The sequence below is a fragment of the Trachemys scripta genome, chromosome 7, assembly GCF_013100865.1.
Source record: "Trachemys scripta elegans isolate TJP31775 chromosome 7, CAS_Tse_1.0, whole genome shotgun sequence".
In the NCBI taxonomy this organism is placed as follows: domain Eukaryota; kingdom Metazoa; phylum Chordata; order Testudines; family Emydidae; genus Trachemys; species Trachemys scripta.
Genome location: NC_048304.1, coordinates 83,230,581 through 83,374,759, shown reverse-complemented (window position 1 = coordinate 83,374,759; position 144,179 = coordinate 83,230,581). Strand labels below are relative to the sequence as shown.

Below are 144,179 nucleotides of genomic sequence, written 5' to 3'. Positions count from 1 at the left end.
GTGATGGTGCTTTTTGAACATGACACATACAGAAGGCTGTGCAACAAAAATAATACATTATTCTCTGTTTCAGGCCATGTCACTGGTAGTTAGGATGTATTAAAAGAGACTATCTCAAGTCATGTAGGTGCCCATAACGACATAAGCATCTAATATTTTTGGTATTTATTTAAACTGAAACCCATACTTTTCACTAGTGTGAACCCAGCTCTAACTCAGTTGCAGCACAATTTAAAATATTGTTTAGTGTCTACAGTTCTCCAGGGTATCAAAATTTGCATGTGTGACCATCAGAATTCCATCTCTCTTAGGGAGAGCCATTTCAAAAGATGTTTCCTGATGCTTTGGAGGTTATGGATCAGCTTTATTATGGCCTGTGCTATGGATGAACTGGCGAGAGGCTGGGTAGACAGCTACTTACATATCGTAGCGGGAGGCTAGTGAGGAGGAGGAAAGGGGATAGGTACAATCTCAGAGAAATAACAGGAAAATATATATGCCAGTAGCAATAATGAAACAATCGTCAGTCACCCAAGGGAAGGTGGGGGAGACCTCATATAACCAAAAGAAACGGGAGGGGGGAGTGTTTGGAAGTCACTGGTCAGAATGATGAAATACCAGAGCTTTAAGAAAGAGAGACAGAGGGAGAAAAAGAGAGGGAGAGGGGAGATAAATAATGGTTTATTTTTAAAGGAGTAGTGATAAATTTAAAGTCAGCAGTCCCTCTGGAATCATTAATGGGGAGGGAGGTTGAAACCTTGGCTTTTCCCAATCTAGCTGAAGAGTAGGGCTATTGAGTGGAATTTGATCAATAGAATCAGCCAGCCACAGCAGATGGCTGAAGGGAGGCCAGGTGGGGGACCATGAGGACAGAGACTATGTCCGTGAGCTGAAGGTTTCCCCCTCTATTCCTCCCCCTTAGTTAGAGTGCTTGGCTGGAGTTGCACAGTGACAGGGAGCAAGAACCTCACTCCTGACAGGTTTACGAATGTCTCGTTCAGGGAGTTAAATCATTACCAGAGCCACAAGGTCAGACACCAAGCCGGCTGCCTCACATTAAGGTCTAAATCGACCTTTTCTTGGCTTGTTTGTATGAGGGTTTGGGGTTGGTTTCTTTAGCTTCTATAGAAATACTGTTAAGCATAGAGGCCTCCTGACATGCACACACTTTCAGACTGTCTGATGCAAAGGCCATTCTGGCACAGGGCTCCTGCACCCCAGTTCCAGTCTCCCTTAACTCCAACACACACACATTCAAGCTTTCTACTGCTCTAACACAAATTGCTCCCCTGCCCTACTGGCTTTGGAGCAGAGGGCTCACAAGCTTACACAACAATTAGCGTAACACAATTCAAGATATGAGGCTATCCCAGGAAACAGGCATACAGCCACCATTGGCAACCCTTTTCCTCAGGTACTGTGCTGAACTGGGCTTGGCTGGACCCAATAATCTAGTCATGGGACTTCTATCAAGTTACTCTCTATCTAAAGTGATATAAGTGAGAGAAAAATCAGGCCTAACAAATTTTAAAATTCTGTCTTACCTTAAAATAGTTTTTCTATGAAGCCTGATAAAATTAATGCTGTATGTCCCATTGGAAAGCTAGAAATCTCCTCTTTCCAAAGATATAAAGTTCTCCAATTCTAGCCCTAAAGGCTCACAAGAAATTGGACTTGAATGTGTCACTAGTCTAGAAGAGTCTATTGGCCATGCCGTGCCTCAGGCTGGTGTAATTTGTTACATACATTGGAGGGGAGCGAAAACATTTATTTGGCTTTCTTTTTTCTTTTCTTTTCTTTTTTTTTTCCCCTGCTGCTGCTATTGTAACTGTTATAATGGCAACTATCTGAACCAGTTCCTCAGAATGGAATTCTATGATTAGACCTAGTGGAGATGGATTATTGACCAGAGCACAAATTACACCATCAGAGGTTCACAAAAAAATGCAATTTATCACATGGATGCCACCACCACATGCTGTGTGTGTGTATAATATCTATCTATCTATCTATCTATATTCTGGATAGAAAAGGGGTGAGATGCAGTTGCAGGAAAGGTTTCACTCATAAAATCAGACTATGTAAACTGTGAAAGTCCTGTTTTGTCACATTCTGTCTCAATCAGTGAAGCCATGATAAGGTTAACCACAATACTGACAGGCTCTATTAGAAACTGGAATCTTGGCTACTAAAAAAAGAACTTAAGATGTTAGGTTCAGCCATGCTGCACAGAGACCTCAGTGAGCTAGATGCTTAGGCCTTTAAAAAAATTACATTTCTCAAAGTGGCATTTTCTTCTCCTGGTTTCATTTTTATGTTGAAAATGTCTGCAGGCTAAAAAAGGGACAACACTTCCTCCATCTTCAAAGCAGTGACATGTGTGCACATTCAAATATACTCCCACCTCTCAGGGTACTCCCTTGGAGGCTAATTTGTTAATGGGTTACAAATCATCATTTTCAAAGGAGTCTAAAAAAATCATACACCCAACTCCCATTGAATGATAATGAGATTTAGAAGCCCAACTCTCTTAGGCTATTTTGAAAATCCTGACCTAAATAAATAATATAATATGTGGTTTCACAAAGATTAATCAATCTTCAATACCCCTGTGAGGTCGGTAGATTGCTAAAATACATGGTATAATGAAAATATTAACATGTAAGTATTTATTAATTTCAAGAGTCTCCAAATCCTTTTGCTGATTTGTCACTTTTAATGTGTGTCATTTCATACATCTCTCAGGTGGGAGAACAACTCAGCTACTTCATTTTCACATTTTCAATCTACAGGAAGAAACATTCAAAATAAAGAGAAAGAAGTACAGCTCACTGACAGCTAAGAGGAAAAAGTGCACCAATTTTTCTTACCTTGCCACATGAATGATTGTGGTCACAGATGTAATGCACAGCTATAGTTCATTTATAGTATCTCTTTTAGGTGCTTGCTTGAGAAGATTTGGGAGGGAAGGATCGTAGCTCATGAAGTCAGTCCATCATATGAGTTCCCACTGGCTTTTCTACATATAAACACAAAGAGTTTCCATTAGTGTCCCTGCTGGCTTTACCAAACTACTGTGGTACTTCTCTAACTTACATACAGAGATCTCCTCAGTCAAAACAGTGCCAGATTAGGATCCAACTAAAAAGATTCCATTAACATTTCAGTCACATCCTGCTTAAGAAGACTACTTTTTAGCTATCACATCACTCATTGGCCTGCTGAGTGATGTTGGGCAAGTCACTTTACCTTCCTGCACCTCAGTTTCCCCATCTGTAAAAATGGGAATAATGATCCTGACCTCCTGTGTAAAGCCCTTTGAGACTGACTGATTAAAAGTGCTATATAAGCGATAAGTATTAAATAGTTCATTAAATAATTAATTAAATGAACAGTTCCAGGCATGTTAAAGTTGAAGGTACTTTTGTTTTGTTGTATTTGTGTGTATGTGCCTGAATGTGGTTCTCAAGAAAATGAGAAGCTGATAGTATGGCCAAGGCTCCAACCTTGCAAAGGGATCTGCAAGCAAGAACCTATATGGGCACATGAAGAGACAAGACCCGTTACAGTCAATGGGACTCTATGCAGACATAAGGATCTGTTCTTGAAGATCTCTTTCCAGGATCAGACCCTAAAGCAAGATGAAGGGACAGATTGTGGCCATCCTGTGCAGGTGCACAAGGGGAGCAGAAAGACAGCACAAGGAGCCATCTCACATCCTTAGGGTGACCAGACGTCCCGATTTTATCGGGACTGTCCCGATATTTCCTTGTTTGTCCCGCGTCCTGACTGATGTGCGGTTGGGACACTGGACAAATACGGAAATGCTCCGGAGCCCGGAAGTGCTCGTGTCCCCCCCACCCCTCCCGCCCCGACTCCGCCCCCTCCTCCCCCCATTGCCTCCCTCCCTGAATCCCCGCCTCTTCCCCAGGCTCACCATTCCTCCTCCCTCCACAAGCGCTGGAGGGAGGCCCCAGAGACGCAGGGGAAGCGCAGTGCCAGGGTGAGTGAGAGTCCAGCCTGGCCCCAGTGCAGGCAGGACTCAGTCGGGCGGGATGGAGAGTAGGGGGGCAGCCCGTGGGGCCAGGCGGCGGCTGTTCTCCCCCCCGGGCAGCAGGACTCGGGAGCAGCCGCTGCTGCAGCTCCCATTGCTGCAGGGGGAGGAAGCGGCCGATGGCCAAGCTCGGCGGCTGCGGCTGCGGCTCTGACGCCCGGGCCTGAACCCCCCGAGCCCGGGCCTGCTGTGGGGACCCAACAGCGCACACGCTGCGCCCAGCCCAGCCCCTGGCCAGTCGCCTCTGGGCTGCTGCCCAGCTGGTGCAATCCCACGGCGGCCCCAGGGCGGAGGCATCGGCAGCCCAGCCCCGTTCGTTCCCCTGCAGGACCCGAGTGGGACGGGGGGGCTGGAGCCTGCTGCCCCCACTCCAGGGCCGCCGTGGGATAGCACCAGCTGGGCAGCAGCCCAGACGCGACTGGCCAGGGGCTGAGCGCAGCGTGCGTGATGCTGGGTCCCCGCAGCAGGCCCAGGCTCGAGGCGTTTGGGGGCGCCAGAGTCGCAGCCGCCGAGCTTGGCCATCAGCCGCTTCCTCCCCCCGCGGCAGTGGGAGCTGCAGCAGCGGCTGCTCCCGAGTCCCACTGCCCGGGGGCCTAACTTATGGGGAGAATACATGCTGACTGCTACAATAGGGTGTAGGAGCTTTGTTCCAGCATGTGTCCTGTCCCCCTGGCAGAATGTGGCTGAGTCAGCTAGAAATCGTTTGGGGATTCCTGCTATACAGCCTCTGATCACACCCCTCAAATGTGGCTAGTGGCTTAAAGCCAAAATCTGGTCACTGACTCATGGTCTACACTACAAACTTAGGTCCACATAAGCCACATTAAGTGAATCTAATAATGTGGGTGTCTACTCTACTGAGTCCCTTCCGCTGACCTAAGTGGCCTGTAAGCGGTTGTGATTACGTTGTGGCTTGCAATGAAGTATATTGAGGGGTGTTTTTGTTATAAAGAAAAATTAACCTTGCACCAGAAACAATGTATGCACTGTCAATACTACCCTTGTGCTTTGCATTCCTTGCAGCTGAAACCTTGTCCATTGGCACATCCTCCACACCAGGACAGAGACTTTCCCAGATTAGAAGGCGGAAAAAGAAGACTCAGGAGGACATGTTCAACGAGTTAATGTGCATCTCCAAGAGTGACAAGGCAGAGCTCAGAGCATGGAGGATTACACTGTCCAAGAACCTGGACATGGACAGGGAGGACAGGACAGCATGCAGGGAACAAGAGTGTGCCATGCAGGAAGAGATGCTGCGGATTATGAAGGAGCAATCAGACATGTTGAGGCGTCTGGTTGAGGTTTAAGAAAGGCAGCTGGAGACTAGAGTCTCTCTGCAGCCTATGCTGAACCTGCTGCGAGCATTGCTCAGTTCTACATCATCCTCCCCCAAACATCCTATGGGGGTGGGGGAAGGAAAGTTCAGTATCCCTTGCACTCAACACCAGGGGAAGATACAAGGACCAGAAGGTGCCCATTCCCACACCTTTGATTGTTATTGCAGTGCATCTGTAAGCAAGCTTCCCTTGTTTCTCCCCCCACAGTGTTATCAGCCCTTTGGCCCAAGTTATCTTACTTTTCTTTCATAGAATCATAGAATCATAGAATATCAGGGTTGGAAGAGACCTCAGGAGGTCATCTAATCCAACCCCCTGCTCAAAGCAGGACCAATTCCCAACTAAATCAATCTTTGCTGTCTCTGTGTGTTTGTGTGCATAATAACAGTTAACAGGTTGAGGAGAAAAGGCTCTTTAGTCATTCAACACACAGTAGTCGGTGGGAGCGACCAGGGCCGGCTCTGGCTTTTTTGCCGCTCCAGGCAAAAAAGCCTCCCACCACCCCCCGCCCCCCGGCGGGGAGCGCAGCAGGGGAGGATGCCGAGCCCGGCCGCGGTCCCGCTCTCCCTGGCCGGCCGGAGCGCTGGGGGAGGGCGGAGATCCCGGCCGTGACCCCGCTCTCCCCGGCCAGCCAGAGCGCCGGGGGAGGGCGGCTCCGCTCTCCCCAGTGGCCGGAGTGCCGGGAGGAGGGCGGCGAGCCCGGCCACAGCCCCGTTCTCCCCAGCCGGTCGGAGCGCTGGGGGAGGGTGGCGAGCCCGGCCGCGGCCCCGCTCTCCCCAGGTGAGCGCCACCCCCCTCCAGGTGCCGCCCCAAGCACATGCTTGGAGGGCTGGTGCCTGGAGCCGGCCCTGGGGGCAACACAAGTACTCCTGTTCTTTCTATTTACAGGGGAGAAAATTCAATGGCAGTGACAGTTTGGTAAGGAACAACACAGATAAGTGTCACATTACTCCGGCTCATTGCTGAAACTGGTTTTCCAATCCTCACTAAGACGCAGAGCCTCTCGACATGCTCTTCTTATTGCCCTGGTGTCTGCCTGCTCAAAATTGGCTGCCAGGAGATCTGCCTCAACCTCCCACCTTGGTGGAAACTTTTCTCCCTTTGTTTAACAATGGGGATATTGCTTTCACTGAGGTCTAACCTAGTAAGCAAACAGTGCCAACGACCTTTTAAACATCCAAAGGCACGTCCACCTCCATTCTGCACTGGTTCAGCCTATAGTTGAACTGATCCTTACTGCTGTCCAGGCTGCCAGTGTACGGCTTCATGAGCCATGGGAGAAAGGGGTTGGTTGGGTCTCCCAGGATCACTATTGGCATTTCAACATCACCAATGATTATTTTGCAGTCTGGAAAGAAATTCCCGGCTTGCAGCTTTCTGAACAGACCTGTGTACCTAAAGATGCATGCGTCATACACCTTTCATGACCATCCCACGTTGATGTCGGTGAAATGGCCCATACGATCCACCAGCATTTGCACCACCATTGAGAAGTACCCCTTTCAGTTTAAGTACTCTTTGGCAAGGTGGACTATCGCCAAGATGGGGATATGCATTCTGTCTATTGCCCCATCACAGTTAGGGAACCCCATTGCAGCAATCCATCCACTATATCCTGCATGTTGCCCAGAGTGACTACCCTTCTTAGCAGAAGTCTGTTAATGGCCCTGCAAACTTGGATCACAACAGATCCCACGGTAGATTTTACCCACTCCAAATCGATGTCCCACTGACCGGTAGCAGTCTGACGTTGCAAGTTCCACAGAGCTATTGCCACTCATGTCTCAACTGTCAGTTTAGTATTGCTGTGCTTCAGGGCTGGGGAAAGTTCTTCACACAGTTCCTGGCCTTACGCATTTGAAAGTTCTGCAGCCACTGCTCGTCATCCCATAGCTGCATAACGAAGCGGTCCCACCAGTCAGTGCTTGTTTCCTGGACCAGAAACAGTGCTCAACCATATCAAGGTGATGCACGACTGTCTCCAGCAATTGCCAATTGCTTCACTCTATGTTTTCCAGCAGGGCTGTTTGCATGGCATCACATTGTTCTGCATGGTGGCTCCTCTATCGGCTGTGTAAATACTGCAGGATAAGGTGTGAGGTGTTTGTAATGCTCACAACACTGTACAGCTGAGCAGGGTCCATGCTTATCGTGCTTATGGCATCTGCATGGGTAACCCAGGCTTACACAAAAAAGCATGAAAAAGGCTTGGTTTGTTTGCCATTGATTTCAGGGAGGGAGGGAGGTAAGTGCATCATTGGAGGCTAACGCCATGTTCCCATAATCACCCAGGCCAATATTTTGGACCCATAAGGCATTTCAAGCCCAACCCAAAATTCCACTCGACTACCCAAATTTTCACTTGGCTACGTGCACTGTGGGATAGCTACCCACAGTGCAGTGCTCCGTGCGTCGATGCAAGCCCTACTAGTAAGGATGCACTCCACCGACACAATGAGTGTAGTGTAGACACACAAGAGTGACTTGCTTAAATCGGAGGCTCGAAGTCGACTTACATAAAGTCGACTTAACTTTGTAATGTAGACATGGCCTGAGTGGGCAAGCACTGCGTAAGCTTCACCCACACAGCTCCAGTCAATGCATCTCCTCCGTGACATGGAACACTCCAGCTATTTCAGTTCTGGGTTCCCATATCCTTCTCAGTTCTGACCTGCAGGACCCCCGGTGTCCCAGTCATTGATCCCTACACAGTCCTGTGAAATCTCTTCAGTCCTGCTGCCCTCCCATGCTACTTGGTATTCAACTTCTGAGTCTCTCTTGAGGAGAAACTCGCAATCATTTTAAATTGTGCCAAATTGTAGGGGGATAGAGGGCGGGGAAGAAGTGTAATGCAGACAAAAGCTCAGTATGCTTTATGCTGAGACCCAGATACGCACCTTCACCAGTGACCTGATCCAAGATTTCAGCTCAGTTCTCCAGAGTAGAGAGCACACTGATGCATTAGTCCACAAATCCGTCTCCACTACCCAGAAGAAAACAATGTTTTTCTTTTCTTTTACTCTATCTTCCTCTCATTCCTTCTTGTCTCACTGCACTGTGAACCTGAAAACTAGTCAGCTTCCTGAGGTAGAATCTATAATGCAGAACAAACAAACTAGTCCTTTCTCCTTCCCAAAGAAGAGCAAATCTTTTGTTTCCCTCTCTGCATGTTACTCATACCCAAGCACACACTCCAGGTGGATACAACAGTGGTTGTAACTAAGTATAGACATAGCCATATCTCAGTTAGAAACGTTATCAGCAAATTTTCCGGCTCTGGGCTTAAAGCACCTGTTTAATTAATCTTCTTCTGTCCCACATACATGAGGGCTCTGTATTTAAAACAAGCTGTTTGCTGACCAAGCAAAAGGATTGAGCAAAATCAGAGGTAGGGTCCCCATCTCACTCTACCTGCAGATGCTAACCAGATGGATTTGACACTCCTTGTTTTCTGAAGTATTTATGGGTGATGGATTGGTACCTGGCAGGTAAAGATTTTTTTTCTTCGGTTCCAGTCTGTTTCTTTTGGAAAGGAAAGGGGAAAGTTCATGACTGTGCAGATGTCTTTCTACCATACATGGAATGGTGTAAATATTTTAAATTAAAAGCCAAATGAGCAACAAAGATAATAAAGGGTCTCAAGGGTTGTAGTGTTGTGTAGAGAATAGGAAATCTACATTTGTATCCATTAGAAAAGACAGTAATTGATTGAGGTGTGTGGCATTCTGACGAGTATAGGGAAGATAAATTCCATTGAACTATTTCATGGAAGGATGATGGGTTCAAACAGAAGGCATGAGCTGAAGGTACAAAATAGAGTTAAAACAATAATGAGGAATTGCTTTACCCATACAGTAATTACAATGTGTAGACTGGATCAAACTGCCGATAACAGCAATAAAAGGTATAACCAAAAATAAATTAAAAAAACAGCTAGAGAGGCAGATAGAAAGCAAACTCTTTACAGAATATGATCACCTGACAAATGAGTGACTAGATCAAAGGGCAACATGGGGACAAATGTTCAAAGCCATGAGTAGTAGTTGGGTGCCCAGCTCCCCTTTGTGCTTTTGAAAATCTCCATTGTGATGTGTATGAACTACCATAGATGTGAGCTTCTTCTATCTAAAATCTTACCGTGAGATACAGACAGTAAAAATGTATTGTCATCTTTGACCCTTACCATTGAGATGGGGCTGTATCCTGAGCCACATTTGAATCCAGCTTCCCCAGAGTTTGGGGCTGCTCAGATCTGGGATATTGGCTCAGGCCTACCTCTGCTTATAATGGACTAGAGGAAAGCAAAGCAGCATGGTGATGGGGGGAAAGAAAAGGATACAAGGTGCTTTGCATCATAACAAGTGTTTTAACAGTATGAAGTTCTCCATTTCAGACTTCTAGAAGATGACCATTCTCTTCCCACTATAATTTTCCATTCAGTTCAATCAGTTGCCAGGATTTCCTGAGTGTTAGCTGCATCTTTAAATGACTGCTTCAAAACAGAGACATTGACCTGCACACTTTTGTAAACCTAGCGGAGTGTAGATTTCTTTCCTTTTATACCATAGGCAGCCAAGCATCTGATTCAGATACCTTCACAGATCGTATTCTAGAAATCACAACAAAACATGAATTGTAGAACTTTTAAAAGATATCATTGCTCCCATTGAAGTCAATGGGAAAAGAATTAGGCCAATGCTGAGTGCTTTTGAAAATCCCACTTTAAGACTCCAGTGTAAAGGAATGAAGTAAGAGGTCATGGCTATTACCATGTTTATCCTTCACAGAGTGGTGAGGTTTGGTCAAATGTCCACATGTTGGAAATAAAGTTCATATTCCCACCAAACATTGTCATTTTTTCACACAGGCCCTGCTTAGATGTTCATTAAAAGGTTATAGTCAGATTCTCTACACCAAATACAAACCTGTGTTTTTCTGGATCAATGCATCCACAACACTCAGGTGAACTGACTTCTCAACTTGTTCATTCTCTAATATGGACTATTAGCCATCATAAAGAAGAGTCATGTGGGATACCAAGAGGAATGCAAGTGATGATTTCATTGGGAAAGCAAGAACACTCATTACTCACAATACGCCAAAACATCCAATAACACCAAACTGAAAAGAAAATCCACCTTCTGAAAGATAAGATGGTTCCTTATTCTTTGCTGACAAGTGGAACAAAAAGAGACATGAGGCCAAAATGTGCTGTGATCCTTCCCAACAGGGAGCCCTTCAGTGCTGTTGCTGATACGAGCTAACCACACTCTCACTCTGCCCCCAGCACACTGGGGTGCTTTTACTCTTCCAGACACTTCCATTGAGTCTGCATTTCTGCCCTTGAAGAACCATGCTGTGTTTTCCTTAAAATGTCCTAAAACCTTCAAATTACACTTCCTTTCATACAAAAAGCCCCAATTCATGTTAACAGTGTGATGCTTGATTCATATCCAAAGAGCTAGTCATTCCTGGTCATAACTGTTCAGCTTTCAGGCACTGTGGCATGCAGCAGATCTATTTTCTTTTCTAAGTCCTATAGTGTGTAGAGTCCACTGGCCAGATAAAATGAAGTTTCTATCTTATACATACTTGTGATCTCTTTTCAGCTATTGCTTTTTGTATTGATTTTTAAAGGGGGCTCTGCAGCTTTAAAGAGATTTCCAGACTTCTTTTTGTGACTAGGGAAGAGGGTGGGGCTGTGAATGAGGTGGGGACCCAGAAGAATTAAATAAAAGGAGCCCAACAAAAAGAAGTTAAAAGTGTGAGTGACAAGTTCTGGGCAACAGGCTTCAGCTTGAACTGAACCCTGTGAGGTCGTTTGCACTAAGAATGGAAACAAATGAGCTGGATTTTCATGCTTGGTGGACAGTGAATGAATAAGCATCTTTTAAAACCCTATCAGGAACTCTTTGGATTGTCATTATAGCTGAAAAAAAAGAGAGACTTTTGAAATCTGCCCATGTGAAAGTATCCTGATTCTTAGCCTTTATAGCTATGGGCTTTAGACCTTTTCCTCACTGAGAAGGAAACCTTTCTCTTTAAGATGTAAGTGTATGAATTTGCAGATTATGCATGAAGGCTTCTCCTTAATTAATTATTCATAATTAAAGAGCCCCGCTAAATATTGGCTGGGGAGAAATACAAACATGAAGGAGACATATTTCACAGTGGTGGTATCTCAGATTAAATACAGAACTAGTTTATATAAGGAGGATGTACAGAAAATACAAGAGGGTTTGGCGTACTTGTGGAAATGATAGCTAATCTATAATTAATTATATGAAGGGACTGGAGACTAGTTCACAAAATGTGATGCTTTCTATTGATGGGGACTGAACAGACATGCCAGATGTATACAGCATATGGGGGGAGGCACTTCCCTTACATCTACATTTAAGCAGAGACTGAAGGCCACAGGTCAAATAAATTGTCTTGGAAATATGGGAACCTAGATAAACTGTTTCTCAGTTATCTGACATGATTTGATCCAGCTACTTTCTCCTGGAGCAGGGATCAGCACAGTAAACTTTTTTGATGAAGTTTCTGATAGGAAAATAACCCCAACATTTCCACTAATCAGCTTTGTGCTCCCCTGTCATGAGCTCTTGCAAGGCCTTTTAATAATTAGCCTTGCTTATCATTTTACCCATGTAAATTATTTACCTTCTCTGTTTTCACTGTTCATTACTTTTACTGTCCTTTTGTCATCTTGATAGAAACATACATGAGCAATCTAATGTAAGAAACTCCAGCTACCAGCAATGAGCCAGGCCTGCTCTAATGCTGAATACTGTATGCAGCCTGAAAAATAAGACTGTGGTTCCTAAAAGCAAATCTTCTATGGCTAAAAACTAATATAAAAACCCAGAACATGCCAAAAATGTATCCTATTAAGGAAAGAGAGTTTGGATTGGAGATGTTTAAAGCATCCCCGCCTTTATAATATATATTGTCTTGTCTTTACATAGCATGTTTCATCCCAAAGGATCCCTAAATGCTTTACAAAGCATAATCTATAAAGGATTACATTCTCCCACCACCGAAATGCAACCACCTCTGGTTTCCATCTGATCCTTTCATTGTTCAAATCCTTTTATCTAAACAGAAAGAGATTACCTAGAACTGTGTGTCTCAGGCACAAAAAATTTAAGTATGTTGCAAGGGATTGGCTGTCTTCACAAATAAAAGTCAGTCCTGCAAGTTTCTCAGCAACTAAAGTTTTTCAGCAATTAAATCTGGCAGAACACATGCTAAATAGTTTTCAAAATATTGTTTATATGAGCAGGAGATTCTGTAAATTTCTGTATCTCTGGAATGGGTGCATTTCAAATGGCCACCTGTTTATTGTAAATCCAAAAGTGCACAGGCCGTTAAAGAAGCCTTGGTTATTATGGCGGGACACCAGATCTGGGACAGCCTAGTGAACAGAAATGAAACCATCATGCACTAAACACAGAAAAAAGATAAATGGAAAAGGAGTCTTTCAGTGTTCATTATCAAGTCTCCAAAGGTTTGCCAAAACCATAGCAACCAGTTCAAGCAATGATTAACCTAATAATGTGGAGGCAAAGAAAAAAGATGCATTCAAGACCCTAAAGCAGTCACTAGTTCTCCAGAGGTTGTAAATTTCCCTGCCAGTGCACAGAACAAGGCTAAAAGAAGACCAGAGACGTCCTAAATCTGCAAAGAAAAGAGCTGCAATGCAGTAAAACCCACGAAAGTGAACTCTTTCTAGAAAAAACAACTAGTTTACAAAACAATTGCCCTCCAGGTCTCCTCTAATACCTGTGATTTGCTGCGTCGTAGGTCTCCTTCCCCTTCTGCCACTCATACAAACATGGAGCTTTATACCATGACTTTTGCAAAAGAGTGATTTTGATCAAGCCATTGTTTGAGTGTATAAGTGCTATAATTTCTTACCCTTCTTTTTCTGATCCTCATACCTAGAAAGGGCACTGGGATAGTCTAAGGCAAGGCGGATACCAGAGAGAAGCTGAACTGGGGGAGGAAGGGTCAAAAGCCCCTCAGTATGGAAACTAAAATCCTAAGGAGCCAGAACTGGTGAAGGGGGAATGCTATTAGGCCTTTCACTAAGGAGGTGGGGGATGGGTAGCATTCAGGAATAGAACACCCCACTCCACACCTAGACACACGCTTTCTCTCCTCTCCCCTTTACCAGCCCCAATTACCTTCCAAGTGGCTTCCCGATCCACTGTGCAGGCAGGGGAGTGGACCAACACCACTGTTCTCCATAATGCCAATGAAAGAGCGAGGTCCCAGGCTGCTCCCCGCCGTGTGGAGCCAGTAGAGGGAGTAGATGTTCAGGGGAACTCACAGACAGAGGAAGACCCCGGACCCATGCCTGGAGAGGGCTCCAATTCTGCAGTGGGACAGTGAGCAACAAGCAGCAAAGCGCCTTGCTAATCGCTGCCCTGGCTACCAGCACCCTGGGTCCCTGGTGGCCTCTCAAGTCCTCAAACGCTAGCAGCGGCTGGGAGCTGTGTGCTAGCAACCGGTGCCGGCCGGGGGGGTGGGAGGGGAGCTTTAGTAAGTGAAGGCGGATTGATGGTGCTTCCAGATGCATATTCTCCTAAAACAGCTTCGGGTCACGGTGGGGAAGAGTTCATTTGCTGGGGCTGAGTAGCTAGTTGAGGAGAGGTTGGGACCGATTGCCAGTCCCCCGCCCCCCCCCCCAAAAAAAAACACAGTTCCTCACAACTTTTTCTGATCCGACAATGGGTCTAGAGTCACACTGCACTATCCCTCCCCGTGCGTGCCCAGGTCTCTAACACGGGGGCGGGGAAGCCCCACCAGAGCCAACTCCTTTCCAGCGTCGAGTTCAAAGCAAGTGACAGAAACTTTCTATAAACTCCTTTAAACAAACAACAACTCTTGAAAGGAAAGCGCAGCCCTGGGTTTGACTCTGGCCCGTGGCGCGTGTACATGGTGACTCATCTGGAAGCAGAAAGGAGAGAAGGATCCTGACGGGGGGCTGGCGGCTTAATCCCAAACCACCACCCCCACCCCAGCCCCCACTGTCGGCACACCCGCTGCCCTGCCTGCTCCAGCCAGTCACGGGAACGGCTCCCTGCTTTCAGCACCATGGCCAGTGTCTTCCCCCCGTTTTGCTCCAAGCACCAGTCTTGACAGCGCAGGCAGCGCTGCACCGAGAGCCGCCCGTCTGCGCAACAGGCACCGCCGGGCAACGGCGAGCGGCCAGAGAATCCAGCGGAGAGCGATGCTGCTCCGCGCCCCAAAGCCGGCAACGAGAGCTGGACATGGCCTGGCTTTTCCCCCGGGGACCCTCCGGCCGAACTGTGCTGCGCCACGCCACGGTACGGAGCGGCGCTGCGCTGCGCTAGAGGCGGGAAGGGCATCGCGGGCCCCACGCAGTGCGTAGCCTTTGGAAGAGTTTGAAGGAAAGAGATGGGAAGTGAAACAATAAACCAAAGGGGACCCGGTCGTACTGAGGACCAGCACAAGCCACATGCTGGCCAGGACCTTGCAGCCTGGCCCTGCACCTGAGGCAGGTGCTCGATGAAGACCGCAGTCAATGCGAGGGACATTTCTGGCTGCTGTTAAATGAAACAGAAGATGCTAGTAGAGGCTCTCACCATGCCCATCTCCTGGCACATACACACCCGCAACCCCGTCGCCTCCTCTCACCACATGCATGTACCCCACACTCCCCTTCCTCTCACACCTGGATTCACCCCACCGCCCCCAGGCGTCACCTCTCATCACTCCAGTGCACCGCACAACAGCCCTGCGCCGCCTGTCATCACCCACGCCTCACACATAAATACACCCCCACACCCCTCATATATACACATCCTCACCGCCCCCACTCCCTCTCCCCCTCACATCCCCACACCCCCACTCTCCCTCTTCTCACACCCTCACCACCCCCACTCTCCCTCCCCCACAGACCCCACTCTCCCTCTCCTCANCACACCCTCATCACCCCCACTCTCCCTCCCCATACACCCACAGACCCTACTCTCCCTTTCCTCACACACCCCCAGCTCCACTCTCCTTCCTCACCTCCTCCCACTCTCCCGCCCCTCTCCCCCATCCTCCCACTCTCAGCGTCTCTCTCCTCCCTTTCTCAGGCTCACCGCCCCCATTCTCCCTCCTCACCCACACGCGACCTTCCCTCTGGGGCTGACTGTGTGAGACAGGAGACGGCCCAACTCTTCATGAACCGCGAGCACTCACTAGCAGACGCAATTGGGGGGGGGGGGCAGAGGCTGGTGCCTGGAGCGGGGGGTGGGGGAGAAAAGAGCGAGAAGAATTCAGGACAAACCGTTTTAAACGCTGAGCTACGGCCCTGCAAGGCCCAGGAGCGACAAGTGGGCAAGGGCCTTGTATGCCCCTTTCTCAACAGAGAACTCCCTTCCCGTGGACATCAGTGGCAAAGCTCCTCTTGATTTCAACTGGAGCCGAAGCCGGGGGCTCCCATAGCTACGCTGGGGGATTCTTGTGCGAGCTGGGCCATGGGAAGCCGCCCCCAGTTCTCAGAGCGGTGGCCAGCTCTAGAAACAGCCGCGGTAGAGTTAGCTCAGGCTCATGCAAGCCGCGGGGAGGAGAGGGGGGCTTAGCCAGCGAGGACAGGGTTAGATCATGGCTCGCTTGGGAAGAGGGGGCCTCCTGGGCTTCACCCTACAAATCAGTCTCTGCCCTAGGAATGGGTAGGGGGCTGCCTCGGCTCCTGACTTTCCAGGGGCCCATTTTCTCCCCACCCGCTAAGTTAGGGGAGGAAGGGCAGTGGCCTTGCCCACCTTTAAGGACACTTCATTCCAACAGCCCCTGGGGCAGGCTGTATAGTGCATCAGTGAAGAACGAAAGTTGCTCTGATGGGCGGGGCCTCAGGGACAATATCTGAGAAGAGGCTCCCAGCCCGAGCTGTTATTTTTCACTGTTGCCTTTTTTGTGTGGGCTGTGAGTGAGTTTTTGTTCCCAATACCCAAATGTCTTTTGTTCTACAAATTGCCTCAATAGCGTCTCTTCGCTGCTTGCAAATCGGCTCAGCTGACAACAATTAGCATCACAATAGCCTTTTGGCCCAGCAGCACCTCTTTGTTTCTCGGCCGCATTGCAATGGGGCAGGGGGAGAATGCTTTCCGAGAACGGCCATAAATCTACCAACTACAAATTGAGCCCCTGGAAGGGGGGAAAAATACAAGATTCATGTTTTCAGGCAGCATTTTATAACCAGTCTAAGCCCCAGACAAAACCCATGGGGATTTGGAGAAACTCTACACTGTAATTAGCAACTCGATTTTTTACAGTCGCTTGACTAAGCTAGGGTGCTTTCAATTACAAGAAATAGAAAACATGGCAGCTAACTGGAGTCTGGATCCTGCAAAATCCCCCGGGGCTCCGTCCCCGTTTGAGCATGTTTCAGATTTTATTATTTTGCACCGAGTTAATTTAAGAGACAAACTTTAAACCCGCCCACACTGATCCTTAGAGCTGCTTCCCTCCCTTCAGCGTTATTCAGTGCAGTGTCACTGCATTGGTCTGAGTGATGGGGATTCTTTGGGGGCAAGGAACGAACTTTACACGTTTTGTAAAGCGTTCTTTAAATACCTAGAGTGCTCTATCACTCACTATAAGCATTAACTATGCTTTGCTACATTCATTGGCACACAACTCCTGAAAATTACTTACATTTGTAGCATGGGATAGCAGCAATGAAAAGATGTTTTATTTCGTTTTTAAATGCTCAGCTAAACCAGTGATAACAACGCCGGGGAAAGAGACCATGTAATTCTGTAGAGCAGAAAGATGCTTAGAACAGGAGGCTGCTGCGTATAAATGCTGATGAGGTGCAGCTGCATTTGAAACTGCAATAATGAGGCCAAATTCTGCTCGCTTTACGCAAAGCTCCCACTGAAGTCAATGGTAGAGAGAGTAAAGGAGGCAGGGTGGGTCATGATTTCCAATCACTCCGCATCCAACAGGATAAAAGCCAGCGAGAAGTCCAACTGTGCTGCAGAAGGAAGAGAAGCTGCATTGTGGCTTTGGTTTTATCTAGGGAAATGTTACACAATGCACATTCCGACTGCCCACAAGGCCACAACAGTGTTTATACAATTCTCTACTTCTTATTCCATAATTTGTGGATCCTCTGTCCCAAGATGTGCATTGTGAGGAAACTGTGACCTATTGAATACTCACCACGTTCCACCCCAGAGCCAGCTGCATCTTAGTTAAGGATGAAGCGATTCCTAGGCCAAATCCTGCTACCCTTATTCATGAAATCATCCCCATTGAAGTTAATGGGACTTCTAGTAAGGCAAGAAGCTTTGGCCCATAATGTATAAGTAACCTCAATCTCTTTTGGGGGATGAAATATGAAATATTCTTTTTTACAAATGCCTGAGTTGTGTTCAGACGAAGACTAGTTTAAGAATCTTTGTGCGTGAAAAGTGGGGGAAGTTCAACAACATCAAAAACATATTTAAATCATTTCATATTTAACTAAAGACCAGGAAATAATGATTTTATAGGGAAAGTACTCTAGAGGCAATTTTGCTAACAAAAAGAATCTACTCCCTCATTCATGAAAATACTTCTCAAGTGTTGAAGCAGCTACACCAGAAAACCTGACTTTTTTTAAAAAAAAAGTAGCAAAATATATTGCTGTCCTATAACCCTCCTTCCTGCTGTGAATGTCTCATTCAGCGGTACTATAACACTTTCAGCCTGAAGTTTCCAGGTGCACACTTTTCTCGTCCTGTAAACAACTGAATATTGCAATAAACCACCAATAACTCATTAATCTCGTGTTATTAGATTAAATCCCCAGGCATTAAACAACACCTTCCTTCATTCGTCTGTTTGCTGTTCCCCCCATCCGGGTTTTGATTAGTGCCATATATCTTCTCTCTGAATTCAAGTAGAAAACTTCAGCGGAAGTGAAATGGATTACTTGTGAAAAATGATAAGAAGAAAGAGATTAGACTGAGTTTTATACATAAATGGCGTATATGGTGGTGGCGTTAGTAAGTGCGAGAGTCTTATGGAGCTATTGTATTATCAAGATTTTCTTCTCTCATTTTTTTAGCAATTGTACTTGGTACTTTCAAAACTGTTCGCCGCATTGTGATGATTTACCCTGCAGAGAGGAATGTGCATACCAGCTGCATAACTCTCCCAGAATGTTTTCATAAGTGTTAACACAATAATGCATATGAAGGTGTTATTAAGCCTACAACAGCCAAGCAGCTAGGATTGTTACGTTTAGTCTGAGTTAAGTGAAACTTTGATTGTATGTGTTCTTAGTGGGCTAGGAGATCCGCTGAGATATGTCGGTAGGATGGAGCGCCTTCAGGACAGAATATCGGCCGCAATTTTTGAGACTACTAGGAGTTGGATGCAGGGATCAAAGGCATTATGTAAATCCCTATGTTTCGCTTTGTTTCTGCACTTAAAGTGGAGCCCGGGAGCAATATTCTACGGACAGTAGCATGCCCAACTCCTTGGTGACTCATTGGTTGGTAGCCCCAAATGTGTGTGCTAAAAGTTCTTCTGAAAAGACAGTGTACTATAACAGCTCTAAAAGAGACAGGCTTTTTTTTCCCTTTGTTTTTGTTTTGTTTTTAATTAACACCACCAAACCTGTTTAGTACAATCATTTAAACCGGTGCCAAAAATAATCTTATGTACAAAATATATATTCGTTATGAAATATAATCAATAAATATCCACAGTGAAAAAATTAATATAATTTACCATTTCCAAGTACAAAAATTTGATTTTTAAAGACGTGCTACCATCTTACATCAAAAATAACTTTGTCTGAAACTTACCAACCGGTGAAATATTGATCACATACACCCAACCGCCCATACGTGAGCGAGAGGTTCCCCAATTACAAAAAGAAAAAAAGTAACCCTCTCTAAACACTCAGAGTTCCTAGCGCACCCTACGTGCTCCGGCTCTAGCAGGAGCCCTGGAAAGTGCATATCCATTGGGTTGATCCCCATTAAGTTTTAAGGCAAAGCGGGAAAAGCTGCTTTCAGAGAGTCACTTCAAAGATCGTTCTCCTCTCCTGGGGCCTGGAGGCAGCGCGTGTCCAAAGAGGCTCATGGTTTGACCATCCGTGCATCGTTTTTGTGTTTGCGGCTGCAAACAAGTCAAGGGAAAGAAAGAGAGAAGGGGGGGAAAGTCCCCAAAACACAGTCCTGGCCTCAGACAAACTCTGGGAAGGCATGAGGGCTGTGCCTGAGGCAGGCCGGGGCGTCCGCAGCCTGGTAAGAGCGCCCTTCCTCCAGGGAGTCAGTGGGGCTCAGGCTGCCAGTCTGGGAGACTGGAGAGTACAGCGAGTCCCATTCACAAGGAGAGATGCTGCCGGGACTGGTCAGCTCCAGCAGGCAGGCGGTGGTAGGGGGCTGCCGGAAAGGCTCCCTGGCCAGCTCCTGCTGCCCCACACTCAGGAGGCTGTGGTCGGCCATCCGCAGGGTTTCGGTCAGTGCCCAGATGTAGTTATGGGCAAACCTAAGCGTCTCAATCTTGGTGAGCTTGGCGTCGTCGGGGAAGGTGGGGAGGACGCTGCGAAGAGCATCCAGGGCGGAGTTGAGGTTGTGCATGCGGTTCCTCTCCCTGTCGTTGGCTTTCATCCTGCGGTTCCTCTTCTGCTTCGTCAGCACCACTTCGCTTTTGGCTTTTGTGCGTCCCCTTCTGGCCTTCTGTTTCTTCTGCGGGCACTCCGGAGAGGGCCCCTCGTCTGCAGGGCAGCCTCCTGCCTGCCGCCGAGTCAGGGAAGGGTTGGGAGAGGAAGGCAGGCTGCCAGTGCCAAGGGAGGAAGCGGAGCCTTCATCGTCGGACACACCGTAGTACTGCTCCCCCTCACTGTTCACCTGTGCACCAGGAGAGCAATCGGTCTTGGGAGACATCCTGCAGGGAAACCCAACGCACAGGGAATCGTCAGTTTCCATTCAGCTCCATGCACGCTACACAACAAAATCGGTTCACACGGACACTCTGGGGACTGATCCTGTGTATAATTCAGGGCAACAAGGCAGCTGTCCCCTGGACTCCTGGATCTGCAGGCTATGGGCGGGGAGAGCCCAGGTACTCGTAAAATACAGATTTAGATCCGAGTGGGCAATAACTCCCCGCTGCTATTGGCAGAGAGGGTGAAGGGGGCACTTACCTGGATCCCCTGGGGGTGAAGCTGGCGCTGAGGGAGTAGCACTGTTGCAAGAACCCAGCCAAATTGGTTCCCTTGTCTTCTGACCCCTTGGGGATGCGGAGCAGCCTCTTCTCAAGTGCAGCAGAGTGAAGGCTTTGCGTCAGGCACACGACCGCCTTTGAGCTCCTATATATACCGGCCTGAGACAATGGGGATTTCCTGATCAATACAGCGTGTGCCCCCTTGGCACGCTTTATCTTATCAGCCCGGTTTGGAGTGTGCCTGGCTCATTCCTGCCCGCCACCGGCCAATCAGAGAGGCGGCTTGGGGCCGAGCCACGCGAGCCCCTCACTACTCCTCGCACAGCTGGAATCCCAACAAAGGCCAGCGTGGGGAGGAGGAGCAGAAAGAAGAGGGCAGGCTACAGCCCCATTCTCCCTCGGCGATAGTCCTGAAAGGGTCGTTTTAGCAGCTTTCGGGTCACCAGAGAACACGCCCTTCAGCTGAGAAACTTTCCTTTGCAACTAGTTTTTTCTGCATCACTCCGCTCTGGCAGGACACGGCTGGTGCTCACCCTACACAGGATCGGTGCTCATTTAGCCCCTGAACTCAGTTGCTTCTCCTCGTCTTTAAGCCAGTTGCTATTTCACTATAACTGATTAACTGGCTTGCCCATACGAGGTGCTGCCCGCACCTGCTCCAGCCAGGAGAGATGATCCAAAGTAAATAACCCAACTAGCTACGCCAACTTCGCACAAGGTTACAGGTTATTCATTTCTTCCATTCTGGGGGTGGGGGGAAAGGGGTCCCCTTAGCCCTGCGGTCAAGCAAAATCCCTAGCAGTTCCCATGCACCCTAGTTCAGATTTCCGATTCCCTCTAGGCCTCACCAACAATAAACCACTCCCAACAATCTTTCAAAGCTACACAAGAATGGCGCAAAATTCTTAAACACGCCTGATCCCTTGTTTTCAGATTTGGCAAGGGCAAAGCAGCTCTTGTTGGGCTCAACGCCTACCGAGAATTGGGCATCTGAATATCTGATCTGGTGTAGCCCAGTAACTACGAGGTTGGGGGGAAAGAAATGGTGGGACGAAGAACACACAACATCACTTCTTTTCTTTAATAAATCACTTCGGAGAGTACTTTAAATGGTACAATTAGATGATCTCAGTGCCAACTTTTCTTTTTCCTGCAAGCCCACCTAATTTTAAGGATGGTGAAACATGATCTCAGAGATATTTAAGCAATAGCAGCCTTATACACACAAATCCCCCAAATAAGAAGCAACTTCACAATTTGTTTTGGGAGCAGACAGAGACACTGGAGGTTTCCACAAATGAATACTTGAAACCCACTTTTTAAAATTTAGATTTATACAAGAAATTGAGTTTCCAGGAAGAAAAAATATGTTGAGAAAAATGACAAAGTTCTATGTATCTCTTCTTTGCCTTTGCCTTGCCCTGTCAATCCAGGGTGGTGGTTCTTGTTCTTCATCACCAAGCGTTCTTGACACCAACCTTCTTCATGCCCTATTTCAGTGTCTTGAACCACTTTTTTCTAGGTCTGTCTCATGGTCTTTGTCCCCTGACTACAAGCTCTTGTATTCCCTGGCCAACATATACCACAGATAGGCATCTCCTATGACCCAGCCATCTCAGTTGATACTCCTCAGCTTTTCTGTGATGGGGGCAACCTGCATCATGCCTCATACTATTTAACTGCATAGCCTATCAGCTCTCATCTTGCCCAGCATCCACCTAGGCATTCTCATTTGAGCAGTGTGAAGTAGTTGTTGTTCTCTCTTCCTCATTGGCCAGCATTCTGACCCATACCTCATGGCTGGCCTAATCCTGATTTTATACACTTTGCTCTTTAGTTTAGTTGGCATAGTCTTATCACAGAGAATCCCCATCAATTCCCCCCACTTGCACCAAGTGCACCACTTGCAGCTCCTAATATCCACATCCACATCATGATTCAACACCGAATAGAGGTATTTAAATTGTTTAAATTTAAATGAAGTGCCTCTATGTATACATAGAATAAAGTGTAGGTGCCATATTAGCCAAATAAAACAAGGAGTCCTAACCCTGAGAAAATAGGCAATGAGCGACTTTAAAGGAAAAGCATAGCCTGAAGCAGTAAGAATTCCTGCGGTTGCTCTTCTTGTACTGTCCAGGGAGCTTTGGGAAATATTTCTATAGATCAACTAACATTAAACTGCTTCAACTTAATTCTATGTGTGTAGGCTCAGACACTTTGGAGGACCCTTTCATCACTTGCATCCAGTACAGTCTTTTATATATCCTTTTTCTCTTTGGTGAATTCAGCACAAGGATCCTAAGAAGCCTATATGGGGCAGATGTAATGAACTGGAGTAATATGTTTAGCCTTGGCCAAGGTAAATAGAGTACTACTTAATAACTGCCTCAAGTTCACATCCCCTTGCCCATGAGACACTTGTCCCACTATGTAAGTTGACCTCCTAAAGCATATGCTCCCTTTGACCCGCTTTCCCCTGTCTCCACTGAACGAGAGGAAAGGACAGAAGCCACCTGTGAACTCCTTCACCATCACCTCCTCTATGCAGCAGAATGCAAAGCAGGAGGAGTCTCCCAGAGTGCGCTCCCCTACTCCCCATAAAGAAAAGCAAGATGGGGAGGCCTCTCCTAGGCCATTCCACACCCCCAAAGAAAGGCTCTGTGTCTATATCTAAGTGTTTATACAGGCCCCAAACTGTAGTATCTGAGCAGCTTGCCCAGCAATAATCAAGGAACCATCCTTCAGATTTGGTTCTGCCCTGCAGCACCCCTGCCCCCACTACTCTACAACCAGATACTTGGGGGAAGAGGGCAGTCTCACTAAGTAGGCCTGCTGCCCCTCTCATTCAAGGAGCATCTGAGAGGGAAGGCCTCTCTGGCCAGGCTCTCACTCCCCTCCCTTATAAGAGCAGAATGGTTTTCGTGCCAGGCTGTGATCCTGGTTTCCAAAATGGCCCAATTAACTTGGAAAAATATATAGATATATGATGTGAATAAGGAAAAAATAAGTCAACACCTGTATTTAGTTTGAATGAACCACTAGTTCAGTAGGTGGAGGAACACCACTAGATGGTGAGGGCTTAATCTTATAAATAGCTGAGAGCACAACAAAAGCTCTGGATTAGAACCTTATGCAGGCTTCTAAAAATTAGGCAGGAGACCAAAATAATAGAAAACAGACCGGATCCACGCAGTGGGGATGGAAACCAATGGCATTTAGCTATTAGCCCAGTAGTGGGACAATTTCGTTTTCTTTACATTGTAGGAGGCTGGTGTTCCAGCCTGTGCGTGAGGAAAAAAACATTCCTCGTTAAGATGAGTATAAGGTTTTGCTCCCAAGACTCAGCTGTACTGAACAAAGAGCTATTAGGCCCTTTGGCCAACAAAGATAACTTGTTTGGCTTTTGGGGGAGCCCAGTGAAAAGGAGCTCTGCTGGGAAACTTGTTCCCCGCAAGCCGTCCGGAAGAAGTGGGGAGGCGCCCGATGAGCACAGCTAGATGCTTTCTTTCCCAAGGGCGAAGTGGAGCTTTTCCCAGCACCCGCAGGGAATGGTTTGGAGCCTTGCTGCAGACAGGATCCCCGGGGAAAGCCGATGTCACCAATGTTGAGACCTAAACTCTTTTCCCCCCGGAAGAACTCGCTCAGAGCAAAGGCTCAGGAGCAGTCACTTCGGTGCGCAAAACGTGCCAGGGGTTTTTGCGCAATAGCTATTCTGAGCAGCATGAATTGTCTCTGCGGGGGGCAAGTTTAGTTTCCCAGGGTTTCGATTTTAAAGGATATGACATTTCTAAATGTCCAGAAGCCACTCATCGACCAGAGGGGAGAAGAGACAAGAGTGCTTCTAAAGCACACACGATATGGTTTGGAAGCCTTTAAAGGTTCACTTTCCTTCACCAAAACCACTCCTGACATCACTGGAGTTTGGTCGTGGGGATTCGGGCTGGGAGCTGTAACGGATATCTATGTGTAAAGCGGTGGTGCTGAAACAGCTCCTTCTCTAGGGCTGGAAACGTGTCCTCTGGCCATTCACTGCTTGCCCACTTCAGCAGGGATCTTTGGGCTCCCCCCTCCCCAGCTTGGCACATGATGCCCCTTTGCGCACTGCAGTCTCCAGAAGCGCAGGAGAGAGGCAGGGTTAACGTGAGGCTCCCAAGGGCATGTGCATCTGGCGAGTGCCTGTGATTGCTTTAAAAAGGGAGGCTGCTTGGGGTTTGAAAGCCTTGTTCGTTCATTTTTCAGGGGGACTGGAAGGGGGGGCACTTTTCTTCCCTCTCGAATTTTGTGTGCCCTTTTAGATTTGCAACAAGGGAAAAATGAATAGCAAGGCCCTGGCAGATTTTTGTGCTTGTGCAAATGGTTGACAAAAATCTGGTGAGCGAGTTTCCAACCCTTAGACTGCCCACTTCAAACGTCCTTCAAACAAAAGCTGAAGAGGAAAAGAAAGCCCCACCTGGTACCACTGTTTGCTAAAATAATAATAAATAGATTTCGTTTAATAAATAATTACAAGAGATTGTAAAGTGGAGTGCTTTGGGAAACATTAATCATGGGGCTGGGGGCAGCCATCACCTGCTGGGAAACAAGGCAACTTTATTGTTAAATCACCTTCACACTGCCACTTTCTGATAACTCTCTCCTATTGCCACAATGACTGGTCGGTTCTGTTTACTCATAGTTAGCATAACAAGCACAATATTACCACAAACGTGATAAAAATCTAGGGGGGGACTGCATTAGGTTCCTACTCACACCTGTCTGGGCAACTTCAATACAGAGCTGGCATTAAATGGCCCTTCCAGGAGGGGCCCTTATGTCGTTTACATTGGACTATTTTATGCTACTTTATAACAGGTTTACTGCAATCCCTATCTCCCTGCCCTATTTGTCTTATTTTATTGAAAACATATGGTAACCAGTTGAGCTCCATCCCATCTTTCATCTGCCAGGCGTTGGGGATGTTTTGCAATCTGGGGCTTGCCTGCAGGCTGCTCTGACCAACTGGTGCTGTTTAATTTAAGGAAAGGAGTTGAGATAACACTTGGCCTGTTTTTGTCTCGCTCCCACACACAAACTTCAAATGTAAATACAATTTAATAAAATAAAATAAACGGTCTGCACAAGGGGCAGCCCCATGCGCTCTGGGAGCCTTTTTGGATAGGTGAGAGGGCCGCCATATGCCATTTTACAGGCGAGCCCAAGGCGCACTGGGAGCACTTGGGAGGGGAAACACACAAGAAGGGAGACAAGCGATGGGGCTCCCAAAGTGGCCAGAGCCTTTATTTACACGTCCCCGAGTCCCCCATTCAGCAAATGACAAACAAACTCTTGAGATCGTTTTAGCGGAAACTAAGGAGCTGGGCAGCACTGAATGCGTGAAAAGGTGCAGTGCGCACCGTAACACCTGTTGTGGGAGCGGAGGCGTCTCAGAGCCCCGCTTCTCTGCTTTCCCTTCCTCCCCCCTCCCACCCCAGCCAGGATGTGGAAGACTATTAAAAAGATACTGTGATTTGTGGTGACATATGTTTAGCGAATATGTGCATACTCTTCACAGACACAGAGAGAGCAGCTGCTCTGGCTAACATACCTACCCATAATATAATACCTGTGGCCGGCATCCTTGCGCCCTCTTTTGAGATGACAGACCCACTAATCTTGCTGACAACGGCTCTATTTTGTGACTTTATTGTCAAGTTCAACAGATGTACGTTTCTCTCTACCCCCCCCCCCCCCCCACTCTCACCCACGCATACACAAATGTGTTGTTACGACACAAGGCCACATATGCCAGGCGCGAGGTGCACATATGCCCCCCTTTGTGAAAGGCAGCTAATTCAAACAATATTTTTTCCCGAGGAAAAAAACAAACCAAACTGCACCAAGTGGAGATCTGCACGTGCCAGGAACTATATCTTCCCTTCTGCGAGTATCAAGGGTGCGCACCCAGAGCTGAGCCAACAAGGGCAAGTTGGCTTGAAGGCTGGGACGCCTGATGAATGATTCTTAGCATTCACTCTAGGGGCCTGGCAGGTGTAACCGCACTAAAACAGGGGATTAAAGATGGTTCAGACAAAATCCTTACAAAGACCTCTCTGGTCTGGGCTCCGGGAAAATTTGAGTTTGTCCCAGCACCTCTATGCGCCCCCTTCTCCGACCTATCCAACGGGAAAGCTGAGCCAAATACTGGGAGAGCGGTAGGAAAAATATCCAGTATCTTTGGTCTCAGAGGCATCTTTTCCCCTTGGGCAGAGCTCTGGTCCGGCTTGACACGTAGGATACAGAAGTTAGTGGGAAAGGAAGAGGTAGAGACCAAGGGGCCACAGATCTGGCCTTGCGTGAGAGTGGATGCCAATTGAAAAGGCTTTACAACAATGAATTTCTAGGAACAAGTTTTCGAGCCGGCTATGAAATTAAGCTGTAGGGGCTAGAGCGAGCCTGCGGGACTCTGATAATCAAACTGGACTCGTCTGTAAAATACTCTGCACAAGGGAAGAGGACCCGTTTGTTTCCCCCTCCATGTGCTGGTAAGTTTCCCAAGACACCTTTGAGGGAGACATTGACATTTGAACATAGACTCCATCGTCCTTGTTACCAGAAATGCTTCCTGGGAACCGTGCAAAGAAAGTCCTCACCTTCCGAAACAAGGGGCTTCCCCAAGGCACCCCCACGCCGGGAGGTGCCCGCCACTGATTTCTTTCGCGGAAAAGGAAGGGCAGCGTCCGGAAGAAAGCGGGGAAAGCCAGTTGTGCGGATTATTTTCCTCAGGGCAGACCCATTCCTTGATCTTCCTGCCTTTTCAAAGTGGGTCCTGCGAATGTGAAGAACACAAAAGTTAGTAAGACTTTCCCTACACATACCAGTACAATCAAATCAATACACACTCCGAATGACCATGTATTGTGGTTTAACGTATCGGGGAGGGGATAAAACATAAGAACCCAGATACTGGACCTCAGATATCCCGGGCCTTACTGTCAGTAGCTGGCGAATGGATTCTTTTGTCCTTTAAATGCACTTTCCTCGTTTCCTAATTAATCAACCCAGAGACTGTTCAGCCAGAGCGGTTTTATTTGTCTTTGGCTCTAAAGCCCAGTTCAGCGTCGGCCTCTAAAAGGCACCTCCAGGAAAGGATCTCTGGCCTTGAAATGTGCCATCCCCTCCCTCCAGAAAAAATGAAACACGCGAGGGCAGAGATCGGGGGGCAAGCGCCCCACAACCGGGCTACACATTTAATTGATCCGGAATGAGGAGGGAAAGGGGATCGTTCCCTTTCTCATCAGACCGCCGCAGAGTGGGCAATCAGGCTAAACAGTGTCCCACTGTGCCCTTTCCCCAGCGCTTCTCCAGCCCCCGGCGCGCACACACTGACCTAAAGACATCTCCCGGGGTCTTCCTGGGAAATAATTAATTACTCAGCTAACTTTAAAACGCTGTGCAGCAATCAGTCTCCAAGCCAGTGAATAGGAAAAGCAGCAAAGGATGTTTAAAAAGCCCCAGCAAGTCCCATTTAGCACAGTAAATCTTCTGCTGTTTAACTGTGTCTTTTGTGTGGCGAGTCCAAAAGGCAGCGCAAGAGAAAACAGCCCTGTCTACATAGAATAAGGTCTCTGGGGTCTGCCTGAGCAACTCGCACACATGCTTGTGGGTTAGCTAGCAACAGGCAGCCCGACCCCAGCTCCTGAGCCAGGGCTATTGAAAAGTCTCAGCTTGCCACCAAAGGTCCCAGTCCTGCACAGCCTTACTCCCGGAGCAATCATTACTCAGGGGAGTAACCCATTGGATGTCCACACGAGTAAGGACAACCTGCTTTAGGAAGGGTTTGCAGGATGGGGCTCAACAGTTGCGAAGTTATTGAAAATGGGCTGGATCCTGCAGTCACCACCAGGCAAAAACTCAAAGGAAGACACTGAGTGTGAAATGCAGGATCAGGCCCCAATGACACGAAACAGCACTTTCCCAACTGGTTGCAAAACATGGCCACGCGTGAAGGAATATGGCATATGTGTGACATACTCGGCTGTCAGGTTAAAGGGTCCCATCTTTCTGCCACAGGAGTCAATGGGAGTCGGATGGCAGAGGATCCAATCCCAAATCAGAGAACATATTTTAATGAATAGATTTGTGGTAATGGGGGTATTGCTGTGTGAAAGCCCAGGCAAAGAGATGGGGTTCATATTTACTTTTCCCTTCTGGGTTTTCAAAGGGCTATGCTTTTAAATGGTAAGACACACTTCTAGCTTAATCTTGAAAAATTTACTAAAGCAAAACTCCTATTGAAAGGGCAGTTTTCAGTAAGTGAGGAACAGGCCCTTAGGCTCCAGTTCATCCAGGCACATAAGCATGTGCCTAACTTGAAGCCTGTCAGTGGTTCCATTTACTTGAAGTCACCTGCTTGAAGTTAATCATGTGCTTAAGTATCCTGCTGAATTGGGGCCTTAAAGAGCAATTGTAATTAAAAATGGCATATACAGATACAATTCAGGCAAAAGGAGCCTTTCACCAGGTGAACTCTCTGGCTGCCCCAGTTTCTTTTAGTAGCCTGGTGTGAAATACTGAATTTTGATATAAGCATAAATGTGGGCAAGCCCTCCTTTAGTCATTATTTCTAAATGATTGCTCTCTCTCTCTCTCTCTCTCTCTCTATATATATATATATATATATATCTCAAACTATCAGCTTCCTAAACAAAATCTCCATCCTGGACAAAGCAATTTTTTCTAAGCATTTTGAGGTCCTAACAGGTCAATCAAGTTATAATTGGCTCCAACTGGTACTCCTATAAGCAGTTAAACTCTTCAGTGTCATTCAAAAAGATTTACAATTCTTTCTGGCCTCTGAAAATAATCAAAGAAATGGCTTCTACTCTAATATGAAAGCACCATTGATCACAGGTTAAACGCACCAAAACACATGAGAATTGGCAAAGCATAGCGATGAATGATTACTAAAAAGCTGTAGTCTTTAAAACTGAATTTTTCTCTATAATAGTGAATACATAGATCTATGCAAGGATAATATCCTCTCCAAATCCCAGAGTAAAACACTGCCAGAAGATATATAGACAAAGTTGGAACTTTCTTTTGTGAATTATTACATAGTATCACGGGAATCTCTTAGGGTATGAAAGTGCCATTTCATAAGTCATAGAGGAAGAAGAGAAAGAGCCATGATGGGAAAATTAGCTGTGTATTGGCACATCACACTTTATGTAAAATGAAGATGCTAAACACAAGTGCAGCTAGAAATACAAAAAGAATTGAGAGTTGAGAATCTGATACAAATATAACATGCAGAAGAGTGAATAACATTTTTATAACCACACACAGAAAAGTTATGTTAAAAGAACATTATTACAGCCACAAAGTCAAGCATCAAAAAGTTAGGAAATGACAGAATTAAAGTTACCTGTACAACCTCAATTCCCCCTTTCCACTTTGTGCATATGCAGTATCATGCAATCCTTAATTACATGATCACATGCCACTTTTTCCAGAGAAGCCTTGTCTGGAATGGGCGACGGGATGGATCACTTAATGATTACCAGTTCTGTTCATTCCCTCTGGGGCATCTGCCATTGGCCAGTTTTGGAAGACAGTATACTGGGCTAGATTGACCTTTTGTCTGACCCAGTATGGCTATTACTATGTTCCTATGTTGTCATTCTGCATCTGGATGGTGCTCACTTAATGAGCAGCTACTCAATATTTTGTTTTATCCCCATTGTTTGGTATATGGATCTCTGCCTTACTTCCTGCAAACTATTCAAATCCTGTTCTGAAGACAGAATTATTAATTTTGTCAAGGTCTTTTCAATGGCACTCACCACTGTAGCATCTGAGTGCTTCACAGCTATCAGTGAATTTATTTTCACAACACCTCTGTGAGATGAAGGGGTGATATTATCCTCATTTTACAGATGTGGAACTGAGGCCCAGATAAGATTGGCAAAAGTATCCACTAATTCTGGAGGCCCAATTTGAAACCTGTAAGGCCTGCTTTTTCACTGCACTTAGCATTATATAACACTTTAGACTGCCAACGCACAGCTTCCATTGATTTCATTTGCAACTGTGAATGCTGAGCACTTTACAGAAGCATAGAAATGTAGAGCTGGAAGGGACCTCAGGAAGTCATCAAGTTCAGCCCTTGCTCTGAGGCAGGACCAAGTAAACTAGATCATTCTTCACAGGTGTTTGTCCAACCGGTTCTTAAAATCCTCCAAAGACAGGGATTCCGCAACATCCTTTGGAGCCTAGTCCAGAGCTCAGCTACCCTTATAGTTAGAAAGTTTTTTCCTAATATCTAACCTAACTCACCCTTGCTGCAAATTAAGCCCATTACTTCTTGTCCTACCTTCAGTGGACATGGAGAGCAATTGATCCCCATCCTCTTTGTAAAACCCCTTAACATATTTGAAGATTTATCAAGTCCCCCTCCGTCTTCTTTTCTCAAGACTAAACATACCCAGGTTTTTTTAACCTTTCCTCACAGGTCAGGTTTTCTTAAACCTTGTAATATTTGTTTTACTCTTCTCTAGACTCTCTCTGATTTGTTCACGTCTTTCCGAAACTGTGGCACCCAGAATTGTACACAGTACTCCAGCTGAGGCCTCACCAGTGACAAGTTGGGTGGGACAATTACCTCCCATGTCTTAAATCTGACACTCCTGTTAATACACCCCAGAATTATATTAGCCCTTTTCCACAATTGCATCACATTGTTGACTCATTCAATATGTGATCTGCTACAACCCCAAAGCCTTTTAAGCAGTACTACCACCCACCAGTTATTTCCCATCTTCTAGTTGTGCATTTGATTTTTCCTTCCTAAGTGAAGTACTTCGCACTTATCTTCATCGAATTTCATCTTGTTGATTTCAGACCAATTCCCCAAATTGTAAAATTGGACCTTTGGTCTGACCCAGTATGGCCATTCTTATGTTCTTATGTTAATTAGTCAAGGTTGTTTTGAATTCTAACCCTGTCCTCCAAAGTGCTTGCAGCCCCTCCCAACTTGGTGTCTATGATGCTGGCAGACCAGCTGCCGGCTTCTGCCAAGGCCCCTAAGCCTTCCTGAACACTGACAAATGCACAGTTGGAAACCAGTCTGGCTCACCTGTGAGTTAGCATTGTTAAAACAGATGTTAAGTTGATAAGAATGTGTTTAGTTTTGATGAAATGCTTGTAGGATGCTGTATGTATTGATCTCACTTATAACATCCATAGCCCATGGTATAAAGTTATATTGAGTGTTTACATTATAAACCTCTGTAATTGTGTAACTCACCAAACAGGAAAGAAGCATTAATTAGTGCCAAATGCTGGTTCTGCACACAAGAAGGCCCATTGAAACCAAATGAACCATTGTGAAACATCAAAGGACAAAGACTTTGTTGATTGCTCCCCCCATACCCATGAAGAGAGGATCTATGTGTGAACTCATCCCATGAGCTTGAACTCTTGGGGAAGGCAATAAAAATGCCTGACAAAAAGGAACTGTATCATTATGCTGCTTGGAATTCGGAGAGAGCAATATTTCTAAGCATAAGCAAGGGATCCCCAAGCTGTTTAGTTTGGGCTTAGCCCTAAAGGACAAATAGAGCTTCCATATGTAACAGCTACTATCACCTTTTGAAACCTAAAACTGTAACTCATTTGTGTATGTTTACCTGCTTTAACCTTGTAAATAACTCTCATTTCTTTTCGTAGGCTACGTCTAGACTAGCCGCCTGAATCGGCAGATAGAAATCAATCTCTCGGGGATCGAATTATCGCGTCTCGTCGGGATGCAACATTCGATCCCGGAATTGACGCTTGTACTCCACCAGGGCAGGTAGGAGTAAGTGCCGTCGACGGGGGAGCCGCAAAGGTCAATTTGCCGCCATCCTCACAGCGGGGTAAGTCAACTCCGATACGTCGAATTCTGCTACGCTATTCGCGTAGCTGAATTTGCGTATCTTAAATCAACCCCCCTCCCCCCATAGTGAGGACGTAGCCTAATAAATCTTTAGTTTATTGCAAAATTAGCTAAAGTGTTGTCTTTGGTGAGACATCTGGGCTGCAATTGACCTGGGGTAAGTGCCTGGTCCTTTGGTTACTCCTGGGAGTAGCCTGAATATTGATGTAATTTTTGGTGTAAGGGGCATCTCTCACAAAGGTAAGCTTGTCTAAGTGGCAAGATAGACCACAGCACCCAAGAGAACTGTCTGTGACTCCATGATAAGGGCCTGAGGAGTTCACACTTGATACTTGGTTGGTGAAATCTAAGCATAGAACTCACAGCCAGTTTGGAGTTTGTGCCCTGCTCCTTTACAGTCTGTCCTGAGGTTGGCACTCATGGTCGTGAGCCATTCTAGACAGTGGCATCTTCACATTTTATAAGCATACTCTCCAATCCATTATACAAGTTATTAATGAAAATTTTGACTAGTATTGGACCCACGACTGACCTCTGTGGGGCCCCACTAAATATACCTGTGCAGTTTGACAGTGAATCATTAACTACTCTTTCAGCACAGTCTTTCAACTTCTACATATCAGACCACAGGGTCTCAAGTCAGGCACTCAGCAAATGAGAAACACACAATTAGTGACCACCTGTGAAAAGTATGGTTTAAGTGACGAGCTTGGCCTCACACTGGAAGCTCTGGCACAGGCAAGGATAGAATCCAGTTCTCCAGGGCAGTATTCAGCTACCTTACCCATGAGACCATCCTTTCTCTTTCTGCTAACGCCTGCCTCTTTCACTACACACCTTCCAACTTCTGCAATAATGAGGTAGGGGTCCTACAGACAACAACCTCCTTCACTACACAACCCTGATTCACTCCATCCTGTGCACTGAATGAGGTCCTGGGGAAAAAACATCATATATGATCATGTAATTAAAGACTGTATGATAATGCATATGCAAAGAGGGCCAAATTAAGGTTACATGAGCAACCTTAATTTGGCATTTCCTGACTTTGGAGTGCTTGATTTTGAAACCTTAATAATGTCCTCAACATATTTTTGTGGGTACTTTCCTAGATTTTTTTTTTTTTTTTTTTTGTTAAGCAAACTAAGAAAAACAGAAAACATTGATACCCACCTGGGTCATCAACAAAGTTGGAATTTTAGCTCCATCACACAGAACTCTGCCACTTGAGCTAATGAAGGAACTGATAGCAGTAGTAGGTTGTCATTCTCTGTCTGGACCAGCATTAGAGGGGGCTGAGCACTTTGTCAGGGGGTTTCACAGATATTTGCTCTCAACAGAGGAATTGTGAGACTCAGGAATCTTGATGTTCCACTCCTGGCTTTGGAAGGACTGTGCTCTGGGGCACACAGACCCTTCTATCCTTCCCCTGCAAGCATGAACCCTCCTGCCCCCGACCCTCCAACCTGTCCCACTTCTGTCTCTTCCCCCACCTGACTCCTCATCCCATTTCCATTTTCCTCACCTAGCCAGTCCCAGTCTCCACTCCTCAGACGTCTCATCCCAGTCCCAGTCTCTTTGGTCAGCAAATCCTAATCTCACCCCTCCAGACACTTCATCCTGTCTCACCCATTCCCAGTCCTCACATCTCCTGGCTTCTCATCTGATCTGCCTCTCCCTTCCAATCTTCCATTCCCCCTTCCTCCCAAACACACACACATTGACCATCCTCACCAGCTTCCAATCCCAAACTCCCTCCTCAGCCTCTCATACAATCTCAGTGTCATGCCCCTCACCTTTTCCATCTCTTTTCCTAGCCAGTCCCACTTTTGCTTCCACACCTCTACTCCTTGTCTGATCTGTCTCCCCACCCCTCTCACTTGCCTTCCCATTTCCATACCCCACTGATTATCAGTCCCAGTCTCCCCATCCACTCTCAGTTTCTCACCCACCAACTGGATCCCAGTGTCCCCTCCCCATTTCCCTCCTCGATTATCAGTCTCACTTTCCTTGCCCAGATATTCCCAGTCCTAGTCCCCACTCTGGCTCCCAATTCCAATCTTTTCCTACCCCAACTCCCAGTCCCAGTTTCCCTCTTCCCCTTGTCTAGCCAGCAGTCTGTCTGTCCTCCCTTCCAAAGCTTCTTGACCCAATCTACTTCCCCTGCCCTCAACAAAGGTCTGGCTTTTGTCACCTCTGCATTCAAATCAGGCAGCTTCCTCCTCCACACAGCCTGGGCCCAGCAGGGGAATCATTGAGAGCACATAAAAGACAGTCTCTTTGCTCTCAGGTCAGGTGCTTGGAAGTTGGATCGGACCAGCCCGCAGCAGCCCAGAGCTGCAATTGCAGGGAAAGTCCTCCTCAACCCCAGGCTGAGCATGCCCAGTGAAGCGAGAATCTTTGGGGAATTTTGCTGCTAAAATCTATGAAGTCACTATGAACAAGTGCACAATGTGGCTATTTTTTAAAAAGTGTTTATAACATGCCCAAATTTAGACAGATTTTCATGAAGATGATGGCAAAAGGCACATCCCTGATGCAAAGGCCACCCCCGGCCAAATTTCAAGTCCCTGCTCCAAAGCATGGGAGCACTAGAGCTGTTTAATAAAAAGGCCACCAAAATTTTCTAACTTGGCAAAACAATGTTTTTTTTCCCAAGCTTTGTTCTTGGCAATGACTGAACTGGTTTGGCTGAATTTTTCCAAAAAACAGACACCAGGCATTGCAAATTTCAGCCCAAATAGTTAATGTTTGGCAAAATTATAAGTAACTGAAAACAGGGTCTTACAATGGGAAGTATTGGGCAACCTTAATAATAGGTGAGCCACCAGCCTTGTCTATAATAAAGGCATATATGGGTACCATAGCAAGTCACTTCAGATTTGGACAAGGCACATAGTTATACGCATGAGAAAAGAAAACTGTTTTAATCTCTGGGAAGATATTTAATTAGAGTCCACTGGGAGAAAGCAGTTGTTGCCCGCACTGAGAAAAAGTAGGACTAGAGTCTTTGAACAGGAAATGGGCTTAGCACTTGACGAAAACACATTATCAGTTCCCATTAACTTCAGTGGCAATTGAATGTGCTCAACACCTTCCAGGTTTGAGCCACGTAAGGGAAAACTTGGCACAAGGGCAGTTACTAATTAATAATAGTGTCAACCAAGAATGAATTAAATATCAGAATATGATGTTCCAGACAATCATGTAAAGGGATCAGATCTTCAGACAGTAAAGTTGAGGTCTTGATATGATTTCTGTTATCTCAGATCAAACAAAACCAGTGCTTCCCAGCAGCAGATTCCTGGGACATTTTAAGCCCAGCGGTGGTCAGTGGGATCCACAAAAGAGGGTGAAGTCATGAATTCTATTCAGACCCTTAGGAACCTCCACATATAGGTAGCATATTTCACATACAGGTTGGAGCAACAGCACAATAATAACTATTGTTTGTTAACGAAAGGGGGAGGGGAGATTATCAAAGACAAGTGTGTACAGCCTTGTCCTCTGTTTCCTTGCTTCTCAGCTCTCCAGTCTAGACAAACCATTGCAGCCAAAATCATCTTCCTCTCCTACCCTTCCCTCCACATCACCTCCCCTAAATTCCCTTCCTACAGGCTTCCTGTAACTTTCTATATCAAGTTCAAATTCCTTGTCCTCACCTTCAAGTGTTTACACAATTCTGGACCTAAGCACCATTTATGTGGTGCACTGTGCCCACTCCTAACTTCTTGCTGCTCTTTTTTCATATTGCCCCCCAGGCCAGCCAACAACCTCCCTCTCTTCTCTGCCACCATTCAACCTCACCGACTATCCTCCTTCCCTCCTCGAAGTTCACTTATTTCTGGAAGCTTTGCAGAACTAACCTCCACCTGATGCTTTCTTCTCCTGCTCCAGTGCCAGACCTTTATATTTATTGTAAAAAAGTAAAATAAAACAAAAAATCCACAGAAACAAACAAAAAATGCAAATGAAAATAACAACAATCACCCTCTCTCCCACCAGGACCCCAGGTTAGTCCCTTACAAAGTGACAGTATCCCAATGACTTTATTCCCCTTCCATTATTCAGTCTCATCCCCCTACAGACAATGGTCTATTGCCGTTTTTTGGTTGAGTTACGTAACATAGATTGCAGGCTCCTCAGGGCAAAAACTGTGTCTTCCCACTTGCCTTTAAAGCACCCTGACCATCAATGGCACCATGTAATAATATTGTGTGTGGTGTGCAGGGTGAAAGAGCATAACAGTTCCCAAACAACTTGTGGTGACTGTTGTGCAGTTTGCCATAGGAAATAGTGATGGCTGACAGCAAGCCCAGCTCTGACTGAAGTTAGAGCAGAATGCACCATGTGAAAAGACAGCATGTGATGTTAGTTGTAACAAGAAAAGCTGAAATGCACATGGTTCCAAAGTATGTGTTAATGCAGGATACAACTGCTAATTCTAATTGAATCAGAATTAGAGCTGGTTCAAAAATGTGCTTTTCCCTGTAGGACATTTAGGCAAAAATCAAAATATTTCAGCCAAAAATTAAAAGATTTCAAGTTGGAATTATTGCCACAGTGCCCCATGGGAACTGTAATCTGGCTGGGGAGCCTGATCCATAGCAGAGAATGGGGACATGAGGATATCAAACTACTACTACACTGCAGCAGGATATCAGAATCTAAATGTTTTGGGATTGGAGCATTTGGGGTTGTTGGTTTTAAAAAAAAATCAAAATTTCGCACAGAAATCAGAAACTTTTCATGAAAAACTCAGTCAAAAACCCAATTTTCCACTGAAAAACAGTTTTTGATGGAATGCTTTAACTAGCCCTAATCTGAATGTCATTTTCTCAGCAGCATAGCTTTGTGAACTGAGATGTAAACAGCTAGCCCCCTATGCTGTGAATGGGAAATCATTTTGACAACAAGTAATGGTGGGTGAACCTCAGTAGATTTAGAGTTTTGGATTACTCAAATATTTGCACGCTTATTCTAGATCCAGAAAATGGGCTGAAAACTCACAAGATTGCCAGCAGCTCCTATCCTTTCTATCTAGTCTATCTATTTATTTTGACATGCCCACATCAGCCTGATTTCTGAGCACAAATGACAGCGTCTGAGAAAACAAAATGTACAGCTGAACACAATCAACATATCGATGGCAGAGCAGCCCACGATGGTTCACTATCTCCTTGAGGGCCACTCATACACAGTGAAAAGGGTTGACAGAATGGAACTTTGCAGTAGTCTACATGAAAGAGTCCTTGGGACAGATAAGTAACTGCAGAATATCACCTTCTGAGATCTCCCAGAATGAAGCCACTAAAGTGTGACTCCATCTAGTCCTGCCAAGGTCTGTATGTGAGTCAACACCACTTTGTGCACTGACAGAAGTAAAGAAAGTCATAAGCCGAGGAGAGCATGGAGCAATGAGACTAGTAAAGTCTGATTACCATATCCAGACCTAACACTGAACTGAAAGGGGGAAAAGAAATCAGTGGATTCCAGATGATGCCAGAGTTGTTTTCTCACAATCTTCTCAATCTTTCCTCAAAGGTAAAAACAGGGCAGTAAGTGGCAAGCTTGTCAATGTCAAAATGTGTTTTTTTCAGGAAGAATTGGACATCCATTTGACTGAAGCTCTCATAAGGAGAGGTTAATATCTACCAATTATAGTCCCTTACACTCCCCCTCCCAATCTTCTTGTTTTTACCAAACAAGAAGGGCCTGCCTCTATTTTTCAGTTTCCAAGCAACTCCAGAAACTCCATGAACAAAACTGACAAAAACTCCTTCATTCATTCGTTGCCACCTCCATCCACAGCTCCGCTGCCACAGAGCCAGATAAAGCAGCCTGACTCGGACCCATCTGATCCACGGAGCAGATGGACAATTCCTCATAGAGAGCAAATGTTGATTCTTTCTGAGTGGAGGCAGCCTGGATTAACTTAATTGCTCGCCGCAGTTCTGGCTATCAGATCTGCACAAAAGCAGCAGTGAAGGACAATAAAGCTCTATGAGTCTTCAGCCCAGCCACAGCATGCGGACCTAAAAAAACTCTCTGTGCTACAATGAGTGACCAAATTACCCTTATACCCTCAGGGCTTGGCTTCACTGCAACAGTTAGTTCAAGTTACTACACTCAAGTTACTGCACTTGAACTAGCCTAGCCCAACCACTCTTCGAAACAACACGGCAGTTACACAGAGTGATTGGATTAGCTGCTGATGGAGTTGTTGTAATTTGAGCTGTAGCATCCTCACTGCATTACTAGCTTAAGCATCAGCATCTCTGGAGCTTTAAGCCACCCACTCACCCTTCCCTACCCTACCCCTGATGGACCAGCTAGCTCAAGCTTAAAGCACCTCTTAGCTCAAGCTGGAGATTTGTGTGTGTGGATGGGAGTCAAGTTAGGGGTAACACTCAAGCTAACTGTACTGTGAAGACACAATCTAAGAGGTGGTTCCTCCTCTGGGACGGCTATGCAATATATTAGTAGGGTGATGCAGGGAAGCTTGCACTGCTGCGTCCTTTCTTGAGCCTATTCTGTGGCTAGAGGACTTCAGCCCTTAGAGGTCTCAGCCCAGCATACTTCACTCAGAAAATAGGAAAGGGTAAATCCTGATATTTGGTTGTTAATAGTTTTGTCACGTTTGCATCTTACCAAAGAGCAGCATGCTCTAGTGGAAAGGCAACTGGACTGAGAAGTAGGCGACCCGACTTCTATTCTTCGCTCTGCTATGTGACCTCAGCAACTCTCTGTGACTGTTTCCCTTCCACCCTTTGTCTCACTTGCTTGTTTCGATTGTAGGCTCTTGGTGGCAGGGACTGTCTCGTGTTATGTTTTTGTACAGCACCGAGCACAATGGGGCCCTGATCTCAGCTGGGGCCTATGGGTGCTACTGTAATAAGAATATTAGTTCTAAATATGGATTTGCTTCTACTTATTTCAATTCCTATTCTTACTAGATACTGATCATAATGTTGAATTGATCATATTGTGTTAATGGCAAGTTACAACAGATGAAGCTGGGCTCAGCAGGAGAAAGCTCACTTTTAAGTGAAAATAACTTAAAATAGAATTATGTATTTGGAAAAATACAGGCAAAGTAAGCAGCTTTGTATAAATGTTCTCTCTTTTCAGTGTTGCCCACTTCCATTTCACAGGAACTATTGTCCAAAGCCACAGTTCGAAAGTTCATTACAAACGTATTACTGGGCATGAAATATATACACTCACATGCACGTTTCTCTGCTCACTCTGAAACAAAATTCCACCATTAGTAAGCAGAGAGATGGAAAAGCACAGATAGTCAGCTCATGTGCTGTTACCACTGGATCATGGATCATAATCATTTCTGTTACCCTGTGCTCCCCATCTATTTGTTGTATCTACCTGTTGTCTCTTGTCATACACATAGAATTGTAAACAATTTGGGGCAGAGGCCATCTCTGTGTGTGTGTCTGTGTGTGTGGGTAGGGGGGGAGGATGCCTAGGCCAATGGGGCTTTGATCATAGAGTGGGGCCTCTATGTGTTATTGCTACAGAAACAATTATAGTAACATAATGAAGAAGATACTATTTAGATCAGTGGAACTTCCTATTTTGTTATCAGAATAGTTTTTTGGTATAAAATTTCTTTCAGTATAACTTTTTAAAAAAAAATTAATTTATTACTTCACTGTTAAGAGAGAGAGATTTTTTCTTAAATAAAATCTTATCCATTCTAATCTGGTAGTAAGGCACAGGAATGGGATTTCTTGTGGTGTCATTTAGTGATACTGTTTGTTTTTTGTGCTCTCTTTTTAATAGTTAAATCAGTGCATATTCTTCTAACATTTATATTTAGTGAACTGGCAGGAATATTTGGCTCTCAGAATTGAAGTATCTGGGGTGGACTGACATGCGGTGGCAGAACTATATGGGGTGCAGGACTGGAAAAACTGGAGATTCTGCGAGTCTACACTGAGGTGCTTGGCCGAGTTGTGTGGTGGCCTGAAACTGGAATAGCAGAGGGTATTGCAGTAGGGCAGTAATAACATTCATTGGCAGAGATGTGCAGGATCCAGGATAGGAATATTAAGGATCTTGTAGGTCAGGACTGAGAATCATTAGAATCATAGAAGATTACGATTGGAAGAGAGAGAGAGGTTGGAAGAGAGAGAGATCTGCAGTGATTCTGCAGGTCAGGAGGAATTAAATACACTGGCACTGGCTCCCAGCTGTGTGGGGAAAGCTTCCACCCTTCCAGCTTGCACTATCTTAGGCTCCAGCTGGTGCAGCTATTCCCTGGTTGTCAAGAACATCTCATTTACTGCAAGTAACTTTCTGAATGAGAAGAACAAGCCCTGTTGCCCTTAACCCCCTTTGGCCATATATGTTTATACAGCCTCCGTCCAGCAAGTGATGATTTGTTTAGCACGAGAGCGGGCAGAAGATGATAATTCCATTTTGTGACAACTTCTGAAGTTCTGACATTTGGTTCCATTCTGCACTGGAATGGAATACAAACCTTTCCATATTTTTACAAGTGGACTTGTGTCAAAACATCCATTTTCAGATCGAAGAGGTCAGGTTTTCAGTTCCTCTCTCTCCCTGGCCATAGAGTGACCTGGCCCCTAGAAACCGTTCCATCAAAAGGTTAATCAAAACGGATACATTTCAGCTTTAAGGAGACAGCATACTTCTTTCACTGGAAATGTTCTGACCAGCTTTATATAGAACATTTATTGTATCACAGCTGGGACCTAGGGGCCCCCACCACTGGACCATTATGCTATATATAAATATAGTAAAAGACTGTAAACTCTGGGGGAAGGGACCAGACTGACAAAGGTCATACAGAGGAACAGAGAGGTTAAGTGACTCACCCAAGCTCAACCAGTGGGTCAGCAGTTAAACTGGGAATAGACCCCAAGTCGCTGGACTCCCAGCCTAGTGTCCTATCCACTGGACCATCCCACTGCTTGACGAGCTGAGCCTGAGCACTGAGCAGGCGAAGATGTTACGTATTCATTTCTTTATTATTTTTCTGGGCTCCAAATACATTGTGGTGAATCAGCAAGATGGCAGATCTTGGCATGTGTTGAGTCAAGGAAAACCAAGCCCAGCCGACTCCTAGAAGGCTGGGCTCCCACATGTCCGGAGCATGTCTCCCTGCCCCCATCTCTTTACAGCAATTTCTACCATTTTCTAACATCATTTAAGTTTCTAAAGTAATTTCTTTTTTTAAAAAAAGCAAACCATCTACCATATGTTCCACCCTGAAAGGCGTAATTGTTGTCAGATAATTAAGACACTGAGGTGAGCACTCGGAGATTCCTTTCCTCAGCCCTACACATTGTCCCGTCTCTGTCCCTCTTTCAATAAGGCTTTGAGGGCTCTGCTTTTCTAACTTCCTCCTCAGCAAGAAATGAAAGAGCCACTAGAGTGACCCTCTTCACAGCTCTCCCTCTCGCTTTTCATTTATTTTTTGACACCCAACAATAATCATGGCTTGATGCTGGCCCGCTGTTCTCATCTGTCACCGGGTCAAGGGGCTTCGGGGACACTGCCTGGCCCATTCAGAAACTTCCCCTGATTGAAAAGAACAGACAGGGAGAGAAAACAGGGCCAGGAATACCGCATGCGGTACAGAGGTGGTCAGTCAGAGGTTCTCCAGCTCATCTCACTGTTCATTTCCCACAGGCCAGAACATGAGGATATACAGTTTTCTCTTTACACTGGCATTTGGTTTTACTGATCATTCCCCATAGTGATGATTTTGTTACACTGGCCAATACTCACTTTCCAAAAGCCATTTCTCATTTCTGCTGATTTGTTCGCCCCCTTGCTCGTTGGACTGGATCCGATAAGATGAGTAGCCACAATCCCTATCAGAATCAATGGGAGTGGAAGGCGCTCCCAATTTAAAGGATTGGGCCTTTACTAATCAGCAGGGTATACGCTTGTAAGGAGCAGATTGGAAATTCTTTCTGCAGTTTTATCTGATGCTTTCAAAGGCAGGAATGAATTTTGCACATCTGGGAGTACAAGGCACCTGCAGATGAATAAATTAACAGTTGGTGGGAGCGTGAATGAAATCCAAGCATGCTGACCTGTTTTGGTACTGAAACAATGGAGCCTTCCCTGTCCTGAAGGATGGAAGTTTTGCTTTCATGCACGTCTGATTTTGGAAGCTCACTGTTCTGTGGTTCTATAGAGAGGGCCAAATTGTCAGAGTAGCCTCAACCCAGCCTCCAAATGAGTGCATCCATAATTGTGCACCCCAGGCTAATTCGAGTACACAGCTTGGGGTGACTGTGTTTTGGGGTGATCCAGAACTCAGGTGTGCACATGTGCATTTCCACACACAAATGTAGTTTCAATCAACCAAACCATTACCAAAAGAGGAGTTGGCCAATTCAAGCTAACAGTATTTTATTCTACGTTTACTCATTTCATGAAACTAAGCCAGACGTTGAGAGTCCTATCATTTTAGCATAACAACAACAACAACAAAACCCTACATTTAATGTTGACATTTCTGTAAGCTAAAATTTAAAAAATGTTTAAACTCCCAAACAATTAATAGAGTGGATGTGCAGATTTAAAACCACAGATAGAGTTGTATTTTCTATTCCTTTCTCACTTACATCCAAGTCCTGAATTCGTGATTCTTTGTTTCCCCTATAATAATTGATTAAATCATGAGTAATTAAAACAGTACAAGGATCACAATGTTTCTTTAGTGTGTTTGATGTCATCTTCGAGGACACTGGTTTCTTATGAATAAAATCTCAGACTATGTCAGGACTTGAAATTACAAGATTTTTCCATTTCCTGATAGATCTTTCTGGAATTGTCCTTTCACTTTATATATTTGATGCATAGGCTCCTATAGCACTGGGAAAGGATATCTATGTAGAGCTGCAGTAAATATAGACCTGTCTGAATGCAAAGGGTTACAATTGCTGCAAATCTCGTGTTGAATCTAGAGGAAGGTCTTTAAACCACCCACATTTCCCCCTTTGCTAGCTCCACCTTCCCCCATCCCTGAACTGGGGTTTTCTTTATTTGGATTTTGATCTAAAAGAAACACCACACTAAAGGGTGCCTATCCAAAGGTCTGGAATTCCTCGATATATACACCTCTACCCCGATATAACGCGACCCAATATAACATGAATTCGGATATAACGCAGTATAGCAGTGCTCCGGGGGGGGGTAGGGGGGGCGGGGCTGCGCACTCCGGTGGATCAAAGCAAGTTCAATATAACGCAGTTTCACCTATAACGCAGTAAGACTTTTTGGCTCCCGAGGACAGCGTTATATCAGGGTAGAGATGTATTTAAAAACAAAATACCATAAGAGTTACAAATCATAAATCCTGCAAAGCAGCAGCATTTCTCCTTTTTCCCATCAGATCCCACCTCATCAAACTGATGCGAGTGTCCATGATCTTCTTTGGTCCCTGAAGCTCACTACCTATATAACTGACTCTCTTCCACTTTGGTTGGTTAAAGCAAGTGTCGTGGCTATTAAGTGGCACTAGCAGTGTCTCACTTAGTGAGTGGAGGATGGTGACTACCCTTAGACATGTAGAGGTCAGGCACAAACTGGAAATCTGCTCTCTAAATCAGGCTCACAACGACTGTTTGCAGGCAGAGTGGGTAATTTCACTTGTGGACAGACACAAACAAAGCTATTGTAAAAGAACAAAACACTGAAACCGGAGAGGCCAAATTACCTCTAAGAGGAAGAGGCAAACTAGGATTAATAAAGAGCGAGGTTTACAGGAAGCACATGGATTGGGGAGAAATATCACTCTATTTTGCTTGGAAGGAGCCCAGTTGCATCCAGTGATGGGCAGCAGTACCAAACCCGAAGATAGGTGTGCTATCATTTGGCTTTGCCAGGACAAAGTGAACCACTGTGGCCTAGAATGCTCTCGTGCTCCTGTCTGCACCATAGCCCCCAGTTTGTGAACAGCAGCCACCATCAAATAAAACTACCATCACTGTTATAACAAAGAAAGAAAGGCCTGAGGGGCCTGCACTGCACTGAACAACTGTCTATGCCTTCAACTGCATGCCAGCCTGTTAAAAGAATGACACCAATGATTACTTAGCAGACTTACGGCTGGAAAGGAACCAAAGCTCTTACTTTGGGCATAAATCCCAAAGGATATGACTAAGGTGCACTCAGAACATGTAAAGAGCTGCAAACACTGGGACAGCAGTACCAAAGATGTCATTTTTTAAACGGCTCACCTTGTAGAGAAAAGAGGTGTGATGCTTCCGTGTTTCTGCCCAGGATCTCATAGCTAAGACTGATCATAGTGTATGAAATGCATGTTACTATAAGTCCAAAGATACCATGTTTCAGGCTGTCTTCTACTGAAAACAATTGTGGAGTTATTCATGAGTACAATGGACTATGCTTTAATAACTGAGCATATTCTAGACCATAGATTCCATTGGATGGCAGTCCTGTCAGTGATTCACCTCCAGTTCAAAAGCCAGGGATTCAGGAAGGAAACCTGCTCCTGATATTTCCTTTCATTCTGACAAGGAATAGGGATGTGCCTATGCAGAGAACATGAGAAAAACACAGACCTACTCACCTGATATACGAGGAACCATTAGTAATGATGTTACTAGTCTTTGTTGGATGGCATTTGGAGTCAGTCATTAAACCTGCAAGCTTTGGAAGACAAATCATTCTGTGAATGTTCATTAAAATGCAATCATGGATTCATGAAGTTCAGAGAGAGAAAAGGGAACTCCCCTAAGGTTTTGATCTTTAAGGATGATCCTTCTGTGGGCCCCCTGGACTTTATAGATGGCCCCTCAGCATTTTGGGAAGGATAGATTTTGAATTTATAAAGCATATATTTTGGCCCAGAATATCTCTTCTGCTGGGTAAGCCCATGAGAGGAGTCACAGAAAGAGGATGTCTGTGGGAGGGAGGGAAAGGAGGTGGGCAAGGCGACTGGGGGGCAGAACATCAGGAAGCCTTCTTCCTCCCTTCCACAGGATCTCCTGTGGACTTGGTGAGGGGAGATTCTCTCCTGTGGACTTTAGGGAGTGCACAGAAATAGGGCTCTAGCTGGGTACATGCATCAGTGCCCCAGTGAGCCTTAGGAGGCTTGTCAGGCATCCTCTCCACACCCTCCCACAGGTATTAGGAGACTCGTTGGGGCCCTCAGTCACCCATCTGCAGATGGTAAAAGGTTCATGAGGGTCCCTACTCATGAGCCCTGGGAGGTTAGTAGAGTAGCCAGCAGTCCTACCGAGGCTACTCCAGGGTGCTGACCATCACTTTTAGGGTCATCAGGATCTATGGACGGAGCATGTGCATCAGGACCCCACGAAAAACCTACTGTGATTGGTTTGCCATGGGGGGGTGGGACAGGAGGCCTGGTGATCATTACAGAGGGAGTGATGAATCTCTGAGGGTCTGCAGAAGGGGTGGAATGTCCCTGGCTGCTGCCTCACCAAGTCTTACTCAGTGCCTTCCAGCTATCCCTTCTCCCATGCTCCCCTTCTCACCATCCCTGTCTGCTACTGGGAAAGGACTAGAAAATCCAGTAAGCAGTGGATCTTCCAGCCTGCCCCACCTCCCCTCCACCACCCCACAGGGCTGGACTCTGCTCGCTGCAGGTAGCCTAGCCCAAGTTGAGTTTTATTGCTAGAAGGCCTTCCTCACTTTGGAGGGAGGGAGCAGGACTGGCCCCTTAATTGCTAATTAGCAAAAAAATCGGTCATTTGCATTAGGGTTGTTAAAAAATACAGGACAGACCTTAGATGTCCCCAATCTTGACTTGAACCTCTGGTGGCAAGTCCCTTTCCCCTCACCCCCATGCTTCCTAGGATTTCTCCCTCTCCAGCTCTGGATGCTGCTGAGAACCCAGGGCTTCAGGTGCTGGGCAAGCAGCTGCTACAACTCTTGATCAGGTTCCACATGGTGCCAGCAGCTGACTTGGAGGCTGCAGTGGCTGGTATTTGCCTGCTGCGGCACTGTGCATCCTGCTGGGGATGTTGGCAGAGACTCTGCGAGCAGGGAGGCTACACCCGGGGAGTACTGACCCCCTGCCAGATAGAGCCCCTTCCTGATCCTGGCCCTTCAGTGCAGTTCCAGAGCACACATCCCCACTCACTTGCCTTGCCAGACAGAGCCTGCACAGGGAAAGCAGACTGGGCTAAGGGCTGGAATCAGCAGGGGGCCCTTTCCAGCAGGGAGCCAGTACTCTTGGGTATAGCTTTCCACACCCCTCCCAACCCTAGCTCCTGAACATGGCCATGTCTGCCTTTCCTGTGCAGCACTGACGGGCCAGGGTCGGGAGGGGAGTGGAAAGATGCACCCATGAGTACAGCCCCCCCCCTGCTGTTGAAATACAGGCTAAAAGGCGTCCTGTACTGATTTAGTACAGGACAGGCAATTTTCTATTTAAATAAGGGGACTGTTGGCAACCCTATTTGCAGGCGGTCTCCTTGTTGTACAATTAGTGAGGTTCTGCTGGATAAGATGGTTGGTGCAGATTGCTGCACCTCTCCAGACTCCTCTGGATCCTTGCCCCTGGACACTTCTGAATTTGATCCTTTCCCCCTGCATTTCACATCTTATGTTACATTTGTTGTGCAAATGACAGGAAGGAAGTGCCTGGAAGGAGATTCTCTTTGTGCCCCCTCAGCCTTCAGAAATCTCAAATATATAAACCCCCTTCATCATGGCCTATATACACAGCACACACACATGCCACACCACAGTAAGGGGCCCTGCCTTTACTTTGCATCACTCTGAAGTTGTCTAGGACTAAAATGCCTCCAAGCAGACAGCACAGTAGATTTACTTGGATACACTCTTTGACTGCTGGGAACAGACCCGATGCCAAAAGCAAAGGTCAAAATTGTAAGTAATTAGTGCCACCTACTGTCCAAATGGGATTATAACACTCCCCCGCCCCTTCCACCTCTTTGCACACTAAAGAAAATGTCATTTAAGGAGCCACCTGGGCCTCTTTCACCAGTGTCTCTCTGGCTGAAATTCCAGTGCATTATAAAGTTCACAGACCTTGCCATTTTCTTACTGTTTCTGCCACACACTGAGGCAGAGCCATGTGGAGTTCCAGGACTGACAAAGGCAGGGAGACAGTGAGATGTGCAGCAGGTAAAGTCAGGGTGCACCTTTCCTTGCTGAGGATTCCCTCTTTTTGGTCCTTTCACAAATTATTTTGTTCTATTGTTATTTTCTAGTGTTAAAGTTCCATTCACTTGTGATGTCCCACATATTAGGCCAAACTCATTCTTGGTATAAAGACCAGTGAAGTCAGTGGAGTTTCATCAGGGAAGAATCTGGCCTATTGTATTTTACAGTCTGATATCAGCATTTGTAACCCGGCTGAACATACTATTGGCTGCACAATTATATTGCAGTTTGGTGGAGAAGGACTTTGGCTCTACTAAGATTTTGCAGCACATTTTACAGATAAAAGCAAGATTTCCCAACAATAGGACATGAGAAAACAGAGACGGAGCAATACGGAGATTTGGTGGCAAGGACACTGACAAAATCTTCTGGGTTTTTTGTTGTTGTTGTTGTTTTCTGAAGAGGTTTTTAATCCAAAGGGAAACATCTGGACATTCCCTCTCCCCTCTAATTTGAATTGATCTTTGACTCCCAGGGATGGAACTCTCTGATTCTCAGGAAGCTGTTACCCAGCTGAATGTTCCTGGGCCAACTCTGGCTTTCCAAAACATCAGTTACTTTGTCACCATCAGCAAGTCCTTTTTCTCGAAAGAAGCAGAAGAAAAGGAAATTCTCAGGGATGTCAGGTAAAGAATGGTTCTTCCCTGTAAAAGTATAACCAAAATAAGGAATCACGGAGGCTCCGGGGCCATAGAGACCTAGGAAATCTTAAATATCAGAGTAGTGAACACCCCATATTTGACAGAGCACAACTGTATTGCATAATAATATTAGTTATCTGTCTCAGAGTTGTCTATGGTTCCTATCACAGCAATGTCTAAGTACTGCACAAAAATTAATACTCACACTAAGTGTGCTCTAAATGTCTGTCTGCTTCTTTGGGTAATTATAGAATTATTCTTTCTTTCTTTCTTTCTTTCTTCTTCCTCCTTTCCAATCTCTCCAATAGTCCAAGGGAGATGCCATCACCAGGAAGGTCTTATCAAAGAGGGTTGGATTCTGCCTGATGTCCGGTACTTAGGTGCTCCTGCAGTGTCCCATCCATGGGAGAGCCTTATCCTGAGCCAGGCTGATTGAAACACCTCTGTGGAGCATTGCTAGCTCTGAGAGTAGTGAATAGGGGTCAGTGGGGAAGATAGGTGATCGGAGAGGCAGCTTGGACCCCGACCATTGCCTCCTAGATCAGTACTGGTGATTTAAATTCAGTTTGGAAAGGAAGAGGCAGCCAGTGCTCACAACAGGCTTTGTTGGATCATGTGTATGCTGTTGTGTGAGCTTCAACTTCTTGGGGGAGATCATGCTCAGGCCCTCTGGCCCAGTTATTATAACCCAGTCTTACCTGGAGACCCAGATCTCAGCCCTCCCATGCAGGCCCCAGGTACCACCGGTCAGGTTTCCATGGGGGCAGTGACATTCATAGCACTGTTTGTGTGTCAGTGGTTTCATGAGCAATTTATTGTTGAAAACAAAATGACATTTTTAATGTTTCTGGGGCCAGTGCAAGCAGGTGGGACTCTCCGTGTCTGGTCCAACCAAAGCTAGCTCAGAAATTCAGCTGTGTCCTAGGAATACAAGCTCCTCAATCCTGAGGGAACCATCATTTTATCCCTGCAGAAATATCCAGATCCCCAAGAAACCCAATCTCTCTTTCCCCTTTTTGTATCGATCCCCATCTTCTAGTCCCTTCATCCTTCTTGCAGAGGAGCAAGGGGTGCCTTTATCAACCCATCGGGGCTGATCTTTAATTGACTGAAGGGGTCATTGATGAAGAACACAAGGCACCCCTCCCTCAAGAGGCAGAGCATGCTAGCTCTTTGGGGCAGGGGCCATCTCTTTACTGTATGTTTGTACAGTGCCTAAAACAAGGGGCTTAAATAATAAACAACAACATGGGCTGTATTACACTGCCAGTTTGTGGGACAGCAGGCAGACTGGGAATTTCACAAAGGTTTTCCTTCATGGCACAACAGAGCAATACCCCCTTTCCTCCTAACACCAACCATTTGAAGACGAAACACCCTTATGCACCCTCTGTATGTCCTGTCAATCAGGGAGTGACTCCAGTACCCCTGCACTTATCAATTGCTAAGGGACATTCATGTCTATAGTAGTTATCATTTCCCTCTGTCATCACCCATCACATCTCTTCAGCTATCCTCCCAGAGCTTCATTGGACCAGACAGCTAGCAACCCCAAGTTATTCCTGGGGCTTCAAGGCACAAAGCTACAGATGTCAAATCCCAGGCTTGCAAGAGTAAGTGGTAAGTGTGTTAAAGCTGAACTAGCACATAAGAGGCTGGCACTGCCATGGATTCTGAAGTCTAGAAGTATCAAAGGGCAGATTCTGCAGTGAGTGTGTGTGCTTTGCTGTGGGATTAATTGATGCCCTCTGAAACCCTGACCAGGCTGGTGTGCATACTTTATGAGAGCTGGAATGCCTCCCAGAAAACACCCCTCATATCGGTTCCTCGTATCTGCTGCAGTAACACTATTATGAATCATTTAATTGCCAGCATCAGCAGATGAGCTCTGCCTTTGCTTGGGATATAGGAGATCTATGAACAATCACTGGAGCCCAAGATTCCAGCTAACACACAACACCTACGTGTTTAGTATGACTGTCATTTATTATTATGTATATTTTAGTAGCACAAAGGGGTTCCAGCTAAGATCAGATCCCCACTGTGCTATGTATTGTCCAGACAGATGAGACAGTCCCTATCTTAAAAAGCTTACAATTTAAGTTTAAGATTAGAGGCCAGAAGTGGGTGTAACAAACAAATGGAGGGACGGTGGGGCTGGGGTGACAGTAGTGTTCACACATATCTACAGGTACTAACTGTGTGCATAGTTTGAAGGTTAACATGTATGTTTAAAGGGTGAGTTTTGAGCTAAATGAAAATACTAGTAACAACAATCCCAGTTTCTCACCTGCCTGCTAAGTATCACCTGCCCATGTTTGGTAGGATCACAGTAGGAGTGATCTCAAGGAGGGATCTATAGGAGGATGGAGTAGTGACTTTATGGATTAGATTCGGGGAAGGTGGTTCACACATAAGGGGAGTCATGGAAGAAAGTGTAAAGGTGCTTTTGGGAGAAGAGAACAAATAGGCTGTGAGAGTGGACATAATCAGTGGAGGAAAGAGGGCAGCTGACAATACTATAAAAACAAAGTAAGTGGGCAAAGTGGGGTTAAATTGTGAACAGCCTTAAAGGTAAGAATTAGGAGCTCTATGATGTAGTGGAGAAAGGGGAGCCTGTCAAGAGAGTTAAAGGAGGGCGGGAGATGATGTGGTCAGAAGGGCAAGCCAGGAAGCTGATCTTAGCAGCAACATTTTGATTGGGCCTGAGTGGGTATTTTTCTTTGGAAATTACCCTCGTACAATTATATTCATAACTCCACCTCCAGCTCTCCATGCCCATGTGCAGATGCCCCACAACAAATCACACTATGACCCAAACATTCCTTTGGGGGTCTGTACCGGCTCTGAGAACAGCTCAGTTCACATCACACAGCATGGACAGCCATTTGTGCGCAAGCGGATCCTGGAGTTTACTTTTCACAAATAGCACATACTGTATCATAAAGCCTGTTTTGTGTCTCATTCCCTTTTCAGCCAATAACTGCCTCTTGCTTTCACTTACCCCGCTTGCCCACTCTGGGTTTCTTGTCATGTGAAATCATTTCCTAAACAGTTTATAATACTTCTTCTTTTCACAGTGGCATTATGAAGCCTGGAATGAATGCCATTTTAGGACCAACCGGAAGTGGTAAAACCTCGTAAGTGTGGCTGTGTAAATTAATGCCTCTTGCATCACTTTTGATGTCTCTTCTATTGCAAAGAAGAAAAAAGGGCTGAGATCTAATCCCCACCTACCCTAGGGTGGGTTGGTATCTGCAGCTCTGGGTTCGGGTACATTGGCAGACCAGAGTGTGAATACTGGGATTCATTTCTCTCTCACCCCAGGAAACAGCAATACCTCTAGGACAAAATTGATTCCTGAAAGCAATTGCTTAGTTACTTTAGTAGAGCAGTGTTGGGAAATCCAGAGTTGAATGAACTTGGAGAGTGCGTGCAGGACTGGGCTGGAAGGGTCCATAGGTTGGAGTGATATAGGGAGAAGCCCTGTACTGAGAAACTGTGTGAAAAGTCACCCTTTTTTCTTCAGACTCCTTGATGTACTTGCGGGGTGGAAGGACCCGAAGGGGCTTAGAAGTGGACAAATCTTCATGGATGGGAAGCCAGCAAACTCACAGTTTCACCTATGCTCTGCCTACATAGTACAGGTGAGTCAGGGCAGAATCCATGGTGCCAGTTTGTGCACAGGCCTATCTGATTTTTCACTAGAATAGTATGCTGAGCCTGAAATGCCCAGGACATGCAGTGGCAAGGACTCATGATGTGTATTCCTTATGGCTACAGCAGAGTAGCCATTTAGGATCCTGAAATATTACTTCACTCAGCCATAACCACGTGACTCTGTCATTGTAGGCATTTTCTCCATTTGGAGCATTGTCTTTTCCTTAAGAGACTACAAGTCTCTGTCTCCTTCTCCCATTGAGAACTCTATGGAAGCCATTAGACCTCTATATTCCTCTTGCCGGGACTCCCCTTTGGGTACAGTCTATCTGTAAGGACTTCACATTATTAGAACAGTGTTGATAGTACTAGGACCCACTGTGGAGGTCTTTTCTCTCAAAGCACTGGCTGATTTTCCTTCTTAAAGCAAGTGTTTCCCATTGTTTTGTGCTGCCACAGGAGGATATTCTGATGGGAACACTCACTGTCCGTGAGAACCTTCAGTTCTCTGCCAGTTTGCGCCTCCCACAGAGCCGGAACAGTGAAGCAGAAAAGCAGCTGAAGGTCAATGCAGTGATACAGGAACTGGGGCTACAGGAGTGTGCTGACACCAAGGTTACTGTACTATCTTTTTATTAAAACAAGGTAGAGGTTGCACACGTACTCACACGGCTACAACACCCCTCATTTCAAGCAGTAGCTTCCTTATGTGTGTGCACAAGAACCTGATAGGACCCTTTTTGCATACTAACAGTGAGAGAGGTGTGTGATTTGAGTTGCACATATAGATTCTATCCTCTGCATGCACAGGGTGAACAGAGCACACACAGGTGTTTGCTTTTGCACATCCAACCCTGCTTAGGCCAACAGCAGGGTTTCAATCTGGGGCTTTCCATGCTGAAACCATGAGGTTTTACCGCCTAAGCTAAAGCACTGAATCTGTCATCTGGAAGCAGATTCAAATGTTTCATATGGGCTAGCCATTAGAGAGGGACAAAGTCCCACAATCTCCTAGAGTGGGTTACACATTGGAGATGCAGGGCTCTTCTGCCATTTCTCTCTCTTCCTCCCTCCCCCTTAGGGGAAGGAGACATGGAGATGAGAGGGGAGTGGGGCAGGTCCGGTAAGAGAGCAATGCTATGCTCTTGTTAGGCTCACAGAGCTTAGAGGTGGGCTCTTTGGTTTATGGGCAGATCTTGTATGAGAACCACACCTTCTTTGTTTCCAGTTTGGCCTCTGGCTAGGGTGATTCTGATCCTGGGAAATACAGACCAGTAAGAATTATTTCAATACCAAGTGAATTGTTTGAAATAATGACAAATGGAATTCTAATACATCTAGTGAACATGATATGATAAGGAAAAGCCAGCATGCCTTCTGGAGCTCAGAATGAGGGGACACATGAGAAGATACAGCTCCCCCTGTTAAAATGTGGGAAGATGACTGAAAGGACCAGGAGCGCCCCTAACTAGATGTTTACCATTCATGTCCATCTCAGATCAACCCACTCACTATGGCCTGTATTTAAACTCATCTGCCTCCTCTCTGAGGTTCTTTGCTTCCTTTCTTTTCTCTGTGGTATCAGATTGGCACTGAGTTCTTGCGTGGTGTCTCAGGGGGTGAGAAGAAGCGGTGCAGCATTGGCATGGAACTAATCACTGCACCTTCACTGATATTCCTGGATGAGCCAACTACGGGACTGGATGCCAACACAGCTAATTCCATCATGCAGCTGCTGCACCAGTGAGCCATTCTCTATTTCTGATCCTCCACTCCATTAAGACCTAAATTCTAGCTGGCCTGGGACTGTGATATTCGCCATGTGCTTCTTCTGTTTTGTAGACTCTCCAGGAAAGGAAGAACTGTGATTTTCTCTATTCACCAGCCACGTTATTCCATCTTCCGTCTGCTTGATCATCTAACGCTGATGAACAAGGGAGAAATAATGTATGCAGGACCAGCCGAAGAGTCCACTGGCTATTTCAACAGTATAGGTAGGGGTTGAGACTGCGGCAGTATGAGAATTATATTTCCTACTGCTACAGGGCAGCTACACATGGTTGTTTTTTTTTAATGGAGCCTTAAGAGTAGCAGTCAAGATTTCTAGGTGCACAAACCTAGTGCTAATAAAAGGATGCACTAGAAGAACCTTGGACAGACAGATAAACAGTTCACTATTCAAGGACACCACAGAAAACTGCTTTGATTCAAATCTTAACTGCATCAGCAAACTCACAGTGTGCAAAGGCCAACTTCATTGCTTCATGGTTGTGCTTGGCACTGCCCATGCAAAAGAGCTGTATTTAACTCTTTGTCCAGGACTCTAATTCACAAAGACAGCAGAGACTGGGTGTATTTAAGAGATAGTAGATTAAGTGGGGGAAGCAGATGGGGAAAACATAAGAAAGTGCTGCCTACAGAGGTGCCACATGCATCCTGAGGAAGAGGAATGACGGGCATCAATGCACAGCAACGTCTTTTAACTGATCCAAGAAGCAGTGTAGATGGGCCCCAAAAGGAGTTAAATTCACACAAGATTAGAGGATGTACAGAAGCATGATGCATCAGGAAGACAGACAGGTCCATTTGAAAAAAACAAGAGGTTTATTTCAGTTTCCTTTGTGAGATATTGTGTTGACTAGTAAGATGGTTTAGGAGTGAAATTGGCTGTGAAAGACTGATCTGTGAGAGGGGCAGGCTGGTTGATGTATTTTAAGAGAAGGCTGGTTTGGCTAAGGTAATTATTGATTGCTGAGGAGGCACTAGTTTGACATGAGATTGGTTGGTTAGTCTGAATGGCTCTTTAGCTCGCTGGGAAGGCTGGGAATGGGGCAGTACAAAATGTTTGCGATGTAATTCAAAACCCTTGAAATGAAAGGTTTTTGCATTTTCTTCTTAATTTTTTTAAAGTCCTACTTGATGTAATTTCACATTTTTTTGCATTCAATATTACAAGCATTTTTGAGTGAAAATAGGTTCATTGAAAATCTCAATATTTTAATTGCATCAAGACAAATTATCATATTAAAATGTGTGAACTCAGATTTTCACAGGTTTTAATTGCAACTGTCTATTTTTCCAAAATGTCAAAAAGGAAACCTTCTGTGCCACAAAATGTCCTGAAACTAGATATAGTATTTTGGATGATATTTAGCACAGAGACTTTGTAATTTTCTCACATTGCTAGTTGGGTGTGGGGTTAGCTTTGATTTTCTCTTGTGATATGGTGTATTTCAGGTTACCAGTGTGAAGCATTTAACAATCCTTTGGACTTCTTCCTGGATGTCATTGGTGGAGAGATCATGCAGTCCCAGCCTAGTCCAGAGTTAGGTGAGTGCTGTAAAATTACATTGGCTGAGAAAGAAAGAGGTTGTGGTGAGGCAGCAGCTAGGACAATGTCTTGCAAATCCACTTCAACAAAAAAATATATAGGAATTGTAAAATAGAGGTAGCCAAACGTCTTCAGTGCCCGTTCCAGCATTTAGCTCAGAGTCTGAACACAACACACTGGATTCTCCTCAAAATAATTCTTGTTCACGCATGGTCCTAATTCCCTTCTACCTCAGTCATTTGCCAGTGTTACGCACATACAGATGCGGTCTCAGCATAACATTTTTATGCTGTATTTTCCCGTTAGCAAGCAGATCTGCTAAGGCATCATCTAATTCATATGAAGATTGCTGTGGTTCTCTTTGCTTTTCAGTTGTGTTTAAGGGTATGCAAATGATGACTAGAAAGTTACTAGCAGCGATGACCATAAAAATGCTGCTGTGATTATTAGCAATCTTTGTCGCTTTTCTGGGAGTTGGCTAACACTTTCAAAATCCTTCAAAAGCAAAGCTGAAGCAGGAATGGAAAGTTTTGACCTAGGGCTGTCCCATTTGGTCTGCAGCCTCAGTGAGAGATTCCGATTCTCATAGCAGCTCTTGTAGTGACAAGAATCCACTGCCCATCTACTACCACAAGTCCCGCTACTATGAGCAGCTGCAGGAAGAGTTGGAAAACCTACAGTCATTCAAGAGCCACCTCAGTGATGCAGTTCCAACAAAAGCCACCTATGCCACCTCATTCTTCCACCAGGTGAGGGAATGGGGAAAAGGGAGGAAAATGCAATCAGTAGGTTCACGAGGTCCTCTGCAAGAGACTTATTCACTGTGCAGCAATTCCAGTGAGACATCTGTGTCTAAGACTTCATAGAAGATTATGGTTGGAAGAGACCTCAGGAGGTCATCTAGTCCAACCCCTGCTCAAAGCAGGACCAGCCCCAATTAAATCCCAATTAAATCCTTCTAGCAACAAAAATATTCTTATTTTTTGTAACCACGTAAGACCAGATTCAGGGATCCTGTGCCCTGGCCAATTAGCAAGTTGGGTGCTGAGTATCTCCATGAGGCCATTGGGAGAAGAAGCCCACGGAGTCACTCTGCAGAGGCATTGGGCTGAGGCAGCTCTGCAGGGCCCCAGTTTCCCCTGCTCTAGGGAATGAAACCCAGGGGATTAACACAGCAGTGGAGCCTCAGGATCTACTCCTCCTTACACCGTGCTGTGCCGGGATACCCAGTGGAGCTGGGTTGTGCACCACACTAGTCTCCCCCCATATTTAACCCCCTGGTGCCACAGACTTGCACAGGTGCCACTGCCAGGGAACCTCCACAGCCACAGAGTTGAAGTTCTCCCTTCATGAGGAGCCTAACCCTGCTCTTTCTGGAGGAAAGCACATCCCCAGCTCCTCACCTCAGAAGGGTCCCCTTCAGTAATTTGAGCCTGCAGTGTACAGTGAAAAAGCAGCTACTTTTGCTGTCATGCTTGGGACGTATTTCTATAGTCCATCATTCAAAATAAACTGTGACATTAAGGAATAATTTAAGGCAGGTAAATTGAAAACTTTCCTTAAAAATAATATAACGGACGGAACAGAATAAACTTTTTCAGAGATACGTAAATTACATTATACAACATGAATCGGGCCCTCTGCTGGTGTAAATTGGCATCACTTCATTAAAGTCAAGGCCACCACGCTGATTTACACCATCTAAGGATCTGGCCCTCTGTATTGTATGTTTAACGTTACTGATCTTACAAAAAGAACAGGAGTACTTGTGGCACCTTAGCGACTAACAAATTTATTACAGCATAAGCTTTCATGGGCTACTGCCCACTTCTTTGTATGCCTATAGAGTGGAACATATATTGAGGAGATATATATACACACATACAGAGAGCATGAACAGGTGGGAGTTGTCTTACCAACTCTGAGAGGCCAATAAAGTAAGAGAAAAAAATTTTTTTGAAGTGATAATCAAGATAGCCCAGTACAGACAGTTTGATAAGAAGTGTGAGAATACTTACAAGGGGAGATAGATTCAATGTTTGTAATGCCTCAAGTATCAGAGGGGTAGCCATGTTAGTCTGAATCTGTAAAAAGCAACAGAGGGTCCTGTGGCACCTTTAAGACTAACAGAAGTATTGGGAGCATAAGCTTTCGTGGGTAAGAACCTCACTTCTGCAGATGCAAGTAATGGAAATCTCCATTAGGTCCTATGATGCCAACTCTGTCCACATATCTATTCAAGTGACATCATCATAGGACCTAATCACATCAGCCATACCATCAGGGGCTCATTCACCTGCACATCTACCAATGTGATATATGCCATCATGTGCCAGCAATGCCCCTCTGTCATGTACATTGGCCAAACCGGACAGTCTCTACGCAAAAGAATTAAAGGACACAAATCTGACATCAGGAATCATAATACTCAAAAACCAGTGGGAGAACACTTTAACCTGTCTGGCCATTCAATGACAGACCTGTGGGTGGCTATCTTACAACAGAAAAACTTCAAAAACAGACTCCAACGAGAGACTGCTGAGCTGGAATTGATATGAAAACTAGATACAATCAATTCAGGATTGAATAAGGACTGGGAATGGCTGAGCCATTACAAACATTGAATCTATCTCCCCTTGTAAGTATTCTCACACTTCTTATCAAACTGTCTGTACTGGGCTAGCTTGATTATCACTTCAAAAAAAATTTTTTTCTCTTACTTAATTGGCCTCTCAGAGTTGGTAAGACAACTCCCACCTGTTCATGCTCTCTATATGTGTGTATATATATCTCCTCAATATATGTTCCACTCTATATGCATCCGAAGAAGTGGGCAGTAGCCCACGAAAGCTTACGCTCTAATAAATTTGTTAGTCTCTAAGGTGCCACAAGTACTCCTGTTCTTTTTGCGGATACAGACTAACACGGCTGCTACTCTGAAACCTGATCTTACAAAGTCACCCAATACACTGAGTGGGTGGGGGGAGGGCGGGGAAGAGAGGAAGACAAAAAAAAATCAGAAAGTGAACATTTACCTACGACCATGACTTCCATCTCAGGCACAGGCAGCCGGACGTTGTAAAGAACGCACCACTGAGAGCGTGGTGTTAATTTTTTTAAATCATGAGAAAAATCAAACACACAGTCTCTCTCTGATTGCAAATGTAATTCTGTGCGAGCGAATATGTGAACAAATGACGAGAGCTTCAGAGCTCACTCTACTGCTATTAGTCTTTGAAAATAAGGCAATGTTCTCTGGCATGCACAAATGTACCCAATTCCTAACCTTTACACATATCATCTCACCAAAATGACGTATCTACAGGGAAGGAGGACAGTTTAAAAGCATATCAGAAAATTAAGTATTAGAAGTCAGATGCCTTAAAAAAAATAAACTACCGTAGTCTACAGTAATTATCCAGAATACTGCAGTTTACAGTTGCTATAGTGCACTGAACTGTTACTGAAGATGACTGAAGAATATTTAAATAAGAATAGATATGTGAAGATATATAAGTAAAACATGTATGCTCTAGGGCGTTAAGTGGTTTGGGATTCTCCCAGAGTAAAGGTGAACGGACAATTGCTGTAGGCAATGGGGAGACTGTTTCTCTGACATTTGCCTGTGTCTGGTTTAGAAGCCATCTTTATGAAAGTGGGATTGGTCCTGCTTTGAGCAGGGGGTTGGACTAGATGATCTTCTGAGGTCCCTTCCAACCCTGACGTTCTATGATTCTAAAGTGAGATTGATGTTAAACTTTTCCAGATTATATTCTATGATTCTCCACTAGAGGCAGGCTCCCTAGCTACAGCTTGCACATGATCCTCAGTGGGAGCCTGGGAAAGCCCCACTACTTGGTTTCAAAGAATTCATATCACACCAATCTGAAGCTGTTGTCCTGTGGCTATTGCTATGCACCTGCCATGCATGAGGTGTGGGTCTGGGTCATAGTCCCAATCAATTAGAGCAGGCACATCTTGGGAGGGCTCAGTCTTGCTCAGTGTCTGGGGGGTGAGGTTGCGCATCATTTCACTCAAGAGAAATCCCTATGAAGAGTGCAGTTGAAAGGGACTTGCAGCTAGTCTCCTTTGCTAGGACAGCGGGTAGCTGCAACATGCAGTTTTGAGTATGGAGAAAGCAGAGGAAAAAACAAAGGGAACATCAGGACTCAGACCAGGGTTGTAAAGAATCCGCAATAAAAAATCAAGTCCAGTGGACTGACCTGGGATATTTCAAGGAGGAGATTTAATTTATGTATGTGTAAATTATGTATTCATGTATGTTCCCTTAGCTGCATGTTGTGAGCAATCGCAATGTGAAGAACATCCTGAGGAATCCTCAGACATCCATTGGTCAGCTCCTTTTGGGCACTTTCTTCTCTGTGTTGGTGGGGCTCATTTTCTACCAAGTACCTGCCACTCTACCTGAAGCCTTTCAGAACAGGTGAGAGGAAGAACAGAATCTTTAGTCCCTTCCTCCAGCTGGTAGTATGAGGGAGGACGGATGGATAGATGAAAGGAGTGACACACTTAAAGAATGAATGAAGAGATGCAGACAAGTTCCTTTCAAGTAGCCCAAGTGAGCATAATATCCTGGGGCACCCAAGGGGTTAGGAGAGGGAACCTTATATGGAACCAAAATCTGCTGAAGACATCAGAGAATATTCCCAATAGGAAGGACAGTGACAGACTCCAAAATTTTCCACCTGTAATTGAATACTTACCTGGGTGAGGATCTGATTCCCAAACTTAACTTCCAAGGCAGTGTAATGTGAGAGCAGTACAAAGCATGAGAGAACTCTCTGCCCTTTGTGTACAAGTCCAGCAGAGAACTCCAAATAAATCTCTTTTCCTTTTCCTTCTCTGCAGGTTGGGAGCTTTCTTCTTCCTGGTCATCAATCAGGTCTTTGGGAATCTGTCTGCAGTGGAGCTCTTCATCAATGAGAGAAAACTCTTCATGTGAGTGACTCTAAAACTCCTTCAAATCAAAATGCTGGAAACAGGCATAAACTGGCTGTGGCTGCAGAGTTTGCTGCAGATCTACCCACCACCACAGAATTGTGCTCCAATAATCAAGCCCTCCCAAAATTTCAAATCATGTCCACATCTGTCTAAAAAGGGAAGGGAAAGAGACAATGCATCCCCACTCCCAATGCCAAAAGCATCAGATGCCTTGTAGATGTCAGATCCCAAACTATCTCCAATGCCTTCCCAAGATGCCAAAAGCCCCATCTGTTCCCTGTCCTGTTACCCAAATCTTCAGCTTCCCCAACAGCTTTTACAACAGTTATGCATTTTCAATACCAAAATCAGCAGCATTTAAAAATTAAAAATCTGGGGCAGCGTGAAATGACTTGATTTTGACATCAAAATTAAAATGACACCAGAATAATGAATAGATTGTATTATTCATTTTCAGGTTTCACTCATTTAAAAAAATTGTGCGCTTTTTCTGAACCTCGCCACAGAATTTCCAGATTTCCGCACCGGAACACCTCAGAAATAAGGATGCCTTGTCATAGAATTTAGGTCCAGCTGAACCTTAGAAGTGGCCAGCAGATCATGGATCTAAGAAAGTCTGGCTCAGCTCCCAACATTAAAATGCTCAGTATTATTTCAAAACAAATACAATCATAGACAATTGAAATGTATACATGCAAATATAAGGACACTGCTCGGTGAGTCACAGTATAGCATGCAAGTAGCATCTACAGACATGGCAGAGTAACAGCAGAGAGAAGTGAATAGACACATTTCAGGTCTGGTCTATACTACCCGCCTGAATCGGCGGGTAGAAATCGACCTCTCGGGGATCGATTTATCGCGTCCCATCGGGACGCGACAATCGATCCCCGAATCGGCGCTCTAACTCCACAAGCCGAGGTGGTAGTAAGCGCCGCCGACAAAAAGCGGCAGAAGTCGATTTTGCCGCCGTCCTCACAACGGGGTAAGTCGGCTGCAATACGTCGAATTCAGCTACGCTATTCACGTAGCTGAATTTGCGTATCTTAAATCGACTCCCCGCTGTAGTGTAGATGTACCCTCAGAAAGAAAAGACTAAATACTGGAAAGGTGCAGTTTCTACATCCTACTCTGGAGAAACCACGAGGGGGGAAAGAAAGGAATTGGATATTTGAGGAAAGCGAGGACTGGTTACAGAAAAGGGAAAGATTACTTTGAAGGAAAAAAAAGAGGGTGTGTGTATGTGTGTGTATTTTGGGCAAGTTCATCTAAGAATTTAAGGTATAATCCTATATCATTTGCAATCAATGAAAGTAAGATAGAACCCTGCCTTGAATAGGAGAAATTGTATTACTGGATTCTGAAGCAGACAGGAAGCTTGAAGCTGGAGAAGATTTCTGATGTTTTCACATTTCTAGATATGGATGAAGAGACTGGCCACCACATTTTGGACAAAATGAAATTTTGGTCAGAGGAAGACCACTGAAGGAGGAAGTTACAAGCAGTAAGACAAGAGGAGATAGAGGCATGGAGGAGAGTTTCATCAGAGGAGAAGTCAGGATAGCATCGTCTGTGGGTGATGTTTTAGATGTGATAGGAAGATATACAGACCAGGAAGAGACAGGTAGAAATAGTACAGAAGATAAAGCTGAATGTATATGTTTCAGAAAGTAAGGGTAAATGAGAGAAGTGTATCAAAGATGAAGATGAAAGCAATAGTTTTTCTTCAGGATGTTGTGCTTACTAATTATTTAATGGCATATCTATTTGGAGATGAAGAAAGTTCTGATGGAGACGGAAGTTGATGAAATTGGGGGAGTAAGGAAAGGACTGGAATGCTAAAGTGGTTATAGAGTTAAATATCATAAATATATGAAGTAGATACTTTGATATTCAATGTTTTTATTTATTGCATACATTTTTCCAGTCATGAGAGCTCCAGGGGATACTACAAGACCTCAGCATATTTTCTGGCCAAGGTGTTTGCTGATCTGATTCCCAATCGTATCATCCCCTTGTTGATGTTCTCTGGCATATCGTACTTCATGATGGGTAAATACTGAATTTCCTTTAGCTCAGCAACTTTTTGAGGAAGTGATTCAGGACTAAAATCACCATGGGAAAATGCCACAAAAACTTTGATAGTAATATCAAACTCTGGCAAGACTGAAATGTCATTGCACAGATTTCTGTGGTGATTGTGCATTGTTATTAATTTTTGCAGTTATATTACATTGCTCATAATCAGAGGTAAAAAATTATCTCCTTATATACAAACTTTGTATAGAACTTCCCAGGATGCCTCTGTTCGTCATTTTTTCTTTCCCCCCAATAAGACACCCACACACAAAATCATCTTATTTCTAGTATACCACTAGCTCTGACTCCAGTTGGTTGAGTTTTCACAAAGCAATGCTGTAACAGTTCCCGACAGGATTCCAGCAGTGTGGCCTTCTAAGGTTCCCCCAGAGCTTCGGTAATAGTGCAGGAAAATCAATCAGATGGTCTCAATATTTGAGACATGTGAAGAGTTAAACAAACCCACGCAGCCAAACTAATTTTAGCATGATTATATACACTTGGATGAAAACAGGCCCAGCTTTCCAGTAAATAAAAACATGTTGAGGGGAGCACTCTCTAGCAGCTCTTTAGCGGTAAATCTGGCACTCACGGCCCCACTTGCAAATTCTTCATGGACCCAGTGAGCTTTGTCATAACCATGCCCAAAATACAAACCAAAATTTAGTCATGGGAGATTTCTCACAACATTGTCCTGGAAGGATACTCTATGGATCCAGCACTGAAAGCATCCACAGCAGTGCTTGTTATGAAGCCTTTAATTCTGGAAAATGCCAAATTGGAGTCCTGTACTGGGAACCACCTTATACTGTAGCAATTCCATAGCAATGCCTGTTATGAATCCAGACCTTCCCACAGTACTGAGTCACTTTCTGTCTGTCATCATACACAGGTCTGAAACAGGATGCAGGATCTTTCTTCCTGTATGTTCTTTCCCTCAGTCTGACAAATCTGGCAGCTGTGAGCATGGCCTTCCTGGTGAGCGCCAGCGTCAGCACCTTCGCCATCGCTAATGTCTTAATCGCACTGCCCTTCGTCTTCATGATGGTGAGAACTCATTATCCACTCAAGGGCAGCCTTGCAAGATGTATAGAGCCTACTGGAATCAGACATGGGCCTAAATCTCAACATTCAGTTCGAATATCCAAAATTGCAGGGGTGCTCAGATCTGAGGCTTTGGTTTGGGTCCCTACTGCAATGCTCTGGGAAGGTACATTGTTAAAAAAACCAGGAGTATTTATGACATAAGAAAGCAAGATACAGAGCAGCTGTAGCTATAAACAATATGTTATTAGTACATTTGGTCGAAGGGGAGAGGTCTGGTCTGTTCTGAGCACAAGACAGGCAGTCAGCAATGCCTGAGTTCTAATCCTGCCTCTGTACCTGTCATGTTCCTGTACCAGATATGGACTGGCTACTACAGCTTGCTTATACACACCAGATGTGATCATCATAAGATCCTTTACCACTTTGCCAGGTATGGCTGAGGTTAGTGTAAATAAGCAGAACCCTGGTTATCTGATCCCATTAGGACCAGGGCCAGATTGGATAATCAAAAATTCAGAGAATTCAGAGAATTGGAAATTGTGAGGCTGCAGCGCCATCTAGGGCCACAGAAGAGATTGCCAGCTTCTGGACCTGTGTGTGCTGGTTGTTGGGTTAATACGGAGAGCCAGATAATGCCGGTCGGATAAACAGGGTTCTACTGTACTTTGTACACAGTGCCACCTAGTGGATGAACATCATAATACAGTTTAGCATTCCATTACATCTCCCCCTTTAAATTCTATATTCCTACCCATTTACAATATTTACACTGTCGCATTGTCTTTGAAGTTCAGTACGTATCAGTCTGTTAAGTGTGTCTGTATCATACTGGTTTTCTAATTATATGACCCAAATGTATAACAACTTGGTCATCTAGCTGTCTGTTAGTTTCAATGACAGGCTGTGGTTGGTTTGGAATTTTTGAGTATTCTTTTGTTGTTCTGCATCTGCCATCTGTAGCATTTGCTCTGTTGATTGTTCTTTCTGAGGAAAGAAATTGTAGATGTTGGTGGTCTCTGCTGAACTCTCCATTGCCAATCTCAATCACATATAATCTAGGTGCTGGATTCTTTTTCTTTACAACAGTTGGAGGTGTCCATCCTTTTTCTCCATCCAATTTGACGCGAACACAGTCACCATGTTGTAGACCCGGCAGTTCTCTAACTGAATGACGTCTGTTGTAAAAATGTTCATAAACTCTTTTAGCCTTTTTATCTGACTTGGCTACTCTCTTCATGTTTGGGCACTTTGGAGATACATTCTTTTCCAAAACTGGAACAATCATTCTGAGGTATTTTTCCATCAGGAGTTGTACTGGACTATATCCAGTAGCCACTATTGGGTGTTGATCTGTAACTCAGAAGAACAAGAAATGGATCTTCCAGCTGTAGGATTTTCTTGGCTATCTGTACAGCTCTCTCAGCCTTTCCATTCACTTGTGGATAACATGGGCCACTAGTAATATGGTCAAAAACATATTTCATTTGGATTCAGTTAAATTCTGCTCCAGTGAACTGTGGTCCATTGTCTGTCACTAGTTGTTCTGGAATACTGATGTGAGAAAAAGTACATTTGAATTTCTCGATAATACTGCAACATGTTATATCTTTCAAGTACATTATTTTTATATACCTGGAAAAATAGCCCACTACAACCAGGTAATGATGTCATCTAAATTTGCATAAATCCTGCAGCTAGTTTCTTTCAAGGTTTCTCTGCTAATATTGTTTGTACACTGTATGGTTCAGTATTATTACTACAAGTTGATTTGTACTGGATGTCCTTTCAAAAGTACAATATCATCAAATCCTCCATCAGGTTCTTTCTTATTTTTCACTAGGCCCATCATGGCTGCCACACTGCAGCTGTGAAGGTTGTTGGTCTTTGATCCTTTAGTCACATGCACTCTGAATGCAAAGCTTTTGTCTATGTAGGTTGTTTCTGTGGTGAACTGGACCATGCAGTTCAGAATATCTCCAGGGCTAGTCAGAGTTGTGCCACTTCATCTCTAGAAGGGGTTGAAGTGATTGTAAGTTCCTTCTGAGATGATGTGTCATCGGCTCCTGAGTTAGTTTGAAAGTCAAGAGTCTTGCCATAAATATTAAATTTCACTCTGCATGCAGGCTCTATGTCATCACAAGTGATAGATCCCAGAAACAATGGCTCTTGTTTGTCTGTAATATGAGTCAACTTCCAGACTGCTTTGATGTGACAAAACACCTGCAATATGTCCATATTTCCTGCATGTGTTACACTGTGTGCATCTGTCTGGACACGCATCATCTCTTGGGATATGACTTTTTCCACATCCTGTGCATCTATGCTGAAATTTGTCTCTCTTAGCCTGGGAGTTTGTGCTCTTTGCTTCAGGGGTTTTATGGTAATGACTTTTAACACTCAAATGTCTGAAAAACTTGAAAAAACTGAAACTAGCTTAGAAACTGTAAACAAATTTCTCTGTTTTGCTGTTTCACCATTTCAGACTGTTTTGCTATTTCAATAGCTGTGGCTAGGGTTAAATCTCTCTTCAACTATAGCTGCTGTGAAAGGTTTTTTTTCTGTTAACCCAATAACCAGCCTGTCTCTGGTATTTTCATGTTTTGCATTCCTCAAATCCAATGTATGCAGTGCTCTTATAAAACATTTAACATTTTCCCCTCATTCTTGAATTCTCAGGTGAAAACATGCTCTTTCATAAACCACATTTCTCTGAGGTATAAAGCATGCATCAAACATAGCCAGAACCCTTTCAGAGTCATCTTTGTGACTGTCTTAAGTAAAGTCAAAAGATTTAAAGATATGTTCTGTTTCCCCATAGCATAAAGGTGATTTGATACCTGTATATTTCCAGTTTCTTTGTGCAGCTGGATAGCAATATGAAATCTTGCAGTATATTGTTTCCAGTCTGTCTGTCAAAGCTGAAGTTCTCTGGGGCATTAAAGAGTGGCATGCTGATGAGATCCTGCAACCTTTGTTGCTTTGTTCCTTCTGTTTGCAACATTGTTGCTATTTTCCTTCTGTTTCTGTTCTTAGTTTACTCCTGATACCATGTCACATTCCTGTATTAGATATGGACTGGCTACAGAGCTTGCTTATTATACACCCCAGATGTGTTCATCATAAGATCTTTTAATGCTCTGCCAGGTATGGCTGAGGATATCTTAAATAAGGTGTTTTCATGCAGCGGTACCTAGTGACCGAACAGTATAATGCAGTTTAACATTCCATTATTGTACCTGTGATCTTAAGTAAATCACAAAGTCTCTGACTCAGTTTTTCCACTTGTAAATGAGGTTAATCCTTACCTATTTCAAATGGGTGATTTGAAATCTGTTTATTAAATATTTGTAAAGCAATTTAAAAATGGAAAACATTACAGACTTTTTAACTTCTCACACACATTGTATGAAAAATGTGTATATTTGTATTCCATGTCCTGAGTAACAGTGGAATGGTACATTATTCTCCCCACTGGGATGTACAATTAGAAGAGGCTTCAGTCCATGCTTTAATGGTCTTTGTATTTTTTATTGTAATACATTGCACAATACAAACAACATGTAGCCACTGGAGGTGCCTAAAACGCTATATTCTAAAACAACTAGAGACATTTCTTATGAAAAAGTAGTTACTGAACACACACATTAGCCACTGTTCTAAGCTAATCATTTTAAATGAAAGCTACTAGTATTAGGAAGTCCTTGTAAACTTTAGGGCCAAATAGTCTGGAAAAATATTTTACAAAACAATTTTTAGCTAATAAATATACTAGTAATCTTAAACTAGATTATTTTGAACAACACAGAAACTGGAGAAACATCCTTAGCATTATTATTTTCCGAGTCAGAATATAGAGGATAGGAACACCATGTATTTGATAAATGTCCCTATTCTCCCTTTCATGAATGAGGGCTACTACTTTGGTTCAAAATGTCTGTACTGAGGAACAACTCCCAAGCGCTTTGGGGGACAAAAGGCAAGGGTATCGTTTATAATGTGTTCTACATTGTTTTGTTTGTTTGTTTGTTTTGCACTGTCTCCTACAGGTCTTTGGTGGGTTCCTTGTAAACCTGAACTCCATGCTGAGTTGGCTGTCCTGGATCAAATGGATCAGCATCTTCCATTATGGAATGAATGTGAGTCACGGCCCTCACGGGGAAGATTTGGCAAAGTGCAAAACAGCAGGTTCAAAAGTAAAGTGAACTTCATCCCCCAATTGTACAAAATCCCTCAAGCCTGTTTGCCGTCTCACTTCTCATGTCTCGGATTGTTCACAAGCTCTTAGCCAAAGACAGAATCACCTGATACTACCATGTTCTAATCAAAAATATCATCCAGTCTATGTTGTAGACTGTCTTCTTCACATGTCTTCTGAAGAAGTCCTAGAAGCCCACCTCTGTCTGACCAAGAAAGTGCCGACTGTCTGTGTTTGTATGACTGACATCTGTAAATCTGTATTTCTGTCTCTCACTCTGTAAAGTTGGTACAGTGCTTTATCACAGACAATGGTACTCATCAGAGGTAAAGGAAACAATAAGCACACATGCACATTCACAAGCTATGCCAGAACATGAGCTTTACTGTGTTCTTATAATAAAACACAGTTTATAAGAAGTCTAAATATAATTCTTATAGAAACTATAGCACCATCTACTGGCAGCATCCAATACTGATGCTGTAAAACAAATCACTATGTTCTTTTCAATGAAGATTGATTAAATTCCTGCTTCTGGGGCTAAGAATAAACATTGCCATATATGTTTACAATGAGATTCGCAGAAGAAAAGCCTTTAGCTGAATGTTTTGTCCTTTTTTCCCATTCAGACTTAGGAATCTCTTCCCCATGTTCTGCTATTTTTTCTGCTGTTTTGGGCTTTGTTTTTATGAGAATCTCATCCCCTACGTCTTCCCTCTCCTGTCCTAACTCCACTCCAAACATCCTGGCACCATGGAGTCTCTCCAATGCTAGCCAAAGACAAAAGGATCCCAGATGCTTTTCTCCCTTGAAATGCCTGATGAAAGAGAGGGAGCTATGTTTTAAAAGCTACAGGGCAGATTCATTTGATAATTTGCCAATAATTAATTATCTTTGATTCTCATAGTCCAAGAGTTCACAATCAGGGGTCATGAATAGGTGTCAGGCATCATGGCCACACTGCACTTCCTAAGTTGCTGAATAGAGGGTGGTCACGATACGGAATAGGCAGGGCCGGCGCTTCCATTTAGGCGACCTAGGTGGTCGCCTAGAACACCAGGATTTGGAGGGGCGGCATTTTGGCGCCCTCGGCAGCAATTTGGCGGCGGGGGGTCCTTCCGCGCTCCAGGTCTTTGGCAGCAATTCTGCGGCAGGTCCTTCACTCGCTCCGGGACCCATCACCGAAGTGCCCCGAAGACCGGGAGCGTGGAAGGCCCCCCCCCCACCGCAGAATTGACGACAACGACCGGGAGCGCCGAAGGGCCCCCGCCTAGGGCGCCAAAAACCTGGCGCCGCTCCTGGGAATAGGTCAAGAACCATTGCCAAAATTGTGTCAGGGCATCATGGTCATGCTACATTTCCCAAATCTCTGAATACAGGGTGGTCCCAGTATGGAAAAGGTCAAGAAGGAACCACTGTCAAAATGGAACATTCCATGTTTCTGGGGAGGCACTGCTGTTCTTGCTGTATAATTTCTTCATCGGCCATTTTCTAACAGATTAGATATTTTAAACATATGTTTCTTATTTTAGGCCCTGACCATCAATGAGCTCCAAGGAGCAGTTTTCTATTTGAACTCTTCCATGTAAGTACTCACTCTGTTCACCAACCACCAAAAACAACCCAAAAGAGCTGAGGGAAGGTAGAGGCTGTCATATCTGACACACTTCACCACAGGGGTACATACAAGCACTCAATTTATAGAGTATTTTTGGATACACAGGAGTCTGACATACCACACGGCATGAAGCATAAATAGGAGGTCATGATGTGATACCTGTTGAAAGAGAAGCTGCAGTGTCAATACACATACAGAGAGCCAATGTTTAACTAACTTATTAACAGGAAGAACAGTACACAGGAATATCAAGTAATAAATATTACACATTAGCGGGAGCTGTGTTAGTCATTTCAATATATAACAATATTCTTCTTCCAAAATCTCTAACTTCACCATTTTTAAAATGTTCTTTTAACACAATGTGTCATGCATAAATGGTACATAATGCTTTAGCAACATTTCTTCACATACCAGTACATATAACCTTAAAGGCTGCACTAAATATAAACAGCACCACGGGTGAGATTTTCAGAAGTGCTCAAGAAACTTGAGTACTTCTCTGAATTTCACCCAATATGTATAATCTAAAATTATTTAAAATGCATAGGTAGATGTCTCTAACTAGTAGTGTTTGTTTGATTCCTTGTGTGCAATATTTTTCCCCTTCTGAAGTGTGATAGTCAGTGCAGTGTTTCCAGTTATCTCTTTCTTCCCTCACCCAAGGGAAGGTGAATCTGTAAATGTCACTAGATTTCTCTATTGTAAATCAGCAGGCATGGTAATCAAAGAGTCACTATAATTATTAGGTTAGAATTTGGTTCTGGCTGTTCCTCATGCAGATAACCTGCACTACCATACCAAAATTTGTCAGGACAGTTGCAAGACAAAGGCACTTTCAGGAAACAAAGAACATGGATATCATGGAGGTCACCTATCGGGAATTACAAGGCATTTCACATGGCAATTTTAGGCAACACAGGAGGCATATAGCAAGCGAACAAGATCATATTAAGCATTTATGTAACTTAGGGATTGACAGGGCATATATGGGACATCACAGAGGTTCATGCAAAGTGGGCCCACAGGAAGTTCATAGCGGGATGTTACAGGAGGGATGTTACATATACATAGCTGGATGTTACATATGTATTACAGTTAAAGTACTTACAAACACTTAATGGCTCACCTGAGGACTCACATAGTCACATCATCAGTACTTAGAAGGTCTCATTATAGGGACTCACTGGGCAGGACACATAAAACACCCTTACAGGAGTTTTATAACTTGATAAAACAGCAACAGCAACTGTAGAATTACATAATACACAGAGGCATACAATAGGCCCAATAAAAACTAGTACAATGTCCCATTAACAAGGGCAGCTCATTTATTTAGAACAGGGATCGGCAACCTTTAGCACCCTGGCGGGCCGGGCCGGTTTGTTTACCGGCCGCGTCCGCAGGTTTGGCCGATCGCAGCTCCCACTGGCCATGGTTCGCCACTCCAGGCCAATGAGGGCGGCAGGAAGCGGCGGCCAGCACATCCCTCGGCCCGCACCGCTTCCTGCCGCCCCCATTGGCCTGGAGCAGCAAACTGCAGCCAGTGGGAGCCGCGATTGTTTACCTGCTGCGTCCACAGGTTCGGCCAAACGGGCCCGGCCCGCCAGGGTGCTTACCCTGGCATCTTCTAGGCATTTGAACATGGACTACATCTCTTCATTCGGGAAGCATCCAGGTGGGTGGGTCAAGGCTGGTAGCTGTCCACAAGAGCAAATGCATCACTTCCATAACATGCCTTATCTACTGTAGCCCACCAAGCAGAAGGCTTCCCCACAGTTGCTTCCAAGCAACTGTAAAATAAAGAGAAGATAGCACTCTCTGAATGAAGCACTGCAGTACTTCACTACAGGGGTTATCATAGAGCTAGATGTTGCAGAAAATTTATGCACTCCATCTTTCACTAATTAGTAGCTATTATGACTAATTACACAAATTAAAAGAGTTAGTGAGTTTGGTATTCTCCAGATAGCCTCCAGGGAGCAGTCTTTGTCCAGGAGAGGTTCAGGGCAGGATCACAGTGCATTGACAGAGCCATATGCGGCTCAGAGACTGGAATAACTTGAAGTGACACCCTTGCAGGTCAGGACCTAGTTGCATTAGCAAAGCTGGGGGAAAGGAACAGAAGGAGAGACTTGCACAGTGCCCTCCTTTGCTATGCCTGGTTCTAATCAATACTTTCTCACTTATCACCACTAAAACTTATCATCGTAACATTTCAAATAAAAACAATCGTTGTGTTTTATTTGTTTGAACAGTGTCAAACACCTGTGTCTGTTTGTTGCAGGGTCCCTGGAGAGGTGTACTTGCAACAGCAAGGCATCAACTACAGCACCTGGGGCTTGTGGGAGAATGAGGTTGCTCTCCTGTGCTTGTCATTTGCATTCCTGTTCTTTGCCTACATCCAGCTGTTAAGAGTGAATCGCTGGAAGTAAACTGGGCAATTTCCAGTTATCATCCACCAGGGCAGCAGCCATGCAGAGTTCACTTTGTCCCCTCCTACCAGTATAGTCTTGATTTCGGATACCTCCTGATTTGTGCAGTTCTTCCCTTCAACCACCAGAAGGCTGTAAATACAAAGTTAATTTGACCAAGACTGACAGATTGGAAAGTGTTGACATATGTGTAAAAACATTCATTAAATACAAATGTATTTTACCTTTTAATGTAGAAAATGGTCAGATACACTCATAACAATCCATGGCCCATACTAATCAGCTAACCTCACACAAAGTGTGGTGAACAGAATGCAAGATAGTTTTCTGCTAAAACATAGGACAAGCCACTAACCCATTAGTTAAAGAGAATTGTCTCTAGCTACCAATAATTATTCTTTCCTTTCCATCCTTACTACACAAATTCTTGATTATGCTTTGGTCATCATTTGCTATGACTACCCCAACTTCCACTTTTCTGTCCATCCCACATCTCAGCTCATCACTATCTATGCAAAATACCCCAAGCATCCTTATATCAATTTACCGCTTCAAAACTCTGTTCTGGCTGTGATGCTGGCAGACCAGGGGCCAGCAAACACCATGATCCCCATACCTCAATTGAATACTGACAAATACATAGTTGAAATCAGTCTGGCTCACCTGTGTGTTTGTATTGTTAAAATAGGTATTAGAATTATAAGAATGACGTTAGACTTTATAGAATGCTTGTGAGTTGCTGCATGCATTAATCTCACTTAAAACATCTGTATCCCATATTGTACGGTAATATTTGAGCATTTGCACTGTAAGCCCCTGTAACTGCGTAAATCATGAAATAGGAGAGAGACATTAACTAGTGTGAAATGCTAGTCTCCAACAGAAGGTGTTATGCCCTGCCCAACAAGGAAGGCCCATCAGGGCCACCCAGAGGATTCAGGGGACCCGGTGCTTCGGCGGCGGGAGGACCCCCTGCCACAGGTCTTCAGGGCACTTCGGTGGCGGGTCCTGGAGTGGAAGGACCCCCCCGCCTCCGAATTGCCGCTGAAGACCCGGAGCAGAAGAAGCTCCAGGGGCCCTGGAGCAAGTGAAGGACCCTGCTCCAGGGGCCCAGAAAAACTCTCGTGGGGGTCCCTGCGGGGCCCGGGGCCTGGGGCAAATTGCCCCACTTGCCCCCCCCCTCTGGGCGGCCCTGAGGCCCATCAACACCAGACAGATTGAGTAGAACGTTGAAGAGGACAAAAGACTTTGTTGTTTACTCTCCTTCCACCCATGAAGAAGAATCTTGCAAGTGAATTCCTCACATCAGCTAAATTTGCAGCTCGAAGCAGAAGGGGGAACAGGAATAAAAACCCCTAACAAGGAGGAAGTGTATCTCATTGCTCCTTGGACTCTGGTGGCAAGATTTCTAGACATAAGCAAGGGATCCCCAGCTGCTAAGCCTGAGTTAGCCCTAAAGGACAAATAGAGCTTGCTTATTACAAAAGTGTCTATTATTTTTTGAAATTTAAGATTGGAACTCATTTGTCTGTATGTATGTTTACCTGCTTTAACCTTGTAAATAACTCTTTAATTTCCTTTTCCTATATAATAAATCTGTGTATAGTTTATTATCGGATTGGCTACAAGCATTGTCTTTGGTGTGAGATGTAAGGTGCAAATGACCTGGGGTAAGTGACGGGTCCTTTGGGAGTGGAAGTAACCTAAATATTGCTGATTTGTGATAGAAGGGACCGTCGATCACAAAGGCAAGCTTGCCTAGGTGACAAGAAAGATTGGAGTACACAAGAGAGTTGTCTGTGACTGTTATACTGCCTGATGAGTTTATACTTAATAACTGGTTGGTGATATCTAAGCATGGAACTCACAGCTAATTTGGGGTTTGTGCACTAGCTCTTAATACTCTGCCCTGAGGTTGGTACTCACGCTCTTGATTCCCACTGGTCAATCTGACATTGGCTTCCTCTCACTTTCCACAGTAAGTTCAAGATATATATCCTCATGTTCAATACCATGCCCCACCTACATCTCAGCTTTCACTTCCTTCTACTCCTTCATTGTTGTCTGCTTCCTGCTTTTGCTTAAGCCCCTCCAAAATGCCCCTTTTTATCCTTCACCAATACTCATCTCGATTCCTCATTTCAAGATGCCCCCTTCATTTACAATTTCTTCTCTCTCTTTATTCAAATCCTTAATTAAAAAACACCTTTCCCCTTAAACTTATCAAAGATGATCCATCAGAGAAAGATGTGTGCAATTCAGAATAAATATCAGGAAAACTTTAATGGCACTGAGATCTATAAAACTGTGAAATAATCAGAAATATTTAACACTGGTCTGGTCACAACTCTAGAAAATGTACTGTAGGGATGACCCCACTGACACAGAGTGGACTGGATGATCCAGTAGGAGTTTCCCCCTCTCTAATTCCTATGATAGTAGTTTAAGATCAAGTTGGACATTTCTGGCACCAAGGACCTGTGAAGAAATATGGAGCTTTCTTTGTTAGATACCCCTGGTAAATGAGGAAAGCTAAAAAGAAATGAGTGGGAAAATGTGGGAAGAGGACAAAGAGAACAAGAGAAGTGAATGGAAAGGAAATAAAATAGGAATGGGAGAAGAAATAAGGAGAAAAAGGTGATGCTGGATTTTTGCCATGCCACTTAGAGAATCAAAGAAAAAAAAAAAAAAAAAAAAAAAGGTAGAGGGGCGGAGGAGGGTTCATGAAGGCAAAACAAAACACCAGAAAAAGATTTCTTGGCATAACACTTGGCTTTTATTTATTTGCAGAACCCAATTATATCTTCACCTTTTGCCTGTGAGTATGACAAGGGTTGGAAATACTACAGAAATGGTGCTCAGAGAAAAAATGGATAGTTTTCCCCAGTCAAAAAAGGCTGAGATACTATGCAGACTGCTGACATCCAAATCTTCAAAATTCTTAAGAAAAAATGGATTCTGTTGCTGTTTAAATATCTTATTACTGCAGGTAGTTGAATTTAACACCACAATGTAGGCCCTACTCCTACAGCAGCATAAGAGAAGGTTACTCACCTGTGCAGTAACTGATGTTCTTTGAGATGGTTGTCCCTGTGGGTGCTCCACTTTTAGGTGTTTGAGCACCCCTGCACTTCTAGTCAGAGATTTAAGGTAGCAGTGTCCTGGTTGGCCATGCACGTGCTGCAACCAGCTCGTGCTGCTCTGAGTGGGTATCGTGCACATGCAGCCAACCGTTCCCCAGTTCCTTCTCTGCCGCAGAGGATCAAAGAGATACTTCGAAGCAGACGGGAGGAGGGGGGGATAGTGGAGCACCCACAGGGACAGCCATCTCGAAGAACATCAGTTACTGCACAGGTGAGTAACCGACTCTTCTTCTTTGAGGAATATCCCTGTGGGTGCTCCACTTTTAGGTGACTATGGAGCAGTACCCTTCAGTGGAAGGAGGGTCTTTGGAGATGTTTACTGAGTGGTGGATAACTCCAATTCCCCGAAATGAGCATCAGCAGCTGATTGCTTCTCTAAGGCATAATGTCTGGTGAAGGTGTGGGCTGATGCCCAGGTAGCTGTTTTACATATATCAATGATGGGTATATCTTTAAGAAAAGCTGTTGATGTGGATATAGCCCTGGTGGAGTGTGTGCGAAGACCAGAGTGGGGTTCTAGGTCATGTCTGTGGTAGCATAGTCAGATGCACTCCGATATCCATTTTGAAAGTTGTTGTTTGGAAATGGTTAGTCCTTGAAATCATTCCGTTGTGGAAACGAACAGTTTGGTGGATTTTCTGAATGTCTTTGTTCTATCTATATAGAACGCGAGTGCTCTATGAACATCCAATGTGTGAAGAGATGCTTCCTTGCTGTCAGTGTGCGGCTTCGTGAAGAATACAGGTAAGTAGATGGGCTGGTTGAGATGGAAGGATGAAGCCTCTTTAGGTATGAATTTTGGATGTGGGTGAAGGATTACCTTGTCCTTGAGGAATATGGTATAAGTGAAGTTACCACCAAGGCACCAAGCTCTCCAACCCATCATGCCAACGTAATTGCGACTAGGAAGGTAACTTTCATGGACAAGTGTAATAGTGAGCAGGTAGCCAGGGGCTCAAAAGGTTTGCCCATGAGGGTACGGAGGACTAAGTTAAGGTCCTACATAGGGGTAGGTCTCTGACCGTAGGGTAAGTATTCTGTATACCTTTGAGGAAGCATTTAGTGAGAGGATGCGCAAATATAGTGAGGCCATCTACTCTGGAATGGAAAGCTGTGATTGCAGATAAGTGTACCTGGAGTGAACTGATAGAAAGACATGATTTTTTTAGGGTCAGCATATATTCAAGTACTGCGGGTAATGTAATCATTCAAGGGGAGAGTTGTTTGTCTTCGCACCATATGGAGAAACAACGCCACGTTTGAGTATATGTTTTTGTGTGATTAATCGTCTGCTGTCTATCAAAATAACCCAGATCTCTGTGGAAAAGCCTGCCGCCAGAGATGTCAGCCACAGATTAGCCATTCCTTGAGATGGAGGATCGGGATGTTGGGTGACGGAGACGACCTGAGTCCTGTGTGAGTAGGTGAGGTATGAGTGGGAGGGGCCACGGTGGTGCTGTGATCATCTGGTTGAGGTAGGGAAACCAGGTTTGTCTGGGCCACATTGGTGCGATCAGGATTATTCGGGATCTGTCCTGTTTTATCTTGTAAAGGATACAAGATATCAGAGGAATCGGGGGAAAACATTAGAGGTGCTTCCCATTTCATGAAGATAACGAGGTCTTTATCATGCTGGGCATGGTCAGTTGCTTATGAATGGAATGTCTGTGAGGAATGTGTATTGTACGGAGCCACGCCTGAAGATACCTCATAGGAAGTTGTGCATGTTTCACGACAAACGTGGTTTCTGACATATGTCCTAGTAGTTGGAGGCATAACCTGGCGGATGTCTCCGGGCTGTTTTATATGGTTGCTATGAGGTTCGTTAATGTCAGGAAGAATTGTTGGGGTAGACTTGCCAATGCCGTGGTTTAGTCCAGGTGGACACCTATGAATTCCAACTGTTGGATCAGAATTAGGATGGATTTTAGGGCATTGATTTGTAGGCCTAGTCTTCTGAATAGAGTCGCAGTGAGCGACAAAGCATCCACCGCCTGTTGGTACGTAGAAGCTTTCAACAGGCAATCGTCCAGGTAGGGGAATATAAGTACCCCCTGTCCGCGAAGATGGGCTGCGACCACAGTGAGGACTTTGGAGAAAACTCGCGGGGTCGTGGAAAGTCCAAATGGGAGCACTTTGTACTGGAAGTGTAGGTTGCTCAGGGTATGTCTACACTACGAAATTAGGTCGAATTTATAGAAGTCGGTTGTTTAGAAATCATTTTTATAAGGTCGATTGTGTGTGTCCCCACACAAAATGCTCTAAGTGCATTAAGTCGGCGGACTGCATCCACAGTACCGAGGCTAGCATCGACTTCCGGAGCGTTGCACTGTGGTAGCTATCCCACAGTTCCTGCAGTCTCTGCTGCACATTGGAATTCTGGGTTGAGATCCCAATGCCTGATGGGGCAAAAACAGTGTCACGGGTGATTCTGGGTACATGTCGTCAGGCCCCACCCTCCCTCCCTCCCTGCTGTGAAAGCAACGTCAGACAATGTTTTGCGCCTTTTTTCAGCCCAGACGCCATAGCACTGGGATCATGGAGCCCGCTCAGATCATCACGGCAATTATGAGCACTTTAAACACCACACGCATTATCCTGGAGTATATGCAAGACCAGAACCTGCCAAGGCAAAACCAGGCGAGGAGGCGACGGCAGCACAGCAACGAGAGTGATGAGAAAATAGACATGGACATAGACCTTTCACAAAGTACGGGCCCCAGCAATGTGCAAATCATGGTGTTAATGGGGCAGGTTCATGCCGTGGAACGCCGATTCTGGGCCAGGGAAACAAGCAGACTGGTGGGACCGCATAGTGTCACAGGTGTGGGATGATTCCCAATGGCTGCGAAACTTTCGCATGCGTAAGGGCACTTTCATGGAACTTTGTGACTTGCTTTCCCCTGCCCTGAAGCGCCAGAATACCAAGATGAGAGCAGCCCTCACAGTTGAGACGCGAGTGGCAATAGCCCTGTGGAAGCTTGAAAGGCCAGACAGCTACCGGTCAGTCGGAAATCAATTTGGAGTGGGTAAATCTACTGTGGGGGCTGCTATGATCCAAGTAGCCAACGCAATCAAAGAGCTGCTGGTATCAAGGGTAGTGACTCTGGGAAACATGCAGGTCATAGTGGATGGCTTTGCTGCAATGGGATTCCCTAACTGTGGTAGGGCGACAGACGGAACCCATATCCCTATCTTGGCACCGGAGAACCAAGCCAGCGAGTACATAAACCGCAAGGGGTACTTTTCAATGCTGCTGCAAGCCCTGGTGGATCATAAGGGATGTTTCACTAATATTAACGTGGGATGGCCGGGAAAGGTACATGATGCTCGCGTCTTCAGGAACTCTGGTCTGTTTCAAAAGCTGCAGGAAGGGACTTTCTTCCCAGACCAGAAAATAACCGTTGGGGATGTTGAAATGCCTATAGTTATCCTTGGGGACCCAGCCTACCCCTTAATGCCATGGCTCATGAAGCCATACACAGGCAGCCTGGACAGTAGTCAGGACCTGTTCAACTATAGGCTGAGAAAGTGCATAATGGTGGTAGAATGTGCATTTGGACGTTTAAAAGCATGCTGGCAAAGTTTACTGACTCGGATAGACCTCAGCGAAACCAATATTCCCATTGTTATTACTGCTTGCTGTGCGCTCCACAATATCTGTGAGAGTAAGGGGGAGACATTTATGGTGGGGTGGGAGATTGAGGCAAATCGCCTGGCTGCTGATTACGCGCAGCCAGACACCAGGGCAGTTAGAAGAGCACAGCAGGGTGCAGTGTGCATCAAAGAAGCTTTGAAAACCAGTTTCATGACTGTCCAGGCTATGGTGTGAAAGTTCTGTTTGTTTCTCCTTGATGAACCCTCCCCGCCCCCAGTTCACTCTACTTCCCTTTAAGCTAACCACCCTCCCCTCTCCCCTTTGATCACTGCTTGCAGAGGCAATAAAGTCATTGTTCCTTCACATTCATGCATTCTTTATTAATTCATCACACAAATAGGGGGATAACTGCCAACATAACCTGGGAGGGGTGGAGGAGGAGGGAAGTGCCAGGTGGGGTGGGGGAGGAGATAAGGACAAGACACACTGCACTTTAAAACTTATTGAAGGCCAGCCTTCTATTGCTTGGGCAATTCTCTGGGTGGAGTGGCTGGGTGGCCAGAGACCCCCCAGTTGTGTTCTTGGGCGTCTGGGTGAGGAGGCAATGGGACTTGGGGAGGAGGGCTGTTGGTTACACAGGGGCTGTAGCGGCGGTCTGTGCTCCTGCTGCCTTTCCTGCAGCTCAGCCATACGCTGGAGCATATCAGTTTGATGCTCCAGCAGCCAGAGCATTTACTCTTGCCTTCTGTCAGCAAGCTGACACCACCTATCCTCTTCAGCCCACCACTTGCTCTCTTCAGCCCGCGATTCAGCCAGCCACCTCTCCTTGTACTTTTCTGCACTCTGACATTATCTGCCTCCACACATTCTGCTGTGCTCTGTCAGCGTGGGAGGACATCTGAAGCTCCGAGAACATGTCACCCCGAGTGCACCTTTTTCACCTTCTAATCTTCACTAGCCTCTGCGAAGGAGAAACATTTGTAGCTGGTGGTGGAGAAGGGAGAGGTGGTAGTTAAAAAGACACATTTTAGAGAACAATGGGTACACTCTTTCATGTTAAATCTTGCTGTTCACATTACACAGTACATGTGCTTTCATTACAAGGTCGCATTTTTACTCTTATATTGAGGGCCTTCCGGTTTGGTGTGAGAGATCACTCACGCAGTGCCAGGCAACAGAATTCGGCTTGCAGGCAGCCATGGTAAGCCACAGTCTTTTGGCTTTTTTAACCTTCATAACATGTGGGAATGGTTTCAAACAGCAGCGCCCTCATTTCCCATACCAAGCGGCCATTGGGTTGGCCATTTAAAATGGGTTTGCAATTTAAAAGGAGGGGCTGCGGTTTCCGGATTAACGTGCAGCACAAACCCAACTAGCCTCCCTCCTCTCTTCCCCACACCCAATTCTCTGGGAAGATCACTAAGATCAGCGGGGAACATTTCTGTTCAGCAGAGCAGGAACGGGCACCTCTGAACGTCCCCTTAATAAAATTACCCTATTTCAAACTGGTGACTGTGAATGATATCACTCTCCTGAGGATAACAAAGAGAGATAAGGAATGGATGTTGTCTGCATGCCAGCAAACACCGGGACCATACACTGCCATGCTTTGTTATGCAATAATTCCAGACTACGTGTTACTGGCCTGGCGTGGTAAAGTGTCCTACCATGGAGGACGGAATAAGGCAGCCCTCCCTAGAAACCTTTTGCAAAGGCTTTGGGAGTACATCAAGAAGAGCTTTCTGGAGATGTCCCTGGAGGATTTCCGCTCCATCCCCATACATATTAACAGACTTTTCCAGTAGCTGTACTGGCCGCAAATGCCAGGGCAAATTAATCATTAAACATGCTTGCTTTTAAACCATGTGTAATATTTACAAAGGTACACTCACCAGAGGTGCCTTGTGAGCCCTCAGGGTCTGGGAGCACACCTTGGGTGGGTTCAGGGATTACTGGTTCCAGGTCCAGGGTGAAAAACGTATCCTGACTGTTGGGGAAACCGGTTTTCCGCTTCCTTGCTGTGAGCTATCTTCAATGTCTTCATCATCATGTTCCTCGTCCCCAAAACCCGCTTCCGTGTTTCATGATTCTCCATTGATGGAGTCAAAGCACAGGGTTGGGGTAGTGGTGGCTGCACGCCCTAGCATGGCATGCAGCTCAGCGTAGAAGCGGCATGTTTGCGGCTCTGCCCCAGACCTTCCGTTTGCCTCTCTGTTTTGTGGTAGGCTTGCCTTAGCTCCTTAATTTTCACGCGGCACTGCTGTGCGTCCCTGTTATGGCCTCTATCCTTCATGCCCTTTGAGACTTTTTCTAATGTTTTGGCATTTCGTTTACTGCAACGGAGTTCAGCTAGCACTGATTCATCTCCCCATATGGCGAGCAGATCCCATACCTCCCATTCGGTCCATGCTGGAGCTCTTTTGCGATCCTGGGACTCCATCATGGTTACCTATACTGATGAGCTCTGCGTGTTCACCTGGGCTCTCCACCACGCTGGGCAAACAGGAAATTCAAAATTTCATGGGCCTTTTCCTGTCTACCTGGCCAGTGCATCTGAGCTGAGAGTGCTGTCCAGAGTGGTCACAATGGAGCAATCTGGGATAGCTCCCAGAGGCCAATACCGTTAAATTGCGTCCACACTACCCAAAATCCAACCCGGAAAAGCCGGTTTCAGTGCTAATCCCCTCGTCGGAGGTGGATTGAAGAAATTGATTTAAAGAGCCCTTTAAATTGGAAAAAAAAAAGGCTTCATCGTGTGGACGGGTCCAGGCTTAAATCGAGGTAACGCTGCTAAATTCGACCTAGTGTAGACCAGGCCTTACTGTGAAACGAAGGGAACTTCTGTGTGCAGGATGTATGGTAACATGGAAATAAGCATCCTGGAGGTCGAGGGCCGAGAGCCAATCTCCCTTCTCCAATGCCGGGATTATGGTTGCAAGGGTAACCATCTTGAAACGCTGAGGTCTGATAAACTTATTTAGCTTGCGCAAGTCCAATATGGGCCTCCAGCCACCCTTTTTCTTTTGGGTGAGGAAACAGTGTGAATAAAACCTGGTCCTCCTGTGTTTGGGAAGTACAGGTTCTACGGCACCAAGTTGCAAGAGGTGATTTATTTCCTGCTGTAATAGGTGCTCATGAGAAGGGTCCCTGAAGAGGGACAAGGAAGGGGGGTGGGTTGGTGGAATAGAGGTGAAGGGGATGGAATAGCCCTTGCGTATAATTTCCAGAACCCATTCGTCCGATGTAATGGTTGCCCAGACCGGATAGAAAGGTGTTAGGCAGTCTCCAAATGGACTGGAATCAGGAGATGGTTGCAGCAATGGAATTTGAAGGGCTCTCATGCCCTCGACCAACACTTCAAAATGCTTGTCTAGAAGTAGATGGTTGGGACGTGGTGGCTTGCCCCGGTGTCTGTCATCGTCTTGGCTGACATTGTTTGCAACGTGGGTAGTACTGTCTCTGTGGTTGAGCACAGAGCAGTACGGAAGCGCTGGGTGTAAAATGCGCCCTGTTTCTTTTTGTTATCAGGTACATGAATTCACAACGTTTTCAGCCTGGCATGGGAGGCCTTGAGTGTATGCAAGTCTGCATCCGTGGTGTCTGCAAAGAGTTTCTGTCCCTCAAAAGGTAAGTCCTTGATCATGGCCTGGATTTCCTTGGGGAAGCTGGACAAGTGGAGCCAAGAGGCCCTCTGCATGACTACTGACATGGGATGGAGCGAGCTGCCGTGTCTGCAGAATCCAATGATGCCTGCAAGGCCATCCTGGCAATCAGGGAACCTTCTGAGATGCTCACTTTGTATTGTTCTTTTTTGTCTGTTGGGAGATGCTCAATAAACGTAGCCATCTGTGCAAAAATGTTGTGAGTGTATTTGGCTAATAGTGCGGAGTAGTTAGTGATGCGTAACTGAAGAGACGCTGAGGAATAGGCCTTCCTACCAAACAGGTCAAGGTGTTTCCAGTCTTTGTCGTAAGGGGTGGTACGAGCCAGGTGATGTTTTCCCCTTGATTAATGGCTTCGACAACCAATGAGTTTGGGCGAGGGTGAGTGAAGAGGAACTCAGGCCCTTTTGCTGGCACATAATACTTCTTGTCTAAACGTTTACAAGAAGGTGAGGCCATGGCCGGTGTCTGCCAGACCGTTTCTGCAGGGTCCATATGGGAGAATTAATAGGTAATGCAATCTTGGCTGTAGGAGAGGCATGGAGAATGTCAGTGAGCTTATGCTGTGTCTCTTTTAAGCAGATGCCTAGGAAATCAGCCTCATGCTTGAATAGATCTTGGAAAGATTTAAAGTCGTCCCCCGGTGTGGGGGGAGGCATGATTGTGTCCTGTGGGGACGATGAAGCAATATGGGTAAGAGGTAGGATGTCACCCTCTATTACGGGGCCCGGCCGCCTATCCGCTGCCATCCGCCTCGCCGGGCCCCGCCGAGCCCCGGGCCCCGTCCAGCCCGAGTGGCCAGGGGACCCCGCACCCGGGGCACCGGATGGCTCCACCCTCTATTAAGTCCTCATTGCCCTCATGCTCCTCCCCGGTGACTTCATGGGAAACTGGGGCAACCAGTGAGGTAGATCTAGCTGATCTTGGTGTTTTGGATCTGGATTGGTTAGAGGGCTGAATATTGTGAGCCCTGTACAGTGCCGATGGAACCCAGTATGGTCAATTTGGTGGGAAGGCCCTTGGGGGGCATCCATTGAGGGGGTTACCACACTGTGGGTTGTAGCCCTGAGGTTCCAGGCTTGGGATGATGAATGGCTTGGGGTGCCCATCCCAACAGTCACTTCATCCTCCTCATAGCTTGAGAGAGGAGGGGCTAAGCCAGCAGGTGTAGCTGTGAGACTCATGGCTGGTCTGGCTGGGGTGCCATCTGTGCCGAAGAGAGGCATGCCCAGGGTGGAGGCAACGACAAGGTCTGCCTGGCTAACGAAATGCTGCGGCACCGGGAAGTGTATGAGGCACACAGAGGTTAGTCAGCGTCTGTGCTGCTGGTGCTGTGGGCTTGCTGTAATATATAGGAACAGCAGGTGGTGCCATAGAACTATTCAGTGCTGAGGACGTCAGTGCTCTAGGCTGTAAGGGAACAGGCTTTGTTCTTCTTTCAGTGATTGCTCATGTGCATTCCACAATAGGTGTGCGCACTCCCCACGTGCAACGGTGCTGGAAGTTTTTCCCTTAGCAGTACCCATAGGGGAGTGCCCCTAGCGTCCCCTGGAGTGGTGCCACTATGGTGTGGTATAAGGGGTGCTGCGCTCTCCCCCCTCCCCTCCAGTTCCTTCTTGCCGCCAGTAAAGGTGCTTCGGAACTGCTCTGCTCGAGCTCTGCTGTAGCTTTCCCTCTTTGGACTTCGTTAGTTAGTTAGTATCTGTAGTTACAAAAAAAAAAAAAAAAAGAAGAAGTTAGTTAGAATAGTTAAGTTTGCCCGGGTCGAGGCATGCCCTGCACCCCGGGCTTTAAGTCGTGCAACACTTGCAAACAGCCTATGCCTGTGAGTGATCTGCATGTGGACTGTTTACACTGTCTGGGGGAAAACCCACCTCAGTGACCGCTGCAAAATTTGCAGATCCTTCAAACCTCGGATCAAGAAGGAGCGGGACATTTGGCTCCGAGCCATTTTGATGAAGTCGTCCCTGACTCCAACACGACTGCACAGCTCTGCGTCAGCACCAAGCACCGCGGCATCTGTGCGTGGTGACCCAACGGTACCCTCTGCCAGTCGGCACCGCTCCCTGTCCACAGTACACTCTAAAAAGACGAAGAAGAGACCTTCTCCGCCAAGGCACTGGAGCAAGGCTGGGGGAGAGATTAGACCCGCGTTGTGCAGCTCTCGGTCCCCATCGGCCTTGCAGCCTCTGACTCAAGTTGAGCGGAGTAGCCCGGCCCACTCTGAGCCGACCTCGCTGGATGCCAGTGGCCACATACAGGTGCCTTCCACACCGGAGGCCCTGCAGGCAGCCCGAGACATTATGTCTCTACCGGTACTGTCAACAGCTCCCAGGTCCAGAGGCAAGCTGCCACTCGGACCCCCACAGTCACCACCTGGATGGTACTGGTCACGGTCAAGGGAAGATTCCCGACGCCATTCTTTGCACAGTGACTGTCCCACACGCAGCCCGCACAGGTCCCCGTCAACCCCCACCAGGTTGTCTGGCTGGGTGCCAAACAGCAGGGGTTCCAGGCACTGCTCTGCCTCAAGGGAACGCAGACCTTGTGATGAGAGCATGCCCCTCTGAGACCGGGACAGACAGCACCGGAAGTCGTTATCTCTGAGAAGCTATCGTAGCCCCTCGTGGTACGGATGTCGACGCCGCTCCCGCTCTTCGTCCCTTTCAAGGTCCCCACCACAGCACCGCTCCCGCAGCCCCAGGCGTCAATTGCTGTCACCCCACCATCGTGGATCCACCCATCGGAGCTGTTCGCGGAGCAGCCACCTCAGACAGTACTCCCGCTCCTCCATGCCGGGATCACGGTCTCGTGTTCGGACCGCTCCCGACACCGTCACTCGTCCCCGTCCCAGGATAGCGGTAGATCGTATGCCAGCCCGGCCTCCCTTCGAAGTCAACAGTCAGTGGGCCAGGTGAGTCAGGCAGGGCAGTCTGCTCTGATGGTGCCACAGCAGGTGCGGTGGCACTGGGATCCCTGGCCAGTGCCATGGTACCAATGGGCCCCATGGGCCTCGACGCAGCCCCCAGTGGTGGCTCACTCAGTGGCTGGTGCCTCGGAAAGACCGTCAGCCTCCCTCTCTGCGCCTCCCAGAAAAGAGTCAGTGGAGTGCTCATCCCCAGTCCCGCACTTAGAAGGGACTAAGTGGTGGGGCCTGCAGCACCGGTGGGGATGCAGACCATTGCACCCCCCTTCCTCATCCTCCCCTGATGAGGCGATCATGGACCCATCTCCTCCCATCTCACAGGAGGACATGAAAGCCCACCAGGAATTGTTGAAAAGGGTGGCATCAAGCCTCAACCTGCAAGCTGAGGCAGTGGAGGAACCCTTGGACTCCCTCTTCAATGTCCTCTTGGCTTTAGCACCAGCCGGGTGGCTCTCCCACTCCATGAAGGGGTGGCAAATATCTCAAATGCCCTGTGGCAAACCCCGGCTTCCTTGTCCCCCATCTCTAAGAGGGCAGAACGCAAGTATTTTGTGCCCGCCAAGGGGCACGAATATCTGTATACCCACCACACCCCCACTCTCTAGTGGTCGAGGCAGTCAACCATAGGGAGCGTCAAGGTCAACCCGCTCCTACTCCCCAAGAATCAGGACCCAAGGAGACTAGATTTATTTGGTAGAAAGATTTATTTGTCCTCGAGCTTCCAACTGAGGGTGGCTAACCACCACGCCCTGCTGGGAAGATATAACTTCCATTTGTGGAGTTCAATGCCCAAATTTGCGAACTCCCTCCAGAAGCGTGATAAGCAGGAGTTTAAGGCTCTGGTTGAGGAGGGCATAGCTGCCACTAGGGCGGCCCTTCAGGCAGCGTTGGGTGCCGCGGATACGGCTGCACGGTCTATGGACTCTGCGGTGTCCATGAGGAGAGCGTCGTGGCTCCTGCTGTCTGGGTTGTCCAGCGAGGCACAGAACTCCTCGCAGGACCTTCCGTGCAATGGCAAGACCCTGTTTGCGGAACAAACAGACCTGAAGTTACAAGGTCTTAAGGACTCTCGCACAACATTAAAGACCCTCAGTGTCTATGTCCTGGCCCCGGCCAGGACCAAGTTCAAACCGCAGCAGGCTCCCTGTCAGGCCACCCGCTCCAGATACGAGCCCCCTTATAAAAAATCAAGGGACTATAAAAAGTGCCTACAAAGGCAATCTTGGCCTGCGCCCCAGCCTAGGCCCTCTAAGGGCAAGCAGGCGGGTAAGCACCAGTTTTGATGGGACGCCCGGGGACGACTTACCAGTTTGTGCCAGGGATCCACCCGACCTTCCCATCTTCAACCGCCTATGTACTTTCCTCCCGGCGTGGTCACAGCTGACCTTGGACTGATGGGTCCTCAACACCGTCTCCCAGGGCTATACCCTCCAGTTTCTTTCTACCCCACTCATCCACCCTCCCTCCCTGTCCCTCTTCAGGGACCTCTCTCAGAAGAGCTTACTTGAGCAGGAGGTGAGGCAGCTCCTTTGCTTAGGAGCGGTGGAGGTGATGCCGGCGGAGTTCAGACACAAGGGGTACTACTCCCACTATTTCCTTATCCCAAAGGCCAAAGGGGGCTTAGTCCCATCCTGGACCTGTGAGTCCTGAACCAGTACATGGTAAAGCTCAAGTTTTGCATGGTCTTTCTGGCCTCCATCATCCCCTCCCTGGATTCCGGAGACTGCTACATCGCCCTCGATCTATAGAATGCGTACTTCCACATTCATGTATTCAAGGGCCACATGCGTATCTTCCACTTCACGGTAGGGCAGGAGCACTACCAGTTCACTGTCTTCCCGTTTGGCCTATCGATGGCTCCCAGAGTCTTCGCAAATTGTATGTCTGTGGTAGCGGCCTACCTCAGGCGTCGGGGGGTCCAGATCTTTCCCTACTTTGATGGCTGGTCAAGGGCAGCTCCAGGTCACAGGTACAGGATCACGTAACACTCCTCCTGTCCACGTGCACCACACTGGGAGTGCTGGTAAACAACACCAAGTCCACATTGGTACCGGTGCAATGCATAGAGTTCATTGGGGCGATTCTGGACGCGAGATCGGCCAGAGCCTCCCTCCCACCGGACAGATTCAAAACCCTAAGGGAGCTCATTAGCATGGTCACGAGGTTTCCCGTGACGACTGCCAGAGCGTGCCTTCAACTCCTGGGTCATATGTCGGCATGCACGTTCTTGGTTCATCACGCCAGACTCAGGATGCGGCCCCTTTGGCTCTGGTTGGCCTCGGTATTCTCCCAGTCCAGAGATAGGATGGACAAAGTCCTCACTGTGCCCAAACCTGTAATAGCCTCCCTATGCTGGTGGCCCTCCCCGGGGAACATGCTCCAAGAGGTCCTGATCAGCGGCTGGTCCCCAACTGCAGAGTTGGTGTCCAATGCATCGGACTTGGGGTTGCGAGCCCATGTGGGAAACCTCCAGACCCAAGATCTGTGGTCCACGCAGGACCTAGCCCTGCACGTAAATGTCAAGGAACTCAGGGAGGTCCATCTAGCCTGCGTGGCCTTTCGCTCATGCCTAGCAGGCAGAGTAGTCAGGGTTCTCACAGACAACACGACCTCAATGTTCTACATCAACAGGCAAGGTAGGATCCGCTCCTCAGCCTTCTGCGGGGAAGCCCTCAGGCTGTGGGACTTCTGCATAGCCCATGATATCTTCTTGGAAGCCCACCACTTACTGGGTGTCCGAAACTCTCGGGCAGATTGGCTGAGCCGGGACTTTTCCTCTCAGCACAAATGGTTGCTGCACCCGGAGGTGGTGCACAGGATTTTCCAAACGTGGGGCACTCCCCAAGTGGACCTGTTCGCAACCCAGCAGAACCACAGGTGTCCCCGCTTCTGCTCCAGGGGAGGGTTAGGCATGGGCACGATCTCCAATGCCTTCCTTCTGTCCTGGTCAGGTCAGCTTTTCTATGCCTTTCCCCCGATTCCACTGATCAGCAAGATCTCAAAAAAGATAAAGACGGACAGGGCCTGTGTCCTTCTGATCACCCTAGCATGGCCCAGGCAGCATTGGTAAGGGATTTTCATGAGCTTGGCAGTTGCCCCGTCATGGCCATTGCCAACCCGCCCTGACCTGCTCTCCTAGGACGAAGATCACCTCTTCCACCCCAACCTAGCAGCCCTCCACCTCACGGCGTGGCTGCTCAGTGGCTAGGCCGGGAGGAGAGGACTTGCTCAGAAGGAGTTCAGCATGTCCTCCTGGAGAGCAGGAGACCCTCCATGCGTCAGGCCTACCTGGCGAAATGGTCTCGATTTTCCCGGTGGGCCGCTGATCGGGGTGTCTCACCAGTGGGTGCTCTGATCCAGTTTATACTAGACTACCTCCTTCATCTCAGAGCCTAGAGCCTAGCGCCCTCGTCTGTCAAGGTGCACCTGACGGCCATATCGGCCTTCCACCCACCAGTGCAGGGCCACATGATACTCTCTCATGCCATGACGGCTGATTTCTTAAGGGCTTGGATCGCCTCTTGCCATATGTTAGACCCCGAGTCCCCCAGTGGGACCTGAACTTGGTGCTGGCCAGGCTAACTGGATCTCCATTTGAGCCGCTTGCTACATGCTCCTGGTCACACGTCTCATGGAAAGTAGCCTTTCTGGTGGCGATCACGTCTGCCAGACGGATCTCGAGCTCCGGGTCCTGACCTCCGAACACCCATACACGGGGTTCCATAAGGTACACCTCTGCCCACACCCTTCGTTCCTCCCCAAGGTGGTCTCCGCCTATCATATGGGTCAGGACATTTTCCTGCCAGTCCCCTGCCCCAAGCCCTATGCATCCAGTGAGAAGGAGCCACCTCCACATGCTGGATGTGAGACGGGCTCTGGCTTTTTACCTGGAACGTACAAAGCCGTTCAGGAAGTCTTCGCAACTGTTCATCGCCACGGCCGAACGCATGAAAAGTCGGCCGATCTCCACTCAGCGGCCCTCCAACTGGATCAGTTAGTGTATCCATACTTGTTACGATCTGGTGGGAGTTCCCCGCCCCCGATTGTGAGAGCGCACTCAACTAGGGTGCAAATCTCATTGGCTGTCTTTCTGGCCCACGTCCCTATTCAGGACACCTGTAGGGCTGCGGTATGGTCATCGGTCCACACGTTCACCTCGCACTATGCGATAGTCTCCCAAACCAGGGAGGACGCAAGGTTCGGCAGGGCTGTGCTCCGTCCCGAGTGTCTACGAACTCCTACCCACCTCAACAGATATAGCTCGGACTTTCCTATTGTGGAATGCACATGAGCAATCACTTGAAGAAGAAAAGACAGTTACGTTTTCCATAACTGGTGTTCTTCGAGATGTGTTACTCATGTCCATTCCGCATCCCGCCCTCCTTCCCCTCTGTCGAAGTTGTCTGGCAAGAAGGAACAGAAGGTTGGGGGAGCACGCAGCACCCCTAATACCACACCATAGTGGCACCACTCCAGGGGCCGCAGGGGGCGCTCCCCTACAGGTACTGCTAAGGGAAAAACTTCCGGCACCGGTGGACCTGGCGAGCACGCACACCTATTGTGGAATAGCCATGAGCAACACATCTCGAAGAACACCAGTTATGGAAAGGTAACTGTCTTTTTTGCCACGGCTGCCTGGCTCAGAGCTAGACCACACCGGGTCTTTCACTCCTCAGGTTGCCTCTGTACTGGAGGAACCCGGTGCCACAGGGTCTGAGGATCTGTGTGCCAATGGTACAGGGGCAGATTTAGCGGTCGGCGATCACTTTTTGCATGGCGATTCTCCCTGGAGGGAGGAGTGAGACCACTTCTTTGTTTTCATGGGGGCTGGGTCCTTTGTGCTCATCTTAGAGGAGGATCCCATGTCTGACATGGCAGTTGGTGAGTGAGTGAGCTGGTGGGGAGGGGTCCCCTGCTCAGGGTCAGAGGCAGGACGCAGGGATTTCTCCAGAAGCATCAGTTTGAGCTGGAGTTCCCTAGCCTTTCTGGTCCTTGCCGTTAACTTTTTGCAGTGCTGGCACTTCTGAGTAACGTGAGTCTCCCCCAGGCAGCGAACACACTGGGAATGACCATCAGAGATCGGTATTGACAGTCTACATGTGAGGCAATGTTTAAAGCAGGGTTGGGCAAACTACAGCCTGGGGGCTGCATCCCAGCCCAAGTGCTGACCCTGCAGACAGGGTAGTGCAGAGCTGCCTGGCCGCGCCTCCGCTGCTTGAGGTAAGCACCGCCCAGAGCCTGCAACCCCTGACCCCCTCCCGCACCCCAACCCACTGCGCCAGCCCTGATCCCCCTCCCGACTTCCGAACCCCTCGGTCCGAGCCCGGAGCACCCTCCCTCACCCTGAACTTCTCATTTCTGACCCAACCCCAGAGCCCGCACCCCCAGCCGGAGCCCTCACCCCCTCCCGCATTCATGGCCCTCCATACAATTTCCATACCCAGATGTGGCCCTTAGGCCAAAAAGTTTGCCCACCCCTAGTTTAAAGCCTGGGGAGCCAGGCATAGCCGTTTGAAGAGAGTCTCTGGGTTTTTTTTTTTAAATGGAAAGGGAAGAGACAGGAACCCTGCAGGGAACAGGAAGGGATAATTTTGGGCAAAAAGAAAAGGAAAAAGTATTCTGAGGAAGAGTATTCTGAGGCGCTGCTGTTGACCGAAGCCAACGGCAGCAGAGAAGGAACTGGAGGACGGTTGGCTGCATGTGCGCGATACCCACTCAGAGCAGCACGAGCTGGCTGCAGCACGTGCATGGCCAACCAGGGCTCTGCTACCTTAAATCTCTGACTAGAAACGCTGGGGTGCTCAAACACCTAAAAGTGGAGCACCCACAGGGACATTCCTCGAAGAAGAACAACTGAACTACTCTGTACTTGCCTGAGAGTTCATGAAAAATAGACTAGGGAGAGATTTTTCTTGTCAGTATCTCAAATGTAGTAAAGTTCATGATTGAACAGATCCCCTTTAAAACTATAATCAAAATTAGATTTAAACTATGGCTCGTGGGCCGGATTTGGCCTGTGAGCCATTTTAAGCCAGCCCACGAGCTCCTGCTGGGGAGTGGGGTCTGGGGCTTGCCCCGCTCCAGCACTCCATCTGGGGAGCAGAGTTGAGGGCCACTCCACGCAGCTCCCGGAAGCCACGGCATAGCCCCGCTCCAGCTCCTACATGCTCCAATGGCCCTGCTCCAGTGGCCTCTCTCCGGCACTCCAATGGGAGCTGCAGCAGTGCCTGCGGACAGAGCCGGAGAAGGGACATGCCGCTGCTTCCGGGAGCCACTTGAGGAAAGCGCTGCTGGGAACCTGCACCCCTTAGCCTCTCCCCAGGCCACAACACCCATCCTAGCCCTGATCCCCCTCCTGCTCTCCAAACCCCTCGATTCCAGCCCAGAGCACCCTCCTACATCCCAAACTCCTCATCCCAAGCCCCACCCCAGAGCCCTCACCCCCACCCTGCACCCCAATCCCCCACCCCAGAACTCCTCATTTCTGGCCCTACCCCGGAGCCCGCACCCCCCAACCACAGCCCTCACCCCCTCCCACACCCCAACCCCAATTTTGTGAGCATTCATGGCCCTCCATACAGTTTCTATTCCCAGATGTGGTCCTCGGGTCAAGAAGTTTGCCCATCCCTGAAATAAGGTGTTTGTTTTTTAAAACAAATCATAAAATTTATTGTTTATGAGAACAATCCAATTTGAAAATGAAATATCTGCACATATCAGAACAACTCCAAAAATCAATAGGCAATCTAGTTAATTTAATTGGAGGGGAAAATACAATATTTGCAAGATTTAAATTAGCCAAACATCCAATAACTCTCGTACAAAATCTGTATAGTAATAAACTGTTAAAAAGTTTGTCAAAGCATTACCTGACTGACTCAAACACTAGTGTATACCTACATTATTAAAAGGCACAAAAGATTCATCCATGAAAGTGTGCTGCATTACATGCAGCTATATTTTGTCATTAAATCAGTCACTGGGGTTGCCAACCCTCCAGGATTGTCCTGGAGTTCCCAGGAATTAAAGATTAATCTTTAATTAAAGATTATGTCATGTGATGAAACCTCCAGGAATATGTCCGACCAAAATTGGCAGCCCTAGTCAGGACCAGCATGAAAAAGTTACTAAACATGTATTTGATATTATAATTTAGCTCAATATACAAAGACACACAAGTCTCCCTTATGATTAGGAATCAATATGAAAATACAAACATTTAAATATGTCAAACTAGAATACAAAAGCTCTTTCAAAAAAGTTTAGCTCTGAGTTTTCCCAACATAAAGTATTCCTCACCACAGATCTTTCAGTAATCATTAGCAAACGTTCAGTCAATCACTGTCAAGCAGGGTAGGCACCAGGGCTTGTGTTTTGAGGGTAGGTCTACACTGCAATTAACCATCCACAGCTGGCCTGTGTCAACCTTGGAGGCCATTTGCTGCCTTAGAGATATAAATGAGCACAGGATGGGAGATACAGGACCTGTGTTAGAGGCAAACAGCCACCTAGGCCAGCAGAGTTGGGGAAAGCACCAAAATAAATGTTTGAACTAAGCTACAATATGGTGGCAACGCTTCTGCCTCTGCAGAACCCACATTCCTATAAAATACACCGGATTACCTGGCCCACGTTTTAATTCTCATGAGATTTAGCACTCTCCAGGGTATGAAATGCCCCAGAGTGCACAGCCTGAGAGATCCTGTGAAAATTCAAAGCATACTCAAAGTTTTGGGAAAAGCAGTTAAGAACACAAGGTGGAGAGAGTTAAGGTTCTGTTTTTGAAGTACACTTTTAAAAAAAAAATCAAAAAGGTTTACAGATTAATTAGGCTCAAGATCTTTAAGATCTGTGGAAATACAGACAAGCCACAACACAAGATTTGTTTTTTTTTAAACAGCAGTTGAGATCTTGCATGGCAGCTACATTACTCAGGATAACACATACAGCAACCTGCGCTTGCAAATTCAGTTTCTGATTTCGGCTGTGTTTCTTGTAAAAGATTCTCATTAAGTTTGTATTCAGCAATGATATCCTCTACGCGAGTTATGTAAAGTAAAGATAACAACACTCCAAGGAACTGTAAAATAAAACAGCAAATATAAATAGGAGACAAAGTTCCGCTTATCCAACACCTCTCACTCTACATTTTTATATATAAAAATTGGGGCCTCAAGCCAGTGCAATCTTGGGGAAGGGAAAATCCACATTTGGGAGGAACGAAGGAAATATATTAATGACCAGCTGATTTTAAAAAAAGACAATAGAGACTGATTGAAACCGCTCTGGGGTATGGAATGTTAGAATAAGTCTTAGTGGAGACAGATTAGTGAGCAGTGTTCAATTGAGGTGATTAGGGTCATGAAAAAATGCAAAATATGACATTGCTGTCACTAAATCAGTGGGGCTCTGTACAGGCACAAAGGTCCAGCCACATAAGTTTACAGAATACATAAACTTTAAATAAAACCATATTTTATTAACTATAAAATCAAATCCCATTTTGTTTACCGAAGCAATGAACCAAATATTCCCTTTAACGGACAATGTAATGTCCTAGCCTTACCTGGGGTAACAATATGCCAAGCATGACGCCAGCCATGATGCTGTAGTTGTCTAAGAACCAAATGAGTACTGCATTTGTGCATCCTCGGATATATATAATGTCTCGAACACTCAGAGGCTGTAAAATAATGAAATATACCTTCAAACAACAGTTTAATTAGAAGAGAATAGAGATGTATTTTTGGAATATAAAGGGACAAATTCTGCCTCATTCATATCCATGCGACCCCTCTGAATTTGGCACAGAGGGCTTATCACCAATAATAATAATAAATAATGCATTCTGAAGTTTTTCAAGTCTAAATAAGTGCTTTTTACATTCCATTTATACTTTGCTGAAAAAAATATACCTGATCCTAATTTTAGACCATATGGAATACAAAGGCATCTATCCACACTTTCAGCCCTACTTTTCAAGCTGCTGCTGCTGGAATACAAAAATACAAAACCATAGACAAAGTGCTATCCTGCCTTGCAATAGGCTCCAAGTAGGCTGGAGACAAAAGAATATAAGTCTCAATCCTACAATATTTTGAGCACTCTAGACCTGGACTGATAAGGCATTTGAGCCCATGAGTAGTCCCATTGAAATGAATGGAACTGCTCATGTGGTTAAAATCAAGCACATGTTTAAATGCTTTGCTGGATCAGGGCCAGACTGGAATGCTTAGCAGCTTGCAGGATAAAGTCCTCAGTCAATGAGCCTAAATGAAGGGAAAGATCATATTTAAAGGTGATTGCCAATCTAAAAAAATTGACAATTGAAATTGGCATTTTATGCTAAGTGCCTTATGAGAGAGGTATTTAGTCCAACAGTAATTCTTGTTCTACAAGCCTATGAAGTACAGACCTGTGGCAGATCAAGTTATTGGCTTCTGTTCAGTATGCACTCTACTGCTGTACTGTGGACCTGAGCATGCAGCCCTTTCTCACATGGCTAGTCCCAACAAAGCCCACAACACTGAAGTCAATGGACTACTCCCATAAGTGAGATCTACAGGACTGGGCCATATGTCACAACTACACTTAAAAAGCATTAAAAGACTGCTCACAAAAAATACGGAACATCCTACTTCCTCTCCAGTGTTACATTATTTTGTGAAGTTTTCTATATTTTATACCAACTATTATGGGATATAAGATACTGTAAGAACTAAAAGTAAGCTTTACAAAGATGTGTTTTTATTTAGTGAGAAGCCTTGACTTTCCTAAAAAATAATTTCCTGGTTGTAGTCATGGCATTAGTATTACTGAAATAGTCTGTTGTATACTGAACATGCAGCATTAGATGTTGGTCTGTATTTCTCCTATTTGGAAAGGAATTTTTCATCTGAGTCAAACCAGCAAACCTAAAGGTGGAAGAAAGAGAGCATTTCTCAGGCAAGCCATATGTTTCCTCATGGATTACTCTAGATAAATCAGGTTACTCTTTGATTTCTTTATACTTCAAAAATTGGCAAAAAAAAGTTAAAATAATGTAAGCATTATATTAATAATTTACTTAACCTTAACAAAATCCAGAAAGAAGGAACATGAAACACTTTACAATTAAGAGACTTTACAATTAAATTACCTCTCTGTCAATCATTTTATATCCACACATAGTGTTCATAATGTCTGTCTGAAAAGAAAAAATAAATGTCAAAAATTGGAAAAAATAATCACAAAAACAAATTTATTTTTACTTTTCACTTATTAGATTTATGTAAAAGCAACTTCAAAACTTGCAGTGAAGCCATAGCTGTGCCTACACAATCTCTTCTCCTCACAGGCCCTCCTTGTCCAGGTAGGATCATGTCTTGTGCATGGAGTCAGCATGGTTGGTTAGGCAGTTGCACACTAGGGTGAGCTGCTAGGTGTGCTTGCCACGGTGGGCAGTCAGGAAAAGGCATTCAAAAATACAAGGGTATTTTAAAGAGGGGGTGGCTTCCGGTTTCTGTGACACCTGGCCAGTAGAATTTATGGTGACTAGAGCAGTCACTGTCACAAGGAATGGATTATTGTAAGACAGCTGTTGGAGGACAGTTAGGGTAGACACAAGTCACAAAGTGTCTACACTTGCACTTTGTCAGTCTCAGTAGGTTGACCATGGCTTCACGCCATACAAGGAGGTGGTTTTACTGCATCGCTGTAATGGGGCACTTACTTCGGCGGATACAAATTTGAGCATAGGACATGCACAAATAGGTTGACAGAAAGTGACTTACGTTGACCTAACTTTGTAGTGTAGACCAGGATGAAGGAAAGTGTAGGCCCACTACTTAGCAGAGAAGGAGAGCTAATAATGGAAGACCCCAAGAAGGCGGAGGTGTTTTGTACCTGTTTTGCTTCAGTCTTCACTAAAAAGGTAAATTGTGACCAGATGCTTTACACAACTAATATTAACGATGAGGGGGAAGGAACAAAAGCCAGAATAGGGAAAGAACAAGTTAAAGAATATTTAGATAAGTTAGATATATTCAAGTTGGCAGGGCCTGGATCTGCACAGAAAGCAAACATTTAAATTTGACATGACAAATACAGTATAAAAGACAATCGGGTAGCCTTTTATCTAAGTTGGAGAACTACAAGTACCTGGGAACATGCAGAAAGATGTATGCAGCAAGTACAGATGTTAATGCCAAATTCCCTTATTTCAAAACTAATTTGGTCAGGATCAGGAAAACATGGAACTGCACAATGAACAAAGTTGAGGAACTATACAAGTACCTTATTTTTCTGTCTTGTACATAGACCTCACTTCCAAAGACTGAAACAAAGTGGGAAAGGCATTTCCACTATTTTTTTTTAATTGTGGACCATTTCCTTATCAAAGTTAGTGTTACACTTTGCGCCTTCAAAGTAAGAGCACTGGTTATAGAATGCTTGTGATGGGTATGGTAGATTTAGAAACTGTTCCAAACCACTAAACAAACCAGTACTTTTGGAAGGGTTCAGATGAAAAAAAAGAAAAGTTAGTTTCTGCCTGTCTCTCTGACAGCAAGCTGACATTCACTGCTTTTGGGCTCGCAGCAGAAAGAGCAGGGGTATTTTTGAGCTATTCAGACCAATTTTCCTGCTGTGTGTCATGCCATTTGAGGAAAGAAGAGGTTAGTTTCTCATTGTATGTATTCAGGTTTCTCACATCATTGGGAATGAACCACTAGTTAAGAGTGTGTGTGTACATACACGTGAATGCAACTTATGAGAATGCATATAATGCTAAAGGGAAAGCATGAACAGTCAAAAGAACTTAGGGCTGGTCTACACTGGGTGGGGGGATCGATCCAAGGTACGCAACTTTAGCGTAGCTGAAGTCGAAGTATCTTGGATCGAATTATCTGGGGTCCACAACGGCGCGGGATCAACGGCCACGGCTCCCCCATCGACTGCGCTACCGCCGCTTGCTCTGGTGGAGTTTTGGAGTCAACGGTGAGCGCGTTCGGGGATCGATATATCGCGTCCTAACGAGACACGATATATCGATCCCGATATGGCGGGTAGTGAAGACGTACCCTTAGAGATGACATGCAAATTAGCAAGGATAAGAGAAGTATTTAGTATGCAACCAAATCAGAATTACTTTCTCCTTTTTAAGTTCCTCAGAGTCACAGATCACCAGCTCCCACTATATACTATATTGGCCCCCTAACAACTTTGGGGAGACTACACTTAGCATAAAAACCTAGCAACTATGAAAATCTGTTCCTTTTTGCTTAATTAACAGACATACTTCCCAAGATTCTTAACTGATGAAAAGTTATTCTTTAAGAGAATGAGTAATTTAGGATAGTTATTTTTCTGTGAATCACTGAGATTTAAAGGAAACCAGCTAAAATAATAAGATCAAATAGAGTATACATACCTTATTGCTAATACAACAAGTATAGGGCACTCCACAGGCTAATGGCCCTGGTGCAGAACACGCATGGTACTGATTCTGTGACCAGTCTTTAAAATCTTCCCCACCACAACACTTAAACTTAAAAAATAAAAAAAAAATCTGTCTTAATAAAAATGTTTCTAATAATTGCAGAATCGATCAAATATAAAAATGAATTAATTTTAAGAAAGTTCAAATATCAGAGAGGAAAGAGGCAGCAGCTACTAAGGTATCTGCTTGTCATACCATTGACTCATTAGCAAAAGTTATAGGACAGCATGTCCCAAAATTGTAGTCAAAGTCACAAATAAAATATGCAGGATAAGGGAAAATCACATTTAAAATGCATTGGATCAGATTCAATGTTTCAAGAAAAATGCCCAAACATCATCTATAGAAGAATCCAGTAAAACCACAGGATTAGAGGCAAAATGAAAGAGGAAAAGCTGTCATCATGTCTGTAGAGCTGGTTAAATAGTATATTTTGCATAAAATTGTATCCACAGGAAAGTTTCTATCTGACTGACAAGGAGGGAAAAGCTAAATTGAAAGATCCAGTTTGTTGTTAATGTACATATGCCATGAATGGGTAGTGTTGAAGCTGGGGCTGTAATGGGACTATCAACTTTGCTTTGATTAGCAGGTGTGTGTATGTACATGGCATTGCCCCTGAAAACAGAAAGAATATTAAGACATCTAAAGAATCAGGCTCCTGAAGAGCAGGATCCAACTTCAATATGCTGTCTATTCAAAACGACTAGCAGCATTATGGATACATGTCATGTCCCACCACCATTCACTAAGCCATTACTCTAAGTTTGACAGTAAAAGTAACTGATACTCGGTCCCAGCTCTATTTCTGACAGATGGTAGATATTGGTTTGGATCTCAATAACACAAAACTTATTTCTTTTTTAGTTCAATTTTGAGTTGGTCAATTTTGACCAGGTTCCTATAGAAAAAATAAAAATAAAAGAGTTTAAACACAAAAAAGGTATTTTATCTAAGGATGTTCTTGCAAATTATAAAAAACAGCAGAATGTTTTCGAAGTGATTTAATTAACAGAATAGGACTGTGATCCTGCAAACAAAACAAATATAGTTAATTTACAGTAGTCCAGTTAGTTAAAAAAGCCCCCCGCTACTGCTTTTTTCAAAATGAGGAAAAAGTGTGTTTATTTATCACTGGTACTTATAATCATTGTCCATATACATAACTATTTGTAGAACATGGAAACTCTTAAAAGGGTCTGAACTAAAATGACAAGATATCTTAAAGACGGTTTGCTTTTGAAAACTTTTTCCATGTTTACTTTGTTTTTGAAAGTACTGTGGTGTTTCCATAATGATGTTACAAAATTTGTGCACCATCTAGAGCCATTTAAGAAAAAGGTTTTAACACATCTATACATTGTATAGGCTCCCTATACACACATCTGACCACTTTCTGTTTCTTCTATAGTCTCAAAAGTATATGTCAGAATTCTTAAATAATCCAATAAACATTTGAACACAGTAGCTTTAATAAAGGCTATGAGTCAACCACATATGCTATTAAATACTGTTCAGCTGCACTCAACATCATTTCTGAATTTTAGTAACAGATAGACCTCCTTCAGTAAGCATTTCAAGAAGAAATTTGAAGAATTTGTTTAATCAAAATACTTCATAGCTTTTGTAAGTGAGGCCCAGTCCAATACCCATTACAGTGGATTTCAAAGGAAATCTGCGTTGTCTTCAGAAGGATTTGGATCATGCCCTTAGTCCCAGATTCACATTCAGAGGTGTAGGGGTTGCAGTTTGCACTCCTCACACCTGGGAGGGAAAGAGGGCTTTAAAAGCCAACTAGGACTCCATAAAATCCCTGCCAGCAGAAAGTCTACAAGAGATTTTCCAGCTCATACAAGGGAGTCTATTCCCCCTGTTAATGGGAGTTAGATTAACACACCAATGGAAGAATAGGCTCCGTAATATTTATTATCAAGAGTGACATTCAAGGGTTTACCACGTTCCCTTCTAGCATTAGTTTTAATTAAATACTCCCAGAAAAACAAACCTGCTTTTGAACAAAATCCATTATGTTTTTGAAGTCCAGATCATCATAATAATTCCTAATTCCTCTTCGGATATTATCATTTAAAAAGTCAATTGTCTAGGGGACAAAAGCAAAATAAGATGCATCACTTACATATTCTACAACAATATTTAAAACTCAGCACTTATTGATAGGGTAACTAATGGGCATAAAACTAGCACAAACAGATATTCTGTCATAATAGATGTGGGTAGTAACTAAATTGGGCCCTGATCATGTAAAGACTTATTCACTTGCTTAATTTTAAGCAGATAAGTAGTCCCATTGACATCACTGATTAAAGTTTAAGCACATGCATATGTTTTTGGATCATCAGGGCCTTAGATGTCACTTTTTATGATAGTATAAATAATTAACATTGCCTAGCTCTTACATAGCACTTTTCATCTATAGAACACAAAGCACTTTACGAAGGAGGCAAATATCATTATCCCCATTTTACAGATAAGGAAACCAAGGGCTGGTCCACACTAAGCTCCCAGTTCGAACTAAGATACGCAACTTCAGCTACGTGAATAATGTAGCTGAAGTCGAAGTATCTTAGTTCGAACTTAAAGGTTCTTACCGCGGGTCCACATGTGGCAGGCAGGCTCCCCCGTCGACTCCGCCTACTCCTCTCGCGGAGCAGGATTACTGGCGTCGACGGCGAGCACTTCCGGGATCAATTTATCGCGTCTAGACAAGACGCGATAAATCGATCCCAGAAGATCGATTGCTTGCCGCCGAACCAGCGGGTAAGTATAGACGTACCCCAAGGGATGAAGAAATGAAGCGATTTGCCCAAGGTCACCCAGCAGGCTAGCGGCAAAGACAGGAAACAGCCCAGGTCATCTGAGACCAAGTCTAGTGCAACCTGACCCTTAACAAGTCAGCTCAGATTGTGGGATTGGGGAATGGTCCAGATCCCTGGCAGCTCAAGCGCAATGGCCTGCTAAAGGCAGCCCTCCGGGGTTAGAAGAGCTACAAATGGTAAATTCACAACCTATCTCATTTTTGGAATGCCCGCCAAGAACTTTTCCTCTCAGCTTACCCAGAACACCTAGTCGAGTTCTGGGAAAACACTTCATCCAGTTCTCTGGGATTCAAAAACTCAGTTCAACTCCAGCTACTCATTCGGATTACTTTATTAGGCATGTAACAACTCTATGCCCATCCTGGCCAAGCCCAGACACAGGGAGGTTAGGTACAGGATGGAAACATAATTACACATCATGTCACACACTACACCGTATATATACATTTTTTTCATGCTACTAATATCTATACTTCTTGAATCTAATTGGTTTGTACATCGTATAGATCATGTAAGGACCAATCACTTTGCAGATCATGTAAACCCCAATTGCTTATTTCCTCACCTTAATATTACAAGCTTATTAGTTCAGGGTGTTCCCGCTTATCGCAACCAGTCACCAGCACACAGTCTCTCACACCCTTGTTTACAGTGTAACCTTGCACTCAAATCAAGCTATATGCAAGTTTAGTCATGCCCAGCAAGACCTATGCCTACACTTAAAACTGACAGGATTAGCTGCATGGACCCAGGCACACTCCGTAAAGGGAGGCACAAGGTGGAACCAGGCTTCTTCCTGCTCTACCTTCCTTGCTGCTGCACATCCCAGCCTCTGTTGCCCTCCTTCCTTCAGGGTTATTCCTTGCATGAAGTACATGCTGTGGGGTCAACTGGGTTGGAAGAGATTTCATGGGTACATGTGGTAGAATTCATTTGTCTTTGATTTGCAAAATCACAACTTTGTCTGGTTTGCCCTGGCAGAATGAGTTAGATTCCCCTTCAGGTGATAAAATTAACAAAGAGGTGATTTGTGCTCTCAACCCCACACGAGTTAGAATAATGCCTCTTACTAGTACATTGGGTATCAGTCCAACTCTCCTAAAGAAAAGGCCTGGAGACGCATGGAGGCCTAGGCACTTAGAAAATGTTGTTCACTCTCATAATTTTATCCAAATTATGCAATCCTTGCAATATTTGGTTGTTCTTCTTAAATCCCAAGCTAATGGAACCATGTGATTATGTAAGACTCTCAGCTTCCATGTTTTAAAAAGTTTCTAACTCTCAAGGTTGCGGAGAAAAGATTAAAAACATGAATCCTAAAGGCTGTAAAACCAGATGGGCAATAAGTGGATCTGGTTTTTATTTTAAAAAGACACATTTTATGAGGTCTGACTCACAATTTTTGTATGCTTGAGTTGGCAATACTGCTTATGTAAGGCCTGGTTGTTATATAAGGCCTCATGAAGTGCTCTGCACAAGACTGTGGCCTTGATCAGGCTTTAGAACAGCTGCAGGACTTGGTAGGACTTGGAGTAACATGGGTTCACTTTGGGCCAGAATAGGTTAAGATGCTCTGTCTTTGAGCATTGGAAAGCTGTCTTCCCTCCTTTTCACTGCTGCCAGGAAAAGTGCCTTTAGAAAACACTTTAAGTTAAAGGTTTAGTACAGTTCCTGTCACTCATAAGGTTGCCAGGTGTCTGGTTTTAGACAGGACCACCTGGTCAAAAAGGGACCCTGGCAGCTCCAGTCAGCACCGCTGACTGGACCGTTAAAAGTCCGGTTGATGCGGGGCTGGCGGGCTCCCTACCCGGCTCCACACAGCTCCCGGGAAGCGGCTGGCATGTTCCTCCAGCTCTTAGGCGTAAGGGCAGCCACAGGGGTTCCATGCATTGCCCCCGCCCCACGCGCTGGCTCCCCCCGGCCAATGGGAGCTGTGGGGGCAGCGCCTGCGGGCAGGGGCAGTGCACAGAGCCTCCTGGCTGCACCTCCACCTAGGAGCCGGAGGGACATGCCAGCTACTTTCCGGGAGTCGCCGCCTGGAGCCCGCACCCTGAACCCCCTCCTGCACCCCAACCCTCTGCCCCAGCCCTGAGCCCCCTCCTGCACTCAAACTCCCTCCCAGATCCCAGACCCCAGAGCCCCTCCCACACCCCAGCCCCCTGCCTCAGCCCGGAGCCCCCTCCTACACTCCAAATCCCTCATCCCCGGCCCCACCCCAGAGCCCGCACCCTTAGCCAGAGCCATCAGCCCCTCCCACACCCCAACACCCTGCCCCAGACCAGTGAAAATGAGCGAGTGAGTGAGGGTGGGGGAGAGTGAGTGGGGGCGAGGCCTCAGGGAAGGGACAGGGCAGAGGGCGGGGCAAGGGTATTTGGTTTTCTGAGATTAGAAAGTTGGCAACCCTAGTTACTTGGCCAAAATATTTCAATTCCTGTCTCTATCCTCACTGCTCCCCTGCCATTCCCAATGATACAAAGCAGAATAATCTCTCATCAAACATACAAATAGTTTATGGTCTAACATGAAAATAAATAATTGTGCTAAAGATCATTAGTGAAACAAAGAGCTTCAGTTTCGCTGGTATAGAAAGGAGAGGGAAGAAATGAATATTTGCATACTTTACAAACATGGCATTGAGCACATATAAAAGTCATCCAGAAAAGAAGCTGTAGATATAAGAAGCGATGTCTCCTGAGCTCAATGTACTGGGAACTACATAAATGAATCAAGAAGAGAGCCTAAGAGGTAAGAAAAAATGTCTAGAACTTTTCTCTTTTAAGCATCCAATACAGTCACAGCCTTCCTGAAATGGACAATCCTCAGAACCAGAACACCTCAATCTTCCTTACAAATAAAACTTCCATAATTAAGAAATGTATCAAGACTAGACTTCACTGGTCAGAAATAGGTACAGTAGTTTCCTTAGTATGTAGAGAATGCCCCACAATAAATAAAGTCTGTAGAAATAATAAAGTATCGTGTTCACTTCTTCGATTCTGTTAATATTATATTTCTTAAATCCCAATAAAACAAACATCTGCAGAAAACAATTGATTATATAAGAAATCTAATCATCATCTTTTTGCCAATATCAAATACATCCTTTATCCAAGAGTCAAAATCCTGCAAGTGGGTGGACTCAACTGATGGGTCTTTTAATTTCTAGCTTTTGTACACTTATATAAGAGCATCCCAAAAGAAGAGAATAACACTGTAAAAGTCAAGAATATATCAATAAGAAAACCAAATTTGTCTTCACAATATGCAAAATTAAACAATGAAAAACTGAAAATTAAATAAATAGTTTAGCGTTTGAGTCTATAAACCTGTATTTCTTTATACCTAGTTGAAAACAATTGTGAGGGAGCACACATAAAGCAAGCTAAAGATTTATAATACATTTGTATACCAAGATCTGCATACATTAATCACATATTTAGTCTCTTATCTTCCCAATTCCTCTCCTCTCTCCAAGCCCTCAACTTCTTTCTTGACATTTTTGTTCAGTTCTGACACACAAGGAAGAAGCTAACTGAGGCCACAGTATTTCTTTTCCTATAGCTCTGGTAGCTTAACATTAGTAGTAGTTTAACATTATAGCCAACACATATCTATGCAAGAAGATGGACTCATTTTCTTCAGCTGTCAGCTCCTCAGAGAAAGCCTTCATGAGAGCATCTTCCTTCAGACTTCAAGAAACAGAAACAGGGGATGTTCATTACAACCACAAGGTAGGCCCCATGAGCTTGTCAGGCTGGCTTGTTCCTCATCATGACTAAGGCTATGCCCACACTACAAATTTTGACTACAACATATCAGCATAAAGTAGCATATCACTCATGTACGTGCATACTTGGCTCCTTGGGTCAGATCTGCACACATTCACCAGGATTGCTTGCATCGATGCACTGTGTGATGCACCATGGGCAGGTAACCCAATGTGCAACTCACCACCATCCAGCGCACTGTTTTTTGGGAAGTTTTGGCAATGCATGTTTGGGCAGTAATGAATTGTGCAAGGGTGACTGGGAACAAGGGATCAACTTCCCAGCACGCAACTTTCTCCATCCCATAATTTCATCCATATCCCATATTTTTTGTGCCTTTTGTGCCACCTTCTGGCAACTGCATGTAGTGTGGTAGCTCTCTTTCTCGTGCGGCAACTGCCTCCTTCTGCAGCATAGCCCACCCATCTGGGCCAGATCAATCCTAGGGCTTTCCCCTGCTGGAGTAGTCCAAACAAAACAAAGGGAAATTAATAAAACTTGGAGTCCATATGAGAGGAAGAGGGGAATGCTTCCCTCTCAGGCTGTCTCTGTAGCAGGTCCTCCCTTCCCTCAGGGAGGGACCCTTTGGCAGTTGTCCTGGGGAAAGATTCTGCCTTTCCTTCCACTCTCTTCTGCTGGGGTTGCAGATCTGGTCTCTTCCCTGCTCTGCCACCAAATGAGCTGCTCCCCTGCCTTTTAACTCCTCTACCAATTGGTGCATTTCCTACAGGTCTGAAGGGGCAGGGCTGGCTGAACCCAGAGCAGTTCTTAACCCCTTGTTGCCCAGTGTGGGGTTTGTATACCCCATCACATGCCCCTAAAGTTTTAAACAAAACATGCTTATTGACACTTCTGCTTCAGAGTGCTTGTGCACAGCACCACTCACAACACCAGCCATTGTGAGTATGGCCCACCAGGGGTGAGGGAAATGAGGAGGAAATTGCTTGATTGCATGAGACTATGAGTATAAAGCAATGGCACTGAAAACTGCCACCATTTTCACAGGCAGTGGTCATTTTAACTGATATCTCCCTCCTGAGGGTAACAAAAGCACAGAGAGCACAGCTGCTGCCGGCGTTCCGCATGGGCCCGTATGCCACTACCCTGTTTACTGCAATGGTGCGTGCCAAAGCTATTGCCGACTGGCGTGGGAAAGCATCCTACCACAGAGGAAGAAATAAGGCTGCCATTCACATTCTTATATAATCAAACCTTCAGGAGAGAATTGCAGAGTACCTCAATGAAAGTTTCAGCAATATCTCTCAGGAGGATTCAAGGGAAATTCCTGTGTACACACACACAAAGTGCTCTGTATGGCCCCCACCACATAACTCTATAGGGGGGATGAAAAGCAGATAACAACACTATCTTTGTTTGTTGTACCAGTGCTTCTTCCAATATCAGTAAATTAATGAAAAGTCAATAGCTGTGATCTGCTAAGTTGAGGGCATCATCAGTACATCATTGAAAGGAGTCATACATTTACACACATACTCCAATTTCCTTCCCCTTGACCTAGGCTCAACTTCCATGACTGACTGGATTGCAAGTGGAATCTCAAAAAGGTCCTGGCTCATGGCATAGTTGAACCCCCTGGTTGCATGTCCCCCATCCTCCTCCTCATCATCATCATCATCATCCTTGCTGTTCACAGGTATCCACAGTGGTCTGCAGGGTTGTTGTGAGGTCTCCACCAAGTATGGCATGCAACTCACTGTATAAAGGGCAGGTCTGTGGCTCAGCATCAGTTTGACTGTTGGCCTCCCTGGCCTGCTGGTATGCCTGCTGCAGGTACTTCACTTTCACATGGCACTGTTGCTGATCCTCCATGCAATCTGCTTGCAGATATATACATTTCTGTGGCTGGTCCATACCTGTGCCTGCACAGCCTCTTCTCCCCACAGTCCCAGGAGGCATAGGTGCTGATTCCGTTGGTGCTCAGGGGCTGGAGCACCCATGGAAAAAAATTGGCAGCTCCCCGCCCGCCCCCCCCCCCCCCCGCTCCAGCTTACCTCTGCCTCCTCCCCAAGCACACCGCCACGTCCTGCTTCTCCCCCCTCCCTGGGCTTGCGCCGCGAAACAGCTGATTCGCGGGGCAGGGAGGGAGGGGGGAGGAGGGGGAACGCAGCACGCTGGGGGAAGAAGTGAGGCCGGGGCAGGGATTTGGGGAAGGGATCCAATAGGGGCAGGGAGGGGGCGGAGTTAGGGCGGGGACTTTGGGGATGGGGTTGGAATGGGGGCAAGGCCAGGACCGGGGAAAGGGTGGAGTTGGGCGCAGGGTGGGTGCAGGCCCCTACTGGCGCCAGAGAAACTTGGCGCCTATGCCAGGAGGTCCAATATCTCCAGTCTACTCCAGGCCAGAGTATGTCTGGAATGTGTAGCTGGCATGGACAGCTGGGCACTTGCACACAACAGTGTAGAGCCAACATGTGTGCTTGCCGAGATGAACAATCAGGAAAAGGCATTTCAAAAATGTGTAGGGTTTTACGGGTGGAGAGGTCTTCTGGTCTCCAGGTCCTTTGGGCAGTGACCAGAGCAGTCAGTGTTGGGCATTGTGGGACAGCTGCTGGAGGACAGTTAGGGTCAACATAAGGAACACAGCATCTACACACATGCTGTATTGACCCCAGTATATCGAACAAGACTCAGTGCTGCTTGGGAAGGTGGTATTACTGTATCGCCATAACAGGTGCTTAGATCAGAGGGAGACAAATTTAAGTGTAGACACATGCACAATTAGATCAATGCAAGACAGCTTATGTCAATCTACCTGTGTAGTATAGATCGTGCCTTAGTCCCCAAAGGATGGTCCAGTGGTCATCTCACCTCTTTCATTCTGGGAATCTCATTTTCCCTTCTGAAGCCCTCATCTATTTCTCCTCTAGTTAACTGTAATTGCTCATCCCTTGACTAGAAAGGCGAATGAGAGGGCTCATTTGACATCTGTAAAAGACTGCAGATATTTGCTAAGGGAGGGAGCGAATAAAGATTCTCCATCTTAGTTATATTTGATAATGTTTCAGAAGGTAGAGATCCAACTGGTGTATCTTATTGGCTGAGAATTGCGTGCAAGAGACATTGTGCTGCTGTCCTAATGAATTCATTTCTGCTGCACAATAGGAAATAATAAAACAACCTTCCACAGGCAAATAGAAGTAGGAAGAGAAGATAAGAAGATGCTTTTCTAGAAGAGATGTATATCTTATATATATACACACCACCAAATTTTCATATTTCCACGTGCATGATAGTTTTCTTTCTTGATTGAACCAATATTCTGCCTAACTAGATACCAGCAGGGATGATACTTATGCTTAGTCAAATTCTCAATTTTGGCTATCCCATGGGAAACTTAGAGCTAATGAAGTGTGGTGCAGTTTCATGCTGCCATCTAGAGCAGTGGTCCCCAACTTTTTTCGTCTGGCGGGTGCCAGACGATGAGCCACGGAGGACCGTGGTGGCGGACGAGCATCCGCCAAAATGCCGCCGACAAGCGGTAATGTCAATAGGTGTCACTGCCAAAATGCCGCTGTGAAGCAGCAACGTCAATAGGCGTCACCGCCGAAATGCCACCGACAAGCAGCAGCATCCAGAGGTGGCCGCCAGACAAGCAGCCACCGAAATGCCGCCGAGAAGCAGCAATGTTAAGAAGCGCTACCGCCGAAATGCCGCCGAATTTCGGTGGCATTTTGGCAGCGACGCCCCTTGATGATGCTGCTTCATGGTGGCATTTCGGCGGCGACGCCTCTTGACATTGCCGCTTCACAGCAGCATTTCGGTAGCTGCTTGTCCGGCGACCACGGTCCTCGGCAGCTAATCGTCCAGCACCCGCCCCACAGGAAAGGTTGGGGACCACTGCCCTATAGAATACACAATGGCCCCATAAAAATGAAATTGCTATAACGATTTCAAACATCACTTACACACTAGAATAATGGGGACAGGCTGTACATAATAGCTGCATGAAAAATAAATACATAACTGATACTTTCTCTGTTATGAAAGATAAAGGATGGTAAACAGATGCCATTATAAGATATTTCTTACAGTAAGTATGACTCAAAGAAAAGCAACGTAACTTTTCAGCTTTCAGAGGGAAGTGGCTTATGCAAAACATCAGCATTTAAATTCAGTGCATCACTGAATACAATAGGATGTTTAAAATCATTTCCTTATCCATAAACCATTAACACCAAACCTTCCACCAACCCTAAAAGAGGATAGTACAGCCCCCAGATCTCTTCAGTTATTAATCTCTCTGCTGAGTCAGTCAACTAAGCCAATAGAAATAAAGTTGTGAGGGGAGAGTTAGAGGAATAACCATTTGGACCCTTTTCTTTATGAAAATCAATAGCAACCCTTCCCCCACTTAAAAAACAGCAATTTCAGATATTTTATTTACCATGAACCAAATCTTCTACTTACTATAATGTCCGCTCATTTTGATTCTAATACAGTGTAAACACATTTGCTGGGTTCCATTCTGATATCTAGTTTCTCACTTTAAGTGGAATTTAGAAGAATAATTTGCACAATGTTAAGTATATGTTACTGTCGCTGTTAAATATAACTTTTAAAAGTGAAGATAACCCATCTTTTGATATTACAATTCAATTTCAGAACTTCACTGTAGCATCAAGTGGAAAAAGCAGTGCTGGGGAAAGGGAAAGCTTGTTTCAATACAACAGTGAGAAATAAAATGGCAAGATTCATCATTTAAAAATGATGTGTTTAAAGCTATCCATAAGAACACTTTCTGTACAAGAGACAGATGTAGGAACTGGGGGGTGGCCCTTTGTTTTTTGCTCCTTTGTTCTTTTTGAATGTTATTACTGATTTTGCCAATATAAAAATAGAAAAAATAAAAATAAATGTGTATAGGTTTCTGCTACTTAATCTGGCATGTACATTTATGTCCTAAAACTTTAACAGAAAAGAATAATCTATTACCTATCTGCCAAAAACACACACACATAGATTAAACAGTCCATTTTTTAATTTAATCAATACACAAAGTGTTTGGTTGATCTAGTCTGTCGGAGCAAAGTAGTTTGGTTATTGAAAGAAAGATACTCTGACCCAGTAACAGAACTGAGATAATGTAAGCACTACTGTACTAATATACACGAGTAAGGTGAAAACAAAATGCAAAACAGATTGTTCACCCAAAAGTGCCCAAGTCTCCCTAGGCAGCTGAAATTTTCAGAAAGCAGCAAAGGGTGGGACATGGGAGATAAAATGAAGAAAAGCATTTCACAACACAGAAAGCTTTTGCAAACCAGTTCTGCACGTATTGCAGATCCTTACTAATGAGCCATACACATAACCTTTTCCTTTATTCTTCGGTCTCAAAATAAGTTGCACAAGTCATGACAATTCCCTTTTTTCCTACTAATTTGAAAAAAACTTTAAAACCAGTACCTTTCTTTAGTCCCTCACCTTTTAGTGTTCAGATGACAATTTGAATACTTTTACCCTCTAAACAGTGTAGCCACACATTTGCATATTGTCATAATATTACTAAGGAGTAAAAATGTAAACTAATTTTGCTTACCTGATTTCTGAAGATTAGTGCCACAACTCCACCAACCAGTTCAATGAAGAGACAAATACCAAGGATGTACATAAACTGCAAAATGTAATTGCAAAAAAATATCCTAAATAAGCTTAGGATCAAATTTCTTCAGTTATTCCTTCAATTATTCTGCTTTAAATCAGGAATTTTTAACCTCCAACATACTGAACAATTTTCAAAATCTCGATGTGCTTTTGAAAGACAACAGGAAAGCTCAAGGTTAAAATATATCTATCTATCTATATATCTATATATAAAAACTGTGATTTGAGAGATTATTTTCCCCATATTACTAATTCTACCTTTTTCCATTTGGCAACACTGAAAATTAATTTTCCTGTTTTCAACTGAATTGAAATTAATATAGCTTTTTTAAAACTTGCACTGCATTTACCGTGCCAAAACACCTCTTCCTCTCTTTATAACAGCATCATAGCTCTTGGAATAGCATATTAACAAATCGCTAAAACAAACACATTATGTTTTTGTGCTTCCTGAAAAGATCAGTAGTATTCAAAGTCAGCCAAATCTGGGACTTAGTACATTTGATAGCAAAGTGAGAGCGCTTTAAGAGGATCAGATGTTAACTACCACCACACTTCCCTTTTTCAAAAACATGAGGGCAAAAACTAGTGCTGTACTATGTGGACAGAGCACGGGAAATTTCCGTACTTCCTGCTTCTGACCTATTCCTTCCTCTCCCAACCCCCAACCAGGAAAATACAGTTTGTCACTTGTGAACACAAACACATACCAAGAGTAAACAAGTCCCAGAAGTAAACACTGCAGACTGCCCACATTAATAAACTGAGCTTATTCAGACAGTTGTGAACAACCTGGAACTACTACAGATTGAAGTCCTTTCCTCTGCTAGAGACAGAATTAGTTTAAGAAAGAAACACTATGAACCTTCATGGTTCAAATCCATGGTAAACTTTCCTGCCATAGAATGGGAAGCAATACCGCTGTACAATTAGAGACTATGATCATTCAACCTCAGATTTTATCTGTATCTGTATGGTATCTGTCAATTTCCAGTGTACTTTTTAAAATCGCAATCACCCATCATTTTAGCCTACATTATGTATCACATTTAACTATTCAGTAAATAAAATTTGACAGGTGAATAAAAATTGTTTTTATATGTTTTCCTTATTGTAATTTATGTTTATAACTTAAGTTGTGACCACAGCACTCTGCAGGGGTGAATGGAATTGCCCTCAAATAGCTACATTCATTCTTTCACAGAAATAGCAGAGAAGTGCTAGGTTACTGCTGTTTCCTCCTCAGGGATCTCAGCTCTAAGACTTTGAGGAGCTATGTGCTACAATGTCATCAATATACTGAATACGCAGTTGTACATCTCCTTTTCAATGAACCCCACAGAACTATTCCCCCTGCTTTCCCCAATGAATGGTAGACAGAGATTTGGATGTGAGCCAACTTGTTTAGATTCAGTCTGAGTCTAGTATCAGGGGGTAGCCGTGTTAGTCTGTATCCACAAAAACAACAAAGAGTCCAGTGGCACCTTAAAGACTAACAGATTTATTTGGGCATAAGCTTTCGTGGGTAAAAAACTTCACTTCTTTAGATGCATGGAGAGGGGGAGGAGCTGCACTGTGGGGGCAGGGGAGCAGGCGGGCGGTGCGGGAGGACTCAGGAGGAGCACTGGGCAGCCGCGCAGCTGGCCGGAGAGAAGCGGCACTTTGAAGGGGAAACCGCTGCTTCTCTCCAGCTGTGCGGCTGCCCCTGCTCCTCCTGAGTCCTCCACCCGTGTTCGCAGGGCCACATTTCGAAAGGGCCTTGGGGTTTGGCCCCAGGCCCCAGCAAGTCTAAGCCAGCCCTCGCGATCCCATTAAAACAGAGTTGCAACCCACTTTGGGGTCCCAACCCACAGTTTGAGAACTGCTGCAAAATCCATCTATCGAAGTAGTTCACAGTTTCAAGGTTCTACTCTTCTCTGTTCTCAAATAGTAGCAGTGGCCAGATATTTTTTGTTTCATTTTCAGCTGGCCAAGAGAATGTGCCATTTCCTCTCAAATGCAGTCCTCACCACAATACATGCCTTTGTTATCATTAGGTTACACAAATGGCACACAGTGTACCTGGGGCTAACTTAGACGGCTATTTGTAAGCGTCAGTCAGTGCAATCCACTTTGACTGCCTATTCATGATTGGGGTTATTACCTATAAAGCCCTTACTTCTCTAGGTCCCAGTTATCTCATCAAAGACTGATTCTCCTCCTAGGTGCGGTTATATCAACAACACATAGAAAGATTGCTTCAGCTATCTTTTTCAAGGGTGAAGCTCACACAAGTTTGAGGTAGGGCATTCATAGGCCTTGGCTACACTGGCGCTGTACAGCGCTGCAACTTGCTGCGCTCAGGGGTGTGAAAACGCCCCCCCCCGAGCGCAGCGAGTGCAGCGCTGTAAAGCGCCAGTGTAATCAGCGCCTGCAGCGCTGCACGCTCGCTCGCAGCGCTGCACGCTACTCCCCTCGGAGAGGTGGAGTACTTACAGCGCTGCGAGAGAGCTCTTGCAGCGCTGGCGGTGCGACTACACTCGCGCTTCACAGCGCTGCTGCGGCTTGCCAAGTGTAGCCAAGGCCATAGTGGTGAACCCTCTAGAATTAGATATCAGTAGGCATTCACCGTCTTTTAAAGTGAGTTATAGGATATCCCTTTATTTAGCTTTTCTCTAGCTGTTAGTCTTGGAATCTCTTAAAACTGTTTATTTACAACTTTCATCTGACATAGATCACTTGAGAGAAGCTCAATTTACTGCTATACAGGACTGCAAAGAATATGCTCTTTGTTTTTAGAAGATGCTGTTTTGTACATTTCTAATCTCCACGTATATAAAGTGAGACCAGATACTATGATGATGGGAATCTTATTACCTTACTACTAATTAGAAAATATTACAAGTATTCATAATATTAATTCTACTTATAAATAAACAATCTAATCTCTCAATCTTTGACATTTTTATTTATTCATCATTTGTTCACTCATGGCTCTGTGCACACACACGATGAGATTTTCAAAAGTGCTCAGCATTGGCTGAACTCTGCTCCCACAGAAGTCAATAATGATTTCAGTGGGAGCAGAGCTGGGCCAATGCTGAGCACTTGTGAAAATCCCACTTGTACATATTAAATAATAATCCAGATGATTCATTACGAAGATACCTGGGCAATGAAATATTCGTAAGAACAGATTGTTATAAAGGATTTAAAATGTTTATTTAAAGTAAAAAAAGTGACTTGATTGTATTGCTTCTAAAGTTGTGTGTACCAGCCTTCCTTTACATAGTTTCTCTCTATTATTTAATTGAAGGAGAGGAAAAAATATTGTGTTTTTTATACAATGTTATAAAAGATAGATGAAGCAATGGTTAGGGAGATTGAGTTCAAGTAATATCTAAAAACTATAAAAGACAGTAAAAAACAAGAGTACTTACTGCTTGAAGAAGGCCTATATTGTCTCTTAAAGAAGCCAATACACCCACAAACGATACAAGAAACATTACAATGCCCAAGAGTATTAAAATAATTGCTGGGGCTAGAAAGGCACTTTCAAGGGTTTTATACTTCTGTCTTTCAACTTCTGCATAAATTCCAATAGCAAGAACAAGTGCTCCTATCAACTGCAATGAAAAAAAGAAAAACAGGTGTTATTTTTGTTTCAAATAATAATATTTACCTTAAATACAGAGATGTCATTTGATGAATTGTATTAAATTTGTCTTTGTCACTTCTTGTCATATACAAATATTGCCACTAATTGCTTTGGAATTAATTACAAATCATTTGCTTCTACAATTACTGTGCACTAGGTTAAGAAAAAAACTTAAAAGTACTGGTCTCTAAATTTAACTTGTATAATGTTCTCTTTGCAGATCATACAGACCCCAAAATTAAAGTACACTGCAAGCAAATAAGTTCAAAGTGGCCCTGTACATAGTTATTCATTTGCACACCACTTCATGCCAAGAGAATTATGAAAAGTTGATAAAAAAAAGTTTACTATAGATACTGGACCTATAGATACTCCACTAACATCAGTAACAAAACTCCCACTGATTTCTACAGTGCATGCTTAGGCTCAATACAAAGAAGGATTTTCTAGGAAAGACAGGACTAATATTTGGTTAAGCATCATCCAGTTCCAATTATCTTCCAGTGCAAAGGCTCCTTCTCGTTTTCCACTTAATCGGATAAACCTTGGCCACCTCTAACAAACAATACTGTTTTGGGAGCCAGTCTGATAGCTCCACATTTTGACAATAACAGTCACACGGGCACTTTTCCACTTAGCAAAACTCTGCATAAGATGTACAAGGGCTTAGTCCATGTGCAAGTTTTACCAACCTGCCTTTTTTCCTTCCCTCCGCCAACTGAATTTGAAGAGAGAATTTTATGTTCCTTGTAGACCAGATCTTCCTACTTGTATGTCAGGCTTGCAAAAAAGTCTGTATATTATAGAGGATGAGCAACAGTTCTAGAGGACTTCACATTTCTTTCAAACATTTTGCCTGGCAGGTTTAATATAGTGGATTTTCTTAGCTATCCCAAAATAAAATTTGAGATTAGATAGTCAAAAACAGTAGAATGTTTTATTATAGTTGGGAAGAGTCAAATTTAAGTATCTTTAAACTATAGACATGACTGTTACTCTAATAATTCAATTTTGCCAAGATTAGCGATTTTCCCCTTTACATCATAAATGCAAGCTTTCAGGAAAAAAATATTAGACTTATTATTCTGCTCTTGTATGGCTATTTCAGCCTGACAATTCAAATTCTCTACTATTCAGTCCACAAGATGATTGCATTTGGACTCATATTAGCTATGGACACGTGTATTTGGTCACAGCTTCTATTACTCTTGTTAGGCTATGTCTACACTAGCACTTTTGTCAGTAAAACTTTTGTCGGTCAGGGGTGTGAAAAAACACTTCCCTGACAGGCACAAGTGCCTGTTGTGGACAGCGCTATGTCGACGGGAGGCGCTCTTCCTCCAACATAGCTACTGCCAGTCGTTGGGGGTGGTTGAATTATGCCAACGGGAGAGCTCTCTCCAATTGGCAAAGAGCGCAGAAGACCTTACCGTGGTGCAGCTTCTGTGCCGCGGTAAGGTCTGTAGTGTAGACATAGCCAGTAATACTAAGTAACTTCCAAGAGCTTTGCAAGTTCTTGATCCTTTTGCTGCCACAGCAAATCTCACCCACACAACACTTCTATACATGGTATACTTGATATTAATGTCTTTTTCTCTTTGTGCATTAACAATTATCACTGTCTTGTTAAATTCAACCATTAAATAACTAAATCAATAAGACTGAATTCAAGCTAACACCCTTCCCTCAATTCAGAGTGCCTTTTGTATAAGGGAGTTTATGAATCACAGAAGAGAAAAGACAGAGCACTTATTCAACTTTGCTATTTACATTACAAGCCCTTTTCTACTCTAGCTATTTTTAACCGGTTTTACATCTTTAGAAGGCTGATCTCTAATATTAGTTTAGCTTTTAAAAAGCAAAATATTTTGAATTATCAGTTATAAATTATATTATTTATCATAACAATTCATATTACTCTAGCTGGTATGAAACTTGGGAACATTGGCAAACAACTCAAAGAATCTTCAATAAACCTTATAATAGTAATAGTATAATAGTAGATTTGCAAAGTCCATTAATTTTAAAAGAATTATTATGTAATGTAGTATTTTAATCTTATTCTAAAAATGTTGATACTGAATAACGCTTTGAGGTTATTGCAGTTTACAAAGAACTCTGAGATGAGGAAAATAGTTTGCGAAAAGCCAATAACAGAACACACAAATGGATTAGTCCTGTGTTTATTTAAAATCTGTCTCTAATCACTAGAATACAATTGTATATGATTTTTTAGGTTCACCCCTTAAACAGTGTCTTATCAAAAATCTTGGGTACCAACTTAATGGATAAATTGCAGCTTTTCGGCTATTATAGCATGCATATTAATATAACTAATAAATGTCTAGAAAATACCTTTTTTGTTAAAATATATACATCTGGGTTTGGCTAGCCTTACAGCCCTATATTCCTTACTTGGCTTAAAGTTTTATTTTAATTTTTGTGTTAGATCTTCCTATCCAAGACCATAAAAATAAATATAAATATATACCAGTGAAATGATTTGCAATAAAAAGTTAAAAATGTGCCCTTTTAAGAATAGATAAACTCACTAGTAAGCCAATAAAGTTCCTAGTGTTACTGCCCAGAAACAGCACTGCTTTTTCTTTTATACACTGCTGCTGTTGTACAGGTCTAAATCTGAATTTGATTAAATCAGCACCTTGAGATCTGCCATGATTTCAAATGCCTGCTTTACACTCTGCTATATCAAAGCCTCTTACAGCCACCACAGTTAGGACTGTGTCAGTTTTTCCATTACAAACTCCAACTTTCAGGAACTTAAATCTCAACAATAAAATCTACTCCAGAGAGAAATGTGGTATACAATGTTTCTTGTTTGGAATTAGTTTGTTTAAAAAGAAAATAAGAAATCTGTCCACCATAATCTCTTTAATTGTATACATTGTAAGAGCTGAAAAACAAGTTTCAGGTGTATGTTTGCACTCTGGTAGCTTAGAAATTGTAAATTTTACAACCCTTTACTATACACTGTTCAAACTCCCTACTACTGCAGATAATTTAAACCTATTATAGACTTGCAGTTACACTAAGGTCTGGTCTATACTACCCGCCTGAATCGGCGGGTAGAAATCGACTTCTCGGGGATCGATTTATCGCGTCCCGTCGGGACGCGACAATCGATCCCCGAATCGGCGCTCTAACTCCACCAGCGGAGGTGGTAGTAAGCGCCGCCGACAAAAAGCCGCAGAAGTCGATTTTGCCGCCGTCCTCACAACGGGGTAAGTCGGCTGCGATACGTCGAATTCAGCTACGCTATTCACGTAGCTGAATTTGCGTATCTTAAATCGACTCCCCGCTGTAGTGTAGATGTACCCTAAGTATACTCTGCTAGGAAAGGCATGCTGTGGACACTCGAGGGAAACAAACCATCTCGGCCCACCAGCAGCTTATCCTGATGGCCTGGGAGCCAAAGTTTGCTGACCCCTGAATTATAGGGTTGGCTTATGAACGGGTTATAAAAATTTTCCATTTTTACTTATCCATCTGGCGGGGAGGGAGGGGTCGGCTTATAAATGAACCAGCTTATGATCGAGTATATACGGTAATTACCCCTCTATCCACCAATACCATTACTTGAATAAACTTGTCCTCGTGTGCACTTCTCTTACACACAGGTGGAATATTTTTTTTGTAAAATGTGTGTAATAAACCAGCTTTATTACTGTACTCATTATTTCTATTAGCAAACCATCAAAAAACAAAACTCACAGCCTAGATGGCTAAAAAAACCAGCATCATTGCTTTGCCTCAACCAGGAGGTAACAGTTTGGGAAAGGACTTTAACCCCTCCAACTTACCCTTTTCTGCCAGTGTTCACTCTTCTCCTCCTTCCAGCTGCTGCAGAAATCTAAACCACACATAGGCCATGTCTACGCTACCAATTTGTGTCGACAAAAGTGATGTCGACACCCAAAAGTTGACATAATAAAAATCGCAATTTCGTGTTCACACTTGCTCCCTCTGTCGGCAGATCGTGTCCACAGTGGGGGCACCAACATCAACAATGTGAGCAATGCACTGTGGGTACCTATCCCACAGTCCAGCACGACACCTGTAACCGTGTCTTTGGGGGCCACAACTTAGGATGCCAAATTCAGGAAAAACTGATGAGAAATAGGGTAGACACACCCCAAGACTGGTGGCTAATCCCCCATAGGATATACCAAACCAGCAACAAAAGTAAACTTCTGTTTCACCACACTGGCTAACAAGAAGTTATAAAAGCAGTTTCCTTAGACATTCCAGTTGTTATATCACCACTAAAAATACTGGATTTAAAGGTGAGTGGTTCTTTACAACCAGTCTCATCAAATAAAAGATTCTCCTGATCCCAAAGGACCAGCCACACACCCAGATCAATATATAACCCAGATCTTACCCAAAAATCATGCTGATGCCAATCCTTTAGTATCTAAAATCTAAAGGCCTATTCATAAAAAGAAAGAAAGAAAGGTGAGAGTTAAAATTAGTTAAAGGAATCAAACACATACAATAATTGCAAAGTTCTTGGTTCAGGCTCGTAGCAGTGATGGAATAAAGTGATGGCTTAAGTCAAGTCTCTGGCTGCTTCCAAATCATTGGAAGGTCCTCAATTCCTTGGTTAGAATGCTTCCATTAATGTAAGTTCATAGTCCAGAGGCTGGAGCAGAAAAGAGGCAAAACAGAGATGTTTCCAGAGCCTTTGATATCTTCTGCCATGTGGAGAGTATCCCATCGTTCTTACCATGGAAAAGTACAGTATCAAGATGGTGGTTGGAGTCACATGGACAAGTCACATGTCCATGCATTTCGCTTAGTCATTGCAGGAAATTCCATTAAGGCCTGGTCTATACTACCCGCCTGAATCGGCGGGTAGAAATCGACCTCTCGGGGATCGATTTATCGCGTCCCGTCGGGACGCGACAATCGATCCCCGAATCGGCGCTCTAACTCCACCAGCGGAGGTGGTAGTAAGCGCCGCCGACAAAAAGCGGCAGAAGTCGATTTTGCCGCCGTCCTCACAACGGGGTAAGTCGGCTGTAATACGTCGAATTCAGCTACGCTATTCACATAGCTGAATTTGCGTATCTTAAATCGACTCCCCGCTGTAGTGTAGATGTACCCTAAGTGTAATAGGCATCTCCCATGGTTTAGTATCACTTAAATGTTCTTTTATGGGACACTCAATTTGAATAGTACCTCCAAGATGTGCTGGCTAACTACCTTGTGGGTGTTACCCCAGGAGCAAACATTTGAAATCCAGGTATAGAGCCAATACTTATAACTTCAAATAAAAAATGATACATACATATAAATGGCATGGGGAGGGATAGCTCAGTGGTTTGAGCATTGGCCTACTAAACCCAGGGTTGTGAGCTCAGTCCTTGAGGGGCCACCTAGGGAGCTGGGGCAAAAATCAGTACTTGGTCCTGCTAGTGAAGGCAGGGGGCTGGACTTGATGACCTTTCAGGGTCCCTTCCAGTTCTATGAGATACAGGTATATCTCCATATATTTATTTTTATAATCATAACCAGCAAATCACGGCGGATCACAGCGTATTTTGGGACAGGGCTAAATGTCCCATGATGCATTGCTTTCTGTCCCAGCACTCAAGGATCTTCTGGCTTTTTTTGCGGCATTTTTGCAATGGCCCTTCTTTGCTGTGCAGCCTGGCATCTTTGTGAGAAGGGTTGGATCCTGCCCTGCTCGCCTATGCTCTGTTAAATGTCATGAAGACTTTGCAGATGGCAGTGCAATTAATTGTGAAGTTCCTAACTGAGGAAGACTTGCAGGCACCCAACATTCTGCATGATATGGATAGGAGCAACTTTAGATTGCTTTTAGCATTCACAGATCAGGAGCATAGGGTAGATCGTCGTTTTTGGGCTCAGGCAAGAACTGAATGGTGGGATCGTATCATCATGCAGATGTGGGATGAGGAGCAGTGGCTACAGAACTTTCGGATACGGAAAGCCACCTTCCTGGAACTATGTGCAGAGCTCGCCCCAGATCTGCGGAGCAAGGACACTAGAATGAGAACTACTGTCTCGGTAGAGAAGCGTGTGGCAATCGCTATGTGGAAGCTGGCGAGTTCAGACTGCTACCGTCGGTCACGAATCAGTTTGGAGTGGGGAAGTCGATGTTGAAGCTGCGTTAAGGGCAATAAATCACGTCCTGGACTGTGACTCTGGGAAATGTGCATGAAATTGTGGATGGCTTTGCAGAAATGGGTTTCCCTAACGGTGGAGGGGTGATAGATGGCCACACATATTCCCATTTTGGCACCAGACCACCTTGAGACAGAGTACATCAATAGGAAGGAGTATTTCTCCATGGTGTTGCAGGCGCTTGTGGATCACCACGGGCGTTTCACTGACATCACTGCGGGGTGGTCTGGAAAGGTGCATAACGCATGCATCTTCAGGAACACCGGCCTGTACAGAAAGCTTCAAGCGGGGACTTTCTTTCCAAACCAGAAGATTACAGTGGGGGATGTTGACATACCCATAGTGATCCTGGGGGATCCTACGTACCCCTTACAGCCATGGTTCATGAAACCTTACATGGGACACTTGGACAGCAGTAAGGAGCGGTTCAACAACAGGCTCAGTAGGTGCCGGATGACAGTTGAATGTGCCTTTGGCAGATTAAAGGCACGCTGGTGATGCCTTTATGGCAGGTTAGACCTCACTGAGGATAATATTCCCATGGTCATAGCCGCGTGCTGTATGTTGCATAATCTTTGTGAAGCTAAGGGTGGAAAGGTTTGCTCAGGGGTAGACTGTTGAGGCAGACTGCTTGCCCACTGATTTTGAGCAGCCAGATACCAGGGCTGTCAGAGGAGCCCAGAAGGGGGCTATTCGAATCAGGGGTGTTTTAAGGCAGCACTTTGACAATGATCACCAGTAACATATCTCTGTCAGAGGTGCTTCAATGTTACATTACATGTAGTTTTCTAGGGGACAATGGTGACATTTGGGGGCCTTATGTTCCAGTAAGGAAGTGATTAAATTGCCAGTTCATGTATTGGTAGAGCCTGCTATCTCAATTTGTAGGAAATAAATAAAGATGATTTACCATTATAAAACTTTGCTTTTATTGCACAAGAAACAGCACACACGAACACAGAGATGCTTGGTGGGAAAGGAGGAACCAGAGAACGACAGACTTTTCACAACTGTGTGTAGGTCCAGCTATCATTGTGAAAGTTCTCTGAGGGGGTGGAGTGAAGGGGAAACCGAGAAGTCCCAGAGAGTGGAAAGGAATGTGCAGGCGGAGTGCATGGAAAATAGTTCTGAATACTCTGCAGTGGAGGTGGAGCACTTGTCTTCTCAGTCTGCAGCATTATTAAGGACTTCAGCAAATGCATTTTTTCCTCCATTACTTTAATGATCCATTCAGTTCCGTTCTTAACAAATGCGTGAGTCTCTTTTCTGTCATGCCATTCGGCTTCCCAGTACTCCTTGAGTTTCAGGATCAGCATTGTGGGACACCTCCTGGAGGCTAATTAAAGCGATGGAATCAAGCCTGGTGTCTACACTGGCACTTATCAACAAAAATGTAGAGGAAAAAGACATAAATCTCTCGTGAGGGTGGATGAATTTTGTCGCCAAAGCCAGGCATTTTTCCCAACAAAAGTCACCTTGCAGTGTGTATGCACTCACTGTTTTGGTCGACAAAGGGCAGTTTTGGCAACAAAACTTGGCAGTGTAGACAAGGCCACAAAGACATATGTATATTTTGCATCCTGTCCCTTCACAACTGAAATTAAATTTGGCAAATCATATTTTATTCACACCAGAAGTGATTTGGCCTTGATTTGTATTAATTGGATATGTCTCACCAAAGGATAGGGACATCCTCTGTATTTTTGTGTGTGTGGAAAAGAGTGGAGTCACTTTCCCAAGTGGAAGAAAAAGCAGTTTCTTAATTACTGGTTCCAGCACAAAATTTACTATTTAATTCGCATACAAAAGTTTAAGTGTGTCAAGTAATTCTGTGACTATCAGCACTAGTTATTTTCATCCTGAAATCTTGGATGGGGGAAATGGGTTTTATTTTAAAACATAATTATGGTTAGAACCTCTGGAAAAACAGCTTTTTAAAACTGTATCAGTGACTAAGATCTTATCTACATTAAGGTTGTATTCGTGTTTGATGCCAGTTTCAAAACTCAATTACAGTCTAACAGTGTTGTAAAATGCTTTATGTTCACATCACACCCACTATTGTTACAAACCCTACTACAGGCCAACCTAGGATGCAGGCCTTGGAGGAGAAGGGAATTGATAATGTTATTATGGCTAGCATAACATAAATACTTCTTCACATTGGAGAGAGAAATTATGCTACTACCTCATTAGCTGGAAGTGTTGGAAATCAGTTGTCTAGAAAAGTCAGCAGTTTTTGAACAGAGTTCTAGATGCACAGTTGAAACCATAGCAGTGTCAGGACCTTGCAACAAATTTATTCATTTTGACAGTCAAAACAAGTTTTTTCAGACTATTTTTATTCCTCTTTGTGCATCTTCAATAATGTTGACAGGAGCAAAAATTAGTTTAAGTAAATGGATGTGTCTCAGAAAATTTGTAAAATGCACATGTGGCAAGCAACAGGATTAGATTTGGAGAGACCCATGTGCTTGATCAAACCCACAAATTAAGAAAAAAAAGTCTTACAATTTACAAATTTTATACTTATTCTTTAATTAAATACTCCAGCCCTGACCCATTATTGCAAAAAATCATTAATGTTAAGTGTTAAGTTTTTTTACAACAACAGTAATTCTGGCAATTACCAGGAGAAACAAGGGGTAAGGTAGCTTTACATTACCTTTGCCTCAATTCTATGCTGAGACTGCCAGCAGGTGGTTTGGCCCCTACAGCAGGTTAGCAAAACTCTTGACACTAGAGGAATTCCCAGTTGCCCCAGTAGGCCAGCTCTCTAGCTGCTTTGCAAGTGTGCTCAAGAGGGTAGCGCCCACAGAAACTAATAGAAGTAAATGGGAGGTGAATGTGCTCAGCACAAAACAAAATATAACCCTAACAGAGGAGAAAGTATAGAGCCATTAAGTACAGTCAATAAAGGTTTAAGCAAGTGAGTATAACATATTGAAATTCCTTCACAAGCTAGAAGGGTTGTTCACTATAAAGAACAAAACTCTACTCTCACAGAAGTCAGTGGGATTGTGTCAGCATAACAGAAAAAACAATTCAGCCTTAGGTACTTATTACACATTTGGACAAGTAAGGAGATCTGTTTCACTTGACTGGGAGAATGGAGAATATAGAGGGAACACAAGCCTGTGACATATTTCAAACAATACATGATACGTTTAATCTGTGAAAGAAGACAATTAAACTAACAAAGGAAGCCTTCTGCAAGAATAAATGCCATCAGCCCCCATCCTTTCCTCCTCCAACAGTTCTTTCATTGTGGCCTCCGTCCCACTTCAAGTTCCAAACCGCCTTCTTAATATATTAATGAGTTAAGCATTTAGATATAAATAAGGTTAAAATAAATAAAATGAAAGGATCACTAAAATATAGACGTCTTGGGAATTCTATATTTGTAGGTCTGTTATTTATAGTTTTTCTTCTTTTCATTTTTGGAACATTTACGGTAATTTTGTTGAGGGTGGGGTGGCATGGTAAAATCTGCCTGGACTCTGTGCTGGGGTGACAAGGAGTTATTTAAAGGAAGATACAGTGTTTATAAACTTTCCTTCATTAACATACGAATTTAAATTCTGTCTCTTCAGGATTTTTTTGTAAACTATATGTTTGCAAAATCCATTCACATAAGCTAATCTGAGCTCACCCGAACATTATTATGAACTAACATTTCTAATTACCAAAACATTATATCTAATTTCCTTTTAACAACTATTCCATGGTATTAGACTGCACCTTATGTATTTTGATATATGATAGGAGGAACAAGTTTAGCATACTTTCTTAGTTGAAAATCCACGGGGGAGGAAGGGGAGAAATACAAATAAAGACTAAGTTTCTTAAGGTGTTTGAAAGCTACTTTCGTCTGGGCAGGTACTCAGTGATACCAGGGCTGACTTTTCTGTTACTTAGTGGTGTATTATTAAGTGATGTATTATGCCACACTAGAACAAGCCTACCATGCCAAATGAAAGAGCAGACAAGTAAATGAAGTACAAGGGTGCCTTTACAGAAAGTTTGCTTACAGAAAAAAAGATAATGTGGTGTTTAAGAAAGAATAGAAGGCATACCTGTGTATAAATCAATTTACTAGAAACTTTTTGAACACAGAACAACAGAACAAAATTAGTAAAATGTTAGTACTAGGACAAGTATCCTAATGTGGGAAGGCTAGAATTATTGTTGCCCTGACCTTTTTTTGCAGAAGGTTCTACTTAGGGAATGGTTGCTAGAGTGAAACCAGGAGTCCAAGGAGGAGAAAAGGTTAATTTTCTATTAAAAAATAGAAAAAAATAATAAAACAAAAAAGGCTAAAAGATACCTAATATCCCCAAAAGTCTGAACTAAAGGCAATGTGCTTTATGTTCTGATTTTCAGTTATTCCTCAAATTGTAGTTGTTTCTTCAAAACAAAACCTAAAGGGATGCTACATTATAAAGACTCAGAAACCCAAGGTAACATGTTCTCCCAACTCATGCTTTAAAAACAAAAAGCCTTACTTTAAAAATCTATCCCTACTAGGGAAAAATTATCAGATCTTCAAAACAAGAAATGCAGTAGTCTTGAATTTGGAGCATTTTGAAGACAAAGACAGAAACAAATCTCATCTACGAATCTGAAATGTCAACATATGTGACATTTCCCAGCACAGAAAATAGTCTGTCAGATTCTACTGTAAATCCAGAACTTCACACCCTGAAAATGGAAATTTGCCTTTTTTTTTTTTTTACCTAAATGAGTGTTCACCACTGATCATTGTTTTCATACTCAGGATGCATATCAGAGGTGAAGTTGCCACTTTTGAGAAGGAGAGACATGTAAATTGGATTTGGGCTATAACAGCCTGGATGATGTCTCTTTCAACAGAAGCTCTATTAGACTACTTTCTCTTCACGCCTGAACAATTTTCTTAGGCACTATGAGAGCTGGTCTACTGCTTTGCACAATAGAATAACTATCACACAGCGGAGAGTTTGTACTACCTTTCGAAACTATGAAAATCAGTAAAAGACATCAAACAACATTGCACCTTCCTCTTTTAAAAGCACAGAACAGAGCAGATGAAACATCACTGAACAACCCACAAACTTAAAATTGAAATCATCCTACATTAATCAGACACAAAACAACTGGTTCTCTAGTGGGTGAGGTCTTTCCCCTTCTTAGCTTTCCTACTCCCATCTGAGTGAGACAAAGCAATGTTTTATGGAAAATCAACTGATTTTCATGCCACCTGCCACACCCTTCCACCTTTGAAAGTCGCCAACTGCCAAAACCAGTTGATTGTTACCCAGTGACAACCACAAAACTGCGCCCCAGAGGTTTCCAAAGGTCCTTCTAGGGCATACGGTGCATTGCCGCCAGAGATCTCATTCGGTTACAAAATTCTTCCATGCCCATCCACTAAACCCTGCCGAACCAGCACACGAGGTGAGCCCCGGGAACGCACATCCACGCTGAGGATGACTCGAGAGTTCCGCCCGTCCCCCCCCCCCAAAAAAACAACCAAAAATAAATAAAAACAACAACTCTGCCCCGGAGTGCGCAGGCAGCTCTCGCCCTGGCCTGGGGGTATTTGCTGGTGTGTTGTTGGTGTAACACAAGGGCGCACTGCCAGGGCTGGAGAGGCGGTGCCTCCCCCCCCACACACACACACGGGCCGGGGGCGCTGGGCTCCAGGACCGCACCCGCAGCGCCAGCTCGCCTCAGCGCAGCATCTCCAGGCGGGCGCTGTATCCCGGCGCCTGGGCTGGGCGGTGAACGTAGCCCTCTCGCGCAGACCGGTCCCAGCGGGGATCGGGGTCTCTCCTCGGCCGCCCCCCTCCCGCCCCAGCCCGCGGGAGTCCCCGGCCGGCGGCCCGCGCTCACCCAGAAGAACGTGGAGTAGACGATGAGGGTGAACTTGAGGCAGAGGTAGGAGAAGCGCGCACAGTAGCGGATGTTCTCCGAGTCCCCGGCCGCCATCCTGCTGCCCGGCCCGGCCCGCTTCCTGCTTCTCCCGCCGCCACCTGCCCGCGAGCGGCACCCAGCCGGCGGCGGAGTCTCGCAGCCGCGGCCAGCACCACTGGGTGGCAGCGGCGCAGGAGCTATCGCTCAGCTGGGGGCTGGGGGCGGGGGACGCCCAGGGAGGGATGTGTGTGTTTCACTGGACGGGGAAGGAGAATGCAGAATACAGAGGGGACACAAGCCTGCGACGTATGTCACACGAGCCATCATAGGCTGAAGCTGTGAACGAAAACAATTCTCCTAAGCAAGTGGGAATGTCGGGGTTCTGACCATGGAGCCTTTCTGCTTATAGCTGATGAGTTACAGCATGATTCAGTCAAGAACTTAACAGAGTCTAATTCACACTGTCTCTTCAGTCAGGACCTGGAGTTTGACAGCATCTCTTCCCTGACGAAGGAGACGGAGTACACATTTACACTGCTTCTAATTTCTTTGTGTCAGTGTTATGAACATAATTACGACCATACTGGGTGTGACCAATTTGTCACAGAGACCCCCTTGGGACTATCACCTGACACGCTGAAATTAGCTCTGAGCCAGTTTTCCCTGCCAACTTGGGATTTCAGAACCCTGCCTTGTTGAACCAGACACTCTAGCCTGCTGTAACACAGACCCAAGGTCTGGACCACACCCCCAGAGTTGCAGGCTTTAAGTGCGCCTATCTCTAGGACCCAGACACCCAGCTCCCAATGGGATCCAAACCCCAAATAAATCCATTTTACTCTGTATAAAGCTTATACAGGGTAAATTCATAAATTGTCTGCCCTCTATAACACGGATAGAGAGATATGCACAGCTGTTTGCTCCCCCAGGTATTAATCACTTACTCTGGGTTTTATTAATAAACAAAAGTGATTTTTAAAATAACAAGTAGGATTTAAGTGGTTTCAAGTAATAACAGACAGAACAAATTAAGTCACCTAGCAAAATAAAACAAAACGTGCAAGTCTAAGCGTAATACATTAAGAAACTGATTACAGGTAATATCTCACCCTCAGAGATGTTCCAATAAGCTTCTTTCACAAATTAGACTCCTTCCTAGTCTGAGCCCTATCCTTTCCCCGCGTACAGTCCTTGTTAGTTCCAGCCGGCATCTTAGGTGGTAAGCAGGGGCTTTTTCATGACTGTCCTCCATTTGTCCAGTTCCACCCCCTTTTATAGCTTTTGCACCAGGCTGGAATCTTTTGTCTCCCTGGGTCCCCACCCCTCCTTCTAAATGGAAAAATACCAGATTTAAGATGGATTCCAGTATCATGTGACATGGTCACATGTCCTGTGAGACCCCAGCCTTCATTCTTCCTGGACTGGCCCACATGTACACAGGAAGGTTTGCAAGTAAACAGAACCATTTACAGTTCATTGATTCTGAAGCCCCCTTAATGGCTTCCACTTAATATGTTTACATCAGTAATACAAGTTTATATCTTATTCTCCTAAATCTAGACATAGAAATAATACATGCAAACAAATAGGATGAACACACTCAATAGATTATAAGCTTTGTAATGATACCTTACAAGAGATCTTTTGCATAAAGCATATTCCAGTTACATCATATTCACATTCACAAGCATATTTTCATAAAGCATATGAAGTGCAACATCACATTGGGTCAGACCAAAGGTCAATCTAGCCCAGTATTCTGTCTTCTGACAGTGGCCAATGTCAGGTGTCCCAAAGGGAATGAACAGAACAGGTAATCTTCAAGTGATCCATCCCCTGTCGCCCATTCCCAGCACCTGGCAAACAGAGCTTAGGGACACCATCCGTGCTCATCCTGGCTAATAGCCATTGATGGACCTATCCTCTGCTGGAATGCTCTCCTTACCCAACCAAAGCTTCCACTTATTTCTTCTGAGCATTCATCACTCTGGGTAATGGGAGCTTTGCATCTCAAAATTCTGCACACAGGAACTTGGGTACATGTAATGTTGCATACATAGGGTTGCCAACCCTCCAGGATTGTCCTGGAGTCTCCAGGAATTAAAGATTAATCTTAATTAAAGATAATGTCATGTGATGAAACCTCCAGGAATTTGTCCAACCAAAGATGATAACCCTATTAATACACAAAGCTGTAGGTTGAGTTGAAGTCACAGGAGCAGGAAAGAATCCACTGATTGTCCTTCATGTGGGAACAAATGATACAGCTAGATTCTCGCTGGAACGAATCAAGGAAGATTATGCAAGGCTGGGGAAGATGCTTACGGACTTCAAGGCTCAGGTGATCTTCAGTGGGATTCTGCCTGTTCCTAAAGAAGGGCAACAAAGGTGTGACAAGATTATGATGCTCAACAGATGACTCAGGCAGTGGTGCTATAAGGAGGGCTTTGGGATGTATGGCCACTGGGAGGCATTCATGGACAGAGGACTGTTCTCTCGGGATGGACTTAACCTGAATAGGGCAGGAAATAAACTGATTAAGAGAGCTTTAAACTATGAATTTGGGGGAGATGGTTGGGAGATGTACAGGTAATCTCCATGCCGGATTTTAACATTGAGAGGGAAGAAATCGAAGTAAGAAAGGATACAGCTGTGGGTAGGAGAATGGACATAAGGAGGAAAGGTAGTGTAGATACCAGTCTAATAGGTGATACTGGCAGTAGAATGTCAATGCCTAATTGGGAAAAGAATGTGAGCGAAGCCAAACAGCAAAAATTAAGATGCTTGTACACTAATGCGAGGAGCCTAGGTAACAAAATGGAGGAACTAGAGCTACTGGTGCAGGAAGTGAAACCAGATATTATAGGGATGTCAGAAATATGGTGGAATAGTAGTCATGACTGGAGTACAGGTATTGAAGGGTATGTGCTGTTTAGGAAAGACAGAAATAAAGGCAAAGGTGGTAGAGTAGCATTGTATATCAATGATGAGGTAGACTGTAAAGAAATAAGAAGTGATGAAATGGATAAGACAGAGTCTATCTGGGCAAAAATCACATTGGGGAAGAAAGCTACTAGAGCCTCCCTTGGGATAGTGCTTGGGGTATGCTATAAACCACCAGGATCTGATTTCGATATGGATAGAGACCTCTTTAATGTTTTTAATGAAGTAAATACTAATGGGAATTTTGTGATCATGGGAAACTAACTTCCCAGATATAGACTGGAGGACAAGTGCTAGTAATAATAATAGGGCTCAGATTTTCCTGGATGCGATAGCTGATGGATTCCTTCACCAAGTAGTTGCTGAACCAACAAGAGGGAATGCCATTTTAGATTTGGTTTTGGTGAATAGTGAGGACCTCATAGAAGAAATGATTGTAGGGGACAACCTTGGTTCGAGCGATCATGAGCTAATTCAGTTCAAACTAGATGGAAGATAAACAAAAATAGATCTGGGACTAGGGTTTTTGATTTCAAAAGGGCTAACTTTAAAGAATTAAGGAAATTAGTTAGGGAAGTGGATTGGACTGAAGAACTCGTGGATCTAAAGGCGGAGGAGGCCTGGAATTACTTCAAGTCAAAGTTGCAGAAACTATCAGAAGTTTGCATCCCAAGAAAGGGGAAAAAATTCATAGACAGGAGTTGTAGACCAAGCTGGATGAGCAAGCATCTCAGAGAGGTGATTAAGAAAAAGCAGAAAGCCTACAAGGAATGGAAGATGGGAGGGATCAGCAAGGAACGCTACCTTATTGAGGTCAGAACATGTAGGGATAAAGTGAGAAAGGCCAAAAGCCATGTCGAGTTGGACCTTGCGAAGGGAATTACAACCAAGAGTAAAAGGTTCTATAGCCATATAAATAAGAAGAAAACAAAGAAGGAAGAAGTGGGACTGCTAAACACTGAGGATGGAGTGGAGGTTAAGGATAATCTAGGCATAGCCCAATATATAAACAAATACTTTGCCTCTGTCTTTAATGAGGCTAATGAGAAGCTTAGGGATAATGGTAGGGTGACAAATGGGAATGAGGATATGGAGGTAGATATTACCACATCCGAGGTAGAAGCCAAAGTCGAACAGCTTAATGGGACTAAATCGGGGGGGCCCAGATAATCTTCATCCAAGAATATTAAAGGAACTGGCACATGAAATTGCAAGCCCGTTAGCAAGAATTTTTAATGAATCTGTAAACTCAGGGGTTGTACCGTATGACTGGAGAATTCCTAACATAGTTCCTATTTTTAAGAAAGGGAAAAAATGTGATCTGGTAACTACAGGTGTGTCAGGCCTGGTCTACACTACGAGTTTAGGTCGACTTTAGCAGGGTTAAATTGAATTAAGCCTGGACCCGTCCACACGACAAAGCCCTTTTTTTCGACTTAAAGGGCCCTTTAAACCGGTTTCTTTACTCCACCTCCGACGAGGGGATTAGCGCTAAAATCGGCCTTTGGAGGTCGGATTTGGGGTAGTGTGGGCGGAATTTGACGTTATTGGCCTCCAGGAGCTATCCCACAGTGCTTCACTGTGACCGCTCTGGACAGCACTCTCAACTCAGATGCATTGACCAGGTAGACAGGAAAAGCCCCGCGAACTTTTGAATTTAATTTCTTGTTTGCCCAGCGTGGAGAGCACAGGTGACCACGCAGAGCTCATCAGCACAGGTAACCACGATGGAGTCCCAGGATCGCAAAAGAGCTCCAGCATGGACAGAACAGGAGGTACGGGATCTGCTCACCATATGGGGAATCAGTGCTAGCTGAACTCCGTAGCAGTAAACGAAATGGCAAAATATTAGAAAAGGTCTCAAAGGCCATGAAGGACAGAGGCCATAACAGGGACGCACAGCAGTGCCGCGTGAAAATTAAGGAGCTAAGGCAAGCCTACCACAAAGCCAGAGAGGCCAACGGAAGGTCTGGGTAGAGCTGCAGACATGCCGCTTCTACGCGGAGCTGCATGCCATTTTAGGAGATGGAGCCACCACTATCCCAACCGTGTGCTTTGACTCCACCAATGGAGAAACACGCAACAAGGAAGCGGGTTCGGGGTACGCGGAAGATGATGATGATGAAGACAGCTCACAGCAAGGAAGCAGAGAAACCGGTTTCCCCAACAGCCAGGATACGTTTATCACCCTGGACCTGGAACCAGTAACCCCCGAACTCACCCAAGGCGTGCTCCCAGACCCTGAGGGCATTCAAGGGACCTCTGGTGAGTATACCTTTGTAAATATCACACATGGTTTAAAAGCAAGCATGTTTAATGATTAATGATTAATTTGCCCTGGCAATCACGGCCAGTACAGCTACTAGAAAAGTCTGTTAACGTGTGTGGGGATGGAGCAGAAATCCTCCAGGGACATCTCCAGAAAGCTCTCCTTCATGTACTCCCAAAGCCTTTGCAAAACGTTTCTGGGGAGGGCTGCCTTATCCCGTCCGCCATGGTAGGACACTTTACCACGCCAGGCCAGTAGCACGTAGTCTGGAATCATTGCATAACAACGCATGGCAGCATATGGTCCCGGTGTTTGCTGGCATGCAGACAACATCCATTCCTTATCTCTCTTTGTTATCCTCAGGAGAGCGATATCATTCATGGTCACCTGGTTGAAATGGGGTGATTTTATTAAGGGGGCATTCAGAGGTGTCCGTTCCTGCTCTGCTGAACAGAAATGTTTCCCGCTGTTAGCCACGCAGTGGGGGGGGGGAGGGGTGAAAGGATCATCCCAGAGAATTTGGTGTGGGGGGGCGGGGGGTAGTTGGGTTTGTGCTGCATGTTAACCTGGAAGCCCCAGCCCCTCCTTTTACATTGAAAACCCATTTTAAATGGCCAACCCAACGGGTCCTTGGCATGGGAAATGAGAGCGCTACTGTTTGAAACCATTCCCACATGTTATGAGGGTTAAAAAAGCCAAAAGACTGTGGCTTACCATGGCTGCCTGCAAGCCGAATTCTGTTGCCTGGCACCACGTGAGTGATCTCTCACACCAAACCGGCAGGCCCTCAATATAAGAGGAAAAATGCGACTTTGTAACGAAAGCACATGTGCTGTGTAATGTGAACAGCAAAATTTAACATGAAAGAGTGTACCCATTGTTCTCTAAAATGTGTCTTTTTTAACCACCTCTCCCTTGTCCTCCACCAGCTGCAAATGTTTCTCCTTCGCAGAGGCTAGCAAAGATTAGAAGAAAACAGCGGACTCAGGATGATATGTTCACAGAGCTCCAGATGGCCTCCCACCCTGAAAGAGCACAGCAGAATGTGTGGAGGCAGTCAATGTCAGCCTACAGAAAAGCACAATATGAATGAGAGGAGAGGTGGCGGGCTGAATCGCGGGATGAACAGAGCAAGTGGCGGGCTGAAGATAATAGGTGGCGTCAGCTTGCAGACAGAAGGCAAGAATCAATACTCCGGCTGCTGGAGCATCAAACTGATATGCTCCAGCGCATGGTTGAGCTGCAGGAAAGGCAGCAGGAACAGAGACCACCGCTACAGCCCCTATGTAACCAACAGCCCTCCTCCCCAAGTCCCATTGCCTTCTCACCCAGATGCTGAAGAACACGGTGGGGGCGCCTCCAGCCACCCAGTCACTCCACCCCAGATGATTGCCTGAGCATCGGAAGGCTGGCCTTCAATAAGTGTTAAAGTTTTAAAGTTTTAAACTGCAGTGTGTCCTTTTCCTTCCCTCCTCCCCCACCTCTCTCGGGCTACCTTGGCAATTATCCCCCTAGTTGTGTGATGAATTAATAAAAAATGCATGAATGTGAAGTAACAATGACTTTATTGCCTCTGCAAGCGGTGCTCGAAGGGGGGAGGGGAGGGGAGGGTGGTTGGTTTACAGGGAAGTAGAGTGAATCGGGTGGGGGGGCGGAGGGTTCATCAAGGAGAAACAAACAGAAGTTTCACACCGTAGCCTGGACAGTCACAAAACTCGTGTTCAAAGCTTCTCTGATGCGCAACGCACCCTGCTGTATTCTTCTAACTGCCCTGGTGTCTGGCTGCGCGTCATCAGCGGCCAGGCGATTTGCCTCAACCTCCCACCCTGCCATAAATGTCTCCCCCTTACTCTCACAGATATTGTGGAGCGCACAGCAAGCAGCAATAACAATGAGGATATTCTTTTCGCTGAGGTCTGAGCAAGTCAGTAAGCTGCGCCAGCGTGCTTTTAAACGTCCAAATGCACATTCCACCACCATTCGGCACTTGCTCAGCCTGTAGTTGAACAGGTCCTGACTACTGTCCAGGCTGCCTGTGTACGGCTTCATGAGCCATGGCATTAAGGGGTAGGCTGAGTCCCCAAGGATCACGATAGGCATTTCAACATCCCCAACGGTTATTTTCTGGTCCGGGAAGAAAGTCCCTTCCTCCAGCTTTCGAAACAGACCAGAGTGCCGAACATCATGTACCTTTCCCGGCCATCCCACGTTGATGTTGGTGAAACGTCCCTTGTGATCCACCAGGGCTTGCAGCAGCATTGAAAAGTACCCCTTGCAGTTTATGTACTCGGTGGCTTGGTGCTCCGGTGACAAGATAGGGATATGGGTTCCGTCTATGGCCCCACCACAGTTTGGGAATCCCATTGCAGCAAAGCCATCCACTATGGCCTGCACGTTTCCCAGAGTCACTACCCTTGATATCAGCAGGTCTTTGATTGCCCTGGCAACTTGGATCACAGCAGCCCCCACAGTAGATTTGCCCATTCCAAATTGATTCCCAACTGATCGGTAGCTGTCTGGCGTTGCAAGCTTCCACAGGGCTATCGCCACTCGCTTCTCAACTGTGAGGGCTGCTCTCATCTTGGTATTCTGGCGCTTCAGGGCAGGGGACAGCAAGTCACAAAGTTCCATGAAAGTGCCCTTATGCATGCGAAAGTTTCGCAGCCACTGGGAATCGTCCCAGACCTGCAACACGATGCGGTCCCACCAGTCTGTGATTGTTTCCCTGGCCCAGAATTGGCGTTCCACGGCATGAACCTGCCCCAGTAACACCATGATTTGCACATTGCTGGTACCCGTACTTTGTGTGAGGGCTGTGTCCATGTCAATTTCCTCATCGCTCTCGTCGCCGCGCTGGAATAGGCTCATCAGCTGGTCCTGGTTTTGCTTTGGCATGTCCTGGCTCTGCATATACTCCAGGACAATGCGCGTGGTGTTCATAGTGCTCATAATTGCCGCAGTGATCTGAGCGGGCTCCATGATCCCAGTGCTATGGCGTCTGGTCTGAAAAAAGGCACGAAACTGATGGAGGGAGGGAGGGGCAACTGACGACATGGCGTACAGGTACAGGGAATTAAAATCAACAAAGGTGGCTGTGCATAGGGAGAAACACAAACAACTGTCACACAGAATGGCCCCCCCAAAGATTGAACTCAAAACCCTGGGTTTAGCAGGCCGTTGATTTCACAGAGGGAGGGGGAAGCAAATGAATACATCTATTTTTTACATCTTAAGCTGGCAGTAGACGGTGCAGCATGACTGATAGCCCTCGGCATCTTCTGGGGGCTTGGCAGAAGATACTGTACTACGACTGCTAGCCATCATCGTCAAGACGGTTCAACAGGACTGCCGGCAGGACTGAGTCTCCAGGAGACAAAGCATGTCTGCCCAGGTGTCTATGATTGAACTGGAGTACGACGACAACAGATACCAGTCGTAATACACCATCTACTGCCTTAGGGGCTGCTGCTGTGTAGCAATGCAGCCCCACGTCTGCCAGCACCCAGATAGCCGATGAAGGCTACCAGTTACTGCACCATCTACTGCCAAAAGGCAATTAGCTGCTGCTGTGTAGCAATGCAGTACCACATCTGCCGGCACCCAGATGACATATGGTGATGCTGAGCTGAGCGGGCTCCGTGCTTGCCGTGGTATGTTGTCTGCACAGGTAACCCAGGTAAAAAGGCGCGAATCGATTGTCTGCCATTGCTCTGACGGAGGGGGAGGGGCCTGACGGCATGTACCCAGAACCCACCGCGACACTGTTTTGCATCATCAGACATTGGGATCTCAACCCAGAATTCCAATGGGCGGCGGAGACTGCGGGAACTGCGGGATAGCTACCCACAGTGCAACGCTCCGGAAGTCGACGCTAGCCTCGGTACTGCGGTCCGCCGGCTTCATGCACTTAGAGCATTTTATGTGGGGACACACACAATCGACTGTATAAAACCGATATCTATAAAACTGGCTTCTATAAATTGGACCTAATTTCGTAGTGTAGACATACCCTTAGTTTGACATTGGTAATATGCAAGGTCTTGGAAAAACTTTTGAAGAAGAAAGTAGTTAAGGACATTGAGGTCAATGGTAATTGGGACAAAATACAACATGGTTTTACAAAAGGTAGATCGTGCCAAACCAACCTGATCTCCTTCTTTGAGAAGGTAACAGATTTTTTAGAGAAAGGAAATGCAGTGGATCTAATTTACCTTGATTTCAGTAAGGCATTTGATACGGTTCCACATGGGTAATTATTAGCTAAATTGGAAAAGTTGGGGATCAATATGAAAACTGAAAGGTGGATAAGGAACTGGTTAAAGGGGAGACTACAATGGGTCATACTGAAAGGTGAACTGTCAGGCTGGAGGGAGGTTACTAGTGGAGTTCCTCAGGGATCAGTTTTGGGACCAATCTTATTTAATCTTTTTATTACTGACCTTGGCACAAAAAGTGGGAATGTGCTAATAAAGTTTGTGGATGACACAAAGCTGGGAGGTATTGCCAATACAGAGAAGGACCGGGATATCATACAGGAAGATCTGGATGACCTTGTAAACTGGAGTAAAAGTAATAGGATGAAATTTAACAGTGAAAAGTGCAAGGTCATGCATTTAGAGATTAATAACAAGAATTTTGGTTATAAACTGGGATCAGATCAGTTGGAAGTAACAGAGGAGGAGAAGGACTTCAGATTATTGGTTGATCACAGGATGACTATGAGTTGCCAATGTGATATGGCCGTGCAAAAAGCTAATGTGATCTTGGGATGCATCAGGTGAAGTATTTCCAGTAGCGATAAGGAGGTGTTAGTACCGTTATACAAGGCATTGGTGAGATCTCATCTGGAATACTGTGTGCAGTTCTGGTCTCCCATGTTTAAGAAGGATGAATTCAAATTGGAACAGGTACAGAGAAGGGCTACTAGGATGATCTGAGGAATGGAAAACCTGTCTTATGAAAGGAGACTCAAAAAGCTCAGCTTGTTTAGCCTAACCAAAAGAATGCTGAGGGGAGATATGATTGCCCTCTATAAATATATCAGAGGGATAAATACCAGGGAGGGAGAGGAATTATTTAAGCTCAGTACCAATGTGGACACAAGAACAAATGGATATAAACTGGCCATCAGGAAGTTTAGACTTGAAATTAGATGAAGGTTTCTAACCATCAGAGAAGTGAAGTTCTGGAACAGTCTGCCAAGGGGAGTAGTGGAGGCAAAAGACATATCTGGCTTCAAGACTAAGCTTGATACGTTTATGGAGGGGATGGTATGATGGGATAGCCTAATTTTGGCAATTAATTGATCTTTGACTATTAGCGGTAAATATGCAGAATGGCTTGTGATGGGATGTTAAATGGGGTGGGATCTGAGTTACTACAGAAAATTCTTTCCTGGGTGTCTGGCTGGTGAGTCTTGCCCACATGCTCAGGGTTTAGCTGATCGCCATATTTGGGGTTGGGAAGGAATTTTCCCCCATGGCAAATTTTGCCTTCATCTGTAGTGTGGGGCACGGGTCACTTGCTGGAGGATTCTCTGCACCTTGAAGTCTTTAAACCATGATTTGAGGACTTCAGTGGCTCAGATACAGGTTAGTGGTTTGTTACAAAAGTGAGTGGGTGAGATTCTGTGGCCTGCGTTGTGCAGGAGGTCGGACTAGATGATCATAATGGTCCCTTCTGACCTTAAAGTCTATGATTCTATGATTAATCTTTAATTAAAGATAATGTCATGTGATGAAACCTCCAGGAATTTGTCCAGCCAAAGATGATAATCCTATTCGTTCACAAAGCTGTAGGTTGAGTTGAAGTCACAGGAAACTTGGTCCACTGTTATTGATTTCTTAATCCCCTACTGTTCCATTTAATTATTCTTTATAAAATATTTGAACATATAAAGTCCTACATATGTGCTAAATATTATTATTCCTAAGAAATTTATTAGCTCTTCAAAACAAAACTGGAAAACAAAAGCTTCTCAGCTGAGCAGCCCAACAATAACAATTATTTCCAGGCATGGGTAGATTCTAGGACTGGAAGGGACCTCGAGAGGTCATCAATACACATGAATACACAATTTGCATTATTCCTCCATTTTGCCAGCTTGGTCTGTTCTCCAAAGCAGAGTATTAATATTTACAAGAACCCTGTTCTCAAATATAAAGCTGACTATCCAAATATTAAACCTAAAAGACATAACAACTGAGTTGGTTGGAGAAACTTCAGCAGAACCATATTCTGTCAGAATATGCAGGTCTGTCTAAATCAAAATGCTTTGTGAAATTGACCTAATTTTGCTGGAATTTCATTTCAGAAGAAACAAACAAGAATAGTTCCAACAATGTTGAAACGTTCCATTTTGACATTTTTGTGCATGAAATATTTTGATATTTTGTTTTGAAACAACTTTTCAAATTTTTTATCTTGTATATATAATATTATGTAAAAAAGTCAAATTCGAAATGAAACTTGTTAAAACAAAACATTTTGTTTGACCTGAAACAAATTTCTTTTCCAGAATTTTCCTTCAGGAAATCTCAAAATTTTGGGTATTCATTCCAATTCAGAACCAAGCCAGATTTCAAAATCTCAAAATCCATCATGAAATGGAATGTGCATCATCCACAGAGCTTTAGTAACTGTACAGCAGTGTTTCATGAGTTTAGCAATATATCCTGTGCAGTTAACAATTAGCTGTTTTAAGACACTATCAACACAAATATTTAAGGCCAAATTTTCAGCTATACCCTCATCTTTTCCCACCAAAAATATACACATTAATGTTTGCATACAGGATAAAGGTCTCAAGCTGCAAAAGCAGAAGTTTTGCAGAAACCTTCTGAAATTAAAAAGGTTCAATGTTTTCATAATCTCTTCCCTTTTCATCAAGATTTGCATGTCAGTTATTATCACTGTGTCGTATACTCTTGACAAACTGGTAGTATTAAAGACCTTAGCTGTTAACACTACAAAATCATTAGCTATGTATTACGCTGTATGTCTATAGATTAATCAGTTACGTAAAATCTCAATAATTTCCCTGGAATCCTTTGGGCCTAGCTACAATACTGAACCATGTTTGCTTCTGGAAGAACAGCCCTGTCCCCATGCCAGTCAAAGAATAGGTCATCTATTTATACAGATATATCAATAAGATGTAATACAGCTTTTTTATAAGCATTCATCTCCTAAAATTTCAAGAACAATAATTTTCAAACTAATGCACAAAAGATTTACCAGTATTTCTCCTATTATTTTTAGTGGAAATTTCACTTTGAAATGTCCCATACATTTATGGAAAAATACGTGAAATGTAGCATTGCTATGTATGCTAAAGTTCTAGTATTATTTTAACTATTATGTTACACACACACACACACACACACCCCACACAAAAAATAAGGCTTCCAGATCACATTCTTAATCTTTTATTCAATTATTATGCCTGAAATCTGCCAATCAGATGCTGGAGGTGGGGGGAGGGGGGCAGTGTCACTCCCTGTCACGGTTGCAGGGCAACTGTTGCGAGCCCAGGATGCAGCAACAGCTGTCAGTCAGCACCCCTCTGTGGGACCCCTTCCTCAGGGCTGAGAGCTGGGGCAGGGTGGGGGGGTGGTATCTGGCAGCTGTGGCTTGCAAGAGAATGGACCAATCAGATGCAGATGTAGGGGAGGGACCAATCAGGAAGCAGACCAATTGGGTTCAGCTTGTCTGGTCTGTAAAAACCCTGGACTTAGCCTGTTATTTTTAAAATCCCTCCCATACCCCCACCTCCTCCCCCCACCCTGGACAGAGAAAGGTGGCTACAAAAAGCGGCTGTGTCTGGGAAAACCCAGATGTATGATAACCCTATCTGTGACACAAGAATACCAAGAATCATAGCAATTCATAATCCTAAGGACCAGTTACAAGTCAACTGTGTTTTAGTCTCACACCAAAGATGACAGCGGTAGCCAATCCTATAGTAAATAACATGAAAACTTATTAAATAGGAAAAAGAAATTAAAGAGTTATTTATAAGGTTAAAGCGAGCAGACACACAAATAAATTACCGTCTTTGGGCATGTCTACACTGGCAGAGTTACAGCACCAGCAGTTACAGTGCCGCTCAGAAAGTGCTGAAGGGAAACTGCTGTTATGTGTTCACACTTTCAGCTGCCTGTGCAATAGCGTGCTCACACTTCCAGCACTTGCAGTGGTATTCAGAGTGGTGCACTCTGGGGAGCTATCCCACAGCGCATTTATTCCTCGTCCACAGTTGTGGGAAGACGGACGGGGGTCGCAGGGCATCCTGGGTCCTGTCCCAATGCCCCATGATGCATTGCTTTGCATCCCAGCAATTCCTGTGCGTCCATCCACATTTGGCGCCATCTTTCAACAGTTTGTGTACTGCACGCCCTGCCTCTTTGGGCTACAAGAATGGATCTTGAACTGTTGACCAGTATGCTGCTCACTCTGACCAACACGTCATGAGTGGCAGTGGAAAGGCAAGAGGAGTGCGACATTGATCTTGCCACGCATAGTAGCTACGACACGAGGTTGCTTGTGGCATTCACAGAGGTGTTGACCACAGTGGAACGCTGCTTTTGGGCTCGGGAAACAAGCACTGAGTGGTGGGATCACATAGTGATGCACATCTGGGATGACGAGCAGTGGCTGCAGAACATTTGGATGAGGAAAGCCACATTCATGGGACTGTGTGTTGAGCTCGCCCCAGCCCTTCGGCACAAGGACACGAGAATGAGAGCTGCCCTGCCATTGGAGAAGCACATGGCGATTGCACTGTGGAAGCTGGCTGCTCCAGACTGCTACCGATCAATCACTAACCAGTTCAGAGTGGGAAAGTCAACCGTTGGACTCATGTTGATGGAAATGTGCAGGGCCATTAATCGCATCCTGTTCCGAAAGACCGTGACTCTGGGCAACATACGTAACATTGTGGATGGCTTTGCACAAATGGGCGTCCCTAACTGCAGAGGGGTGATAGATGGCATGCACATTCCAATTCTAGCACCAGACCACCTAGCCACCGAGTACATTAATCGGAAGGGGTATTTCTCTATGGTTCTTCAGGCACTTTTGGATCACCGTGGACATTTCACAAGCATTAATGTAGGCTGATCCGGAAAGGTGCATGACACATGCATTTTTCGGAACACTGGCCTGATCAGGAAGCTACAAGCAGGGACTTTCTTCCCGGACCAGAAGATCACCGTAGGGGAAGTTAAAATGCCCGTTGTGATCCTGGGAGACACCGCCTACCCCTTAATGCCGTCGCTTATGAAGCCATACATGGGGCAACTTGATAGCAGCAAGGAGCAGTTCAACAACGGGCTGTGCAAGTGAAGAATGATTGTTGAGTGTGCTTTTGGCCATTTAAAGGCCCTATGGCATTGCCTCTATGGGAAGCTGGACCTGGCCAATGACAATATTCCTATGCTTATAGCTGCGTGCTGTACGCTCCATAATATTTGTGAAGGGAAGGGTGAAAGCTTCACTCAGGGCTGGACCACAGAGGCTCAGCGCCTGGAGGCTGAGTTTGAACAGCCAGAGACCAGGGCTATTAGAGGGGCACAGTGCAGGGCCATAAGGATCAGGGATGTCTTGAGGCAGCCATTTGATGCTGAAAGCCACTAATATTTGTTGCTATTCTTGGGAGTGTAGTCCTTGTAATGCTAGGAGGTTATTGTGATTGGTGCAGACGATGCAATATGAAGGTTTAACATAATTGTCTGTTGCTTTGCAGGACTCTGTTTGCTTTCAATTAGTAGAATAAAGATTGCTTTCAAACCCACACAATTCTTTTATTAAAAAACAACAACCGGAGGAGAGAGTCAAACAAAAAAAAAAAAAAACAATCAGCAGTGAGGGGGATGGGGGAAGGGAATGTCCCAGGAGGAGGTGGGGTCCCGGGATGGCTAAAGATTTGTGTATGTCCAGGGATCATATCCAACCTTCTCCTTTGGAGTACAATGCAGCAGGTGCTGTACTTCAGCAGGGCCAAACTTCAGAGGGATGGGTGTTGAGTGTAGTGGGAGTCCACAATGCTGGACTGTGAGGGGGAGAAGTGGAATGCCTCAGGTATAGACTGGAGCCAGGAGGTTGATAAGAGTGTGTTGCGGGGGGAGGGGGCCATGGGAAAGAGTTTTGCGACAGCAGCTGCAGGGGAGGGCAGTGTGGAGCTGCTCGGTTTGCAGAGCTAGTATCACCTAGAGCATGTCTGCTTGGCACTTCATAACCTTTAAGAGCCACTCCGTGGCTTCATTCTGGTGTGCCGCGTTCTCCTTTCGGTTCCTCTTCTCGCTGTCCTGCCACTTCTTCAATTCCTGTTTCTTGGCGGCGGAGTTCATCATAACATCACACAGGAAGTCCTCCTTAGTTCTTCTTGGCCGCTTTCTAATTCTGTGCAGCCATTCAGCTGCTGATAAAGAGGGAGGCTGGGCTCCCAAGGTCATCTCTGTGAAGTTTAAACACAACCTTTTTTCAGAAGCAGTATGTTTGCAACACAGAGAACAGTGATTCAGTGATTTAAAACACAGCCAGTACTCACACACCTGTCACTAACTGGCAGACCCCAGACAAGCACACATGAGCCACAAGCAGGGTTTTTGCTGCCCCAAGCAGCCCCCCTCCCACCTCCCCCAAAAAAAGCCGCAATCGCGATCTGCGGCAGCAATTCGGTGGGAGGTCCTTCGTTCCGAGCGGGAGTTAGAGGAGTGAGAGACCCTCCGCCAAATTGCCGCCGAATGACTGGACGTGCCGCCCCTCTCCGGACTGGCTGCCCAAGCACCTGCTTGCCAAGCTGGTGCCTGGAGTCAGCCCTGGCTACAAGACCACTAAAATGGTGAGTAGTCGCAGGGGCAGGGAAAATCACTCTTCCCAGACCCTGCTGTACACTGGGCACGTGGCTGTTGGGGAGAGCCAGCACTGTAGGGGCAGCCTAATAATCATTCCTGTCCCCACACTTTCCACAGGATGTGATCATTATGGAAGATATCTCGCTGCTGAGGGTGATCAGTGAATCAAGGGAGGGTCTTCTCCAAGACTGCGGCTTCCGCCCTGGCCCCTATGCGGCTCGACCTTGTGCAGCAATGGTCCCCGCCCCCATGACAGCACAGTGGAGGGGGGAAAGTTACCGTTAAGGGGGCAAGAAACAAAGCAGCTCTGCCAAAGAACCTGCAGCAGCAGATTCTCCTGGAGATACTGGGCAGTTTCCTGGAGATCTCTGAGGGAGATTTCCATGAAGTGAGGGAGTCAATCAACAGCTTGTTCCACTGCTCAGACTAGGCGTGCGGTGGGAGACAAGCCTGCTTTCTGCAACCCTTCTTCCCCCAACAACTCGCTTCAGCGATTCCCAAAATCAAATCCACTTACCAGAGGCCTTCTCTTCATTTTGCGTTTCACCAACATCCGACAGCTGTGACTGGCTAACCTCCTCTGGGCTAGAAAAGAGCTCCTGCTGCATGCATCTCTGACCTTTGAGTCATCCTCTGCCTCTGGGTTCCCCTCCTGCTCCACATCCTCGTCCAAAATTTCCTCTTCATATGAGCCACCGAAGTATCCACAGCGGTCTTTGCAGTGGAGGTGGTGTCACCGCCGAGTATTGCGTCCAGCTCTTTGTAGAACTGGCGGGCACAGCACCAGAGCGGCGGTTTGCCTCCCGTGCCTTGTGGTAGGCATTCCGCAGCGCCTTCACTTTGACCCTGCACTGTAGTGTGTCCCTGTCATGGCCCCTTTCTGTCATACATCGTTAAATCTGTCCGTAGATATCATAATTCCTACAGCTGGAGCGCAGCTGGGACTGGACAGCCTCCTCTCCCCAAATGCTGATGAGGTCCAGCAGCTCAGCATTGCTCCAAGCAGGGACTTTCCAGGTGGCCATGCTTGTTCCATGCAGACAGCTCTATTAAAGCAGCTGGGGACCTCTTGCTTATGCCTAGAAACACCTTGCCTCCCCCCACCCCGAGTCCAAGCAGCATAGAGATCCTTAGTTCCTTTGGTTTCAGGTTTTTATCCCCCTCCTGCCATTCATGTGCTCTCAGCTGACTGTAGGAGTCCACTTGCATGACTCATCTTCAGAGGGAGGAGAGCAGACCAACAATAAGAATCTTAATTCTTTTGTTGATGGTTTCTCAATCCAGATGTAAGGAGTTTCCAGTTGAAAGATCCAGCCATAGCCTGGTATTGATAGGTCTTTTCTTTCAGAGGGGGTGTGTGTGTGTGTGTGTGTGTGTGTGTGTGTGTGTGTGTGTGTGTGTGTGTAACAATTTCTGTAGAAGAGCAGCTCTTCACACTAATTAATCTCCCTCTCCGGTGTGGCAATTCATACAGTTGCAGAGGCTCACAATACAATCACTCAAATTACATTACAATATGGAACACAGAAGTTACAAGTAAGATCAATGCATGCAATTCACAAGCATTCAGAGTCTCAACAATAAAAACTTTCTTGTAATTCAAATACCTATTTTATCAATATTAACCCACAAGTTAGCCAGACAAACTCCAACTATGTGTCTGTTAGTGTCCAGCTGAGACATGGGGACCTTGGCATGAACTGGCACCTGGTCTGCCAGTGTCACAATTTTGAAGTGCTTTCTCCTCATTTAAATTGTCTCAATCGTATCCAGGTTAAGAATGAGCCAGCTACTTTCCAGTTTATTGTCTATTACAGATATTGGGGCAATTGTGTCATGATATTGTCTGCTCTTGATGAGAAAGATATATATGGCTGGCAGGGCCAGTGCAACCATTAAGGCAAACTAGGCGATTGCCTAGGGCGCCAAGATTTGGGGGTGCCAAAAAGCGGTGCCCCCAATTTTTTTTTTACAGCATTCCTACGCCCCCCTCCCCGAGCGCGTGGTTGCCGCTCCACTTTTCCCGCCCCCCCCCCCCCAGACTTGCAGCACCAATCAGCTGTTTGGCGCCACAAGCCTGGGAGGGGAGGAGAATTAGAGGGGGGATGGTGTGCTCAGGGAGGAGGCGGAGCAGAGGTGAGCTGGGGTGGGGAGCTGCCACATGGCTCCCGGGGGGGGAGTTTCCACGGGGGGGGGCGCCTCAGGGCAGAGGGGTGGGAGCTTCCGCGGGGGGGGCATCTCAGGGCGGGGGGGGCAGGGAGCTGCCGCAGGTCTGGGGAGGGGGCACGAGGTGGAAGTTTCACCTAGGGGATGAAGCTTCCTTGCACCGGCGCTGATGGCTGGACACCATTCATAGCCTATTGGCATTTGAGCGCATAATCTGATAGTTTCCCCTGCTATTCTGTCTTGGATGTTGTCACGGAGTATTGGGGGACTCAGGGCCCTGCACCCCCGGCTTCCTGCGATTCACCATGACTCTCAGCCAGCCAGTAAAGCAGAAGGTTTATTTGGATGACAGGAATACAGTCCAGGACAGGTCTTGCAGGCACAGACAACAGGACCCCCTCAGTTAAGTCCAGCTTGGGGTCCCAGGGCATTCCAGCCCACCCCCCTTCGGGGAGGGTCAGAGCCATCTCTGTCTCCCAGCCATCTCTCCAGCTCGCTTCCAGCCCTCTCCCTTCAGCGACCCCTCCCACAGCCTTTGTTCAGTTTCCCGGGCTCAGGAGTCACCTGGCCTTC

At 45.2% G+C, this 144,179-nt stretch overlaps 3 protein-coding genes across 3 annotated transcripts; 1 reads left to right on the top strand and 2 right to left on the bottom strand.

Annotated features, from left to right (window-relative positions):
* Positions 1-19,592: 19,592 nt before the first annotated feature.
* On the bottom strand, positions 19,593-20,339 carry NEUROG3 (neurogenin 3). The gene has a single exon (XM_034777779.1). It carries the CDS (start codon positions 20,337-20,339, stop codon positions 19,593-19,595), a length of 747 nt encoding a protein of 248 aa, XP_034633670.1.
* Positions 20,340-51,728: 31,389 nt separating this feature from the next.
* Positions 51,729-72,684, top strand: LOC117880570 (broad substrate specificity ATP-binding cassette transporter ABCG2-like). Its single transcript, XM_034776855.1, has 13 exons — positions 51,729-51,959; positions 52,432-52,587; positions 53,558-53,715; positions 53,815-53,966; positions 55,210-55,302; positions 55,865-56,052; positions 59,596-59,747; positions 60,173-60,262; positions 62,193-62,317; positions 63,237-63,391; positions 67,438-67,527; positions 69,119-69,171; positions 71,492-72,684. The coding sequence occupies exons 1-13, from the start codon at positions 51,729-51,731 to the stop codon at positions 71,637-71,639; spliced, it is 1,791 nt and encodes a 596-aa protein (XP_034632746.1). The 3' UTR covers positions 71,640-72,684.
* A 19,018-nt stretch (positions 72,685-91,702) lies between these two features.
* TSPAN15 (tetraspanin 15) lies at positions 91,703-125,586 on the bottom strand. The gene is made up of 8 exons (XM_034776543.1): positions 125,352-125,586; positions 113,089-113,274; positions 109,605-109,679; positions 99,452-99,547; positions 97,378-97,494; positions 95,107-95,154; positions 93,535-93,651; positions 91,703-93,048 (listed from the first exon to the last, which is right to left on the bottom strand). Exons 1-8 carry the CDS (start codon positions 125,445-125,447, stop codon positions 92,896-92,898), a joined length of 888 nt encoding a protein of 295 aa, XP_034632434.1. The 5' UTR covers positions 125,448-125,586; the 3' UTR covers positions 91,703-92,895.
* Positions 125,587-144,179: the final 18,593 nt, after the last annotated feature.

Coding starts and splice junctions, on each gene's coding strand:
- NEUROG3 (XM_034777779.1), bottom strand. CDS start 20,339: ATGGAAACTGACGATTCCCTGTGCGTTGGGTTTCCCTGCAGGATGTCT.
- TSPAN15 (XM_034776543.1), bottom strand. CDS start 125,447: ATGGCGGCCGGGGACTCGGAGAACATCCGCTACTGTGCGCGCTTCTCC. Junction 113,275..125,351: donor TCTACTCCACGTTCTTCTGG/GTGAGCGCGGGC, acceptor TTTTCATTGCAG/TTGATAGGAGCACTTGTTCT. Junction 97,495..99,451: donor TGGATTTTGTTCAAAAGCAG/GTTTGTTTTTCT, acceptor TTATTTTTTAAG/TTTAAGTGTTGTGGTGGGGA.
- LOC117880570 (XM_034776855.1), top strand. CDS start 51,729: ATGAACTTGGAGAGTGCGTGCAGGACTGGGCTGGAAGGGTCCATAGGT. Junction 56,053..59,595: donor CCACCTCATTCTTCCACCAG/GTGAGGGAATGG, acceptor ATGTTCCCTTAG/CTGCATGTTGTGAGCAATCG. Junction 60,263..62,192: donor AATGAGAGAAAACTCTTCAT/GTGAGTGACTCT, acceptor ACATTTTTCCAG/TCATGAGAGCTCCAGGGGAT.